The following is a 144,179-nucleotide window of genomic DNA, read 5'->3' as shown; positions in this document are numbered from 1 at the left end:
GCAATTGTTCCTGCTTGTCAGAGCCTTTTTCTTTAACAGATAGGAAATTCCTGCTCATCCAATCACTGGCTGAGGCAAGTCACTATCATGGCCAGTGATTGGCCGAATTTGTTATGTGTCATAAGTAAAGCAGGAAGCACAGAGGGGACTGGCACCACCGGAATGGCACTGGTAGGGATCCGTGGGACGTAAGTACATTACCAAATGTACCCTTCCTTGAGCCCAAAAAATAAAGAATTTTTCTCCAACCTCTTTAGCTATAATGTGCCATTATATATGTGTATTTCAATACACTGATGCCTGAGTATATAAAATATTCAGTCTTCTATTAACCCTTACCTAAGGTATAATAGAGATCCCATGGGACAGTCCTGGGACCTTACTTACCTAAGGATCTATCATAACAACATGCATCTACCTCCCCCACTTCAGTTCCTGGTCCCTCGGCCATTTCCTGAGGGTGGACCCGGGTCATAACGTGTCATCTGACCAGACCAGGAAGCGAGGACTGAGGAACTGGAGCGGAGGACAGCGGACCCCAGCACTGGAGTTGAGGAGGTAGAGATGCACTTTGTTATGTTCAGCCACCTCCTTCCCGACTCTTTTGAAAAAAAATGGCCGATGTTTGACTTCCCCTTTAAGCTCTATTCACTTCAATGGAATCGAGTTGCAAAACCCCACCCAAACTGGAGACAAGTGATGCTGTCTCTGGAAGATCTATTAGAGATGAGCAGTTGAGTATGCTCGAATCCCACTGATATTCAAATGCTGAACAATCAGACTTGAGCACGCTCAAGTTGTGCTTATCTCTAATATCTATCCAAAGATATTAATAAAACAAATAACATAAGGGCAGACTAGATGGACCAGGTGGTCTTTTTCTGCCAACAATGTTTAATGTTTCTATGACTCTTTGGTTGTCCTCCTCTGTAGGCTTGATCGAACATCTGAAAAAGCTAGGTTCGATCGAACTTGAACCTAGCCTGACCTTCCGTATTTGATTGCTGATGTCTTCACGGTCCGTGTGGAAGGAGGAGACATCCAGGAGACCGCCTGGAATTGAGGGATACAGCCTATTACCTAGGCTGAATCCTAGAATTCCAGGCAGTTCCCGGGATGTCTCCTCCTTTCGCACGGACAGTGAAGACATCAGCAATAAAATACGGAAGGTCCGGCTAGGTTCAAGTTCGATCAAACCAAGCTTTTTCAGATGTTCGATCAAGCCTACTCCTCTTTAATGTCTTTATTCTTGTTGTTTACCAATCTTTCTTGTTACCTTGAGTCCCTGCATGCAACTGTGCAAGTGATGAGTGAATCCATATGTTAGGCGACCAAAAGCCTTGGTTGCTCCTGTGACATCCTCAGTCTTGGGCAGTAGTCCTGCTGAATTATGGCTGTCCTATGGCTGAATTATGGCTGTCAGCTGACAGGCCACTCTGATGTTACAGCGCGGGACCCGGGGAGAAGAAGACCACAGCAGCAGCCCTGGAACGTGGATGGGTAATGTATATAGTTATGCAAGCGCTGCAAGGACATCGGTAACGATGTCCCTGCAGCCCTTGTTTAACGATTATCGGGCCGTGTAATAGGCTCAGTAAACGAGCCGCGATCTAGCAGATTGCTGCTCGTTTGCAGGTATTATCGGGCCCTGCTCGGCCCGTATAATACCACCCCTACTTTCAAATTCCAATCTTCCGATTAAGTTCCTGGTTGCCCTTTGGCCTGTTACATTTTGATGGATCCCCTGGTTATGATTTCTGACTACCTATGTTATGACCATGACTGATAAGACATCACCTCTAGGGCGAAGGTGTGACCTCTGCTGCAGAGATTGAGCTTTTGGCCTTGCTGTTTTTTCTATGTTCTTTGATTCATGTAATAAAAAGTGATCAAAAAGTCGCATATACGCAAACAAGGTACTAAAAGAAAGAACAGATCGTGGCACAAAAAATGACACCTCCCACAGCCTCATAGACCAAACAATAAAAGCGTTATAAGAATGGGAATAGAGCAATTTTAAACACATTTATTTTTCTTTAAAAGGTTCAATTTTTTAAAAGCCATCAAATAATATGAAAGTTATACAAGTTACATATCCATGTAATCGTACTGACTTGAGGAACATAGATAAAATGTCAGTTTTACCATAGGGCAAACGGCGTAAATACGAAAGCCCTCAAAATAAAAGGAATTGCACCTTTTTTTCAAATTTCACTGCACATATAATTTTTTTCTGCTTTTGCAGCATATTTTTTAGAAAAATTAAGTCTTGCGAAGTATTTTGCAAAGTATAATTGGTGTTGCAAAAAATTAGGCCTCATGTGGGTCTGTTGGGGGAAATATGCAAGCGCAGTGGCCTTTTAAACATGAGGAAAAAACGAAAGCACAAAAATGAAAACTGGCTCCGTCCTTAAGGGGTTAAAGGCCTCCATACACTTTATACTAAGGTTGGCCAATCCCACTGCTGGTGGCTGGCTTGGTTGGCAGTATAAAGTGTAATTTATTGAAGATGTACAGGCACGTAAAGGCGTAACTAGGCAAACTTGTCATTTATCTAGACCAATCCTATTGGAGCTGTTTTAGCATCCAGTCATCCCAAAAACAGATAGGGGTGTCCAGAGGACTAGCAAATCCCCATAGAAAACCTCTCCTGCTCTGGACAGTTCCTGTCTCGGCCAGAGGTGGCAGCAGAGAGCACTGTGTCAGACTGGAAAAGAATACACCACTCTCTGAAGAACATACAGCAGCAGATAAGTACTGAAAGACTGGAGATTTTAAAATAGAAGTAAATTACAAATCTGTATAATTTTCGTAAACCAGTTGATTAGAAAGAAAAAGATGTTTGCTGGATAAACCCTTTAAGTTTTCTACATCACATATAGAATACAAACTTCTCAGCCATCAACTCTATTCCTTCATGAATTTCTGTGAAAAATAAAAAAAATTATTAAACTGCATTACATATGAATGCTATCACAGAAGTATCTTGAACGTCTTGTGCCTAGAGAGCTGTATTCTTAGTACAGGCAGGTCTTAATCATCCTTAGCCTTGAATCCCATGAGGGTGGGTGCACACCAAAGTATCGGTGACCAAGCAACCGTAATATCATCACTATTACATAAGCCGGCCAGACCTTCATATAACTAGTTTCCCCTTTTTTTCTTCTTGTTAATCATCACTGTTGAAATCTTTCCATGAATCGGGGTAGAATCTGTATGAATAATAAATGTGATGCCCTGTGACAGCGAGCCCATGAAGCGTTTATACTCCTCACCCCTCCTGCAGCCCTGTGGCCGCTGATAATGTATGCACGTATGGTTTCACTTATAGCAGCACAGCCCAATACACCAAGCAGTTAGCAGAGGATCCCATAGAAACACACGCGGGGTTAAATGCATATAGAGTTACAGGAAATATGAGGTCACTTAAGAAATAGAGGGAATGAGCTCCAGCCCGGTACAGCCAGCAGAGTAATGATTCTAATTACTTAGGGGTGACTAGAACTCACAGAGATACGCACATTCTGTCCGCACCAGCTTCACTGACATCATGGACAGCTCATACCTCCTGAATTGTGAAATAGACCAAAGAAACATTATTACGGCCAGATATAGAGGGGGGCTATCCCGAAAAGCCTTGAAATGCACAATCTATTTACCTTGGGTGGAAATGGGCAAAACAGTATTGATAGAATATGGTCTATGTGTTACCCATATAATGCGACTTTATGTAAGGGTCCTACTACATGGTCCGACAACGGCCGATCGTTTTAGGAAACAAGCGCCAATCTGCTACTGCGTTTCCCCGAAAATAAGGCACACCACCTACTCTACCCTCTAACCTAAAGTAAGGAAGGCATCCCTCCAAAAGTAAGGCACCCCTTACTCTACATTAGGGCACCCCCAAAAGTAAGGCACCCCCTCCATTTCCCACCCCATCCAGCCACCCAGGACTCACCTAATCCCCTCGTGGGCCATCGAAAACGGCACAGCAGGCAGCCTGGTTCATGGCCCCCACGTCCTCTGAACGTCCCGACGCACGCTGCTGAATGCACACCGCCGCATGCCTGACCCGCCTCTGTCGCACTTTAGACTCGACGCCACCGATGCCGCAGACCTGACCCACCACTGATGAGGCGTATTCTGGGGAGGTCCGGGGAGAATGTCTTATATTTCTCCCCCTGGCCCCCCCATAAGACATCCCCAAAAAATAAGACATAGTGCCTGTTTTTTTTTTTGTTATTTTTTTTTTTTTTTTGGGGGGGGGGGGGGGGATATAAGGCATCTTTTTATTTTCAGGGAAACACAGTAGATCCGTGCTCATTTACTGGACCTGTAGGACGGCCCAGTAAGGGCTGCATGGACATTGTTAGCGATGTCCATGCAGCCCTTGCCCAAACACCTGATACATTACCTCTCCCTGTTCCTGGTCTTCTCTCCTGTCCTCCGCAGCTTTCCGGTCCCGGCGGGAGCAGTGTCTGAGCGGCCTGTCTGCCGGGACCGGGAAGCTGTGGACCAGAGGACCAGGAGCGCTGGGAGATAAGGTATCAGGTGTTTGGGCAGTCGTTGGCCGTTGCACATGCATCTCTATTATGCAAAGAGAGGCGTGGTCGGCGCCTAACGATTTTAGGTCTAAACCTAAACCAACAATCAGCCAATGATCGTTTCATCGGCTGATCGTTGTCTCTATTACACGGATCGATAATCTGCTGAATCAGCTCAATTCTGCTGATTATTGATCCGCGTAATAGTCCCCTAACTCTCAAAGATATTTGAGCAACAAAGGGAATAAGAGTCCATAGAGGTGGACTATGTAGCTTTAATGGGGCCCTTTGAATTTTGGGGCTTAGCCTTTCTGGGCCACACTCCCTAATGCTAAAGAGAAGAACCATTGTTGTCTCTAGAGGAATTGCGCTGTAAGCAAACCAGGAGGTGAAGGCTACATTCTAAGTGCACTCAGGTTGGCCCAACAGCTAGCTTTAGGCGACCTAGGCCTCCCAATCAAAGCCTTCATGGCCAAGTAGTCACCAAGAGTTGTGACCCTGAGGTGCGTGAGGAATGTTCTGTGGCGAATCCGCTCTCCGCCAGAAGAATTGACATGTCAGTTTTTCTGGCGGATTTCGCTGGTGGAATCCCATTGAAATAAATTGAGCAGTGGTTTTCTGCTCTAAAATTTTTCAATGTGGAATCCGCTCGGAAAGCTTTTCTGGAATGCGCAAGAACACTTTCCTTGCTGATTCCTCAGTTTGAACTGGGATTAATAGCGATAGGCGGCTGATAAATGAGAAATGGGTAAAGTAAAAAACCTTTATACTTACCTCTCTATGCTCCCTGGTGTCCTCGTTTCTCCCTACTTACCGCAGCCACAGCTGGTGTCCGAAGTTGTCTGTGCAGTAACAGACCGCTCAGTTCAGACCTGTCACTTCAGAGATGGATTTAGGAAGACGCTAGAAGCACAATGGGGAGCGTGGAGAGGTAAACATATACTTTATTATTTACTATACACAGCAAGGGATCCATGCAGCCCTTGCCTCTTGATCATCGAGCCGTTTAATAGGCTTGGTAAGGGAGTGCAGATCCAGATGACTGTCCATCACGCAGGGATATGGATGGGAGGGGGAGCGAGGAGATGTTACAGCCCTCAACACTTTAGGAGGTTGGGAACATCATTTTGACATTTTGCACTGGAAAATAACAACGGACACTTTGCACTGGAACCTCTAAGAGTGTCAGCAGTTTGGAATCTGAATTGCAGCTGACATTTTCCCATAAAGAACATTTATCCACACAATAGATGATAACTCTATGATCCCTGGAGGACCCCCACCTATCAATGGAAAGATTGTCCTGAGCATCCTATACTCAGCTACAGCATGTCTTTCTGTCCTGTAGACATTGAATAGCCTAGCAGTGTATATGTGTGACCACCACCACCACCACTCTATTCAAACTCACAGAGCAGAACAGGAAGAGCAGGACCCCTATTCTAGAGGGGATCCCCAAAGGTCATGTATTTATTACCTGTCCTGTGGATTACCCCTTTAAGCCACACCCTTATTCTTCTCCCTTATTTATACTGCTGCATTAATCATATGTGTTTAAATAGATTATAGTGGAGAATTTCTACAAAATCCGAGTTGACGTCTATTTGGGTAGTGGTAACCGGCATCCTCTGTGGTATCTCGGCAGCAGATGAGTAATGTCACCGCCCACAGAGTATAGGAAGTATCTTCCCTCAAGTCTCATGTGAGGAAATAAAGGCAGCTGTGACGTCTATTACATGATTGGTCAGCAGATTAGAGTGAGGTAAGGTCAATCTATAGTATAACTTATTCTAAACTTCCCTTTTCTTACTGGAATTGTTATATGATAATCTGATCGCAGTGTATCCAGCTGCTGGGACCCCCCCAGCACCACCAGACAGAATGCTCACTTGGAAAAGGGCGAAGAACTGTGAAAGTTGGAGATATTTTCTGGCAAAAAACAGCGCCACCCTTGTCCTCAGGTTGTGTGTGGTATTACAATTCCGCTCCATTAACTGGAATTGATTAGCAAAAACGACACCCAAACAGGAGAGGTGTTTTTGGAAAAAAAGAGCAAAGTTTCCCTAAGCCTGAACAGCCTCTTTAAGGTTTAAATTCACTTTCAAAACCCATTTTAAAGTTTACATATAACCTTAATCTACATACAGATACTAATTTAATAAATACAATTTACTTAAAGGGAACTTGTCACCTGGGAGAGCGGAGCCAAACCCACCCTAACCCTTAATAGACCGCTCTATATGCCGTTCCCGTTGCACAGCCGCTCCTCTTCCCGCTCGTTATGCTAATGAGCAGAGAGTCCGCTGTCAATAGGAAATCACTACTGTCCATAGGAAATCACTGCGCAGTACTCACAATTGTGGTCCCATCTTGGTCAGTGATTGGCTTAGTGGACTGTGACTGCAGAGAAGAGTTCAGAAGGGTAAGCAGCAGCTGAAGTGACAGGGGACGCAGAGACAAGCCGTGTACAGGTAAGAATACATCTTTATTTTTTTCTTTACCCTTTCACCAGCCGCCGGCCATGCAAAATATATCACACAAAGTGATGTGCAGCTGACAGCTGTTGATTTTTTAACATGTTAAAACACAGCGATGATCGGCTCTTCGGGTGATCTTTGTCTTCATTACAGGGGAAAATATCTACCCGATTCTGCCTGATTCAGCAGATAATTGCCCCATATATTGGGGTCCTAAAGGTCCTTATACATGGCCCAGTATAGGGCCCTGTACAGAAGCAGTGCAGATCAGAGAGATAGGGCCCTATTACACAAAGGAATGGATTTGAAAAGAGGAGAAATTTCAGTCTTTCCTTTATGACCTGTTCTCTGTTTATAGTCTGTTCCTGGTTTTGGCTTCAAAGATCTGTCAGATAAATCTGTGCGTGTAATAGGGCCCATAGGTGCTTGCTTGTAGTGCCTTTACACAGCACAATCAATTGAATGGACAGGCGATCGTTTGTGCAGCCATTAACGTTCATCAGCCGCACATCTCCTGTTTACACAAATTGTTTATATATACTGTATATACATATATATACACTATACACTATAAATCAGGGGTCTCAAACTCAATTTACCCGGGGGCCGCTGGATGTAGAGTCTGGGTGAGGCTGGGCCGCATCAGGGTTTCCACAAGAAAAACAAGATAGCAACCCTCCATAGCTACTCCTCTACAGTCACCACATGCTGCTGACTGAATAGTACCCCATATAGTATCCAATCCCAATTATAGTACTCTATATAGTATCCAATCCCCCCATATAGTGCCCCACATAGTATCCAATCCCCCCATATAGTGCCCCACATAGTATCCAATCCCCCCATATAGTGCCCCACATAGTAGCCAATGCCCCCATATAGTGCCCCACATAGTAGCCAATCCCCCCATATAGTGCCCCACATAGTAGCCAATGCCCCCATATAGTGCCCCACATAGTAGCAATGCCCCCATATAGTGCCCCACATAGTAGCCAATGCCCCCATATAGTTCCCCACATAGTAGCCAATGCCCCCATATAGTGCCCCACATAGTAGCCAATCCCCCATACAGTGCACCATATAGTATCCAATGCCCCTATATAGTGCCCACATAATATCAAATGCCCCCATATAGTGCCCACAAAGTATCCAATCCCCCATATAGTGCCCACATAATATCCAATGCCCCCATATAGTGCCCACATAGTAGCCAATGCGCCCATATAGTGCCCACATAGTAGCCAATGCACCCATATATGCCCCATATAGTATCCAATGCCCCCATATAGTGCCCACATAGTATCCAATGCCCCCATATAGTGCCCACATAGTAACCAATGCCCTCATATAGTGCCCACATAGTATCCAATGCCCCCATATAGTGCCCACATAGTAGCCAATGCCCCCATATAGTGCCCCACATAGTAGCCAATCCCCCATATAGTGCCCACACTATCCCACCTGACCCCCCCACACACTACCCCACGTGACCCCCCTACACACACTATCTCACCTTACTTCCCCCCTACACACACTACCCCACCTGGCCACGATCCCCCCCCCCCCCCACACACACACACACTGCCAACCCCCCAGCCTTCCCACCCCCGGCCGCCATCCCCTGGGTTACAATAGAATACTCACCAGCTCCGGCCTCAGGGTAGAGAGGGGGAGAGAGGGCATTGCTGACGCAGTGAGTGCCGGGGCGGGGGGGATGTCTCCTGTAGTTTGACGTCGGTAGGCAAAAGATTTGGGGCAGTGACTTTTCCTGTCTGGGGCACTGGCCCCGAATCTTAATGCCTAGCGACGTCACTGGGTCGGGCCACATATAATGCGGGACACTGGGTGAGGTGGGGGCCGCAAACTAGTGTTCCGAGGGCCGCAGTTGGCCCGCGGGCCGCAAGTTTGAGACCCCTGCTATAAATGGTGTTAAGAGGCAAGGTCCTGCCAACTCTTTCTATATATATATGTAAATGCATCATTGTTCCAGCTCTTGCCATAGTTACAAGAGCTGCCAGTCAGGTTATGATGCAATACCATGTTTTATGGTGTAAAAGTCTGTGTAGTCAGGTTCAAACACAGGGCCAAGAGTTCACAGCCAACTCCATGGGGAAACACAAACTGTAAAAGTTGCTATAGTCGGGCAGACATGAGGCATATAGCTGTACAGAGGCCTCTTGTACAGTACAATAAATCTATTGTAGCTAACAATGTATGGGAAATACTAAATGTATTCCCCAAGTACTTGTATACTTCATTGGTCAGCCCTGTACACACACTTCATCCTTAGGTCCCTTATACACAGGCTGATCATCTGTCCTTGTAAAGCACAGACACCAGCACTGTAGCCTATCAGCCCTTGGATTTTTGTCATGTATTCTTCAGCAACCTGTAAACGCCAACGCACGAACACGGACAGGTACCAAGCCTTTTAAATTCAGTGGCCAGAACTAGCTGACTATGTTCACGCCATTTAATTTACTGGGCCCCATGCCTGTTTGTGCTCATATACGTTGGCACCCTTTATTGACAGTATAAGTGCCATAGAGGGCACAATTGCGCTGTAAACCTGGATCAACATTTATAGCACAATTGGACATTAAAGGGGTTATCCAGGTTTAGAGAAAAATTCTGTTACTTTCTTGCAAAAACAGCGCCACCCCTGTGTTCAGGTTATGTGTTGTTTTACAATTCAATAAAGACGGCTGTCTAGCAAAAGGATAAAAGCAGGTATAAGTTTACTTAGAAGTAAAAGTTAAAGAAGTATAAGGAGATAAGAGACAGAAATCAGTACTTTATGATGGAGACCAGAGACCCCCTTATAGCAAGTAGGGGGAGGATTTGCCTATATAAGGCTTTTAAGGGCCTCATTCTGGCTACTTGCCATCTGGGTGCCCCCTTACATATTACTTCATTGGCAAAGAAATTCATTCCCTTGACCATGTCATTAAAATCAAGGCTTGTGATGTCTATAGCCGCCCATGCCCCTCGCTCTGTCTCCCATCAGGGACGCTTCCTTATCTTCTAGGCCTAGAACAAGAAACAAACTCCTTTCTAGGAAACAGAATTCAGGGGCGCAAGGCAACATTTTCTCCTACTAAGAAAAAGTCTACAAAAAGCAATAGATATCATTTCATGCAAGTAATAAGGATTGATTATTAGCAATATGTAACATCATTTCTTTATCAGATTCAACTCTATACACTTCAATGGAACTGAGCTGCAAAACCACGCCCAAACTGGTGACTGGAGAGGCACTGTTTTTGGAAGAAAACAGCCATGTTTTTCTATGTCGGGATAGCATAGGACAAAAATTACAAAACCAATTGTGCTTATTTTTATAGATGACTATAATTTACCGGGAGCCGGGAGCATCACACAGCCACAGCCCGAGCAGGTGATGTATGCTCGGGGCCGGGGCTGCGATCAGGCGTGCTCGGGGCCGGGGCTGCGATCAGGCGTGCGGGGGGCCGGGGCCGCGATCAGGCGTGCGGGGGGACCGAGGCGGCGATTGGTCGCGCGGGTTGTTCGGGGGTTTAAGGGGGCCAGGGCTACAAGCTGCGGGCGGCCAGCGGCGGCGCAGGGGTTAAAGGGGCCGGGTCCCCTGCAGGCAGCGGATTTCGCTGCAAACTCGCAGCATAAAAATCCGCTGCGGATCCTGTAGGTGTGAACGCACCCTAAATATAGTTTACTGCAGCAAAAATATGGTTTATACTGTGATTTTATATGCTAACTCTGAGTTTATTAAATATACTGTGATTTTATGAAAAATAATGTACTAAATAAATAAAGGGGTACTCTGGTGATTTTTTTTTTTTTTTAGTTTCTAATCAACTGGCGTCAGAAAGGTATCAGCAGTAAAACAAAAGGAATGTTGTCAGCTCACCCACTCAGCCTAGCTTCACCTGATGTGTGGATCTCCGTGATTTGGAAGCTCGCGGGTGCTGGTATTGGAGACCGCAGCCCGAATCATCCAAGATAGGAAAAAATGTGTGCATCCGCAGCTTCATAAAATTCAGTAGCTTTATTCATCGTCACAAAACATAAAATAACAAAGTAGTTAAAAGACACGCCGACGCGTTGCAGGGTGAGAACCCCTTAATCATGGCAATCATAGCAAGGTTACAACTGATTTAAATACAGATCGGATGTGACGTTGTCAGAAAGGTATACAGATTTGTAAATTACTTCTGATTAAAGGGGAACTTTTTTTGTTTCAACTGGTGTCAGAACGTTATATAGATTTGTAATTTACTTTTATTTAAAAAACAGTACTTATCAGCTGCTGTATGTCCTGCAGGAAGTAGAGAGCACAGTCTGTTTCAGTCTGAAAAGAGTATTCTTTTCAGACTGAAACAGACTGTGCTCTCTGCTGCCACCTATGTCCTTCTCAGTAACTGTCCAGAGCAGAAACAAATCCCCATAGAAAACCTCTCCTGCTCTGGACAGTTCCTGCCATGGACAGAGGTGGCAGCAGAGAGCACTGTGTCAGATTGTGTTCTACACCACTTCCTGCATGACATACAGCATCTGATAAGTACCGGAAGACTTGAGATTTTTAAATAAATGTAAATTACAAATCTATACAGTATAACTTTCTGACACCGGCTGACCCAGAAAAATTTGGTGGAGGAGCTCCCCTTTAAGTAATATTTTGCAGATGCAGAGTTGTGTGGACTGGCAGCACAACTTATCATGCCTTCTATAGACACTGCAAACAAATGCCAATCTCGCTGATAAGTGCTCGTCTGCGTCTTTGCCCCATATCGGCATATGTAAAAGGACCTTAACTCCTGCAGAATGGTTGCTTTTTCGTTTATTTCCCTTTATCAAAATCCCTTTTCCTAATGCACGTCATGCCAGTCCCTCCGGCTCCCCCTCGACTCCTGTTTATGTAGACCAGCAGGAATGCTTTAATACGAGGTCGTTCTAAATAAATAAACTTTTGCTCGTCCCAGTGAAAATTTTGTTATTTGTTTTTCTCACTCTGACTGCGTCCTCCGCCCTTTCCATTCATTACACATGAGATAGTGCTTCTAATAATAGCGGACCAGGGTGTATGGAGTCACTACATGGGTACAGCCGCCCTCCGCCTGCCTCCGTATATAATTACAAATCATCACAATATAAAGTTATTGCATTGTTATCATCTCTACAATATAATGTGATCACATTGTAAAGTTATAGGGGGAGATTTATCAAACATGGTGTAAAGTGAAACTGGCTCAGTTGCCCCTAGCAACCAATCAGATTCCATCTTTCATTTTCCAAAGAGTCTGTGAGGAATGAAAGGTGGAATCTGATTGGTTGCTAGGGGCAACTCAGCCAGTTTCACTTTACACCATGTTTGATAAATCTCCCCCATGAAGTGTTCACTCTATATTTTTGGACATGGAGATGCAAAGTATGCCATGAGGATAGGAAGCAAAGAAGGAAGAGCAGGAGCCAGTTTTTTTTTGCCCCAGAATCAGATAAATACACATCAACATAAGAAAACTTCACCAATGATAAATACACACATCAAGATTTATTGTTGCCCATAGCTTAAAGGGGATGTTCCATTAAGTAATCTAGGTCTAAGATGATGTATTATGTGAAATGATGCATATTTCAAATGTAGAAGCCTTTCTAAAAAATAAAAAATAAAATGTACACATATACTAAACCCACATTGCTTTGATAACCTGTTGCCCTTGGTTATGACCCACTAAGGTGGACCAGGCATGCTCAGATCAGCTGCTATATAAGTACTGGTAGTTGGTCTCCAGAAAGCCAGCAAGCAAGGGGGATTGTAAAGGCCCTATTACACAGGCCGATGTGGAGGAGCAAGCGAGCACCAACCCGATTAGATCAGTGCTCGCTGCCAGCGCTATTACACATGCTGACAGCGAGCGGGTAAGAGCAGGGAGCTGCTGGAGAGCTGCCCAAAGGAGATATCGGCGGTCTGCTGCTGCCGCTCCTGTAGCACGGAGTGACGGACAGCAGACCATTGTTAAGATTGTAATTTTTTCAACATGTTGAAAGGCAAGGATCAGCCGACATTGTGCACATCAGCTTATCGTTGCCTTTTAACACTAGCTATTACACCAAGCGATTATCGGCCACATTGGCCCATAATCGGCTAAGTACAGTTGATAACCGTAACAGGGCAACAGGGCTTTAAGAAAGTGTCTGCTCTTTTGCAGGGCAACAGCAGGGTCACAGTTCAGAGGGGAAAACAGGAAGTGATTAGATCCATGGGGGAGAAAAACAGTACAAGGCCATGACCACACAGCATTTTTTGTCATTTGACAGCCATGTTTTGAGGGACAGTCACCATTTTGCAGCCAAACAACTTCCATTATTTCAAAATACTGGTCATTATTTTAAAATAACAGAAAAAAAAGGTTGTTGGGCCGTGGTCTAATGGTGGTTTTACACGGAACAACTTATCGAATCGAATTCAAACGATAATCGTACGTGTAAACGCAGCAAACGATCAAGCGACGAGCGAGAAATCCTTCATTTTGATCTTTCAACATGTTCTCAAATCGTCGTTGATCGTTCGCAAAAAATTCGCAGATCGTTCCGTGTAAACATTCTTTCAACGATTTCACCTATGTGTGAGATAGGCTTAAGCGATCGCAAAACGATCGCATAACGATTTTTCCGTACGATGTATCGTTCCGTCTAAACGCTGATCGTTATAAAAAAAAACATTGTTCATTCAAAATCGTTAATCGTGCGATCGGGCGAATTATTGCTCCGTGTAAAAGTACCATAAGTATGTGAGTTACTTTACTAAAAACAGCACATTTGTTTTCATGTACAATAATCGGGATAGACACATGACCCAATCGGGAACCTGGCAGCAGCTTGTCCCTCTATTCTTCATTTAGAACAGCTGAAGCCTTGGCAGTGCCAAAGAGTTCTGTCTAGGAGGGATGGTGGTGAAAGAGCTGTCAGGCCATACACTTGGACTTGTAAGCTTCTGGGAGCAGGCCTCTCACTCCTCTTGGAGAAGTAATGCATGTGGTTGATTGATTATGTATGAATGATGTTGCCGCTATATAAATAAGCTTTATTATTATTATAGAGCCTGGCTATGAGTGACTTACTGTTTAACCAGCTGCTGCACAAGGAAGTACAGGAAATGGCTACAACATTAGGAGAAATTCTAAGGAGAATCAGTTTAGACAGCTTTCAGATATTACCTCCTTATAAATGAGGCAGCTACAGGGAAGACAATGGAAAGAAATAATTCCCAATTCATTAGTCAGCGACTAGTCTGGAGGTGTCGGAGACAAGCCCTCACAGCCGGAAGGGAGCATTGTTCGGCGAGATTCACATTATCATATCTATGCCAGTGTTTGCGTAGTAGACTCTTGATCTAGTCACATTGTCATGATGTGACTGTACACAAACCCCCTCCCTTTACTAGTATGCTCTCAGGGGGAACATTGCATAATTGCCAGAGAACATTTTTTCGAATGACGACTACAAGTAAAGTGGCAAAAGGCGCAGGATGACGTAGACCCAACCCTTTATAGAGGACGGGTGCAATAACAAAATCCACAAGCACACTGCGTCCGCACTGACTCATAGTAAGGGCTAGACGGAGCTGGGACATGCCATAGCCAGGGTGAGCCAAATAGGAAAAGTCTTCATCATAGAGAATATTGGGCACATTTTGCTATATAATAAAAAAAGTACACAAATAACATGCTTTAATGCATCGCACGGTACAACCTGGTGCATATTTATGTCGTTGAAACAGGTATAAAGAGGCAGCAGGAGATTAAAAAAGGAAATGGGGGGGGGGTTGCACATTTCCCCCCCCCCCCCCCAATTGTGATTATAAATCCGCAAGCTTAAGATAAGCTACTATAACTTCCAAACACAGGAAAGTTTGCAGTACATGGAGGAGAAATATAACCTGTCAGGAGACTTACATTTTTTTTTCTTTTTGCTAATATATTGCTTTAATAAAGTAATACAAGTGGTAACTCGGTTCTCAAACTGCTCGGAACTCAAACTGTATTTTCAAGGAAAGTTTGCTTTGGTTCTCAAACACTCTTCAGGCACCCAGTCTTGAAGTACAGTAATACAGCGGTATTCAAATGAAAATTTACCTGGAAATAACATTCAAAATGCTCGGTAGCTGAACGTTTTAGTGAGCGTGGATGGTGGGTTGTACCTGGTGAGTTTAGCACTGGTGAGGCTTCATATACAGTACAGTAGTGTATAAGTCTGCTGGAGTGCATATACAGTGCAGTAGTAGTACAGTCAGGGCACCACCATCTCCCATCCTGTACAGTACTATATACGATTGCTGGAGTGCATATACAGTACAGTAGTAGTACAGTCAGGGCACCACCATCTCCCATCCTGTACAGTACTATATACGATTGCTGGAGTGCATATACAGTACAGTAGTAGTAGTACAGTCAGTGCACCACCATCTCCCATCCTGTACTGTATAAGACTGCTGGAGTGCATATACAGTGCAGTAGTAGTACAGTCAGTGCACCACCATCTTCCATCCTGTACTGTATAAGACTGCTGGAGTGCATATACAGTATAGTAGTAGTACAGTCAGGGCACCACCATCTCCCATCCTGTACAGTACTATATACGATTGCTGGAGTGCATATACAGTACAGTAGTAGTACAGTCAGGGCACCACCATCTCCCATCCTGTACAGTGCTATATAAGACTGCTGGAGTGCATATACAGTACAGTAGTAGTACAGTCAGGGCACCACCATCTCCCATCCTGTACAGTGCTATATAAGACTGCTGGAGTGCATATACAGTACAGTAGTAGTACAGTCAGGGCACCACCATCTCCCATCCTGTACAGTACTATATACGATTGCTGGAGTGCATATACAGTACAGTAGTAGTAGTACAGTCAGTGCACCACCATCTCCCATCCTGTACTGTATAAGACTGCTGGAGTGCATATACAGTACAGTAGTAGTACAGTCAGGGCACCGCCATCTCCCATCCTGTACAGTACTGTATAAGACTGCTGGAGTGCATATACAGTACAGTAGTAGTACAGTCAGTGCACCGCCATCTCCCATCCTGTACTGTATAAGACTGCTGGAGGGCATATACAGTACAGTAGTAGTACAGTCAGTGCACCACCATCTCCCATCCTGTACTGTATAAGACTGCTGGAGTGCATATACAGTACAGTAGTAGTACAGTCAGTGCACCGCCATCTCCCATCCTGTACAGTACTGTATAAGACTGCTGGAGTGCATATACAGTACAGTAGTAGTACAGTCAGTGCACCGCCATCTCCCATCCTGTACTGTATAAGACTGCTGGAGGGCATATACAGTACAGTAGTAGTACAGTCAGTGCACCACCATCTCCCATCCTGTACTGTATAAGACTGCTGGAGTGCATATACAGTACAGTAGTAGTACAGTCAGTGCACCACCATCTCCCATCCTGTGCTGTATAAGACTGCTGGAGTGCATATACAGTACAGTAGTAGTACAGTCAGGGCACCACCATCTCCCATCCTGTACTGTATAAGACTGCTGGAGTGCATATACAGTACAGTAGTAGTACAGTCAGTGCACCACCATCTCCCATCCTGTACAGTACAGTATAAGACTGCAAGAGTGCATATACAGTACAGTAGTAGTACAGTCAGGGCACCACCATCTCCCATCCTGTACTGTATAAGACTGCTGGAGTGCATATACAGTACAGTAGTAGTACAGTCAGTGCACCACCATCTCCCATCCTGTACAGTACTGTATAAGACTGCTGGAGTGCATATACAGTACAGTAGTAGTACTGTCGGTGCACCGCTATCTCCCATCCTGTACTGTATAAGACTGCTGGAGTGCATATACAGTACAGTAGTAGTACAGGCAGTGCACCACCATCTCCCATTATGTACTGTATAAGACTGCTGGAGTGCATATACAGTACAGTAGTAGTACAGGCAGGGCACCACCATCCCCCATCCGTTACAGTGCTGGGGGGGGGGGGGGGGACACTATACAGTAAAGGATGAGTGAGGGGTTAGTGACTACTGTACTATAATTGCTGGTTTTGTTGAATGTTTCTTGTGTATAATGTCCTGTACAGTATATAGTGCTGCTCTGTAATGTCCTGTACAGTATATAGTGCTGCTCTGTAATGTCCTGTACCGTATAGTGCTGCTCTGTAATGTCCTGTACAGTATATAGTGCTGCTCTGTAATGTCCTGTACAGTATATAGTGCTGCTCTGTAATGTCCTGTACAGTATATAGTGCTGCTCTGTAATGTCCTGTACCGTATAGTGCTGCTCTGTAATGTCCTGTACAGTATATAGTGCTGCTCTGTAATGTCCTGTACCGTATAGTGCTGCTCTGTAATGTCCTCTACAGTATATAGTGCTGCTCTGTAATGTCCTGTACTGTATAGTGCTGCTCTGTAATGTCCTGTACAGTATATAGTGCTGCTCTGTAATGTCCTGTACAGTATAGTGCTGCTCTGTAATGTCCTGTACAGTATATAGTGCTGCTCTGTAATGTCCTGTACCGTATAGTGCTGCTCTGTAATGTCCTGTACAGTATATAGTGCTGCTCTGTAATGTCCTGTACAGTATATAGTGCTGCTCTGTAATGTCCTGTACAGTATATAGTGCTGCTCTGTAATGTCCTGTACCGTATAGTGCTGCTCTGTAATGTCCTGTACAGTATATAGTGCTGCTCTGTAATGTCCTGTACCGTATAGTGCTGCTCTGTAATGTCCTGTACAGTATATAGTGCTGCTCTGTAATGTCCTGTACCGTATAGTGCTGCTCTGTAATGTCCTGTACCGTATAGTGCTGCTCTGTAATGTCCTGTACAGTATATAGTGCTGCTCTGTAATGTCCTGTACCGTATAGTGCTGCTCTGTAATGTCCTGTACAGTATATAGTGCTGCTCTGTAATGTCCTGTACAGTATATAGTGCTGCTCTGTAATGTCCTGTACCGTATAGTGCTGCTCTGTAATGTCCTGTACAGTATATAGTGCTGCTCTGTAATGTCCTGTACCGTATAGTGCTGCTCCGTAATGTACTGCAGAGATTACACTGGGCACTTATCAATGTAATATATGGGCACTGTAGGTAATTATTGGTTGGTGCTGGGACCAATTAAAAACATTTACATTATTTCCTATGGGAAAACACTGCTCCTTCTATAACTGCCGGTTCTCTAACTTCATCAATATATATATATATATATATATATATATATATATATATATATATATATATATATATATATACACACACACACACCTCTATTGAGTGGCAGCAGTAAGGAAGACATGGGCCCCTCTGCTGCCACCAGTGTTTGTGTAGGGAACAGCATGGCTAACCCATGATGTGGGTATGGCAAATTCTTATATAGAATACCCAGGGGAACGCTATATCATCTCTATAGTACAGCACGGCAGCCTGTGCACTGCAAGTGGTAATTTCTATTACTGCTCCCTCGTAAAGGGACAGGCAGCTCCCCCCCTCAAGTATTGTATACAAGAATATACAGTACACTGGTAGAAGACTGTGCGCTGCACTTGATCAGAGCAGGTTCCAGATGATCACTGGGATGGAAACAATAGACCACTCTTTGATCAGTCTGATCATAGGAGGACCCTTCAAATAAAGAGGCATTACAACAACTAAAACTTACCTAAAACAACTGAAATGTGCCTAGTGTCCATCTTGTCTTTCATAATGCAGAGGTGAGGGTGCTGCTGGTGGTGCTACATGCTAGGTACATTATTTGCTGGACTATAGCTGTATGCCTCAGAATTTGATTTAAAGGGGTTACCCAGGATGAGAAAAACATAGCTACTTATATCCAAAAACAGCGCCACCCTTGTCCACAGGTTATGTGTAGTATTATAACTCAGCTCCATTTACTTCAATAGAATTGAGCTGAAAAAACCACACAGGGGTCAAGGGGTCAGGGGTGGTGCTGTTTTTGTAAGAAAGAAGCTGTGTTTTTCTTATCCTGGATAACCCCTTTAAACCAAGTTTTTTGTGTTAAACATTTTTTTTAAATTCAGAAATCAGAAAATACACAGATTAGAAAGTAAAGAAGTCTCCTTGAGGAAAGTAGTAACTGTGGGTGGAGGGGTGATTCTCTGCAAGACGTCATTACTTTTCCTTTCACTATAACATTTTAGTGAAATCCACACACGGTTGTTGTGCTTGGAGCGGGAAGACGCGCTGCTAATATAAGTTGTGAAATACTGGAGTGAGCAGCAGTACATGGAGGAGGAGGGCGTCTAGACAGGATATGATAGGGTTATGGATGTGCAAACGTAATGTTAAGATCCATGTAAAAAAAAATCGTTCCTATTCCACGGAACCATTATCGGCCGTATTCGGCTGTTAGGGCCGATAATAGTCCCGTGGAATAGAAGGCAACTATCTGCCAACATCGTTCATGTCGGCTGATCGTTGCAGTCGTTGGAAAAACAAGTGTCTGATATAGCAGCGATCTGCTGCCGTCGCACCGGTGACAGCAGACCGCCTCTATGGGCTGCCCAGACGATCAAGCGATCACCCGGGCAGCCCCTCCCGCATTCACCCGCTCGCTGCTGCCGCGTAGAATAGCGGTGGCAGCGATCAGAACGAGGAGCTCCTCATAGTGGCCGTATCAAATCGGGGCTTAAGTGATATCGGACATAAGAAAGCAGCAAACTTTAAAGAGGTTGTCCGTAAAAAAACTAAGTAAGAGATCACGGAGGTTCGACCTCCGTATCCCCTAGCAATCTCCGTATGGTGCCCGGCTTCTTTCTTATGAATAGGCATATGACCTGTGGCTCTATCCTTCCCTAAGGAGGTGCCAGAGAGAGCGAAGTACAGTGCTTTTCAGCAGCTCCATAGGAATGAATAGAGCTGTGGGTCACATGCCATACTCACGGCTGTATTCATAAGAAAGACGCCGGGGCCCGATACAGATGTCAGACCCCCAAAAAACAATCTCTTACTTCTCCCCTAGTTACTGGACAACCTCACATCAAAACGATGATTGTAATTTAACGGCCATTATTTTAAGAACGTGGCTGTTCTGTTACTCACATACGGTCATCCAATCAAAACAGAATCACAACAAACCTGCTGTGTGTGAATTCACCTTTGTAGATTCCAAACAAATGTTTTTTTTGCTTTTTTTTCCCACTCGAATCTTCAATTCAAAACACCCAATGGCTGGTGAATCATGAACAAACTCACATGGTGTCACTTGACTAAGATGAGTTTGTTCATCTCAACGGAACTTTTGTTACATTGTTATGTTTTAGATATTGGCAAGAAGATGATCGTCTTCCATTTGGAAGTGGCTGTTTATCTTCTAGACGCTGCTGTCAAATTAATCAGTGGCGCTAAAAAAAGTCATAGTGTAGCTCGGGCTTATAGTCTCAGGAACGCGTATCTACAAATCCATCATCTGGCCCTCTTAAGATGGTATTACACGGCTCAATGACTTGATGTAAGCAAGCACCGATCTCCTAGATTGAAACTTTTTTTTTTTACTCACATGACCTAGCTGCTGAACCACAAAAGGTGACAAAAAAGCCATACGCAGAGCAATGGGGTTTTTGAGACAACCAGAACATTTGTATAGAAGTCTGTAGAAGAAAAAAATGCCAGTTTCCTGAAAACTCAATCAAAACGCACCCTCAACATGCTGTGTTTTAGGAAAAACTGCCACAGAGCCTCAAAATGCCAGAGAGGAGAGAAACGTGCCATGTGTAAGGCGCAATAATAAAAAAAAAAGGATGAAAACCAGATGGAAAAACTGATGCATTTGTTTGCATCCGTTTTGTTCTATTTTTCCATTGACTTTTATTATTTAAAAAAAAAAAGATCAAAACGCATCGGTTTTTGTGTAATGGAAGTCAATGGAAAAAAAGATCAAATTGGATGTACACAAATGCATCAGTTTTCACCATCTCTTTTTCTGCAAAAACTGATGAAAAAAACCAGACTGCAAAAACGTAGTGTGGTCCAAGCCTAAGGCAGATCATAGACTTCCGGCTAACATCTGGCTGCTGGCTTTTCCTAGGTTTTAAGGCAGTGTGAATGCATCCTTTAAAGGTTCAGATTTCTGATGGAAACAAAAAATCTTTAGGCCATGAGGCCTCCTTTAGGCTGGGTTCACACTAAGTTTTTGCAATCCGTTTTTTTGCAAAAAACTGATGAAAAACGGATAGAAAAAACGGATGCAACGGTGTGCATCCATTTTTTCACTGACTTCCAATCAACAGATCCGTATTTTTGACGGACACAAAAACGTGGTCAACCACGTTTGTGTGTCCGTAAAAAAAGGATTTTTTTTTTTTTTTTTTTTTATAATGGAAGTCAATGGAAAAACGGATGCACGCACTTACATCAGTTTTTTGCAAAAAACGTAGTGTGAACTTAGCCTTACATGCGTTTCTTTTGTAGCCCAAAAAGGAGACCACCACAGAATCTGCTTTTGTTTTAGTTCAAGTGATGTGATTGAAGGATTTCTACTAAAGAATAGGAGGAAAAAAATATGACATGAAAAAAAAAAAAAGTAAAATAAAAAGAGCGATGGGCCATAAAAACAGTGTCAGTACAGTAGCACAAAGATTTACCATATAGCATTTACCAACGATAACACAGTTCCAAAGTCCAGCCCAAAGCACATAGTCCATGCGCGGAACGCGAGGATCAGGCCTTACTATGGGAATGGACCAGGTAAGCTTCACTTTCAACACACATCAATAAACATTTGAGCAACCCATCACCCAGCTGCCATGACATGATACTACATACCAGGAACAACAAGAGCTGCCATTTTGGAGATGCTCTGACCCAGGCGTTTAGCCTATGTCAAAGTCACTAAGACTTGTCCATTTATCTCACCTCCAACACGTCAACTTCAAGGGCACTCTGTTTACTTGCTGCCTGAAATATCTTATCCTTTGACATGCGTAGCTGTCACACAGAGTTCTTTGCTCTGCCGGTAAAGTGGTATGGCAGGATCTTGTCAATCACAGGAACAGTTCTGCTAGTGACTGCAAACCATGATGTACATCGTATCTCGATAATGACGTACATGTATATCAGAGGACATTAGAGTGTCACTATCATTTATTTGTATCTTTTGTACTGCAGCAAAATCAGCCGCACGTCTACCTGTGTGAACAGGGGATGTGCAGCTGATAGCAATACATTTAAGTGGCCGCACAAACGATACAGTGATCATTCGTGCAGCCCGGCCATGTGATTAACCTCGCATTCTAAAGGAAGACAAGGACCCCAACCCAACTCTTATCCTTACCATTGTATGAGGGATTAAATTGAATTTGTGGCAGTTCTGTAGATTTCCACCAATAACTTCCTGTTTGTACTTCAAATATCTCTAAATCTATGTATTCTCAGGTCACTGACCCAACGGAAAATGCACTTATATGGCCAGAATATGTAGAAATAAGGCGAATCATTATTTTTTTTACCTCTTTTTCCCTGTGGAGCACATAAGACATGTGATGAGTCCTGTATATGTGCCATATGATCATGATACATGTGTGAGCAAATCTTTTAAGCTGAAGTCCATAGAATATCACAGAAAAGACTCAGGTATAGATGATGATAGACTTTATTTTACTCATTAACTGATAAATAATTCAGCAATAACATTACTAATAACACATACTAAAGAGGAGCCAGGGAAATATAATGTGCACTTCTCTGAAGAAAAAAAAAAATACACAGACAACATCACCATGGACCTCATGTATTAGAGTCAGAGTCCAGAATCAATTCTAAACTGCACTGTGCAAATAACACATGGACTCAAGCGACTTGTTCTCAGAGACACCTTATATATCAGAGGCTGTAATGGAAATAAGGGCACATCAGCGGTGAGACAACAATATGGTCTCCATTATTAGGAAGTTCAAGTAGAAGCAGGTTCTTGTCCAACAGCTTCCTCTTCATCATCCTCAGTCACCTAAAAATACAGAACAGAAGAGGTTCAGGTCATAGAGCACAGCTACGACAGTACTTCATGTGTGAAAGTATATCTGGTCCGCACTTATAGTAATGATGGCAGGGAGCAGCCATTCTCCTGTCAATTAAAGGAAACCAAAACAAACCTGAAATGACTGATAACAATGGTGTCACAGAATCTACACAGGAAAAATAGGCTATATAATATAGATTTGTTGTACCCCTAGGTGGCTTTATACATGTTAACACCTAGACAAGGATCTACAAGCAGAAACATGTAAGGACCCTCAACAGCTAATGTAAACCTTTTGTGAACAGAATAGAACCTTGACTGGGATTTTTGAGATCCCGCAGGTTGGCCCCCCACGTTCATAATGTCATGGCAGACATTATCCTATATCCAATATGCCTTAGTATAGGGAGCAAATGCCTAAATGTATTGAGGTTCCCTGACAGCCCCTTAAAGGGGTTTTCCAATCAAAACTTACTCATCCCCTATACACAAAGGAGTCAAGGCTGATCTGGAGACTGCCAAAACTACAACTCCCATCATGCATGGACAGCCAAAGCTTTAGCTTTGGCTGTCTAGGCATGATGGGAGTTGTAGTTTTGCAACAGCTGAAGGGTGTGTGTGTGTGTGTGTGTATGTGTGTGTGTGTGTGTGTGTGTGTATGTTTACACTGATGAGACCTGTATACTTCCTCCTGACATGGGCACAGCTATTGCAGTCAGTATGTGAATAAAGGTCTGTCAACTATGCACATGCACATCTCTCTAAGGGCCCTATTCCACCGGACGATTATCGTTCAGATTATCGGTAAATCGTTCGAATTTAAACGATAATCGTTCGGTTGAAATGCAGTTAACGATTAACGACCGAACGATAAATCGTTGATCGCTTTATAAGACCTGGACCTATTTTTATCGTTGCTCGTTCGCAAAACGTTCACAAATCGTTCGCATTGAATAAGACATCGGTCGGTCATTCGCAATAGATACGAACGCAATTGCGAATAAATAGTGAAGAAAAACGATCTTAAATACGATCATAAGTAACGATTATCGTTCCATGGATATGAGTGAGCGTTTTCAGGTCTTTCGCAATAGCGGTCGTTTGAGATAGTTAACGATTATGCGAACGATAATCGTCCGGTGGAATAGGGCCCTAAGCCGGCAACCAGTTCATGGCCACTTATCAGCTAATCCCCAAGAGAATCATTCCTTTAATAAATAGGTATTTAGTTTCACTAGACTACACAGGATTACAAACTGGAATTGCAAGACCATTATATTTTGGTGACTTTGGCTTCGACAGTGACATCTAGAGGTCATTATGTGACCTGCAAGCTCCAGAACATGAACTGCGTTCACGCGTTTACACATCATGAATCACATGAAACCAGATAGAAGAAAAAAAAAAAAAAACAGCTTCTGGATACTATACTGGAAACTATGGATAAATGCAACAGAACAACAACAGTATAATAATATTAAACTGAAAACACGGGGGGGGGGGGGGGCACTAAGTACTTGGGGATATAATGAGGCGTGTGTATGTTGTGTATACAGAAATCAGGATGGCTTTAGGTTATTACACAAATTATATTTTTAAAGCTTTATCCCAACATGAACTAAACACACAGAAGTGCTACCTCATCTCTCGTGATGTCATGTGACTACAGTATACAGTGGTGCATTTTACAGTTTTGGACTATATTGACATACAATATTTTGAACCATATTCGATCAGAATTTTTTGTAGCCACAACCGGGAATGGATACAAAATACAGTGGTGCCTTGGATTACGAGCATGATTCGTTCTGGGACCCTGCCTGTAATCCAAATCCACTCTTAAACCAGAGCAAATTTTCCCATAATAAATCATTGAAATGCAGAAAATTGGCTCCCCTCTCCAAAAATAATAAGAAACAGCTGAATATGTGATATCATAAGTTACTGTACAGTAAAGCAATCAGCATGTGGAGTATAATGTATAGTAACTGCATAAACCTGAAAAACAGCAGCAGTTTGTAGATCTCCACAATGTAGTAGCGTAGTACAACAGGCTACAATAGAGAAGCAGGGCTGTTGTCAGAGGTCTGTGTGGTCACATGACAGCAGTGGGGAGAGGGGTGTGTGTTCAGCATGGACCAATCTGGAAGTGAGAATCAGAAAGCTGTGCAGGAGCACAGTGACAGAAACTTCTCTATACAGCATTGTGAATGGTTGAGTGTAAGTGCAGGCAGATTATAGCAGCAATGCGTATAACTGAGTGTGAGTGCAGGCACATTATAGCAGCAGTATAAATGGCTGAGTGTGAGTGCAGGCACATTATAGCAGCAGTGTGTATAGTTGAGTGTGAGTGCAGGCACATTGTAGCAGAAATGGAGAGGATGGGAAACACAAGGACTGACAAGAGACTGCAGAGCGCATGAAGGAATAAGCAGGGCATATGTGGGCACATACATGAAGCACTCTCAGTCTAGGTTACAGCTATGGAGAGATTACCTCCACAGTCCTGTCCCCTAATGCAAGCCCCAGCCTGAAGTGGATCTCCTATGATTTGGAAGGTGAGGGAGACTTCCTGGGTCAGAGTACAGTGCTGTAGACCCAGCTATGCAGGCCATGCCCCTCCCCCACTCCTGCTCCCACCCTGTACAGGGAGCTCTGAAACCAAGTTACAGTTTTGAAAAACTGTGAGCTCTTCTTGCACAACGATCTTAATCCATAAAAAGGTAAAAATATTTCAACTACTCAAATACTTTCGCTGTATCTTGCTTCCACTCCTGGATATGACTAAAAATTCCAATCAAACTACCGGCCATATTACTATGTGAGAACACAGCCTTGGAGCCAAAGGGTTATGTGGTAAGATAAAGGAGGATTGTACTTTCCCCTTACATAGGATGTGATAGGAAGTTCTGTGCACACTATCGTCTTGGTCCATCATACAAGTTCAGTGAACCCCTAGATAATGGAGTGCTGGTTGTACAGACATGGTGTGGGACAATTTTCCTTTATCCTCTATCTCTACGAGATAGGAATAGCCCTATAATATCCTTTTCTGAATAAGTCATACCCATAGCAGAGTTGTAAGCTGAGATCTATGGTGCTCTTACATGGCATCCTCACACTGGAACTCTGCATCAGATGCAACAAAACTGACAAGGAACAAGGTTGTCACTGGTGAATAACAAAAACTGCAGAACTCTATGTATGAGCTCCCCATTACATAGCTCCAGGATCCCTATGAATAGGACAGGACTGTTACTGTATGTTCCTTCAGTTCTATTAAATTCACTTTCATGTACAAGAATCTACTCATGACCTCCTCCTAAATCGGAAGAAATATGCATAACTACCAACCCCCTCCATGATATAGGACATAGGTTAGAAGCTTAGCTATGTACCTGCTCTACACCCTCTACCTCGGGTATATAGAACTGCAGCATGTTCTGAATGCCGTTCTTCAGTGTGATAATGGAGCTCGGGCAGCTGGTGCAGGACCCCTGGAGCTTCAGCTGAACAATCCCATCCTGAAAGCCTCTGTACAGTACATCACCACCATCTTCTTGAACGGTCGGCCTACAGACAGATTAAGAGAATTGGTTATAATGCCACCAAATTACCTGTACTAAAAGTAACTGAATGCAATGTTCTAATCCATACAGCACTTACAGCCATTACCAGCCATATAGATGCTAAGAGGAGAATCTGCTAACTATACAGTGGGGGAGAGGGGGTAAAAACTCGCCTGTCTTCTGGTTTGTGTGTCAGTTCATCACTTCATATACTCTGGAAATGGTCATAGACTGGATGTGTTTTGGTCCGACGTCCTCTGATTTATGAATACTCCACAATTCTGTCTTCCCTTGGTTTGCTTTGTGGGAATTTGAGACCTTATAGATATTTATTTAGTCTATAATTTAATGACGCCATTTAGAGCAGTCAGACCCCCTCCCATAGGACATTGGTGACACTTCACAGGAATATGCTACCAGTGTTTTAAATAAAACAACCTCTCTAAGGGTCCTATTACATTGAGCGATTTTTAGTGATTAATGACCAACGATAAACGATAGCAAACGAGATTGTTTATCGTTAACCTGAAATCGTTCACCATATTACACAGAACGATAATCGATAGTTACGATTGTTATTATGATCGTTTATTCCTTCTGATCCCAGAAAAACAATGAACAATGTGCAATTACACTGAACGATTAGTGAAAAAATGCGGAACTTGAGCGAACGAACGTGGAATTACAGCGAACTATTAACAAGAATTTAAGGTTCAGATCTAGATCAACGACATACGAACGATTTTTCGATCGTTGCCTGCAATTACACAGAACGATTATCGTTTAAATTTGAACGATTTAACAATTTTTTCGCACGATAATCGTCCCGTGTAATAAGGCCCTAAAGGTCCCCCCATTCACCGTGCACAGAGTTTCTGCAGAAAAACGGCATTTTTCATTGTATCCTAATGAGGACCACTCACCGCCCTGATATTTTATTGAAAAAGTACGTACTGAAAAAGGCCTAACTTTTCTGAAGCACGCTTGTCACACCTTTTTCACACCTGGAGACGTAAGAAATTTCAGACAAACAGCACTGCAATGCTATGCTAGTCTGTCTGGTATGGGGCTATGTAAAAGGTGACATTTTCTATCTGGTATGGGGCTAGGTAAAAGGTGAAATTTTTTCAACTACCATTTGTGAAACTGCCTTTTTTATTTTTTATTTTAAATAAAAACATAACACAAACATTCATTTTTTACAGCAGTTTTTCCTCTACTGCCCGTGCAATATCCCTAGGATTTCAATGGAACTAATTACTACATTGGTAAAAAGGTCATTGTCTTCTTTCAATTTTACAGCCGTATTTTGGTGTTATTTTACAGTGTGTGTACAGAGCCTGATGCCGGAGACCCTGCTGGAACTGTCACATATGATTTGGGTATCAGATTTGCTGGCGCTGTTTATTTCGCTGATCGGCTTCAATGACTGAACAGTATAACAGGTGTGAACCTAACAAATATTCCACCCAAATCTTAAAAATAGACAAATAGATATGTATCAGCGGGACTGTAGATGTCAGGTAACACCTGCCTGCGGTTTCTGTGGGGTTTCCTTTCACATACCAAACAGACAGGTAATGATCACGTGACTGTACAGGAACATGCAGCCAACGCCAGTAATAAAGGTGCAGCACAGACTGGTTTCATTTTAATTCCAGATGTATTCTTCAATGATGAACAGAGATTACTAGGAGAGCCCACAGCTACCTGTGTCACACACCTGACCTAATGACCCCAGCTATTTGGGTGCAGTGTCATCAATTCCAGCGCTGCTGACAACCAAATCTATGACATCACAGGTTACTGAAACCACAATCTAACAGGACAGGTGCTACAGTATAAGATCTAAAGTGACGTGCTCTACATGTATGACTCAATACAAACATCACTTCTGCTTTTAAGGTGTGTGGCCGGCGTTTTCACTACAATTATGGAACAAGGTGCGTTCTGTGCTGTCCTGTGACTGTAAACATTCTGTTACCTGGTGGGCCTTACTGTATTCCTGCTTTTTCTCTTTAAGGTTTTTATTTTGTGGATTAAAATAATTACACATATCAATATCTACATCCTGACTGAAGTGTAGGTGTAAACTAGTAATTTGTGTGCATGGTCAATAGCAGAGGTAGGGAACCTTGGTTTGCCAGCTGTTGCAAAACTACAACTCCCATCATGCCTGGACAGCCAAAGCTAAAGCTTTGGCTGTCCAGGCATGATGAGAGTTGTAGTTTTGCAACAGCTGGAGAGCCAAGGTTCCCTACCTCTGGTCAATAGCTTTGACAATGAAAATCATCTGTGGCCATGTTTCCCACCAACTATCTCTCGGTCTATGGTTCACATTACTATACTATACTACTTACCTGATTCTGGTATCTAGAAGCTCTTTGATCATGGCCACGACCTCGTCATCTTCTTCTGAAGCAGCTTTTGCGGGAAACACATGTAAGAGTTAGCCATACTTGGGATTCCTGATAAACTGCTTATACAAGGAAAGACTTTACTAGCAAACAAAGCAGAATGTAAGGAGCTGAACCCGAATCATCATTACTTCTTCTCACTTCCCCTTTTATTGACTAATGCCAAATCCAAGGCTTTAGCTGTCCAAGCAGGATGGGAATTGTGGTTTTGCAACAGCTGGAGGGCCACAGTTTGGAGACCCATGGATTAATGTGCAATCTTGCAAACTCCTATGAACAGGTTGAGGGTCATGAATCCCTCATTAGATCCAGACGGTAGAGGGAAGAATCGGCAGAGATAAAGATGAACAACCATAATAGAAGAGCAAGTTACTGAACACTAAGACATCTAATACTTCATACTAAGATGGAAGATTTGGATGACATGAGCCGCAGGAAAAGCATTGGAATTGTTGGTTCCCGGATGGTGAAGAGGGGACAAGCTGTGCTGCATTTATTACATACTGCTTGCTGGAGGTGTTTAAGGCGCTGACCTTTTCACAAATGTTGGAGGGTTTCTGGCAGGAACCCCAGGCCTGTACTTTGAACGCTCCAAAGACACAGATGTTGAGTTGGGAAAAGCCAGAGAAATAAATGCTTTGTCTTATAACCATCAAATGACACCTCTTAATTTTTATCATGTGCACTCAAAGAAGCAATAATATAACAGCTTAAACATTTAAAAAATGAGACAGTTCAGTCAGGGAGCTTAGAGGAATGTGAGTTTGTCTCTTGGTATGGGAACAATGACTGAACACAGCATCAAATCTGCGCCATCAAATCTCCTGTGCGACATCTTATTCAATGCGAATGATTTGCGAACGAGCAACGATAAAAATAGGTCCAGGTCTTATTAAAAGATCAACGATTTCTCGTTCGGTCGTTAATCATTAACTGCTTTTCAAATGAACGATTATCGCTTAGATTCGAACGATTTTTTTATAATCTGAACGATAATTGTCCTGTGGAATAGGGCCCTTAGATAGCAACGATCTACTGCCGTCACTCCTGCTGCCCGGACAATCTAGCGATCACAAGGGCAGCCCCCCCCTTACTCATCTGCTCGCGGGGATAGGGGCTTTACTATATCACAATGATTTCCTGGAATCAATATCACAGAAAAACACAATTTATTTTTAGAAGAAGACCACAAACAGTTGTCCTATAGGCCTGACTCTAGATGCGGATTGGTCTCATCCCACTTGGAGATGTTTTAAGCAGTTTACGTTTATTGAAGAATCTGTATGTGGGTTTCATTGGCGACCCCACTCCTCCCATTGCTGCAAATTACTATAATCCTGCTATTTGTAGCTCTTTATTTATTGCCTGGAATCCAACTGCTCAGTCCCGGATTCCTGGCAACACCCATGGCTGAAGCAATGGAAAAGGAAAATACTGTATATCATCATTTAGAAACCAACAGTTTATAGGGCTAAAGGAAAAAAATATCTTTACTGAAAACCAAATCCTTGGGTTAAAAATACTTGACTGTTCTGTGCTTCAATGCATTCATGTGTATTTTGTTTTAATTACAGATAGGGGGGTTTGGATGTGGAGGAGGGGGGCAACATGTGTATTACACTGGAGTCTAATGCTGCGTTTACACGAAGGGATTGTTTAACGATTTTGAAGCAACAATTTGGTTTTCATAATGATCAGCATTTAGACAAATAAATCGTTAGAAAATTTGTAAGAAAAGTCATTATTGCGATCGTTTTTAAGATCGCTTAAGCCCATCTCTTACATAGGGTGAATCTTTGAAAGACTGTTTACACGAAGCGATCTGCGAATTTTTAGCGAACAACGATTTGAGAACATGTGGTCATGGTCGTCGATTGATCGTTTTCTGTGTTTACACGAAATGATTATCGTTATTGCGAAAATTCGAGCGGTAATCGTTCCGTGTAAACGCAGCATAAGGTTATATTCACACTAAAGAATAGGTGAGGAATTGAAGAGGAAAATTCCCTCTTCTTCAGCTCTGGTGGAATAGGCACGAATGCAAGTGAAATTCGAGTGAAAAAAGGAAATTCAAAGCCCATATGACTTCTATGGGATTTCTCTAGTGGAATCCACCTAAAGAATTGACATTGTATATTCTTGTATATTCTGCTGTGTCAACAATAGAGCGGAAATCCCACTGAACACAATGGGACATTGCTCTGTACATATTTTACAGGTGGAATTTCAAGCAGATTAGGTGTGGGGATTCAGCTTGAAATTCCTTGAATATTCCTCAGTGTCAGCATACCCTCAGACAACCAATAAAGATTTTGTTAGAATTTTATAAACTTCAGTACGAGTCTGGATGAAAATGAATAATCCATCCTACCCGTCTCACTGCGAGGGGCGTCATCTGTTATTATAGGGAGGCCGGAGGAAAAGAAGTCCATGATGGTGGCGTAGATATCGGGCTTGATTAGGTTCCAGTCTAGCTCCTCACTCTCCTGCTGATGAGACGGGTACAATCTGTTACTGCCAGCCATTCACAAACCCCTTTCCCAAATTTATGACAGACATTACCTTTGTAATTGTAATAAAATCAGGCCCAAGGAAAACACTTTTCACACCTTCAACTCTGAAGAGATGTCTGCAAATAAATAGTAAATGACATAACAGTTTAAGGGTACGTTCACACTTACCGGATCCGCAGCGTATTTTCTGCTGCGGATCCGCAGCAGATTTCATTTAAATAACTGAACACAGCATCAAATCTGCTGCAGATCTGCTGCTGATTCTGTAGGTGTGAACGCACCCTAATGGCTTACAGCATGCTGTTAAGGCGTGTTCACACTGCAGATTCCAGTGCAGAATCCCACACCAAATATGCGTGGATTCTGTCCAAAAGTCACTATCGTATTTTTTTTTTGTAGAAATCAATAGTCCAGGCGATTTTACGAAACTTTGTAATTGGGTTTATTAGCCAAATCTGCCATTATCTGCATTAAAAAAGCCTTTTCCCAGGTCCCCCCCTCCCTCCTCTTTTCCATCCACTGCAAAAAAAAATCAGGAAATTGTGACTTGTTGCATCAGACATACCCAGTCTGTTCTAGGGAGAGGGGAGGAGGGAGTTAGCAGAAAGCAGATAACAGAGGATTACAGGCACAGCTGGGGTGACAGCTGTAATCAGAGCTCAGAGAGGTCAGTGGTCAGAGGAGATAAACGGTGAGGTATTTGTAGATTAACTGTTTGTTGTCCTGTTTTGGTCTTTTATTTAGCTCTCTCCATAGGAGAAGACAAGGGGGAGAGCTTCAAACTGCTTTTTCATGATAAAAATGCATTTTTCGCCGAATAAACCCAAGTACAAAGTTTCTTAAAATCGCCTGGACTACTGATTTCTGCAAAAAAAAAAATTTCACGACACTTTAAAGGGAATCAATCACCATGAAAATTGCTACCTAAGCTATCATGCTGTACCACAGAAGGAACTGAACAGTATGATATACACAGCAACTGTGGCATTTAAGGGGTTAATGACGTGATCGCTGCAGCCTGCCATTAACGGTGAGGGCCCTGCTACTGATTGCAGCTGGCCCCCACCCGCTCTGAAGTGTGCTTCATACCACAGGACGTACCTGTACGCCCAGGGTCGTCTGGTGACAGGCACCCAAGGCGTACAGGTACGTCCTAGGTGGTCTAGGGGTTAAATATTCCAACAGAAAAATCTGCTTGCAAACATGCCCTATATATACTGTACTTACTAGCATCATTGTTATTGATAGTAGGTGAACTCTCCTAAATGCTCATACTGCCCCTAGTGGTGGCTGCAGGTAACCAATATGTCATGTTTGAAATGCAGCAGAAAAACTAAATTACCTGGCTAAAGGGGAGCAGAACGCGGCAGCCGGGGTTGGGAAATCCATGGTTCTCGTCTCTAAAACTGCTCGTCCTGGGATGAACTTGACGCTGTTGGGATTTGGGGTATCCTGTGTCTGGATGAACATACATCGTGCTATGGAAAGGATAAGAAGAGCAGTAAACATGACGATCAATTGTAAACCTGATAAGTACTATAATAAAGTCTCTGCTGTTACATATGGTAATAACACACTGCGATCAGCAGGGGGAACATGGCAGATTTGTCATTTGTTGTCTATTTGAAAATGTCAAGTCTTCCATTACTTATTAGCTGCTGTATGTGTTGCAGGAAGCTGTGTACTCTCTCCAGTCTGACACAGTGCTCTCTGCTGCCATCTCTGTCCGTGACAGGAACTGTCCAGAGCAGTAGCAAATCCTCATAAAAAACTTCTGCTCTGGACAGTGGTGGCAGCAGAGAGCACTGTGTCAGACTGGAAAGAATACACAACTTCCTGCAGGACATACAGCAGCTGATAAGTACCGAAGGACTTGAGAATTAAGTAAATTACAAATCTATATAACTTTCTAAAACCAGCTGATATAAATGAAAATCCTTTAATTACATTACAGCATGGAGAAGGAGTTAGTGAGCAGCGCGGGGGGTGGGGAGCGCAGAGAGAACACTGCCGGCGCTCAGATAGCCGCCGGCCGCGTTCTCTGCACAATACTCTATGTTAGGGTATATTCACACGAACGGGCTCGCAGCGAGATTCTCGCTGCGAGCCCGGCAGGTCCTGGCAGTTCCCATACACTACATACTTGCTGCGGTCTAAACGACCGCAGCGAGTATGTAATTCTGCCGTCCTTAACCCCTTCTGCTCCCGGCCGGCTCCCCCGCTGTAAGCATACTTTACCTGTCCGTGCTGCACGGGGTCCCGGCGTCCTGCTCTCTGGTCCGGCCAATTAGTGTGTTGCCCAGCCGCAGCCACTGATTGGCCGGACGGGAGAGCAGGACGCCGGACCCGTGCAGCGAGTACAGGTAAAGTATGCTTACAGCGGGGGAGCCGGGCGGGAGCAGAAGGGGTTAAGGGCGGTATAATTACATACTCGCTGCGGTCGTTTAGAGTAGTGTATGGGAACTGCCAGGCTCGCAGCGAGAATCTCGCTGCGAGCCCGTTCGTGTGAATATACCCTTAAGCTGCACTATTGCACATCTTAACATAAAGTATCGATACCAGGAAATCCTGGTACCGAACCGTTTTTTTGCCCCGAATATCGATAGTAGTATCAATATTTCGGTGCATTGTGCATCACTAGTTCATTGTTTTGCTGGGATCAGAAGGAATAAACTATCATAGTAACGATCGCAATAACGATTGTAACTAACGATTATCGTTCTGTGTAATATGGTAAACGATTTCAGGTTAACAATAAACAATCTCGTTTGCAATCATTTTCGTTAGTCGTTAATCGTTAAAAATCGCTCCGTGTAATAGGACCCTAAGCATGGACTGAACTGATCACATAATGGAGGCGTATCCTAAGGATTGGTGAGCAATACTGCAGTCTGGGAAAATCCCATTTACATTCCTGACACGGAAACAGACATGAAGCAGAAGTCCCCATTGTAGTCCAGGTCTCTGACCAGATACACCCGATGATATAACACAATGGTATAAGCTATTCTTTACATGTATACCTACCTGGATTGTGAAGGACTGTGTGTGACAGCAGAGGTTTCCTTGCAGTAAATGGATACAGCGTCTGGGCCGCTGTAGAATACAATGACGTCCTTGTATGATGATAGAATCTGAAATATAGGAAACGCCGGTTTTAGATCAACGTCTACATCATCACAATATAAAACTAAACAAAAGAGACAGATAGTACACATATAGATATAAAGGGCAGAGACATGGAGGAACAGTAAACCTAAAAGCAGTGAATAACAATCATATAACAAGTGCCCAGTAACTTCCATAAACACACCCATCACACCCAGGCTGCCTCTGTGTATAACCTGTACATATCCCTATCTTTACAGGAAATTAATTGTCTCATTGGCTTGACCTTTGCACTGTCCAATATAAACTATATTTACCCAGCTACATGTACACGCCTCTCCTCTTACACTGTCTTGTAAAGATTTTGTGAGCACCAACAATGAGGTACGTGACTGGCGGATTACAGTAGGGCGACCACTGGCATCTCATGACATCATACCTGTATAACTGTACTGAATGCCCAAGGCAATAAGGAAGGACAAGTGCAATAAAATTACAGGCAAATTGGCATTAGAGAAGGTAAACTGCATCTAGGCCCCAAAGGGACACTAAAGCAGGGAAAAATGCCATGACATGTGTCCCTTTATAGTCAGCAAAAGCCAAGCAGATGGATTGGGAGGTCAAAGGTCATGGTGGTTTTACTTCCACCTCCACTTCATTCTATTGATGACCATAGTCAGACACCTGGCAATCATATGCTGGTGACTAGAGATGAGCGAACCTGGAGCATGCTCGAGTCCATCCGAACCCGAACTTTCGGCATTTGATTAGCGGTGGCTGCCGAAGTTGGATAAAGCCCTAAGGCTATGTGGAAAACATGGATATAGTCATTGGCTGCATCCATGTTTTCCAGACAACCTTAGAGCTTTATCCAAGTTCAGCAGCCCCAGCTAATCAAATACCAAAAGTTCGGGTTCGGATGGACTCGAACCCGAACCCGATCCTCTCTATTTATTAGCTGAAAAATGCATTTTTTATCATGAAAAAGCAGTTTGAAGCTCTCCCCCTGTCTTCATGGTTCTCTATGGTGAGGGAAGGGGTGGAGGGAGATGAGGCACCAAAACAGGACAACAAAGAGTTAATCTACAGTTAATCACCCAGGTATCTCGTCTGACAGTCAGCACTGACTTCTCTGAGCTCTGATTACAGCTGTCACCCACCTCCATGCCTGTAATCCTTTGTTCTCTGCTTTCTGCTGACTGCTAACTCCCTCTTCCCCCCTCCCTAGAACAGACAGGTTGTGTCTGATGCAACAAGTCACAATTTCCTGATATTTTGCAGTGGATGGAAAAGAGGAGGGAGGGAAAAGGCTTTTTGAATGTAGATAATGGCATATTTGCCTAATAAACCCAATTACAAAGTTTCTTAAAATTGCCTGGACTATTGATTTCTGCAAAAAAAATTAAAATAAAAAATACGACAGTGACTCTTTAACCCCTTAGCGACCCATGACGTATCTGATACGTCATGGTGCCGCTCGGGGTGTGCAGAGCGTGGTCCCGCCGGGACCGCGCTCTGAACGGCGCTGATCCCGGCTGCACGTGCTTCTATTAGCCGGCGCGGGTCCCGTTGCCGCGCCGGCTAATTAAGCCTCTAAGTGCAGCTGTCAAACCTGACAGCTGCACTTAGAGGCACTGCACCGCACGTCCCTGGTGTCTAGTGGGACGGATCTCCGCCCCGCGATGCGATCGCGGGGGGGAGATCCGTTCTTCTGCCCGTGCCGGGCCTCAGCGTCGGAATGACGCTGATCCCGGCTCGGCAATAGATTGCTATGGCCTGCAGCGGGCCATAGTAATCTATGACCGATCTAATCGATCTTTGCTGTGTATATACACAGCATTGATCTCTATGAGAGATCAGTGCTGTCTATATACAAGTCCCCCAGGGGGGCTTCTAGTTACAGTAAAAAAAAAAAGTAAAAAAGTGTTTTTATTAATAAAAAATCCCCTCCCCTAATAAAAGTCCAAATCACCCCCCTTTTCCCATTTTATAAATATAAATTAATAAATAAACATATTTAGTATCGCCGCGCGCGTAATCGCCCGAACTATTAATTAATCACATTCCTGATCTCACACGGTAAACGGCGTCAGCGCAAAAAAATTCCAAATTGCAAAATTGCGCATTTTTGGTCGCATCAAATCCAGAAAAAATGTAATAAAAAACGATCAAAAAGTCGTATATGCGCAATCAAGGTACCGATAGAAAGAACACATCATGGCGCAAAAACTGGCGCACAAAGCCCCATAGACCAAAGGATAAAAGCGCTATAAGCCTGGGAATGGAGCGATTTTAAGGAACGTATATTTGTTAACAATGGTTTGAATTTTTTACAGGCCATCCGATACAATATAAGTTATACATGTTATATATCATAGTAATCGTAACGACTTGAGGAACATGCATAACAAGTCAGTTTTACCATAGGACGGACGGCGTAAATGCAAAACTCCCCGAAATCAAAACAAATTTGTTTTTTTTTCAATTTGACAGCGCAAATGATTTATTTCCGGTTTCGCAGCATATGTTATGGAAAAATAATGCTGGTCATTGCAAAGTACAATTGGTTTCGCAAAAAATAAGCGCTCATATACGTCTCTAGGTGAAAAAATGCAAGCGCTATGGACTTTTAAACTTAAAATGGAATAAGCAAAAGCGCAAAAACGAAAATAGGCTTTGACCTTAAGGGGTTAAAGTTGATTCGCCCCCCCCCCCCCCCCCCCCCCATTTTTAGCAGATTTTTTTTTTCTTTTTACAAATATCTTGTTCTGTAAAATAGTGGAAGAAAAATTTTACTGAATGTGAATTACAAGTAGTTTTCCATGTAGTCTACCCAGCTGTAAATCGTCTGTTTTTTGGGTTCATTTACAACCAGATTACTGTGTGTAAACATTGCCTAACAGTAAGCTGGCGCAGCCAAGGGAAAGCCACATTGGCTCTGCTGATGAAGTTCCAAGACCTGTGTGGCCGGTCAGCGAGGCTGCAGAGTGTTCACATTGTCATCAGGGGGAATCAAATGCCAGGGGCAGAGTGGAGGGTCAGCACGGGTCAGTATATTTTATTAGCTTCTAGCTCTGGCAGAACCTTTAACATTAAAGGTTTTCTAAAGCCCAGCATCTTGCAGGGGGGAAATTGATCACAATTACTAAGTAACCTCTTGCCGTGCCCACGATGAACAGTGAGACCAGCCGTAGGACCCCTGCCGGGCTCCGGGATCTCCAGGGTGTCCACGTCACAACCCAGTTGATTGACTGGCGGCTCAGCCAGTCAGTGACTAGGAAGGAACGCCACTCCAGTCACTGATTGGCTCAGTGGCCAGTTTAGCAGCCAGGGTAGACCTAGCCCCCTGACTGCTGGGCCCACACAACCACAAGAACAGAGGGCAAATAAGTGACTGGAATGACCGCTACACTGTAAGGCTGTGTTCATACAATACTTTTCGATGGCCGTTATTTGAACATTAAAACCACTGCCATTATTTTGCGTATGAAATTTGGCAGCCGTCATTACAGCTGGTTGATTATTATAGCTCAGGGTGATGATAGTTCTTTGGGTGGAGCTAATTTTAAAAAGTCCATTTACTTTAAATGAAAAGACTGAGAAAAAAAAAATCTGTGTAAAATAACGGCCACAAAGTAATGACACAAACATCAATCTGACGGCAGCGGCCGTTATTTTATACATTGTGTGACCAATGGGCGATGTTTCCATCAGGGCTGTGAAGTCGGAGTTAGTTTTGGCTGGAGCCGGAGTTGGAAAAAAAAGTACCGACTCCAGCTTTAAAAAAAATTAGAATTGAGAATACAAAACTACAACTCCCATTATGCTTTGGCTGTCCAGGCATGATGGGAGTTGTAGTTCTGGACCAGCTGGAGAGCCAAGGTTCCCTGCCCCTGACCTATAGGGATGTGCAGGGATTGTCCATAGCACAGGTCACCCAGAATCCCACGTTTCAGTGCTCCTCAACCTGTAAATCTACAAATGTCATCATGCCATGACAGCTGTTATACAGTTACACGGGGGACGGAGATGCATAGATGCATGGGGAGGATAAGGGAGCGGTCAGGGATCAGGGAAAGCTGGGTGTCCGTTTATATAAGGGCTACCATAGTACACATCTATATCTGCCCCGTAATGACCACATAACCCGCTCCTATACTATATATGATCACCAGCCAGGCTAATCCAGACATATACACCGTGACCTTCAATAGGAATTACCCACCGCCCTCCTAAGTGCGCTGCGCAGCTCATCCACCTGGACACGGGCGCCGCCATCTTTGTTGTTCCTCAGTCAGGACCCCGGCAGGACGCAGGATAGAGCTGCCCGTCACCATGCCTGCGCCCAACTGCCAGTCACCAGACCGACACCGCCCTGCATTACCTGCTAGATGGCGGGCTATTGTACTGGACTTGTATTGGACTTGTAGTTCCATAACTATTTTGGTGATTACTGAATGTATATACACCAATACAAGGATAATATTAAAGTTTATTAAAGAGTATACAAGCAAACCAATGATACCAAATCTCTGCACCTGGTTATATGTATAGTGTCCAGTATGATCCACAGCAAGTATCCACAGCCACACCACTAACCTGGGGTACAGTGTGCTGTGTGCTTCCATATATATATATATATATATATATATATATATATATATATATATATATACATACTGTCAGGGAATGCTTGGATTTGTAGTCTTGCAACAGCTAGAGCGGTACAGGATAGAATATTTACCTTATTTTCTGGCCTATAACAGGACTGGGTATATAAGACGACCCCCAACATCTGGGATGCGGCTGTCTCTCAGCACCCGCCCAATAAGACGACCCCTGACTTTTGAGAGGATTTTCCTGGGTTAAAAAGTAGTCTTATACACAGGAAAATACTGTGTGTGTGTGTGTGTGTGTGTGTATATATATATATATATATATATATATATACTAGAAAATGTACCCGGCGCTGCCCGGGTATAAAGTGTCAGTGTGTTAATTAGATTTGTTCTAAGGTGCCCAGGAGGCCAAGCTAAAGGTATTGTTTCATCTGAGTTAATCAGTGGAATTAGTGTATACCTGTAGTGCATAGTTGGAGGGGTTCTGTATACCCACAATGTATAGTTTTTAGGGGTCTCGCATATCTGTAGTGCATAGTTGGGGGGGGCTGTATACCTATAGTGTATAGTTGAGGGAGGTCCTGTATACCTGCAGTGTACAGTTGGTGAAGGTCCTGTATACCTATACTGTATAGTTCGGGGGTCCTGTATACCTGTAGTTTATAGTTGGTGCTGTATACCTGTAATGTATAGTTGGTGGAGGTCTTGTATACCTGTAGTTTATAGTTTGAGGGTCCTGGATACCTGTAGTGTATAATTGGTGGAGGTCTTGTATACCTGTAGTATATAGTTCGGGGGTCCTGTATACCTGTAGTAAATAGTTTGAGGGTCCTGTATAACTATAGTATAGAGTTGGTGGAGGTCCTGTATACCTGTAGTGTATAGTTTGGGGTCCGATATACCTGTAGTATATAGCTGGTGGAGTTCCTGTATACCTATAGTATATTTGGGGTCCTGTATACTTGTAGTATAGAGTTGGTAAAGGTGCTGTATACCTGTATTATAGAGTTGGTGTAGGTCCTGTATACCTGTAGTGTATGGTTTTGAGGTCCTGTATACCTGTAGTGTATAGTTTGGGGTCCTATATACCTGTAGTATATAGTTGGTGGAGTTCCTGTATACCTGTAGTGTATAGTTTTGGGGTCCTGTATACCTGTAGTATATAGTTGGTGGAGGTCCTGTATACCTGAAGTATATAGTTGGTGGAGGTCCTGTATACCTGTAGTATATAGTTTTGGGGTCCTGTATACCTGTAGTGTAAAGTTTGGGGTCCTGTATACCTGTAGTATATAGTTTTGTGGAGGTCCCGTGCACTTGTAGTGTATAGTTTTGGGGTCCTGTATACCTGTAGTGTCCTGTATACCTGCAGGGTTGTATTTACCCGTATGGCAGTGTTATTCAGTCACAGAGTGTCGGTATTGGTCATGTCTGGTATGGGGGTGTTATCCAGTCACAGTATGGCGGTATTGGTCAGGTCTGGTGTGGCGGTGTTATCCAGTCACGGTATGGTGGTATTGGTCAGGTCTGGTATAGCAGTGTTATCCAGTCACAGTATGGCAGTATCGGTCAGGTCTGATATGATGGTGTTATCCAGTCACAGTATGGTGGTATTGGTCAGGACTGGTGTGGCGGTGTTACCCAGTCACAGTTTGCCGGTATTGGTCAGGTCTTATATGACAGTGTTATCCAGTCACAGTATGGCGGTATTGGTCAGGTCTGGTATGACAGTGTTATCCAGTCACAGTATGGCGGTATTGGTCAGGTCTGGTATGACAGTGTTATCCAGCACAGTATGGCGGTGTTGGTCAGGTCTGGTATGGCAGTGTTATCCAGTCACAGTATGGCGGTATTGGTCAGGTCTGGTGTGGCAGTGTTATCCAGTCACAGTATGGCGGTATTGGTCAGGTCTGGTATGACAGTGTTATCCAGCACAGTATGGCGGTGTTGGTCAGGTCTGGTATGGCAGTGTTATCCAGTCACAGTATGGCGGTATTGGTCAGGTCTTATATGACAGTGTTATCCAGTCACAGTATGGCGGTATTGGTCAGGTCTGGTATGACAGTGTTATCCAGTCACAGTATGGCGGTATTGGTCAGGTCTGGTGTGGCAGTGTTATCCAGTCACAGTATGGCGGTATTGGTCAGGTCTGGTGTGGCAGTGTTATCCAGTCACAGTATGGCGGTATTGGTCAGGTCTGGTGTGGCAGTGTTATCCAGTCACAGTATGGCGGTATTGGTCAGGTCTGGTGTGGCGGTGTTATCCAGTCACAGTATGGCGGTATTGGTCAGGTCTGGCAGTGTTATCCAGTCACAGTATGGCGGTATTGGTTAGGTCTGGTATGACAGTGTTATCCAGCACAGTATGGCGGTATTGGTCAGGTCTGGTGCAGCAGTGTTACCCAGTCACAGTTTGGTATATCTGTTGTGCCCTGTATATACATGTACTGTATAGATGGAGTAGGGGGCCCTGTATATACATGTACTGTATAGATGGAGTAGGGGGCCCTGTATATACATGTATTGTATAGATGGAGTAGGGGGCCCTGTATATACATGTACTGTATAGATGGAGTAGGGGGTCCTGTATATACATGTACTGTATAGATGGAGTAGGGGGTCCTGTATATACATGTACTGTATAGATGGAGTAGGGGGCCCTGTATATACATGTACTGTATAGATGGAGTAGGGGGCCCTGTATATACATGTACTGTATAGATGGAGTAGGGGGCCCTGTATATACATGTACTGTATAGATGGAGTAGGGGGCCCTGTATATACATGTACTGTATAGATGGAGTAGGGGGCCCTGTATATACATGTACTGTATAGATGGAGTAGGGGGCCCTGTATATACATGTACTGTATAGATGGAGTAGGGGGCCCTGTATATACATGTACTGTATAGATGGAGTAGGGGGCCCTGTATATACATGTACTGTATAGATGGAGTAGGGGGCCCTGTATATACATGTACTGTATAGATGGAGTAGGGGGTCCTGTATATACATGTACTGTATAGATGGAGTAGGGGGCCCTGTATACATGTACTGTATAGTTGGAGTAGGGGGCCCTGTATATACATGTACTGTATAGATGTAGTAGGGGGTCCTGTATATACATGTAGTGTATAGATGGAGTAGGGGGCCCTGTATATACATGTACTGTATAGATGGAGTAAGGGGTCCTGTGTATACATGTACTGTATAGATGGAGTAGGGGTCTACCAGTTATTACTGTGGATGTTGTGAGGCAGCTTCCCTAGCAACCATTGCTCCCTGTGAAAATGAAAGCAGTAATCCTATTGGTTGCTAAGGCTCCAACTGCCGTGTCTGCTGCAGCTAATTATATCACCTGTGTTTGCAGTGAGGAGATTTTCCCATTCATCTTTATGGGGCGCCTCTCTTTCCCCTCCCCCTCCCCTCCTGTACATCTGGCGGGGACGGGACCTTCGCAATAACCTTCCCGGGCACCCAATGTATCTGTGTGCCAAATTTGGGGTCAAACAGTTCAGGCGTTTGGAAGTCTATAAAGGACAGACGGACAGACAGACAGACAGACAGACAGAAGGACAGACAGACAGACTTTGATTTTTATGATATAGATATATATATATATAATTCTATGCTGTACCTCTCTAGCTGTTGCAAAACTACAAATCTACAGCATTTCCTGACAGCCTTTGGGGCATGCTGGGAGTTGTAGTTTTGTTGCAACTGAAGAGATACATGTAGTGAAACCAAAGTAGTGGTGTATGTGGGATTTTGATCAGTATCCCCATCATTGTGCCCCCCTCTCTCTTGCACCAGTCTCTGTCTTCTATAGGAAGTGATGACAATCTCTGTACATTGTGCTACTATATGGTGGCGCTATATGCCAAGTAGCCACCACAAAAAAAAAAAAAAAAATTCTAATATTAGACCGTTCCTGTGACGGTGCCCTGTGGCATCTAGCTCTAAGGATCGGACTTGTTCACATCCCACAGATGCTCCATCAGACTGATATTTGGGGAACCACCTTGATCTTCATCCTGTTCTTCAAACTATTCCTGAATTATTTCTGCAGTGTGGCCGGGCCATGATCCTGCCGAAATAGGCCACTGCTATTAGAAATACTGATACCATAAAGACTTGGTTAGTACAGTATTAAGCAAGGCTGCATAGGTCATAGTGAGAACCACATCAATGCCAGGACCCAAGGTTTCCCAGCAAAACACTGGCCAGGTCATCATCACATGCCAGTGCCTTCTGGTGCCATCTCCGCCATAGATAAGTGACACAGACACATCCCTCCACGTGATGTAAAATAAAATTTGATTCATCAGACCAGGCTGCATTGTACAATGGCGCCATGGTTCTGTCCTGATGAAGTTTCCCAGGACTGGATCCAGCTTTTCCAGGTACCTGGGGAGGAGCAGCACAGAGATCAAAGGCACATGGCGTATAAGCCAACTGCCAAGCAAACTAAGCAATTCGTAATGTAAATTTGCTCATTTCTACTGGACATCCAAAGCTAGAGTATTCATTGGTATTCAATTCCTCTGCTAGCACTATCTTTTTGCTCTGCAACTGTGACTGGGAATAACTGTAGTTAGTCACTACACAGAATCTACAGACAAATCAGCATTTGAATACCAATGGCTGAATATTGAATACCAATACCTATAGCTATAGGCTGGATCCATGTCTTCCCTGACTCCCTAGGGCTGCATCCAACTTCTTCAGCTATTGTTAACAAAATGGCGTACAATCAAACTCGGGCATGCGTGAGTTGCGCTCTTCTCTAAAATGAAGATCTTTTAACCTGTTTCACCTGTCCAAGCTGTGTGACTAAAAATGTTTAGCTATGCCCCAAAAAAAACATGCATTTGGGTGCATATGGAGGCCCCTGAGGGTGCTGATAAGTTTTTGACCCCCAAACCAGGTATGGGTCATATAGAGTCATTAGAGAAAGTAAAAAAAGGGCAAATACTATTGTATCCGCTCTTGGCTTTGGCTTTTAAAATGGTGAAAAAAATTATCAAAATCTGCATGTGTGGGTAACCTATGTTCTACTGCATAAACAACACAAAAATCATTTATTGTTGCGCTTTCTAGTGAATGGCCAGCCAGGTATTACAGGTTGCACTGAATCCTCCACAGTAGGGGTCCTTGCTCCTATTGTTCCCCACTATGACTAATAGATAGGGGGTCTGAGTACGGGACATGTATATAGAGGATGTCCATTGCAATCTTGTTTTGTTTTTGTTTTTTATTTGCATACGTCAGGGGTCAAGAATGATGCTATAGTGCAGTGGGAAAATGAGGTTCACACAGGAACATATTTATTAATACTAGCACATCACTTGGAGGTGCAGCTGTAACTTTAGTATATACTGTAAATGCATTAGGGCATAGATACTGAATTATGCCAGCTTGCCCCTTGCTTTGTAATAAATCTTTACTGGGCTCAGACACATTTGAGGAGCTTTGATAAATACGGCTGAAAAATAGCCTCACCACTATTTAAAATCATTGGTGGAAATTATTATTATTAGTGAAATCCAGGCATCTGAAAATCAGGTACCATTACCAGGTATTCAGGTACTAACAATCACTCCCTGCGTGTTACGTAGTGCTTTCAGACACCCCTCCTCCAGGCTGGGCCATCCTGCTGTAAATGCTGAATGGTGATCCCGTCCATAAGATGGCTGAGCATGGAGGAATACATGACTATACCCCTCCCATAGAGTCCTCCAATAAGTTCATATATGCCTATAAAGGGCTCCAAGGGAGGAGGTCGCCATGCTTGGCCACCTTATGGACAGGATCACTGTTCAGGATACAGAGCAGGATGACATAGCCTGGAGCAGGGGCGTCTGATATTAGCACTGCAGAGCTTGTCATGGGCCGTAACTTTTGTTGCACTGGAGTGGAAAGTGAAATGGCAACATTGGAAACTAATGAGTGTCGAATATGGGGGACTTAAAGGGGTACCCCAGCGAACTTTCTTTCATTCAAATCAACTGGCATCAGAAAGTTATATAGATTTGTAATTTACTTCTATTTTGAAATTGAAAGGTTTTTTTAGTACTTATCAGCTGCTGTATGTCCTGCAGGAAGTGGTGTATTCTTTGTAGTCTGACACAGTGCTCTTTACTGCCACCTCTGTCCATGACAGGAATTCTCCAGAGTAAGAGTTTTACTATGGGGAGTTCCTGACATGAGTTCAGAGATTACGGTGTTTTGTTTGTTGATTTGTCATTGCCCCAACTAGCCAGAAGCCAGAACACTGATGAGGGGCAAATACCCTGAAACGGCTGTCTGTGGATGGAGGCCTGCCTTGGCAAGGCCTTGTCATGATCGTAATACTCACACCTTGAGTTAGCCTTTGACAAAAAGGGGCCACCCTGGTATTTCCCTATTTATGTTCCAGTGGGACATAAGGGGCTACCTATCAGGGCGGTGTGGTGCTCTCCCCATCATGGAGGCACCCCGTGGCAACAGGCTAGAGATATCTGGCTATCCCATGTTTTGAGACTCGTAACCGAGACTCCACGGACTCTTGTTTTGCATTTTTTAATTTCTCGTAATTATAATTGTTTATATACTAGAGTATATGAGTATCCCTCCCCAATCACAGCTCATTATGCCAGACAGTGTAGAGACCCTCCTCAAGTGGTAACCTACTGATGTGCTGGTACGGAGGAAATGTGGGGGCAGGGGTATTGGGGTCTTCTGTGCTCTTGATTGCTGTTCCAATGGGATTAAAGGGGGATTCCACTGAAATTAAACTTTTAACATGTTACTGCCCTTAGGAAGAACATAAACAGGCTCTTCTTACCTTTCCTCGCTCCCCTGCTGTCCTCCTGTGCTCTCTTCAGGTTCCGGCTGAGCAATCTCACCTCCACCCGAGATGGATCTGTCACAATAGTCACAGCCCACTTAGCCAGTCACTAGTCCCATCTCAGTCAGTGATTGGTTAAGCAGGTTGTCACGGCCGTGACCAGTCCGTCTCAGAAGTGGAGGCAGGATTATTCAGCCGAAACCTGAAGATGACAGCAGGAGGACAGCAGGGGAGCGAGGAAAGGTAAGAAGAGCCTGTTTGTTATGCTCTGCACCATGTCGTCATGGGAAAGAAACACACATACGACAAATAAAAGACAGAAACTTTTAGTCAGGTGTTTATTTTTTTATTTTATCCTTTTCAGTTAATCCCTTAAGAAATACAGGGAAGCAGCACTAGGTTGGTACACCAAACAGAAGCATCTTCTGGCTCCATGTTGTGTGGTCACTCTATGGTAACCATGTCACATAGCATTCAGTACACCATGAGTATGAGGCAGGGGTGCTCTGCCGATACCTAATAAATAACAACACCTGAATTTACAGTACATGCTGATCAAAGTCTGGTCACATTACAGAAGAGTCTATGCTCAAAACACTTTCACGCTATTGGGTTAGTGGTGTGAGCCGCCCCCTTAATAATATTGCTGCAAATGGACACGTACATGGTCACCGACAGACAGCAACTCTCGATCCATCCCGATGATGTATAATGGAAATTTTTGAATGTGGGACATGCACTTAAAGGGAACCCGTCGCCATGAAAATGCTACCTAAGCTATCACCATCATGTTATAGAGCAGAAGGAGCAGAGCAGATTGATATATAATTTTATGAAAAAGGTTCAGTATAACTTTTAAATTATTTATTGAAATCTGTGATGTTTCCATGCTGAAGAGTCCAGTCCATTGATTGACACCGCCCACTGGACTCCTTAACACAGAATGAGCAGGGATTTCAATCAACAAACAAGTTATACTTTCCCAAAAAGTTATATATTAATCTGCTCAATTCTTCCTGCTCTATAACATGATGGAGATACATTATATAGCATTGTCTTGCTGACAAGTTCCCTTTAAATTCATTCGAAAATATAAATGTTAAAAAGTCTTCTTTGTTTTAGCCCCAATTATTTTGTTTGCAGAAATATACGACTTGACTGAAAACTTATTATACAGCTATACACTTGTATGTAAAGTACATGTAACACACTTCTTCATTTTCTGCATAATAAAAAGTGTTCACCAGGTGGAGTGCTACCGAGGATCTGTGAATTAGGGGGCATTGGTGAATTTCCAAGCTGGAGGACCTTATAGTTGGTGAATGACACAAGGTCAAAACCCCCCCTTAGGCCCTCTACCCTATATAACATTGTATATTAATAATAGTCTGGAGTGTAGGCTGGGTTTTGGGTCAGTAAGCAGTGGCATGATAAAGAGACACCCTTCCAAATTCAAGCAAGTCTGTCAAATCTGGCACTGGGAGACAGTGTACCCACTGGCCTTGGGGTCCATTTACAAAGACAAGAATGCTCTTTGGCCCATATAGAGGGACCAGCTATTAGCCGATGGTTAGTTGGTCACACAACTTCCTATATAAATGGAAATGTGCATCAGACTATGATGAAGTTAGGCCACATGAACAATAAAGCAACCTTTTGTATGGCCTGGCCACAAAATTAGTTAAAGGGGTATTCTGGGAAAATTCACTTTGCCCCTATCCTGTGGATAGGGGAAAAGTAGGAGATCGTGGTGGGGAAGTCAGACCCCTGAACTACCCCCCCCCCCCCCCCCCCCGGCAATCTCTGTATCGGACCCCGTCGGCTCTGTTATGAATAGAGCCCAGGGGTGGCATGTGACCGGCAGCTCTATTCATTCCTATAGAGCATCAGAAAGCACCGAGTATGCCAGAAGAGCGATGTACTCGGCTCATTCCGTCGCTCCATAGGAATGAATAGAGCCACGGGTCACATGCCAACCCGGGGCTCTATTTATAACAGAGCCGACGGGGTCCGATACGGAGATCACCGGGGGGTTCAGAGGTCGGACCCCCCGCAATCTCCTACTTTATGTATGTATGTAGCAAGGTAGCAAAACTGCAAAAGTTACCAGAAAGAAGTTAAGGGAGAGAAAGCAATATAAAAAAAAAAAAAAGAATAACCAGCATATAAAACTCAGAAACAACTGATTGTCGGGTTATTTTGAGGTCAAATATTGGACAATGATAACTTCCTATGCATTTATAAAAAATAAAATACTGGAAGACCGTGAATAAACTAAGACATACTTCAGAGGTTTAATATAGATTCAACTCAGAGAATATGGGCAATCACGAATGATATCAGGCATTACATGATTAATATTTGAGGTGCTGCCACCTAGTGGTACCAGGATGACAATACATTCTTAAACAAAATAGCTGCCCTGCATTGGAGTATGAAGTCCCCTGACAGGCAGTGTGCTATTTAAATCTAGTGTAAACTGTACGTGTTGAAAAGCCTTAGTGGATTAGCTGCATCTGAGTCACTGGCATATGGTGGCTCCGTCATGAGCCAATCGCCAATCTGTAGACATGACCACTGTAATAATGCAGCCAAAGCAATGCAGGGATTCCTGAGAATTCATTTCTGTTTCAATTAAGGGTGGGATTAAAAAAAAAAAAAAAAAAAAAAAAAAAAAAAGGTACTCATCTGCCACCAATCCCCTGCCACTATCCTTTCCCGCTGTCTAGTGGTTCCTGGTTTCCCCCTCAATACGAAGAAGTACCTGCTCATCAATATCTAAACACAGCAATGATACTCCCCAGCCAGCTATTGGCTTTGCTTGCAAGAGAAAACCAGGAAGTGCTGGTACAAAGAAGGACAAACATGACTGGAACAGTAGCAGTGGGTGATCATGGAGGACTTTTTTTTTTTTTAATTTCCCCATGAGCACGATTGAAAAAAGAAATTATTTTTCAGACAAAGCCTTTAAAAAAGGTTTGGATAATCAAATTTAGATTACATGATGATTCCAGCAGAGTAACTAATTTGAATCTTTGCGCAGAAGGCTAAAGAGGATATCTACCTTTGGCTTTACAAGATTTTCACACTATGTATTTAAAAGAAAATAGTAGTCACTACGGTCAAAGATCTAAGTAAAGTCTTGCCAGCAACTTAGATCCAGTTTATCCACCATCAGAGCACAGCAGGTGAACACAGTTCCCATATATAATGCTCCTACATTGATCATATGTCTTGTATAAATACTGAAGAAACATGGAGACCTTATCTATACTGATCAATCAAGTCACATCTTCCATTTGAGAAATAAGAGCTGCATTGAACTTAATGGGTTACCACGCCACTTTTTTATGTTTGTTTGTCTGCATTCATGTGGTCCAGTGAGTTGAATGATACGATCAGAAAAAATGGTGGATAAAATCTACAAGGTATCAGCAGCCATTCTTTCCAAGTGCTTTTAATGTGTTAGGAAGAACACTGAATGAGGCAGAGGAGGAGAAAAGAAAAAAAAAAAAAAAAAGAATTAAAACAAAAATTAAACAATATTTTATATTAATAAAAGCTAAGGCCGAGATGAAGGACCACCTATTTCTAGGGGTGGATTCAGATGCTGACGATGCACCAGACCCTATCCTTCAGGCGGTAATCGTTCATCTCCATAAATAAGGGTGCGTTTACAGAGAGATTTATGTGACAGATCTTTGAAGCCAAAGCCAGGAACAGACTATAAACAGAACAGCTCATAAGAAAAGACTGAGATTTCTGCTCTTTTCAAATACATTCCTGGCTTTGGCTTCAAAAATCTGTCAAATAAATCTCTGTGTAAACGCACCATAAGGCACCTCAATGTCTACGTTCTTAACACGCCCTAAACTAAACACAAAGACAGGAAAAAAAAAATTCAAAAATATCACTAACACATAACCCTATTGTAGAGATGGCTTGCAGGAACAGATAGTGCTTTCACAACCAAAGTGAGAAATGGACAGGTAAAGTGACTCTTTCATCTACACACAGGTAGGAGGACATTTTGGATGGTTCACGAGTCGTCTTATCATCACAGTGGTTTTTTTTTTAGGTTCCTGGTAAATTTACAGACTACATTCTGATTAGAGGGATTCTCCATGACTTAGAAATAGACGCTGAAGCTGTACTGTTGTAACAAAGCGGTCCAGGAGCCGAGATCTTAGACTACATACAGTCTTAAAGATCTTAAACTTAAAGGCCACAATGAGTTGACTGTGTGGTTGAAAATTTCCATAATTTCTTAAAAGGTTAATGAATCCCTTTAAAAGGGGGTCATACGAGATCAGAAAAACAGGCTTTCTTAAAAAAAAAAAAAACCATGGGTGGTGTGGTATAATAGCTCAAAATATTCACTTCAATGGAGCTGGTCTATAATACTGGTCACTCAACGGGTAGGGGTGGTGCTGTTTTTTTTGGAACAAAACATCCATGTTCTTCTAATCCTGTATAAATAAGAAATCGCCAACTCTGCTGTGTGTAGGTGACGGGTGCACTTTAATGAAGAAGTCCCTTCTGTGATAGAGTAACACAGAGCTGCATAAAGCAGGTAAAGGATTAATACATTAATAGGAAGTGCACTGCAAAAAAGTAAGGGATTGGTTCTAAGGTAGATAGCTTCTACACTATGGGTTTTGTCTTCCAGCTTTGGCAGGAAATGGAGCCAAGCCAAATGGATCCGCACTTGCAACCTCTGAAGTTCTATAAGTCACTGGGGTGATGGGAACAGATCCAGCTACTGAGGCCTTTGCAGAATGAGACACTACTTTGTAAGCAGCAATGGGCTGTGCATCCACAGCCTGCCCTTCTTGAGGGCTATAGTGCCGGGAATACTTAGACAAGGACTGAGGGCGGAATGGTTTGGTTACCACAGTCCCAAACACAGTCTCTTGGGATGTCTCGTGAGCAGGGATCCTATGGTTTTCAGCACTGTGTGGCTCCTTCAAAGCGTTTAGATACGGAGAGGTTTCAGCTATTTCAATGCCTTTGCTGGAATGTGAATAAAGGTTTCCAGTGGTGTATGAAGTCTTCATAGAACTGCCTCCTCCAACCTTCAAGTCAGTGTTTCGGAATGTAGAATTGCCGACTGACGTCACTTCAACTCCTTTTACAGAATGAGGGTCTTCAATACTAATCTTTCTTGTAAAAGGTGCTCTAAGGAACACGTCAGGTTCCTCTAGCTGGTTTAACGTCGTACAGGACTTGGCCAAAAATGGAGCATTAGTGAATACGTCAGAATCATCCTTAGAAATTTTTGAACTCATGAATGGCGCAGTGGCAAAGACATCTACTTCTGTACTGAAGCCTCCCGACGGCATTTGGGCCATCCTTTCTGATGGAGTATATACAGGTGTGCTTTGGTTGGAAAGGAGATCGTCAGAATTAGGAAATACCATATCTTTGACTTTTTTTGAACCCTCTTCTTCATCTGACTCCATTAAGAGAGGTCTGGAACCACTGCAGTCCAATAGGTCTGGCTCATGGTCAGTGCCTTCACCTTCACTACTATGAAAGGAGCTGCAACTAGATGGGCCCTTTGATGAACATTCAGGCTTTAATTCTAATTCAGATGATAATGGACATATTGAAGGACCAGGACTTTTAAAAATCCCATCATTTCCCATATGGAACGACTGAGGACCTTGTAGTACACCTACACAGGGAAACAAAGAAATGCAATCTTTAGAATTGCTAGTGCTAAGAAATAACCAAGTAGCTGTGACAAGCAACATCTATATATCTCACATACTTTGTTAACAAGATGGCGCTAAGACGAAAAACAACACATTATGACTCTTGGTCAAGTTTGGCTTCCTTCTCTGAACAATAAACGGTAGAAAGGATAGCCAAAGAATTCAGAGACCATACAAAACACAAAACATAATGAATACATTGAGCTGTAGGCAGATCAATGTGGCCGTGATGAGGGTAAGTTGCAGTTGACTACAAGGTAGCTGACAACCCAACAAACACATGACACAGTGAAACCTATCCAAAAGAGCACCGCTTTACAAAGCCCGCCACCCTGATCAATGACAGATTCTCATTTTTTTCATATGCTATGCATATTACCTCCAAGAGAGCTGCCCCAAATTTCCCGCGAGTTTGTATGGTTTCACTGTGTATGGTTATCAATATGGAATTTCCAAATTGGTTACAGGCCAATTCTTCATACCACATGTTATACAAGACACCAAGAGATGATAAATACTACACAGAACCCAAAGTACCCAGTACATGACACCCATGGGAAGACGGCTTACCTTGAAGTTATGAATGGCAAGTAAGTAATAATTTGGGGAAGAAAAACAATAAGAATTTGGTATGAAAAGATGAGGTCAGAGAAGAGGAAGGGTCTGAGGTCTCTGTGTGAATGAACATCTCGCCAGTCAACTGTGCGCGGATAGTAAAGTATCAATCAATGCAAACTCACCTTTACTGACATGTGTCCTACCACCACCCTGGTGTCTGCTGCTTGTATGTATTGTATAATACTGCATTTGACAAGTGTTGCCTTATTACCAGACTGAATTATCTTAGGCTATGTTCACACATAGGGGGAGATTTATCAAACATGGTGTAAAGTGAAACTGACTCAGATTCCCCTAGCAACCAATCAGATTCCACCTTTCATTTCTCAAAGACTCTTTGAAAAATAAAAGGTGGAATCTGATTGGTTGCTAGGGGCAACTGAGCCAGTTTCACTTTACACCATGTTTGATAAATATCCCCCTATGTGTTTAATTAGTGATATATTGCAGCGAACTGCACAATTTATGGTAACATTGCATTATTTTTGCCGCAAATCATTTGACAGAATCATGGCAAAAATATTGCAATTTTAACGTGGAAAAATACTAAATACTATGGGGCAGATTTATTAAACATGGTGTAAAGTGAAACTGGCTCAGTTGCCCCTAGCAACCAATCAGATTCCACTTTTAATTTCTCACCTACTCTTTGGAAAATGAAAGGTGCAATCTGATTGGTTGCTAGGGGCAACTGAGCCAGTTTCACTTTACATCATGTTTGATAAATCTGTCCTTTTGTGAGAACATAGCCTCAATCTGATTTTCATACTTTAGGGGTATTCCAGGAAAAATTAACTTTTCCCCTATCCACAGGATAGGGGAAAAGTAGGAGATTGCTGGGGATCCAACCTCTTTACCCCTGCCGATCTCCGTATTGTGCCCTGTCGGCTCTGTTATGAATAAAGCCGCGGGTCAGGCACCGTACTCTATTCATTCCTATGGAGCGCTGTACTCTGCTCTTTCCTACGGCTCCATATAAATGAAAAGAGCTACAGGTCATGCGCTGTACTCGTGGCTCTATTCATAACAAAGCTGGCTAGGGGAAAAGTAAATTTTTCCTGGAATTCCCCTTAAAGGGCTGTACCACAACTGTTGTAAGCGACATTATGGCTATTGACATAAACCATACCAAGAGGTTACTAAATTATATCATATTTTATTAAAATATTAGAAAGTACCTTGGGAAAGCTACTAACTTAAAAGAATGTGTTCATGGGGGTCCATTTTTGGACGGTAGTAAAAGCAGTGTAATTTTGACCTCTGTCTGGACAGTGTATGGCAGTATACCATAAAAAGTGAAGTATGGAATAGCTTAGTAGACTGAGCTATTCCATACTTTAGGATCCGAACTTATCTTCCTTACTTAGATTCTGTTCACATCTGTTATTTCTGGTTTTCTGTTCCATCATGGGACCAGAAAACCAAAAATTCAGAGCCAAATCAATTACACAATGGAATCCTTCGAGTTGTGTCTGTCTGCAAACTGCACTAGTCTTTGTCAAATATGATGGCTTCAGCAATGGAGGCTTCATTGCAGATGTCAACAGAGCCTAAAAAGTGACAAGAGCTGTGTGGCCAACATGGCAACCACAACAGAGCCCATAGGAGTTGTCAACCTCCTTTAGCACATGATTGGTATTAAATCCTTATGTGACAAATGTGCTGCTCTGTGTAACATTCCCGGCGTGTGAATGGAGCGAATATCCCAGCAGTGGCGGCTCGCTATGTACTAGTGTGGTTCAAATTCACTTGAACACCACCATCAGTGTTCGAGGCTCTACGTGGACCACCTGGAACCGCTCTTTAAAGAAGAGCCTAAAGAGATGAAGAAGAGGAGGAACTTGTAGCCACCAACTAGCATCCCGTTTTCAGTCTTCTAGTATAGGTAAGAAAATAAAAGATGCAACTAGTTGCAAAGATGGCCCATGGCGCTATATAACACAGAGCCTGCAGAATATGGGGGCAATAATAAGTAAAGTCAGAGGGGCACAGGCATAGATGGACATTGGTTTTACCCAATGAACTTATTTTTTTTTTTAAATAAACAAATAAAAATAAAAAAATCCTTGGCTCATATCACCATTTGTATTAGTTCACATTAGGATGGGCGCAACTTGTCTGATCGTTTGGCATTTCAATACCGGTGGCTGAAGAAGTTGGATGCAGCCCTAGGGAGTCCTGGAAAACATGGCTAGAAGCTGTATCCATGTTTTCCGGGACTCCCTAGGGTGCATCCAACTTCTTCAGCCACTGGTAATCAAACGACGAACGATCGGACTCCAGCATGTTCGAGTTGTTCACATCTCTAGGTGCAATGTGTTACATCTTTGTAGAAGAAAACTGAACACAATCCTCATTGATTAAATCCACTCAAGTCCAAGGGCATTGCCATTCTTTAAAATACTTTAATTCACAGAAATAGATTGGAATCTACTATACAATCAGGAAATTTGCAGGTTGTAAATGCCATATTTTTTTTACTTTCATTTCCATATCTACTTTAATTTTTATTTTTTTTGGAAAACTTAGGAGGAGAAACCTGGGAGGGATCCGAACTGAAAGAGGAGGAGGAGGATGAACTAAAATATATTTATATATTTATATATACACAAGTCAAAATTCTACCAACCACTTCACTAAAGGAATTTTTTTGCCTACAATAATGATAAATGCTCTCGGGTTGAGAAAACTTTTTTTTTTTTCTTTCCATACAATACAGAAGAATAAAGTAAGATCGGTGTATTGGACACAGGTAGAAATTTGTTATACAGAGGAGATCCCCACAGACTTAAAAGGCTTATAATTCTATGTACAGACAGCAAAATCCAGTACATTGCATGGAGAGCTTCCCAGAGACATACGTAGATAGACCACCCAACAACTTGTACATCTTGTGTACAGTATACAGATATATAGGAAACTCTCACGGACATCTGCACAAACATAGGTTACACTGATCTTGCAGGACACGCACACGCACACACATACTCACAGATACAGCTTTAAATACTTTTTTTTAAATAACAAAATAATAGAAGTATATCGGCCCACACAGGTACCCCCCATGCAGAGTAAAGAGGTCTAGGTCACCAGTACAATGTAAGAGATGGTGGATCCACAGACTGATATCTTGTCCTGGGACGTTCTGCAATATTAAGAGATCAATATCTCCAATTTGAGGACTACAATTTCAGAATGACGGGTTATACCCATTTGCTTGTGACATTATGGAATTTTTTGCCATCAACTCTATAACTACTGGTATTTTATTTTGTCTTATTTAGTTTGGTTTTTGCTTTGTTTTGTTTGTTTGGCAAATGTGATATCATACTATGTATACTACAGTACAGGCAGGGGGTTGTGCCACAAGACCGGGCCTCCCATACCCCGACAGGTGTCATCTTCTCCCTAGTATGTCAAGAACCGACTGAAACATCACAAGCGGGTGGGAGATATCCCGCTTAGCCAATCAGTGGCTGCAGGGGTGTCCTGCCCAAATCACTGACTGGCTGAGCGGAGCATCCATTACCTGAGTTGTGACGTAGCCAGAGGAGAGCTAAGACGACAGCCTTCTCTGGGGTCAATGAGCGGGATGTGATGCTGCACGGGCGCCAGGACAGGTGAGTGTGACCTCTTTTTTTAATGTTCTCCTACCCCTGGCACAAAATACATTTCTTGCCTCCCCAACTTCTCCTTAAATAGAAGTCATAACTAGAGATGAGAGAAGTTACAGTAAGTTCAGATTTGCTCGATCCCAAACACTCTGCCCTAGGGCACCCTGGAAAACATGAAAACAGCCAGGACCCCCTCGGGCTCCATCCATATTCTTCAGCTACCGGGACTCAAATGCAGAGAGTTCAGGTTTGGACAAACTTACAGTAATTTTGCTCGTTTCTAGTCATAACCATAAGTATCATACCCTTTGTCTAAACATTTTATGTGCTCTGCAAGGAATATTTTTTCCTTGTAAGGCACATTGGCTGACACCTTATAGGGGTAACCTAGAGTTAAGTGGCACCTACAGTACCTTTCTACATTTTCTACAAAATCTTGTCAACAAGGAGGTCTTCTAAGTTGTCGATTCAGTTTGATCATGATTTCATGGTCTGAAACTATTTTTTTTTCCTTGTGGCAAATTGATCAAAACCTTTAAAGGATAAACCAGATTGTCCTTAAGAAGACCTCATCGACCTGGATGGGACTAGATGTTGGCCTCTTGTGGCATACAGACAAGGCAAAAAAGGCTTATAGAGGGAGAAGGGCACATGCTCAAAGCTTTTTCCCCAACAACCAATGGGCCATGTAGGCAGCGTCATACTTTGTTTTTTTTCATACTCCCATTCTCTGACTTCAGGCATGTCAGACAACATCTCTACAAGCCTTAGCTTCTTTCACATGCACACTTCTCCCATTACTTGGCTAGCTTGGTCTGTCTGGCCCCCACCATATAAATAAGCATTCAAAAAATAATAACCTACAGAAATCAAAAGGTTAGATTTACATCTGTGTCGGAAACCCAACAGACTGCTTTATAGTCAATGGGTTCTGTTGGGCTTCGACAAGCAGTTGGATCTGGTCAATCCTGTTTACTCCCCAATGAAGATATTTGGGAGAACTTATTTTCACTCCAAAGCGTATGCAAGAGTATGCAAATTCATGTTCCTTCCATCTTCCTTCTGGCAAATGAATGTAAATATTTTCCCCTGGAAAATAAGTCTCCATATTTTTATGTGCTGCCTCCGATCTTGTCTAGATAGTCGAGATGTTAGACTTTATTAATGCCCCTGACTTCAGGGTATTATGTGGGTGCATTGGCACCGGCTAGCCCAACTTTGAGTGGATTTCATACAGATGCTCTAACCTAAATGAAGATTTTTTTTTTTATGCATAACAATTATACATCATACAAGCAAATGGCAGACCTGTCTTCTGCAGAAGTGAAAAATTCATGTTTTATATCCTCAAGTAAACGTTCAAGAAAGTGATATTTAGATACGTTGTTGTTACAGTATTTCTGAAGCTTTCTGCTCCTCTGACATTGTGTATATAACAACCAAAATGATTGTTTAGGCAGATCACGTGCATTATAAACCGTAAGCCTACACAAGAGGTCCAGTTTGCATAGCAAGCTTTGGTAAACCATGAACTATCAGATAATAGATCCTTGTCATTGCATCCATCATACACATCACTCATTAGCTCATGCACACGGCTCTCCACTATCATAAATGCCTATATATTTATATACCCTGCTTAAGTATGATATATTATACATTAGGTAGGACCCCTTCTGCTCTTGGTCTTTCACAGGACAAAATCTATTCTGCCAGGGTTTTCTAATATTTGCCTTTTAGGACAAGTCAGGTAGATATGTAGTAAGCTTCACAATGGTGGTGGGAGGGGGGTTAAACAATAGAAGTGGGCTGGTTCCCTTTTTTTTTAGCAAAGTGGCCAATGAGTTGTTAAAGCGTACCTGTCACAAGCATTTTATAATTTTTTTTAAAGAAATGATCAGGGGTTGTGACCGCAAGCAGTTTTGCAATATACTATATAGAAAATATAGTTTTCTATGTTTAAATTAACGGGGTACATGAGGCCAAACTGCGGTCCATGCTCTCTCCATGGTGATATTTGGTCTTTTCTCTGTTCAAAAAAACCAAAACACAGGGAGTCTCCTTTGCCCGACACCTGTTCATCATGCAGGTTGTATATCAACTGAGGGCAATTAACTTTTGCTAATTATATAATGAGTTATGCATGCTTACCAAGAGACAATGCTTTTTGCTATAAAACAATTTAGTCAGTATGATGTCACTGTGTGATTACAAAGGTTTTGGTTCTGTGTGACAGGAGAGCTGACCATACAATGCGAGCACCCCCAGGATTCCCTGCAACTGAATGTGGACGTGCAGCAGCTGTACACATGCACAGTGAAGGGAGACACCTAGTGGCCATATGTATATCGTTTATTTGAACATAGAAAAATAAAAAGAAATAAAAATATGAAGAGAGTATCTTTCAAAACTGCTTACAATCACAACCTCAGTTGTTTTTGCAACAATTTCTCTTTAATTCAATGAGAAGTCCTATTCAGTAAAGTGGGGGGGGGGCTTATTGAAGGAAGGGAAGTTGGACCCCACAGACCGTTTACCACCATTGTGGCATTTTTTATTGACACATCCTAAAAGCAAATTATTATAAAATATCCATCTATAAATCTCCACGGTTTACTAGCACCAAGCAACAAATTCTTAGATCCTTTTTATTTATTTTTTTAAAATAAAATATGTCAGAGGAAACAGAAGGTAATCAGAGAGCCCCTATGTAACATAGCACAGGACATTGATCCATTAACATTGCAGACACCATGGATATCCAGTTTACGTGTATTTTGTGTGTGGTATTTGACACCTTTGATTAAAATCCAAACACGGCTGTGCAGTCACCGATATAACACAAAAATTTTAAGACGTTCTCCACTACAACTCTTTTAAAAAAATCTGATCACTATTGCATTAAGAAACAGGATTAAACAGGGTTACTCCTGCCAAGTCATCCTGAACTTTTCTGACTGGTTGCAACCAGCCCAGTCACTTGTTATCCAGGTATACGTTATAACCAGATTTTTCTAAAAAATAACATTTAGGTGGTGAACCCCTCTAAGCAGAAACCCTATTATACTCTGCTTCCTGAGATACAAGTACTAACACTGAATATGTTTAGGCAATAGCATGGCAACCCTCAGTTGTGCTGTGGTCATACAATCAATCCTGAAGAAGTTCCGTCCCATATACAAATATCTCAGGATGGCAAAACAGAGAAGCGCCTGTGGAAATTCCTTTCAGTACATCCAGATCATCCAGACGACGTGGCGAGCGAATTTGGAATTTTTAAAAAACGCATCAGAAGTATTAATATTAGGGTACGGCAATCGAACAAGAAACATGGAGCGTTAGTATTTCCACACCAGATTTTCTTTGTCTCCCACCCGACACACAGTCGTCCATCCCGCACAGTCCTTTCACCACACAGGCCTTTCTATCGCTTTAAGACGGAAGCAGTTTGTACACGACGAAAAAAAAGGCGGTAAAGATATGTATTCAGAGTTTGGCTCCATAGCAGATCCACACTATACTGATGTGCACAGAAGGTCGAAATAAAAAATAAAGAGATGTACATATATATATCTATCTATCTATATATATATGCAGGGTTACTCCTCTGTGGGGGTTGGGAGGTTAGGGAGTTTGCTAGCATGTGTGCGCTTTACAAGTCTATGAGCTGATCCACCAGTAGAAGTGACCTGGTCATGTTTGGTAGGCTGGACTCAGAGTTCCCACTGCTGTTATTAGCGTGAGGACCTGGAAAGTGGGGGGAAAGACAGCGATTCAGTATGTGATCGAAAAAAAACAGAGAAAGCTTGAGCAGAGGGTGAGGAGAGGGCAGAAATGAGAGAGGGCAGAGACAGCGGTAATACATGTGTTAGCTTCAAGGGCTTGTTCGCATCTAGAAATTGAAACGTGTATTTTTTATTTTAATTTTTAAGTGGAAGGATAAATCTTAAATGTGAACAAGCCCTTATACTGCAATTTATTTGCTGGTCAAGTGAGTAGCGTTAAGCAGTGCAATCTGTTCTGGCACATAAGGGGTTAATGCATCCACTTACTTACCGACTGATATACTGTATGGTGTTTCACCTGAGAACACTGGTGAGCGTTGAGCCTTGGCCTTTTACCTACTGAACTCAAGCTTTAATATAGTAACTGAGCCAGCAAATCAGAAAGCCATTTTTGTTGGCTGACTTAAAAGTGTCGCTGTCGTTTAAAATTTTTTTTTTTTTTTTGCAGAAATCAATAGTACAGGTGATTTTAGGAAACTTTGTAATTTGGTTTATTAGCCGAAAAATGAATTTTTATCATGAAAAAGCAGTTTGAAGCTCTCCCCCCCTGTCTTCATGGTTCTCTTTTGGAGAGATGAGGGGTTGAGGGAGATAAGTTACCAAAACAGGACAACAAAGAGTTAATTTACAGCTACATCACCGGGCTATCTCCTCTGAAGTCAACACTGACCTCTCTGACCTTTGAATACCGTCTTTCACACAAGTCCCTCCCGCTGTGTAATTCTTTGTTCTATGCTGGCGACTAGAGATGAGCGAACCGGGTTCGAGTCCATCCGAACCCGAACGTTCGGCATTTGATTAGCGGGGGCTGCTGAACTTGGATAAAGCTCTAAGGTTGTCTGGAAAACATGGATGCAGCCAATGACTATATCCATGTTTTCCACATAGTTTTAGGGCTTTATCCAACTTCAGCAGCCACCGCTAATCAAATGCTGAAAGTTCAGGTTCGGATGGACTCGAGCATGCTCCAGGTTCGTTCATCTCTACTGGCGACTAATCTTCCTCCTCCCCCCCCCCCCTCTCCATAGGATACACAGGTCTCCACTAATGTAAAAGAGTCAAGATTTCCTAATAATGAGCAGTGGATGAGAGAAAGTAGGGAGGGGGGGACTTGGGAAACGTTTTTTTTGAAGGCAGATAATGGCATATTTGCCTAATAAACCCAATTACAATCTTAAAATCGCCTGTACTATTGATTTCTGAAAAAAAAAAAAAAAAAAAGAAAAGAAAAAAACCCAACAGTGACACTGTAAAGTAAATAAAGGATCAAGAGAGTGACTGAGCATGTGTGTCTACCAGCACTCAGCTCAGTAGCTGGACAAGTATAATACTTAAAGTGTACCTCTCATTATAACTTTCAAAATCTAAATCACCAGTAGATGTGATATAAGGCAGGTTTGCAATTTACATTCATTATTTATTTTTTAGTTATCAACGGCACTTCCTTTTTTTCTGACTGTTTCTTGAGAAAAAAAAAAAAAAGTCAAAAAACAGGAAGTCCTGTGTATCCCAGGCCATCTGAGCGCTCACACAGAGAAGACAGTCATGAGACTGACGGACACACTGAGCCGTGACTCTCTGTACTGGCCGGAATACTTGTGTTTAGTCTGTTGTTTTCAACCAGCTACCTTTAGGAAACTAGACCTGGATTTCTGGTTCAGCTTTGTTTTACAGCATGATAACAACAAAAAAATAATTGAATGTAAATTGCAGACTTGCTTTATTTCACATCTACTGTTGATTAAGATTTTGAAATTCATAACGGCAGTGACACTTTAAGCACTTAAAATGGACCTCTCAGAAGCTGGAGGTAAAGGCAGTATACAGTAGGGCTTCTTACCCTAAATCAGGAGATATCACTCTCTTTTCTGTCACTCCAGCTCTAAGATATAAGCTTTAGAAATTTTTTGCAAATTACCAGATGAAGGTCCAAGAACATTCAGCTTTTCCAGCCAAGGGGGACTCCTCATGGGCCTTATCTCCTAATTTGCATAATTTATATCTCAGCACTGGAGTGATGGATAGAGATAAGAGTTACATCTCCAGATTCAGGGTCAGAAGCCCTATTGTACAATTCCTCTCCTTTAGGTCAGCAAAAATAGTTTAAAATGGATCTGTCAGCAGTTTTCGGCAGCCCGGGGTAACATGGACTTCATCTGCTAATTAGCATAACACTTCTAAAGCGTATATTTCAGCACTGGAGTGAAGGACAGAAATAAGAGTTATATCTTCTTATTCAGCCAGCAAAAAACTGCTGAAAAACATTGTTCACTTTTTGTGTTCTATACAATAAAAATTTTTGGTGGGAAAAAGTCTTTGATAATTAGAACTAGTTGCTAGATAAGTGACCCTCCTTATAATATGCTAAATTGATGAATAGAACATATAAAAAAAGTTAGAATTTCACCATGGAACTAAAATTACAAGTTGAGAGAAGACAAAAAAAGACATTGGGCAACATTCACAAATATTATGATTATACAGACCATTGTTTGGGGACTACAGTATGTAATACAGTCTACTTTATGGGCTCGGTCAAACCTTGATGGCTACTAGACAGTACCCCTATGGTGTCACCAAACTAGTCATGTGACTTCATTGCCTTCTAGGCTGTAAGATGGTCCCATGGCCAAAAATTTGTCATTGTGAATGTTACTTGTGGCACTTTTTTTATTCGTCACCTTGCACTTTAGTTCTAGTTCAAAGCCAAGTAGAGTAATTGCAAGATGCATTGCTTTAACCCCTTATTGCCAGAAACATCAGCTTTGATACTGGATTTCAAGCATATGATTGCTTTGCACCACCAAAATCTTTTGACCCACTGATCAACTCCCTTTTCTGTCTTACCTTGGGAATTTTTGGAAACCAGTACCGGAATAGGATCAAATTCATCATCAGCCCTTTTTTCTGTATCATCCGGGATATCAAAGCCCGTTAGGAGGTTAGTATCATCTGCAGCGTGCGGAGGAGAAAGAGAGAAGCGGGAAGCTCAGACAGCGAAAGAGAGAAGCCTGTTAGCATTTGTAAACACGTGCCAAGCAAGGGGAGGGTCTCAGGGAACAACAACACAAGGGGAGGAATGGCCAAAGGGGGAGCGGTAAAGAGCACCATCTTACTCTATTAGGTCACATCTATGGCCCTGGCAAAAAGAGGTCCTGAACATTCTGCCAATGTCCCTATTTTAGTATAAAGCTTGACAATGCATTGCTGTATAACTTTTTTTTTTTTTTTTTGTCATTTGGTAGTTCATATATCTTTTGGCTCCACATCATAGCAGTCATTGTCACCTGGGCTATGACACTAATAAAAGGTGGCCATACACTTTCAATAAAAGATTTGGCCATCAGTTCTCTCCCAGAATGTTTGGCATGTTTATTCTATGGCAGGGGTGTTAAACTTGTGGCCCTCCAGCTGTTGCAAACTACCATCATTGCCATCATGCTTGGGCAGCCAAGGTCAATGCTTTGGTTGTCCAGGCATGATGGGAATTGTAGTTTTGCAACAGCTGGAGGGCTACAATTTGTAGCCTGTGCTCTATGGGAAGGGTTGGTGTAGGCTTCAGTCAGACTAGTCTGTCGCCAGCTTATCTCACCCAGACCAATATGGCCAGATGGAAAAATATAAGCAGGAGGCTTTATATATTTTCCTGCTTTTTATCAGGGGTCCAGAAACTAGAAACAGTAGGGAAAAAACTTTAACATGTTCACTGTTTCCCTATAGCAGAAACACATTAAAAGACGCCAGTGAATAACCATGAAATATGCAGTGAAGCCGAATCCCACAGAATGGAAAAAAGGTCCCCATAGTGGCAATCTGATGCATTGATGGCTGAGAATATACAATATTGGGCAATGTCAATGAAATGACCAAAAATATATATTTTGATTTAGGGATCACTGTTCTGTAGGGGAATATGGTGGAACCTTAGTCTGATTGTGGCTAAACTCCGACGACAGCCTCTCTCCGTGTAATCATGTCACAAACTATCCCCAATGGTAATAGTCACTAATATTCTCTACAGAGTAAGAAACGGGTATGGAAATAACTATTATCTTATTCTAACTTCAAAGCCAAGGAAATAAAGACCAAAAACAGTAAGGTATGAACACCTTACTGACAATTCTATATCCACCTATTCAGTAAGTCACCTTAAAAAGTGAAGAATTGCATGATGTGTACTGTAGATACTAAGGACAGTCTACTATGGATCTCTACTAGCAAGTCCCCAAAAGGAAACAGCACAATGGATGGAGCAATCTAGCTGGTAAAATGACAAGATCTGTGTAATTTAGTCTAAAAAATATTATTTTTAATGGAGAATGGGTGGTGGTGGACGTAGGGTTAAGTATATATCAGAATATAGTGATTTTGTCTCTACTATCCAGTGACCTTATGGAAATTGGTAAATATTAAGACTATGGGGGAGATTTATCAAACATGGTGTAAAGTGAAACTGGCTCAGTTGTTCTTTTCATTAAAAATACGGTGTGTGAACATAGCCTTAAGATGTAAGTGTAGGATTCTGATAAAAAAAAAAAACTGTTGCTGATAGCATACCAACTGGCATCAGCTGGAACATACAGATCTAAATCACATATAAACATAACACACATTCAATTACACACAAAACTTCAATAATAAATAGAGAGATATAGCCATAGAGGAGGTGGTATATTCTTACCAGCCTTACACAGTGCTCTCTGCTGCCACCTCTGTCAATGTCAGGAACTGTCCAGAGCAGTAGCAAATCCCCGTACAAAACCTCTCCTTTTGGTTGCTACTTTATTTATTTGTTAGTTGTTATTATGCTTCCCACTTATGCACCTGTTATAACTATAATGCAACCATTATACTCTGTGTGTAAAAATTTTGAAAACTATATTAATAAAAAACTTGAAATGTTAAAAAAAAAAAAAAAAAAAAACTCTCCTGCTCTGGCCAGTTCCTGTCATGGACAGAGGTGGCAGCAGAGAGCACTGTGTCAGACTGAAAAAATACACCACTTCCTGCAGGAAATACAGCACCTTAAAGGTGTCTGGTATCCCACCATCTCTCCAGGAAACAAATAGGTCAGTCAGGAAAATCTTTTCCTGTCCAAGCCCTGTTTACCTTGACACTAGAGATGAACCCAACTAAAGCATGTTCGAGTCCGATCCTTCACAATTTGAATACCAGTGGCAGAAGTAGTTGTATGCAGCCTTAGGGAGTTCTGGAAAACAGGGATACAGCCTATGGCCATATCCCAGTTTTCCCTGACTCCCTCAGGCTGCATCCAACCCTCATCAGCTATCGGTATTCAAATTCTGAACGATCCAGTTTGACACCAATCATCCGATAAGACCCTGGAAGGCCCTATAGAAGTTTGATTGTAAGCAGGTTCTACAAGCAAAACTAGGATATTCTTTCAGGCTTCAAAAATATCATTAAAAATAAACTCCATATTATCTTATCTATACACTCATATACATTACAGACACAGACATACATGCAGAAATAACACACGCGCATGCAGAGCTTTAACTAGATGGAAAGTAAAACTACTACACCAACAACTTGGAGGTTCACCAAAGCCACAAGACATAACAAAAGAAATATAAAAAGAGATAAAAAAAACAAACAAAAAACAACTTTTTATAAGTGTCACCTCTCTGACTTCTGAATACCGCTTTCATCCAGCTCCCGCTGTGTAATCCTTTGTTCTCTGCTGCCGACTAATCTCCCTCCTCCCCCCTCCCCTCTCCATAGGTTACACAGGGCCCGACTGATGTAAAAAAAAAAAAAAAAAATCGAGATTTCCTGATAATGAGCAGTGAATGATAGAGAGAAGGGGGGAGGGGGGGGAGGGGACCTGGGGAAAGTCTTATTGAATGCAGATAATGGCATATTTGTCTAATAAACCCAATTACAAAGTTTCTTAAAATCGCCTGTGCTATTGATTTCTGCAAACAATAAAAAATAAACAAAATGACAGTAACACTAAGAACTCATTTAAGAACCTATAAAGCTAGGTAAGGAGACCTACTGCTCTAACATAGGAAGCAATGACAAAGAGCTGGATGTATGACGTCTGATCCTCATCTCCTCATCACCGCACTCACTATATTTTATGTTATTGGTAAGATGGAATACTCTAAAGAAGACAAGGTTCACCACTGTACGTGAGGCTCATATGATCTAGCAGACACTATACATACTATACTCTTTGTTTTGATGAATCTATCAAAAACATATACTGTACATAGCTTTATTAGGCAATAAAAAGGATACAAAAAAGCAAATGGAAACGACAGTATACATCTATATGTTCTTGTCTGAGAAAAGTTGCATATATCTAATATTGGGCAAAAAAAGGGATTACTTGACATGGCTTGTTCTACCCCTCCCAACTCAAAGCAGGGTATAGCAAGAACCAGCCTTTAGACTGCATACATTACTACTATACATACCCAAAAACTGCAAACATTCCCAAATAACCTCGTCCCACTGAAACTGTGCAGTTTAAGGCTGGGTTCACGCTACGTATATTTCAGTCAGTATTGCAACCAAAACCAGGTATGGATTAAAAACACAGAAAGGCTATGTTCACACAATGTTGAAACTGAGTGGTTGGCGCCATTTAATGGCAAATATTTGCTGTTATTTTAGAACAACGGCTGTTGTATTGAAATAATGGCCGTTATTTACTGTTATATGGCGGCCATCCACTCAATTTCAACATTGTGTGAACAGAGCCTTTCTGTGTTTTTAATCCACTCCTGGTTTTGGTTGCAATAGGAGGACCACAATACTGACTGAAATATACGTAGTGTGAACCCAGCCTAAAGGGGTATTCCCATCTGAACTAACACAGGAATACTTGTAGGATTTGTCAAGTTAGACATGTCTCAGTCACCTGATTTGCTGCTCTTTCACTCCCATTGTTGACAGCTTGTTGTTTAGGTTACCGCCACCACTCTGCTCTAAAAGTGTCACACACACACACACACACACACACACACAGTGGTCGTCTGTAACCTAGACAATGGGCTGTCAACAATAGAAGGGAAAGAGAGTGTGTGTGTGTGTGTGTGTGTGTGTATATGTATGTATACACAATGGGCTGTCAACAATAGAAGGGAAAGAGTGTGTGTGTGTGTGTATATATGTATGTATACACAATGGGCTGTCAACAATAGAAGGGAAAGAGAGCGTGTGTGTGTATATATGTATGTATGTATACACACACACACACACACACACAGTGGTCGTCTGTAACCTAGACAATGGGCTGTCAACAATAAGAGGGAAAGAGCAGCATCAGGAGAAGGAGCCTAGTTTGCTAAATGACTGTATTTGTTAGTTCAGATGGGAATACCCCTTTTATTCTGCAAGCAGCATGTTGTTTAGAAGGGGCATTTAGGCAGATTGATATATATTTTTACAAGAAAAGATTCAGTATAGTCATTTTAATCACTACCGATTTTAGGCTTAGGAGTCCAGTGGGCGGAGCTACTCAATAACTGACAGCCTTTCTTGTAGAAGCGATCAAACAAAGATAGCCATCAATCACTGGGTAGGACCGCCCACTGACCGCCAAAATCCAGGGCCAAAGTTGGTAAAGAATCAGTGTAACTAGTACAAAACCACACATCAATCTGCTAGGCTCACTCTCCCTGAGACAGGGTGCCTGGCGATATTCGGCATGATGGGCCCCCTTTAACGTTAGATGTGAATGTTATTAAATAGACAGTAAAGGACATGCACATTTCCTCTGTACATTTCTTCCTTTCTATTCTTTACATCTGATTTAGAAGGATTAATAATTAAAGAGGCAATAATGTAAAAGCAATGTAACCATCTAATAATAATATAGATGCCAAGATAAAAATACAAACTCATCAATCATCCTCAGAAGCAGAGCGGGCAAATACTCTCAAAGTCATGATCTAAAAATGGAATAATGTACAGGGCATCCTCTGTCAAGGTCTGATAAAAGATGTTCCCTGTCCTAAGTCATGGGATCTCAGACGGATGCAGGTAAGGCTTGGAGATATTTAATCTTCCATCATGCGGGGCCTAGGGGGGTGCATGACACAGTGCTTCTCTCCTTGGGGATGTTTGAATACATGCGTCATGTAACGCCGATTCATAATACGTTAGGTTTTCCGGTATTTGTTCTAGGTCTCATTTTAGGATCACTGTAGTTCACTCTTTACAACAATCAAAATAACAGTAAATAAGGGAAACTGTCAAGAAGGAGGCTGCTTTAGGAGGGGTTTTCTGTGATCAGGGGAGGTCTGACTCCTGGTACCCCCACCAATTAGCTCGGGTGAACACTACTGCCTCTTCATTGCCAGCCATAGCACCATATATTTTGTAGTGGCCGTGTTTGGTACTACACCTAGCTCAGTCCCATTCATATGAATGGGTCTGAGCTGTAGTAACCTGAAATACCAGACATATAGCCCTATGTCTAAACAAATGAAGTGCCTATAGCGTTTACCCATATGCCTGGGCCCCTTCAAAATCAGCAGATTGGTGGGGTTGGAATTCCACTAATCTGATACCGATGAATTACCCCAAGAATTGGTCAATATTGGACAATATTAAAAGCCTGAAAAACCCTGACAACTGTGGTAAGGCAAACATCTGTCCCAAGACAATCTTAGACCTTAAGGACAATGTAAGAGTAGCAAAGGTTGTAATCTGGAAGCATTATCTGCTCCATTCTTTGCAGCCTATTTCTTGCCTCCGATGTCGTATGGATTCCATTAGCTTAGGGTCTTATGGGACGAACAGATGAATGGATACATTTAAAATATGAAGAGGTGAAAATACAGTAGGATACCACAGGATGTTCACTAGCACTTCTATGTATTACCTGCAGATGTTGGAGCAGAGAGAGTTACTGGAGCAAACTCATCAAGGAGGTCAGCCGCAGGGTTAGATAGAATAGAGTAGTCAAGCAAAGAGTCCTCCCCAGTGAGGGAGTCTGAAGATCCAGAGGCAGCATTAAAAGAAAGGTAAAGTGTTAGCAGCATGAAGCATCAGGCTAGGTGAGCTCAGGCTGAATACACAATAGACTCGCTATGGAATAAACAGTATAAAAGCACAATATGTAAGCTGAAATGAAACAATAGTAGTATTATAAACCACTCTACATACTCCTAGACCAGAAACACCCCAACCTAACAGAAATGTGGGGAGAGTCGAAGAAAACCGCCAGCCATTGTCCTTTTTGTCCTGAAAAACATTCCCTAGATTATTAACCCAACGAGTTTCACCGAGAATAAGGGTTCATCAGGGGACACATGAATTAAATACCAAACCATCAAATATCAGTGTAGCACAATCCATAAAACAAATACAATTGTAAAATAGGAAAAATAACCCTGAATGATGTACAATAAATTGATAACAGGTCCCACTCACTTATAAGCCTATACCAATGAAAATGCTATGCCCTCACAAAGATCTAAAATATCAATCACCTGGATCCTGCCCTGTTCTGAAAAATATAGCTTTGCAGCATCTCATATCCTCCAGCCCTTTTAAATTGGTTATGTGGAGTTCCATTACTGATCTAGGTTGGTTAGTAGGGATAGCACTAGTCCCCATTCATTTCAGCCTCCTCGTACTTTAAGTTATCCTACTGTATCCTTTGACTTTGGTTCACTGATCAACTTAGAGCTTCCCTCCGGCAAGGAGACAAGGTCTTGTGCTACAGATGGCCATAAATCTGGTATCTTTATAGGCTGCCAGATGCTGACTAAGGGACTAAGAAAGGATATTTTATAATTAGTAGTACCAGGGGTAAGAGGCAGCCCCTTATCCTCCCTGTGCATTTGGGAGAAAGATGGGCGATGGATTTGGCATACAGTTTTCCTGTCTATCTTTCACAGGAACAAAGGTTGTCAGCGAAAAGTAAACAAAGAAAAAGTAATATTCAATAAAAATAGGAATTATGGGGGAGATTTATCAAACATGGTGTAAAGTGAAACTGGCTCAGTTGCCCCTAGCAACCAATCAGATTCCACCTTTCATTTCCAAAGAATCTGTGAGGAATGAAAGGTGGAATCTGATTGGTTGCTAGGGGCAACTGAGCCAGTTTCACTTTACACCATGTTTGATAAATCTCCCCCCCCTTTCCCCACTTGACAGCATCAAATGACGCAACTATCGGTATAGGAAGCAGAGTACTGTGATTGAGTAGTGGTTGTATATATGGAACCAGCGTAATATTAAGTCTTATTAAACTTAAGTTTAATAGTTCTGGTAATGCTGATCCAGCATAAAACAAACCCTTAATAGCGCTGAGCGGACCGGTCACACTGTTCAGGTTCGGCAACGTTCTCCAAACTTGAACATTCAGCATTTGTTTCCCCGCGGCTGCAGAAATTGGATGCAGCCCTAAGGCTGCCAGGAAAACAAGAAAACAGTCTCTGTATCCATGTTTTCCTGGACACCCTAGGGCTGCACTGAACTCCTGCAGCCACAGGGAATCAAACGCCAAGCATTTAGGTGCGAAGAATGGGGGAAATTTATCAAACATGGTGTAAAATGAAACTGGCTCAGTTGCCCCTAGCAACCAATCAGATTCCACCTTTCATTTTCCAAAGAGTCTGTGAGGGATGAAAGATGGAATCTGATTGGTTGCTAGGGGCATCTGAGTTGGTTTCACTTTACACCATGTTTGATAAATCTCCCCAAAAGTCGCCAAACCCGAACAGTTTTACCGGTCCGCTCAACACTAGTCCTTACCCTAATTGAAATGACCATGGGAAAAATATTCAGCATCTCTGCATGGTGTAGGCAGACTATTCTATGAAAACACATGCACCAACCTGTGCGATTTGAAGCAATGGAGTCTGCCTGGGAAGAGAGACGCTGAGGCATGGGAGGCTCCAGCCCGGGAATGAGGCTTTCCACCACAGGCTCTGCCTTCCCTTGTGTGGTGACGAGAAGAAGTAGTGGCGATGGAGGTCACCATGTAACACAGAGGAGAGGAGCAGAGGACAGGAAAAGCAGAAAGGAAACATGTCAGGAACAGATTCAGTCTGATCAGCATCGGCAAACCCACCCAGACATGAGCCTTCCCATTATCTAACCAATTTCCTCATCTCTATAGTGGTTCACAGATTCTACAGCTGGTGTGCTTGAATAAGCAACAATTCTGCAATAACATAGGTGAGAGAAGGCAAGAGCTGCAAAGCAGGAAGTGATATCAGAGAAGGGGGCATCATTCTGACAACTTCTGCTATACAGCCCGGGAAGGTGACGCAGTAGTTGTCATTAGAGATGAGCAAACTTCAAGCACGTTTAGGTTTGCCCGAACCAAAGCGTTTGGCATTTGATTAACCGTGGCTGCTGAAGTTGCTTGTAGCCATAGGGAGTCATGGATACAGCCTATGGCCATATTCACACGAAATACGGCCGTTGTTAAAACGGCAGTGATTGGTACAGAACCTACATTAAGCTGCAGGCTGAGGGAATCCCGTCCGGAGAGTATACACAGGGTATACACTCCGGCTGGGATCTCTAGCAGCGGCGTAGAAAACTGACACGTCAGTGCACATGGCAGCAGAAAACCCTGTCAGTGCACACTATGGAGCGAGAGGCTCCGGACGCACGCTCTATAGTGTGTAGTGGGGAGTTCTGATGTGGGCGCACACTGTAGTACCAGCCAGGATGATCTTTTCTGAGACCGGCCGGGTCACAGAACGGCCAGTCTCATACTACGTGTGAACATAGCCTATGGCTGTATCTAAGTTTTCTAGGCCTCCCTAGGGCTGCATCCAACTACTTCAGCCACCGCTAATCAAATGCCGAATGCTCGGGCTTGAGCGAACATGAGTGTGCTCGAAGTTTGCTCAACTCTAGTTGTCATTTTTCATGGTGTTACACGCTTATGTGTACAGCGCTCCTGGGAAATTTGCATTTGTTGGATCTGAGTAAAATTATTATCAGCCGGAGTGTTACGTGACCCCAGTAAATGGATTTATATTACCCATTATAATTTCATTTAGCTATAATTTCCTGTCCCTCCAGGCACTTTATACAAGGAGACCGCTTCTCCTTTATCAAGGAAACGCTATGAAAATTGTCTATTAATATGCATTAAATAAATTTATATTCCCCTGTAGTATGTATAATGTAAAGAATGGAAGTGGAGAAAAAACTGAATGTGACCTGAATATTTTCCCTTTCGGACATGTTAATGAACAGGACAACTCCTGCTATTGCACACACTGGGGTGGTCAACATGAGAAGGGGGTAGTTTGCAGACCTCAGTCATGCACCTTGTGTTTCTGTTGTCACCAAAATAGACAATAGGTCTTAGCACATGCAGAACAGTCTTAAAGGGATTATTCGATATGAGAGAAAGCACAGCTACTTTCTTGCAAAAAACACCACCCATGTCCTCAGGTTGTAAGTGGTATTGCAATTCAGTTCAATTCTTTGGAACTGAGCTGCAACGCCACATCCAAACTGAGGACAGGAGTGGCTCTGTTTCTGGGAAAAAGCGGCCATGTTTTCTCTAAACCTGGACAACCCCTTTAAAAGAAACTTGTCTTTTCTCACCTGAAATTTAAGAGCATAAACAAAGCAGCTTTCATGTAACTGGACCACATAAGGGTCAGTAGTGAAACCAGTGATCAGATAGCTGCCATCTTGCTACAGGGGATATAGATCGACATGACTGACATCTCTGTCAATGTTATTCACTAATAATATGTCAGGATTTCCACTTCAATCCCCAACACCCTGCACTGCCACGTTATTTCAGCTTTGCTCTCTGAGATGATTCATTGTCTATATTACCCATTCCAAACCCAAAGTGACTAGCACAGGTCAGGAGCTTATCTGTACATATCTGCCAGGCATTTAATTTATGGCATTTAGCACAGGTTCATTGCTGACATTATTCAGCGGAAATGTGTCCTCTCCAAAGATCACATTGCCGGTATGTACATAAAATCCTCAATAATGCAGGCAATGTAAGACAGCGTTCAAACCTGACAAGGAAGCCACAAGAGAATTATTTACTGGAAAAGGTCATTCCTTTGTATTATATGAGCTGTTTCTTCACTTCTAAAACACAATAAAAGGACAGCGGATGCCTCTGTTTGCCTATTGAAAGTTGCAGTATCACTGTTTTTCTCTTTTTAGATGGCTCATTTAGACCACCTGAGGGACCAGCAAGTGTGTGTGAAAATATTTATTTATTATATATATATATATATATATATATATATATATATATATATATATATATATATATATATATATATATACACACACACACACACAGTATATATACTGTAACGGTCTGTCTAACCGGTATATTAGGCTATTTTCTATCACACCATTTCACAAAGATGCTTTAAGTGGACCCATCACAAGGTTTTAGCTGGTTAAACTGCATAAGTGCATAGTTGTAGAAGGCTTCCCAGTCTGACTTTATGCATACCCTGATTTTACAGTGCCGAAACATCTTTTTATTATTATGGAAATGAGCTCCAAAAGCCCAGGGATTCCCCCTGGACGCATAAGCCCAGATATGTAAATATCAGCAGTTGCCAGCAATGTCTCTGGGCTCACTTCTATCCTTCTCCAGCTGCTTGTTTGACATCCACTAGGCTTTACATTAAGCTACTCCTCCAGAGATTAAATCTTGCAAAAGAGTTCTGCAAATCATGCTTGGTGCATGCACAGTTCCCTGGTCTTTTCCCCCTGCCTTTAGGGCTTTTCTGAGCTATAAAAAGCCCAATTGCAGGCTAGGGATTTCCGGAAAAAGCTCAGCTCTTAGTAGATGAAGGTAAAAGTAAAGCCTAGTGAATGCCAATCAAGCAGCTAGAGACCAACTGGGCTTTTGCATGTAGCGGGATCACCCCCTAAGCATTTGGAGCTTATTTCCATATTAATAAAAAGACAAATTTCAGCATTGAAGGGTTTTATCTGTAAAAAGCAAGATATGCATTAAATCAGATTGAGTAACCCTATACAACCATGCACTTACTTTATCCACCTAAAACTCTGTGACAAGTCCACTTTAAATTTTTCCATTTGCAATATATTTTTTTTTTAAACGCACACAGGCTTTTAATTTCTTTTGCAGTTTTTAAAATCTTTTAAAACATGGTTCCAGCCCACAACATAGTTCTAGGCACTGTGTGGTCACACTTAAACGTCACTCATATAATCATAAGTGGTTATGTGCCACCAGATTCCTCAAGTCTTTACCATTCACAGTCTCAGAGGTGCTCCCAAAAGGATCTGCCAGCTGAACAAGGTGAGGAAGCAGAAGCTGGGGCTCCGGAGACTTTAGACCCTCAATCAATTTCTCTGGGTCAGGCAGGAAGAAAAAGATAACAGAAAGGAGGAAGGATAAAAATGAATATTTGATGAGGGACAAGCAAAGCTTAGGGCACATCATGCAGAATCTCAGCCAGCTATGAAGTGTACCCTCACTTTTGACAGAATCTAGCCCCTTGCTAAACATTAATTCCAATCTGTAGACATCATGTTATAGAACAGGAGGAACTGAGCAGACTGATACACAGTTTATGATAAAAGCTCTGGGATATCTTAGCATTTATACGTTATTTATATCTTTGCTTATTTTGGCCTAATTAGTCAAGTGGGTGGTCCTACTCAGTGATTGACAGCTATTTCTACATGCACACTTATACACAGATTACAGTCAATTACTAAGTAGGAGCCTCCTGCTCTGTAATATGATGCCTGCAGATTGCATTTCCCCCATGTAAAGACTACAGAGACCGCTGATGTATCCAGATGTCATCTGGATTGCATTTACATAAATTACTTGGTATTGTTCACAGGTTCCTAGAAAAAAAAGTGAATGGGAAGAACTCCAAAATGTGTTTCTGAACAGAAACAGTGGGGTGCAGAAGTAAAGGTACACTTTAGCATACACTATAATAAATAATAAATTAGCATTGTATATATTTATTTACAGGATGCAAACCCATATCAGATGGCTTAAGTTTCCCAACACAAGGATCTGCCTCCTATGCTATAGTATGAATTTAGTCTGAGGGGAAATAACTACAGATGTGTAGAAGTTTACTTGTATACCTATGGAAAGCAACAAATAATATGGCCAAATAAGACGCCGATAAAATACTAACATAAAAGTCCTAAACATTCTGCATAATTCTATGTATCATCACTGCAAAACATATTGTGATATTTCCTTACATTCTGATCAATGATGTGGTATTCTGCTTTCAGTCTTTCAATGCATATGTGTGCAAGAAGACTACAGATTCCAGCATCCTCCTCTTCTCCTGTACCTGTTTGTCTGCCCTCCCAACCATCTCACGTCTCTAGCATATCTACGCCAGCCTTCTGCCTTCCCTTCCTGCTAATGTTAGGACACCAGCAATGACATGGCTGCAATAGGTTGACAATGTTACTCTGCTCCAGCACCTACTGGTCACTTTATTGGTGATGAAGCAGGTGGGGGAAGCAGCTCTCAGTGATCTGTCGATACATCATACCACAGAACTTGTCATTGTGGGACACAGATCCGATATTCATCCAGCACTGTGCATAAATACCGGAGTGATGTCACTGCAGAGAGCCGCCTCTACATTCATGAGAATGGACAGGCCGAAACGTTTCTGCCCCCAGTGCACCAAACTGCTTAAAGTTTTTCTGCACTGAGGATGAAGGTAAGAAAATTACCTTCCTCCTCAGCGCAGCGTCCCCGGCCCTGTAGGAACCTTACAGCAGGTTACAGTTTTCTAGTTGGTTTCTCTTTAAATGCCAAAAAAGTTAAACAGAACCTGTAAAACAAATGTCAATCACAGATGGAATTTTGCTTTCAGCATTACAAATATGTACAAGTATAAGATGTAGGACTGCTTAGAATAGGCTCTAAAGTTCTCAATTTGTGGTCAGGGGTTACATGCTAAGTGAGCGCTTGCTCTATTGCTGGTATCAGCACAGTGGTTTTATATTGCAAGTCCTGGCTTAAAAAACGGGCAAAAAGCTGCATGAAGATTCTTCTCGTGTTTGTGTGGGTTTCCTCAGCTCCACTTTCTGATATAGCCTTCTGACTATATTTCTTCTTACTTGCCTCAATGAAGTATTTTACCAATAATTGTCAGGCACTATGGGAGGGAGCTTGTATCGTACAAGAAACGTTCGGTGTACAATTGTGTATTTTGCTCTGATAGCAGCAGTCTATAATGGATGCCATATTTGTTTCTTCTACGCAGAAATGGGCAACGTAAAATTATAGGAAAAGCATTCTAAATATGTTAATCGATTTACCCTTTACTACGAGTCTGATACCTTTACATTCCTACTATATGAGCGACAGCACAGAGGTTTTGTTGAACCCTGGGATTTCAGGAAACGCTAGATGGGAAGCAATGGTGACCCCCAAAGAGTAGACACCCTGGGAAACGTTCCCTGTCCTTGTAGCTGTGTTATTACCTGGAGTTTCTGAGAGAGGAAGAGGTAAGAAGGGGTCAGGAGTTTTGTGGAGCGGAGGGCTGGGATCCTGACCCTGCACTTCAACAGGTTTATCCACAGCTAAGTTCCAGAAAGAAATGAAATAAAGAGGAGAAAAATGAGAGGAGCATGAGACAAGTTAGAAGACAGAAGTCAAATCTGCAGACACACATTCTCCAAGATCAGATTTTCCCAGGGGCCATAGCTAGAGGTTTAAGGGATTGTCTACATATCTGTGCTCACAGCTCTTATGATAAATGTCCTCTATACTCAACTGTCAACTAAATATCAGGTGAACCACCATCTTATGTGTACTGGGGTGTCCTGACTATCACCAATGGCAGATGCTATTTGGCAGCAGCTTACGTTCCCATTCAGAAGACACACATGCTCACTTGAGCCAAGCGTACAAGCATATGGAAAGTGTACCTAAAGTGTATTGGTAGGTTCAGTCTTTCAACTGCAATTCCCAAATCAATTTTTAACATGGTGCACATTATAAGCACTACAAGTGTTCACATTGGTTAACACTGTCCTATTGGTTTTTTTAGAGAGCAATTCAGACACTACTCTGTGTCATAAGTAGCCATAGTGGATGTGGCACTCAACCGAATGCCATTGGCCATTCATTGTTCATTGGCTGTTGGATTGATGACAGCGCTAATAAAGCTCTATAGCCAAATACAGACATGTATGCAGCCACCAAGAAATTGGATCTGAAAAATTAAAATGAGATTCCTCCATATATACAAGTTTTAAGGTCCGCTATTTGGGTTCGGCAATGTTACCTGAACCTGTTTAGTTCCCTGCAGCTGCAGAACTTGGATGCAGCCCTAGTCAGCAAAAACAGCCTACAGCTGTATCCATATTTTCAGGACTCCCTAGGGAGGAACCCACCTTCTGCAGCCGCAGAAAATCAAAGGGTTTGGAGAACTTTTGACCGGTCCTCTTAACACTACTAAAGAGGCAAATGGTGGCTGGCTGCTAGGATGATGATGGGTCACAGGTCAACGAATACAAGTGTATAAACCTATTAATTCCCCCCAACAGAATAGACTCTATGTCAGCTTTTGATTGTTGTAAGTTTATTGAGAAATATGATCATACATGACCTGTTGAGGGTACATTAGATGGAGTGATGGGGTACTATCCACAGTATTTTTTTTTTTACGTCATTGTCAACTAAAAGTCTGAAGACGTTTGAAAGTTGAAAAAAACTGTAATGAATCACCTGCTCCAGTAGAAAACAGAGAAGGTCCAAAAGCATCAGCCTGCGAGACAGCAGGGGGTGCTGGAAAGCCTGACAGAAGATCCTCTGCGGAGCTGCTTAGCTGCTCTGGAGGTTTACCTGGGAACACCATGAAAAGATATTAGGGACGTAGTCATCCAAGTACCCCAATGCAATCTAATGGAGGACTATAAATGCTGACACCAGACGAGGAATCTCAATGTAGAAAAGCTAAGACCATGCTAATAACCCACAGGCGTAGGGTTCATTTACACGTTATATGACTATGGTCCATGCACGGATGATGTGCTATAGACATCATTATGGTCATACTACTCCACCCAACCTGAGGTGTGGTGCTCTGTAACCCTGGATAACCCCTTTAACAAATATTTGCCTGATAAATATGTTGTGTCTTATTATGTTATATATTATAATATATGTTATATTACGGATATGCTATGGATTTTCTACATAGGACTTTGGCAAATGCTCTTTGAAAAGACCACCTAAAATGGACCCTAAAAATGGAGGTCGTCTTTTCAAGTGGGTTTTGTTGTATCTTACTTTCTCCCAACTTGGCAAAATCCTTATTAAGAAGTTCCTCCGCAGTGAGTTTAGAAAAGTTGTCATCATCGAATGGATTCCAACCAGCGGGCTCTGGTGGTGGGTTGTGGACATTCTGCTGCGAGGTCCTGGGAGAACCGGAGGGGGTTGTAGTAGCGGACCTTAGAGGTTGAAAGGTTGTAAGATTATACACAGGTCTTTATTATAGTGAGACAAGATGAACAGGACATAGTAGAATTTGGCTAAGTAATCTGAACTCTTGGGGAAAAAAAATAAAACAACAATCGGGGAGATTTATCAAACATGGTGTAAAGTGAAACTGTCTCAGTTGCCCCTAGCAACCAATCAGATTCCACCTTTCATTTTCCAAAGCGTCTGTGAGGAATGAAAGGTGGAATCTGATTGGTTGCTAGGGGCAACTGGGCCAGTTTTACTTTACACCATGTTTGATAAATCTCCCCCATTGTGCACAAATGTAGCAGAGCTGGCTTTGTTGGTTTAGTCTTCTCTGCATGTGTTGAACGGATAGTTGCCATAAAGAAAAGTGATAACAGACGCCTGTATACATACTTTGATTTATTGAGGTTTGCCTCAGCCGCCGCTGCCTGGAGTAGCTGTGTAGATTTACTAGTAGGAACACCAAAGACTGCGCTGTGCGTGACATCGCTCAGGATCCTCCTGTGTCCCCCGCGCTGGGTCTTAGGGGAGGAGGGAGGGGTGAGGGAGCCCAGTTTAGGTCCTGCAGCTGGCTGGGTTGCTGCTGGCTGCGGCTTTTGATAGGCTCTTGCCGGAGCTTGGATCTGCTGTAAGTAATAAACCATGTCTCAAAAAATTATCAGTGTACCGCCTTCACCTCAATGGTGTTTACAGCAAACCCTATGGACCCTGATATAATGAACATCCCCTAAGCTCATTCTTTGTATGGGATACATTTATAAGCATGCTCTGTGACCTGTGCAGTGGAAGTTAAAGGGGTTATCCAGCATTAGAAAAACATGGCTTTCAAAAACAGCAGGACTCTTGTCTCCAGTTCAGGTGTGGTTTGATATTTAGCTTCATTCCCTTCAATGGAACTGAGTTACAAAACCTGCACCCAACCAGGAGACAAGAGTCTTGTTGTCTCTGGAAGAAAAAGGTCATGTTTTTCTAATGCTGGATAACCTCTTTAAGCGGTATTAATTGATCTATATACTGGTGCCACCTTTCACTGTAAGGCTATGTTCACACAGCATATTGGACCGGCCGTTCCAGCTGGTCTCTAGAAAGATCATCCTGGCTGGTACTGCAGTACCGGCCGGATGATCTTTCACCCCTCTAAGTTCTGATGCGGGATTCCGTGCGCGCAAGCATCAGAACTCCCCACAGCACACTATGAAGCTTTCAGTTGGAGCCGCTCGCTTCATAGTGTACACAGAAATGGTTTTCTACGACCGCTATTCACTGAATAGTGGCCGCAGAAAACTGACATGTCAGTTCTTTGTGGCGCTGCGAGGGATCCCGGCCGGAGTGCATACTATGTGTATACACTCCGCCCGGGATCCCATACAAGACAAGGCAACGTATATTTCCGTAATAAAACTTTTATGAAAATGTACGTTGTGTGAACATAGAAAGTTATCTTACACTGTTAGGCGAACAGTCTCTTCCTGTTCTGCCTCTGATGACATGGAAGTCTCAGCTTAGTTTTAGGCTTAGTGGTTGGAATGAAAACAGCAAGATTTCAGTAATGATTTTAGGCACTGTCAGTAAAATGGAAAATTAGAAAAAAAAACTGCACCAAAAATATTTATAACATGATGGTTTGTGAGACCCTTTATTTCTGTCATTCATTAGATGCAGGACATTCAGGGCGCGTTGTGCATCCTCACCTTCTTCAGTAAGAGTTTCTTTGTCAGTTGAAGACTAGAGATGAGTGCAACTGGAGCATGCTTGAGTCTGATCAGTTAGCGGCTTAAAGTGACACTGTCACCTCCTTTTTGCATTCTGACATCTCTACACAGGTGTAAAGGGTAAATTTCATACCTTATTTTATATCATACGTCATGGTGCTTGTTCAAGTAAAAAGTCATCTTTTATCAACTGCAGATTATGTTAAGTGGGCGTGGCCTCGTGGCATGAGCACCACTTAGCCCCGCCCACAACGCCACAGTTGGATCCACCCCCTCGCCGGCCATTGGAAAAGGCTGACCGAAAGGTCTTGACCCCACCCCCTTTACGGCGGCCAACCAATGGGCCAACGGTGCCATTGTGGGCAGAGCTAAGTGGCTCTAAAGCTGTGAGGCCACGCCTACTTACTACGATCTGCAGTTGATAAAAGGACACTTTTTACTTGAACAAGCACCATGACGTATGATATGAAATAAGGTATGAAAAACGCTAAATTTACCCTTTACACCTGTGTAGAGATGTCAGAATGCACAAAGGGGGTGACAGTGTCACTTTAAGAACTTGGTTGTATCCATGTTTTTCTGTACTCCCTAGGGCTACATCAAACTTCTTCAGCAACCGGTATTTATATGCAGAACGATTGGACTTGAGCATGCTCCAATTGCGCCCATTTCTACTGGTAACAGGTAGGTAAAAATCCTTGAAAATAATGTTATAATATTTATTATTGTTTATTACAGTACAGTAAAATCCATCCTTGTATAGTAAGAGCTCTAGAACTACAAAGCATAGTGTAGTAGTAGTAGTATATAGAGTAGTATAGAGGATATACATATACACAGAAGTACACCCATGCCCTGTGACAGCACTCACCCCCTGTTCCTGAGCAGCAGGTATCTGCACATTTGCCGGCAAGGCTTGCGGCTGGGTGGGAGCCTGCATAGGGGCCACCACTTTCTGCTGCATTGCAGCCTGCTGGGCCAGGAGCTGCTGCTGCTGCTGTTGTTGCATGTAGTAGGCTTGTAACATCTGCTGCTGCTGCATGGCCTGCATCTGTGGATCAAATGAAAGATGACAATATATATAAGACAAGCATTCCAGAGCATTTGGTTCCATATAAAATGTCCATATATTTAGACCAGCATTAAGCCAACCTGCTGAGCCTGGAGCATTTGTTGCTGATACAGCGCTGCTGCCTGTTGCTGCTGCAGAAGTTGCTGCTGTTTGAGATAAAGTTGTTGTTGCTGTTGTTGTTGTTGCGGATGAGCTGCAGGCTGCGCAGTTGGAGTTGCAGGGGGCTGCACAGGAGCTGTAGTCTGTGGAGCCGTGGTAACTGGGGTGGCCGGTTGCGGAGAGGGTTGGGCTGGTTTAGGTGTTTGAGGCTGAGTAACAGGCTTTGCAGCAGGCTGCACAGGTGCAGGGGCTGTGGGCTGGATTGTAGCTGCTATAGGGAAAAAATATTTATTATCTATCTATATCTATATACACAAACATATCCACTCAGTCAGTAAGTCAGTTGAGAAAGGCTATACACTGAAATGTGTCCCGCAAGCCCTGTCCATGCGGATGTAAAAGTCAAGCACCTATGGCAGCAGCTTATATCCCTTAAAAATTTAAGGATAAACTTGCTCGATCCTTCTGTCTCTAACATCATGTTTAATCAACGATTGGTCGCGTCTCCTGCCAAAAGAACAAAATCTAAAATCTGGTACCGGACAGGACCAGAGAGTGAGCTGTCTGGTATCTTGGCCACTATAATAACTGGACATATCTCTACACAAAGTTATGTGTGTACAAACTTTGGTGTCCATTTCAATTTACACCCCCCCCCCCCCCCAATGATTTCTAGGTATCCCAGTTAGAGAAAAGAGGGAACTGTTGCCAGAAGAGATGAGCAATACAATAAGAACCCTAAAGTTTATAAGTACACATATAATGCCCCTTTAGAACCAACTGTTGAAATAAAGAACTAGAGCAACACTGTAAATGTTATGTATTCATAGGTAAATAAAATCTACATAATAAACCTAGTGTCAGCATACCTGGTGGGGCAGCAGCTGGCTGTACTGTAGGCCTCTTCCGTGGAGTTAGAGCCGGCTGAATGGGAAGCATTCCCGGACTTGCTTGGGTCTGACCGGCTTTTGGCCTCTGACGAGGAGCAATGGAAGTTTCAGTTGTTGGAACGGGATCAGTAAGCCTGGGAAGCAGGAAACATTCACTTTAGAGCTATTCCAAGATACTGAGCAAGTCCAAACTTTCTATTAAAGGGAACCTGTCACCCCCCGTGCCGGGGTGACAGGCTCCCGACCCCCGTTAGAGCACCCTATACTCACCTGATCCCGCCGGGTCCCGCTTCTGGATCCGGTCGGGTGACGGAGATCTCAGCCGCTGCAGCCCGGCGCGCGCGCTGAGAGATGAGTCCAACGCTCATAGAGAATGACAGGAGAGTCCAGCGCTCCGTCATTCTCTATGAGCGTTGGACTCATCTCTCAGCGCGCGCGCCGGGCTGCAGCGGCTGAGATCTCCGTCACCCGACCGGATCCAGAAGCGGGACCCGGCGGGATCAGGTGAGTATAGGGGGCTCTAATGGGGGGTCGGGAGCCTGTCACCCCGGCACAGGGGTGACAGGTTCCCTTTAACTTTGAGAAAAATAAATGTTTCATGGTTTCCCCCTCACTGTACATTTTAGATAATCATGTAGAAGACTTTGTCAATAATGAATGTGTCCTGATCGTTGACAGTGGCTTATCTCCCATGAGAACAGGAGGATTAGCCATGATAAAATCCAACATTTACAATTCCTCTCACATTAGAGGGAAGTCAGGACCCCTCCATAAAAATTACATAGTTGTCCAGTTCTGAAAACACTAATCTAATGTGTACTGCCACCCTAAGAGTATGTTCACACTGAGTAAATGTGGCAAAATCCCATCTACCTCAGTGTGCCATAGTCTATGAGAGGGCTTAAGCGCCTCCACGCAAATAATTGACATTGACATTCCACTGCGGAATACCGCCACATTTACTCAGTGTTAAATTTACCCTAAGGGTCTGTCCACACGTACAGACTCGCAGCGTAAATCTCGCTGTGAGTCTGTCAGGTCATGGCAGTTCCCTGTCACTACATACTCGCAGCTGTCTGAACGACCGCTGCGTGTATGTAATTCTGCCGCCCCCTTAACCCCTTCGGCTCCCGCTCTGCTGTGTCCGTATACTGTATACATTACCTGTCTCCTGCACGGGGTCCCGGCATCCTGCTCTCCCGCCCGGCCAATCATTGTGTTGCCCAGCTGCAGCCACTGATTGGCCAGGTGGGAGAGCAGGACAGCTGAACCCCGTGCATTGAGGACAGGTAACGTATATACAGACACAGCGGAGCAGGAGCCGAAGGGGTTAAGGGGCCGTTTATTGTTAGTCGTCAAAAATCGCTCCGTGTAATAGGACCCTAAGTGACATGCCTCCTTTAGAATCAGGTATGGCCACGTCAACGAGGGGAGGGGATATCGTTACATTGGATAAGCCGGGCCCACCTCCAGTGCATAGAGTGGGCCAGTGCACATGAAGAGAACAGCGCTGATCGAAGGAACCGAGCAGCGTCTTGAAAAATGGGCAGCACCAAGGGGATCGCCACGCCGGCATCAACCAGGTAATGAAAAAATAAATTCAATACTGGAACTGGTACATTTGCTTTAAAGAACATGCAGGTTAAAATATACTAAACGATCCTAGAAGAATCCAACCCCTATGGATCTCACCTGGCCTTCGGCTGGGATTTCTTAGCTGCAGCCTCTGCGGCTTTCACTGGTTCAGGCAACTTTGCAGGGATGACCGAGTCCTAAATAAGAAAACAGCACAAGCTGTACATATACCACCCTATTCAACCCATCCAATACATGCAAAACAGAATACTGTATAAAAAAGAGAAAGACCTCTTTACATAAGGTAAGCTAACAGGAGTTCAACCAAGAGAACAGCTCCTGGGCCAAATGAAAAATCTGTTCTAGAGACCCCACCTACTATGTGGCAGCTGTAATACTGGGGCCAGGGCCCGGATGTGACTGCTACCCCTACCCTACACCAACCAAAAGCTCTGTAAAAGTATGAGCGAAGAAACTATGGTGTAAATTCCCAATAAACACAGATTTCACGTGTGTCCTGACACCAGTAATAGGTCAGTACTAACTATAGATTTGCTCTCTAAAGAGATTTTTTTTCTATAGGGTACATAGTATTGAAGGTCTTGGTTGTCTCCATAGGTCTCCATAGTCTGAGCAAAGTTTTAATAAAAAAAAGTCATAATAAACTTGTGAAGAGTTTACTTTACTCTGTACAGTTTAGTAAGGAAGAGCAGAGCAAGAAAAATCCCTTTAAAGAGTCTAACAACGACCAGTTCAAAAACTTACATGTGCATTAGGTATAGGACATTCTCTCTTCGCTAGCTTAAAGGCAAAATAGGACACTTGATAGATATCGGGTCTCTTGTCTGGATCCGGCTCAAGCATGTACCCTGAGATAGAAACAGATTTAACACTAATAAAAACTATTTTTCCAATAAAACATTGTATTAATCTTGCATGTATTCTGTACATATAAAATATGGTGTCTCTTTTTAAAGGAGTACTCTATAGATTTGTTTTCCCTTCAAATCAACTGGTGTCAGAAAGTTATACAGATTTGTAATTTACTTCTATTTAAAACTCTCCAGTCTTCCAGTACTTATCATTTGCTGAATGTCCTGCAGGAAGTGGTGTTTTCTTTTCAGTCTGACACAGTGCTCTATGCTGCCACCTCTGTCCATGTCAGGGCTGTCCAGAGCAGGAGGGATTTTCTAGGTTGCTCTGGACAGTTCCTGTCACAGACAAGAGGTGGCAGCAGTGAGTCTGATTGGTAAGAATACACCACTTCCTGCAGGACAGCAGCTGATAAGTACTGGAAGACTTGAGATTTTTACAAATTTACATATCTGTATAACTTTCTGATACCAGTTGTTTTAAAAGAAAAAAATCACCCCCGTGCCCCTTTAACATAACATATAAAAAAAAAATAACAACAATAATAATAATAGTTACTCAGACAATCCCTTTAAGCTGGCCATACATATAAATATAGCTGTCAATTGATTACTTGTTTGGCTGACAGCTGTCTCTCCCACCCCCCCATACACACGCACACTTGACTGAGAGTAAATATGTTCTGAACGGAAGGAGAGGAGGATGCCACTGCCAGCCAGCTTTGGTGCCAGCTTATTGGCCGAAAACAAAAGTGTTGACATCCAACATGGCCAATACTTCGCTTCATCTAGGAGTGGGAGAAGGGTGGTGGTAGTGGTGGGGAGATCAGGAGTCGATCATACACATTAGCTGGTCAGCCACCTTATCAACACCAATAGCTTCCCCCAATGTGTTTCCATTATGTATAGCAAGCTTTAACCCTAAAGAAAACTGGGTGACTGGAATCAAAAAGTGATGGCAAAACTCCTTTAAGAAGACACCTCTCTTCTAATACTGCCGCTGATTCTCCTAACAATGTTACATAAGACGTGTTAACGTCCTCAGGTCAGTCATCTGGAAATGTAATTGTGTCGCTGGACATCGGCTTTTAGGTTCTGGCAATTACATCAATTAGATTGTTGCTTCTGTCAGCTCGATGTGAGATCGGGAGACGTCTCCCTTCCTCGCAGGGCTACAAGTGTTTCGCTTCCAGTAACAATAAAACAATGAATAACACCTTTGTCTCCTTGCAGTAATACGCCCCGCACTTACGGATGAGACAGTGCATGTCATGGGAGTATCGGGAGTTGTCAGGAATGGTAAAATTTCCATCGCAGATGGAGACCTGACTCTCCCCGAAGGGCAGCGTGAAGAAGCATAGCTTGTAGAGCAGACATCCCAGGGCCTGTCAGACAAGATCACAAGCATTAGTTCCTATGATTTATTACATACCACATTTATCATATACACATATGTCCCCAATGTAGTGCCCAATCTGATTCCCTCAGAAACACAGGCTAGGGACACTTTCATAAGAAGTCATTTTACTAGTTACCTATGAGCATATTTTTGGAGTGTAGTATCCTCAAGCATAGAGAGAACATACAATTCCCATCAAAGATCAGAAGCATCGTGAGAAAATATTACATGACTGGAAGAGTAGTAGATGCTTGGAACAAACTTCCAGCAGATGTGGTTGGTAAAAATATAATAATTGAATGTAAACCAGTCCGGGATATACATTTATCTATCCTAAGATATTAATAAAGGAAATACTAAAAGGGCCGACTAGATGGACCGGAGTGGCTTTTTCCTTTTTCTGCCAACATCTTTTTATATTTCTATGTTTACATAGGTAAAATAAATAAATATATAATATATATATATATATATATGATTTGACAGAAAAGATCAAAGGATTTAGGATATAAAAACAAATACAAAGTCAGCAGCCTATAATAGTATCAGCAATGACAAGGGCCAGTGCCTAAAGAGAGCCCTTCTGATAACACCATTAGAGAACTGCTATATATGCAATTCATTGATCCCTCCTGAACCTGCACTATATGTGTTAGAGGAAATCAATACATGCTGGGGAAGAAGGATTTCTATAACTGCACATGTAGACCACTGTCATTGAGAAGTCACTAGGTCCTGTGGAGGAATGAGTCATTAGGCCATTTTCTGTATATTGAACGGCAATTTACATCCGGAACACACAACCGCGCTAAGTCCTCAAAATAAAAAAAATCAATGGCAATTGCATTAGGACATTAAAATGACACCTGACTTAAACCGCAAGGAAAGCGGATACGATTTATAGTGTGACCTGATGCGATGACTAACAGAACGATAGGAGTTGTAGTTGCACAATAGAGGGAATGCCATAGACTTCAGGAAGGCAGAGTAATCTCATACCAAAAGCTAGTGGCTGGCAGAACGGTCTGGGCAGCAGGTAGCCACTATATTTGGTACCATAATAAAAATATAATGTGAAAAACACTGTCATATAAGTCATAAAAGTCAAAGACTGAACAGACGTACCCAGATGTCAGCCTTGGCAGAGATGACTTTGCCACTGTAGAGGTTAACCATCTCAGGTGCCCGATAAGAAAGTGTGGTGTACCTGGAACAAAGAAACAAACGTGAACCCAAAGCCTTCACAGATATAGCATATTTTTTTATGGAACCTACTAGGCTTTTCTATGCACATGAGATATTTATTAGAACAAGCCAGAAGAAGCACGCTATTGAACTCTTCGCTCCCCATCTTGCTGCAGTAGAAAGGCTCCGTAGACTTACTATACAATCTGTGCTCTGTAGTGAGATGCGAAGCAGAGAAGTGCTTGGTTGGCTTTGTGTCTGAACACCAAAACCTGACCAATCAAAACTATTGACACGTTTTGAATTTTTTTTTTTTAAAGAGACTCTGTTGGTAGGTTTATGCCTTCATATCTCAGGGTAACAAAAACTAGTGAAAGAGAAGTTGAACAGAATGATGTATCACTTACACTGTTCTGTGCAACTGATTGGGAGATATATTCCTGTATAACACAGACAAGTAGTCCTCTCCATTATGTGCATGAGCTCAGTAGTCCTAGATATTCATGAGAAGCAGAAAAATCTGCCCACCAGCACCAGCTGAGACCATTGGTCAGTATTGTCAAATGCATACACTCTATATTTCACTTTCTCTTTTATTAGGGATTAAAACAGCATTAGAATAGACATTCGACCTGTGTTTCTAACGCTGCAGGCACAGCATCCTGTGGCAGAGTGACAGGGGATAGCTGTCAATTACAGCTCACTAGGCTACAGGATGTCATGCTCGTGTCTGCAGCGCTAAGGACACAGGCTGCTTCCCCAGGTGTAATGTCTATTCTAATGCGAACATGTATCACAATAGACATCACGGTAGGCTCAGTATCTCTAGTGCTGCAGTGATCAGTCATAGTACAATAATAGTATAGGAAAGCCTGTGTCTCCTGAGGCGGCATACAGCGCCCTCTTTCAGCCCTGTTCATACATACTTCTTAATCTCATCCTCCACGGCTGTCACCCCTTCAGTCTGAGGATTCTGACATTTATTTGTTGCACTCCCAAAGTCACACAGCACATAGTGACCACGATCATGTAACAGGATATTCTCCACCTGCAAAAAAAAAAAAAGTACTCCATAAAATCTGCACTGTTATCGCTGATAGTGATGGATTTCTAAACCGCCTATTCTCACACTATGGTACAGAGTATTGCATTTTCCTGGACACCATTTGTGGTATTACGTGCCCAATGGACACAATGCATTATCACAGATTTTACATAAAGCACAGTGGTTGTGGTTTTGTATAAATGTAGCCAGAGAAGATTTCCTACTACTGGCAATCCGAATTTGAATATAACACAGCAGGCCGAGATTTGTATATTTTGAAGCAACATCAAATGTTAGGGGACAGAAGCTGGAGGCATTATGGGAAATGGAGGCTGTATTAAGAGGGACAAAAAGAAATCAAAATGGCAAAACAAACTAAAACAGATGAGCACAAGAGCATCTACATTGTTTTTTAACCATGGTCGACACTGCACTTTATATAAAAGTACTTCTTTATCCAAGTCCCAGACCCTGATCATGATGGGCCAGAATGCAGAAAATGGCTGTTTGTTATGTTGATTTTTTAGGTTGGGGGCATCCTACAAGTAAGGGAAGGCCAACTAAAGGTGGTATTACATGGCAGGATTTGCAGGCGGAAGCAAGCGTTGACCTGTCAGATCGGCCCTTGCTACCTCCTTGTTCCCTGTTCGCTGCCTTAGGATCGCGGCATGGATCCCCTAGCCGGAGCCCACCCGCTGCCCGGCACGGATCTCCCCCTCCCCGGCAGCAGACATGAAAGGAGAGCATGATGTGCTCTCCTGTCATCGCATCTACTACTCACCTATTCCCCTGTGCAGACTGGCTAGACACGCTTACTGGAAGAGGCCTGGACTACGCTGCCGGGAGAAGGCCACTTCTGGTAAACAGGTAAATATGTATGCCAGTCTGCACGGGGGAATAGGAGAGTAGTAGATGCGATGCCAGGAGCGTACATCCCTACCGCAATCTGCACTAGGACATGTCCTATTTTTTTTTGTGGTGCAGGTCGCGGCACGGATCATGTGAATGGCCACATTCACTTCAATGGTACCTAAAATGGTCTGTGGTCAAGGATCCGCGACCATGGACAATTTTACGGAGCATGTGAATGCAGCCTTAGGCTACATTTACACATCCGTTGTTCTGTCCGCAAATGCGGGCACGCAATTGTAGACAGAACGTAGAACCAATGGTATTCAATGGCCCCATTCACATGTTCGTAAGTGTGTGCAGGGCCGTGATCCATGCCGGAAAAAAAAAAGGACATGCTTTAATGCGGAACGAATTACACGGCCTGGAACGCTAGGGTAATGAAGTGGGCATGTAGTGCTCCGTGAAGCACAGAGCACTACAGACGCACATTCGTAGTGTGGGCCGCGGCCTGCACTAAAGGGTGTGTGAATATAGACTTAGTCTTTTAAAATGTCCATTACACCAGAAGACAGCAGAGATTCTTTAGTGTTGTTTGCGTGACAAAAATATACATAAGTAGAAAAAAAAAAGAAATGAAGAAATGGAAGGTAGACGTAATAATACTCACAACTTTCTATGCACAGAAAAAGTGTACACTCCAAAAAACTAGCTCCAACTATTCATTAATTAGGACATGAAATACGTTCCAAGAACAGGCAGTGCTACAAGCAGAAGGTAAAGTGTTATGTATCTGGGGACAGGATGTGCGTGGTGTATATGTAGTTACAGCGGTGGAGCCCATAGAAAATCATCACGGCTGACTGCAACAATATAGAATGAGAAGGGAAAGTGACCATTTACAGTCCTCATCAGCTGACGCCTCGGTGTATCATCCTGCCATGTGGGGGACAATACATCATCAGAAAAGGATGACAATGAGTAATAAGCACAAGGTTCAAGTAGCAGGAAACAAGCAAGTGCAGCTGTGATCCATCCTATGATATGTCCCTGGATAGCGGCTGAAGTCATCTGAACAATTCTCTATAAAAAGCAGCTTGCACAAAAGGGATTCCTTTTAGAAGACCTGGGCTAGCCTCACACAACCATAATATGGCCACATATTGCTTCTATATTATACTGTCAAGGCCCAGCCCAACTATGGGTCTAACAACTAGAATGGACAGCATCACAGATCCCTTAGGGCCCTATTAAACGGAGCGATAACTGGACAAATTGGCCTGATTTGTATTACACAGCCCAATGTTCTAGGAGAAGCAAGCGCAGACAGTAAACGGGGAGCAGCGGGAGAGGCCACTTGAATGATCCCTAGATCGTTCGAGTGGCCCGTTGAAGTCGGTGGCGGTCTGCTGCCACTGCTCTATTACATGTTGTTGGCAAATTTGTTATCTTTCAGCATGTTGAAAGCCCACGATCAGACAACATTGTGCACAGTCGGATGATTGTTTCCTTTCAACATGCGCTATTACACCGAACGATTATTGTCCTGAATGGTCGGTAATCGGCCAAGTAAGGCTGATAATCATTCAGAGTAATAGGGCCTTTAGTTTAAATTTTTTATGATCCACTTCTATTTTTATGGGATCCTTCTAACAAGTAGGGAATGTCCGCAGCAGACAACACCTTTAAGTTGAAGTCTGCTGAGCTATTATGCTCAAAAAAGGATAAAAAAAAACACATTGTAATACTTGTGGAATAGCTCGTTAGAACGAAACCAGTATATTCCAGCTAACAAGTCTGCTGTATACCGCCTCCTCTCGCCGCTGTATCACCCTGCACACAGAAGTCTTAATAGGGGTGAGAGGAGGTGAGAATGAGATGGAGACGCGGCTATTCACAAGAAAACACAGGGCATTCCAGTGAAATATTACATTTTTTGGCATAATAGCTCAGTGGACCTGTATTATACCAGAGCGGAATAAGATAATGATACATCCACTTATATAATAGTGAGAGACCCGACAGACAGAGGAAAACTCAGGCCATTTTTTAAGACCATTATTATACTTTATCCAAACATTCACGTGTGGAAAACTAATTTGCTGACACCTATTCCACACATCATGACCATAGCCCATGGCCCACACACACACGATCTGACTTTGTTGCAAACACATCTTCACTTAAAGGGGTTGTCCGGCGATAAAAAATTATTCACAGAATAACACACATTACAAAGTTATACAACTTTGTAATGTATGTTATGTCTGTGAATGGCCCCCTTCCCCGTGTTTCCCCCCACCCACGCTAGACCCGGAAGTGTGGTGCATTATACTCACCGCATGTCGTGTCGTCCACGGTCTCCGATCGTCAGCAGTGACGTCTTCTTCGTGAGTTCGGCGGATCTTCCCGAGTGCCGGCCGCCCTCTGCAGCGTCATCCGAAGCTCAGCCGCGATTGGCTGAGCATAACTGTGCTCAGCCAATCGCGGCTGAGCGGCTGATGACGCGGCCACGTCATCAGCTGCTCAGCCGCGATTGGCTGAGCACAGTTATGCTCATCCAATCGCGTCTGAGCTTCGGATGACGCTGCAGAGGGCGGCCAGCATTCGGGAAGATCCGCTGGCCTCCCGAAGAAGACGTCACTGCTGAGGATCGGAGACCGTGGTCGGCACGTGACAGGTAATGTATAGCGCACCACACTTCCGGGTACACGGGTGGGGGTGGTGGGACACGGGGAAGGGGGCCATTCACAGACATAACATACATTACAAAGTTGTATAACTTTGTAATGTGTGTTATTCTGTGAATAATTTTTTTCGCCGGACAACCCCTTTAAAGGGGTACTCGGGAGACAGAAAAGGTTTTTAAATCAACTGGTATCAGAAAGTTATATAGATTTGTTAAATAAATGACTTCTATTTAACCCCTTCAAGACAGAGCCCTTTGATGCACAAAAGTCAGGGTCAAACTAACACAATGTTCCTCCCCGCCTTCTAAGAGCCATAGCGCTTTTATTTTTCCACTACAGGGCTGGTCGGGGTGTCACTTTTTGCGCCATGATCTCTAGTTTTTATTAATATCATATTGGTGTAACAGAAAAATTTTGATTGCTTTTTATAATTTTTTTGTGATATATAATTTAATAAAATCAGCAATCCTGGTGCGTTTTTTTTTCCCTTCCATTTACGCTGTTCACCGTGCGGGAACAATAATGTTATATTTTAATAGATCGGATAATTCCGCATGCTACGATATGTAATATGTTTATTTATATTTTTATAATAGGCAAGGGGGTCTTTTAAACTTTTATTTGGGGGGGGGGGGGTTAAGGGTTTTTTAAATACTTGTATAAAACTTTTTTATTACACTTTTATCACTGTAAAATATGCAATCATTAGATTGCATATACTGATCTATGCTATGCCATAGCATAGCACTGAACAGTGTTATCAGTGATCTATGTATAGAGCCTGCCCGAGAGCAGACCCTATACATGGATCGACAAACGACAGGATGGATGTAAGGAGCTTATCCCTGCCTGTCGGCACATGCAGTCGGGACCCCCGCAGCACAGCTGTGGGGGTCCTGATCACTCAGTGACAGATGCTTGTTCTGTCACTGAGCACCTTAAACGCTGTGATCGCTGTAGATGACTCTCATTACCTGCGCCCCAGACATTGATGTGAGCAGGATCGCTCTCTCTGCAGCGCTTCCGCTCACATCATTAACCCCATCAGAGCAGGAACGTATATATACATTCCTACTGCATGGGGTATGTTTAGTAGAAACGTATATATACAAATGGCTGATGTGAAGGGGTTAAACATCTCAAGTCTTCTAGTACTTATCAGCTGCTATATGTCCTACAGGAAGTGGTGTATTTTTTGCAGTATGACACAGTGCTCTCTGCTGCCACCTCGGTTCATGTCAGAAACTGTCCAGAGCAGTAGAAAATCCTCATAGAAAACCTCTCCTGCTCTAGACAGTTCCTGACACAGACAGAGATGGCAGCAGAGAGCACTGTGTCAGACTGGGAAGAATACATCATTTCCTGTAGGACATACGGCAGCTGATAAGTACTGGAAGTCTTGAGATTTTTTTTTAAATAGAAGTAATTTACAAAATCTGTTTAACTTTTTGACACCAGTTGATTTCAAATTTTTTTTTTTCCTCTGGAGCACCCCTTTAACTGTGCTGAGGTAAGCACAGCCCAGGAACAGACAACTTCTTCAACTAATAAAGAAAACACATAGAACATGTGGTATTCCAGCAAAGGTGTCCCCTTCTTAGAAGACTTGGCCTTTTCATTAGACTTGTATAATCAGACACTTTTACTCCTGTAAATACAACAGAGTCAAGTTTGTGAGTTCAGCTGCATTAGAAAGGCTGGCGAGGCTGTGCGTCTATCCAAACCCTCACAATTGATCCTCTTGCCCGATTTGCCTTTATTTTAGCTTCTTTCCATTGAGCGCCTCCATTGCCTCCACAATTACCGCCACTGACCCTGCTGTTTTCTCACCAAGTCGCTTCTATTGAAGGTAATTGCTGGCGGCTTACCGGCTCCTTTATCTATAGTATAGTACCTGATGGAAGCGAGCTGACACAATTACTGGGAGCTTTCCATAACCGACGACGTATTGACGAAAGCGCTAATAGAGTAATTGTGCTCCCCCATAATCACTTCAGAGAGAGTCATTAGGTGTCTAATGAAGAAGTAATGCTTCCATTCTATTACTGACTGCGCTTTTCTGACAAATTATAAAAATTACTAAACAAAAGAAAAACACGAGATATAAAACAATGGGGCCATATTAAAGCTGTATTCATATTGAGAAACCATAAAGCCCATGTGTCATAATATACTCACGAGGAGATTTTCCTTATGAGGACTGGAGTGCCGTTTATGTGCACACTCTGGCGGCTCGCTCTTCCTTTGGTAGGAGCCAATGATATTATAGGAATAAGTTACCTCTTTAGCAGGTGACTGGGTATTAATAAAATTATAGGAATTTAATGAACGGTTAAAGGAGAAGTCCAGCAAAATTAACGTTTTGTCCTGCCCACCAAAAGTTATACAAATCACCAATATACACTTATTACGGGAAATGCTTCTAAAGTGCTTTTTTCCCTGCACTTACTACTACATCAAGGCTTGACTTCCTGGATAACATGGTGATGTCACTTCCTGGATAACATGGTGATGTCACTTCCTGGATAACATGGTGATGTCACTTCCTGGATAACATGGTGATGTCACTTCCTGGATAACATGGTGATGTCACGACCCGACTCCCAGAGCTGTGCGGGCTGTGGCTGCTGGAGAGGATGATGGCAGAGGGATGCTCTGTGTCCCTCCTGTGCCCTGTGTACCTCAGTGTCCCTCTGCCATCATCCTCTCCAACAGCCACAGCCTGCACAGCTCTGGGAGTCGGGTCGTGACATCATAATTTTATCCAGGAAGTGACATCACCATGTTATCCAGGAAGTGACATCACCATGTTATCCAGGAAGTGAAGCCTTGATGCAGTAGTAAGTGCAGGGAAAAAAAGCACTTTATAAGCATTTCCCGTAATAAGTGTATATTAGGGATTTGTATAACTTTTGGGGGCAATGCAGTACTTTAATAAAAATTTTACTGGACTTCTCCTTTAAATCAATGCAGTCTTCTGGCCCTGTGTGATGAGTGTAGCAACATTACAAGTTACTCTACCGTGATCTCAGACCCTTTCATTTATGCTAGAGATGCAATCGCAATCCTCTGTCCTCTAACCCTGAGGCTCCACTCTGTTTCTATCCTTCCCAGAGGCTCCACTCAGCCTCCATCCCCTACAGAACCTCCACAAGTGATGAGTCAAATCATTCGGCATTTGACCCCTGGTGGATAAAGAAGTTGGATGCAGGCATAAGCCATAAGCTGTATCCACATTTTCCCAGACTCCCTAGGGCTGCATCCAACCACTTCAAATGAAATGCCGAACATTGGGAATCGGGCATACTCCCACAGGAATGCCCACATTCGAATGAAAAAAAAAAATAATGTTAACCCAGCCGGTATTGCAGTACCGTTCTGTGACACGTCTGCTGTCTTGCCATGTGTGAACATGGCCTAAATGTGCACAAAAGTGTCACTTCTTCGCCTTTCCCCCACCCCCCCCATGCTGAAAAATCTTTCAAGCACTTTTTGAAGACCAATCAATTAGTTTCAATGTTGCGTGAAATTTTTTATGCACAGATTTGTACATTGAAAAATGTCCTGATTTCCACTTCCAAATGAGCAAGTTTTTCATGAAAAAACCCAAACATCTCTTGTGGACTTCAGTGGGAAATTCCATGCGGAGTTGATAAAACCAAGACCTTGTTGCTTAGTAAAAAGTGACCATACAAAACCATGTTGATTTGGGTGCAGAAATCGGCACATACTTTATCCTTGAGAACATGAACTTTTTGCTAAGTTTGCCTGGCCTGCAGAGACCTGGGTGTTCTGTAACAGCTATCCCTATGCAAGAGCATGTAATTCCATTTATGTAGGACGGGAAGGAGTTAAAGAAGAAAAGTGCCCATCAAGGACATTCCATCCCATCATCTCCCTAAGTAGTCACCGCTTCCTCGATACCTGGCGCATGTATTATTCAGCCTATGAAGAGCGGCCAAGTTTCAGCATTTACTATATTAATGCTGCATATCACCATGTTTATAAAACCACTGGTGTTGGATGAAGCATTGGAGGTCAGATGAGATTTTCACCCATAATAACCTCCTCGCTATATCCAATAGAGAGAAGAGAAGAAACCGGTTATGCAGAAATGTAGCCCTCTAAGGAATGTTAGCATGACTGTAGTGTATATTAGCTCCAAGATGCATAAGTATTATGTATTCCTATGAGTCAGCCATCAGCCATTTTCCTTGGAATGCAAAGTGGCTGATAAAAGATGACAATAGCATGATGTCACGGTATACAAGGCTTTGCATATCGACTCTACAATGTGTACGTGTAGATCTGGTTGACGCTTCCATGTGCTATGTATACATCACATGTCCTACTCACGTCACTGACAAATAGGAAGACCAGAACTGGCCCATGCTGAGTCAATAGGAAATGAGTCCGCAGCGTCGGTATCACATTCCAGGCCGGCAGAAAGCTGATCCAAGCTTGTAGCACTTGCAGAGAGCAAAGGATTAATGTATTAATCCACCACAGATAGGACCTGTTAATCCCCTGCAGAGATGACAGCCTTGCAAGTTTGGATGCAGTAAATAAAGGGAATTAAGATGGCGGAAAAGTGACTGACAGGACCCTGGCCGACAGAGGGGTCAAACCAGACAGCATACATAGAAGAGCACACATACTACAAGTGACAAACACACACACACACACGCCTATGGGGAAAGCTATGCACTAATATAAGCTAAAAGCAGACAGTGGATCTATGGCAACCTGGTGATAGGCAATGGATCACCAGCCTGGCGATCAGCTGATCACAGTGCGGCCTGCTTAAGAGAACCGGCAACCACTGTGATGGAAAATCAGCATTACAGAGTGGCCATATGGGACGTCTGTCAAGTAAGTGGATGAGAGTCGCTCTTCGTCAGTGGATCTACACTTTTGCTCAAGGTAGGAGCCCTTAATGGGGGCGGCAAAGTCCACAAACACCAGGAATCTGCTACAGAGGCTCCACGTAACCACCACAATAGTAAGTACAGGGCTGAGAACAGAGCAACATTTAAAACATGAAGAGATCTAAATAAAGGAAGAGCGCCCTGTTCTTCCCATGAGGAAGAAATGAAGAATGTGTCCTGTTGTCAGTGTCGGGACAGAAGGAAAGGAAGGAGGGTCCGCTTAGAAAGTAAGGAAGTGTCCTGTCCTTTCCCAGGAAGGAGAGGAGGAAGAGTCATGTTCTTCCAGTAGAGAAGGAAGGGAGGGAAAGTCCTGTTTTTCCCCCACCAGGAATAAAAGAATTTTGGTAATTTTTTTACTTTGAAGAGTATTAATAATAGATAAGAGGCACCCCCATTAGCCCGCTGCAATGCCAACCATACTAGTAATCACCCATGTCTTGATAAAGACATATACAGTGAAACCTTAGGTTACGAGCATAACGTTCAGGGAACGTGCTTGGAATAAAAGTCAGTTGAATCTAAGCAAATTTTTCCATAAGAAAAAACTAAGACACAGACGATTTGTTCCGCAACTCAAAAAAAAAAAAGAGGTAGGTAAGGTGCTCTGTATCAATAAAGAACACTGTATCGGTAAAGAAGGGGTCAATCAGTTAACTCTCACTCCACACACAACTCCCCAGGTGACTGCAGACCTGCTGGTGTTGGTACCTGCTGGTACTAGTGCTGGCTGCAGACCTGCTGGTACTAGTGCTGGCTGCAGACCTGCTGGTACTAGTGCTGGCTGCAGACCTGCTGGTGTTGGTACCTGCTGGTACTAGTGCTGGCTGCAGACCTGCTGGTGTTGGTACCTGCTGGTGCTAGTGCTGGCTGCAGACCTGCTGGTGTTGGTACCTGCTGGTACTAGTGCTGGCTGCAGACCTGCTGGTGTTGGTACCTGCTGGTACTAGTGCTGGCTGCAGACCTGCTGGCGTTGGTACCTGCTGGTACTAGTGCTGGCTGCAGACCTGCTGGCGTTGGTACCTGCTGGTACTAGTGCTGGCTGCAGACCTGCTGGCGTTGGTACCTGCTGGTACTAGTGCTGGCTGCAGACCTGCTGGTGTTGGTACCTGCTGGTGCTAGTGCTGGCTGCAGACCTGCTGGTGTTGGTACCTGCTGGTACTAGTGCTGGCTGCAGACCTGCTGGTGTTGGTACCTGCTGGTACTAGTGCTGGCTGCAGACCTGCTGGTGTTGGTACCTGCTGGTACTAGTGCTGGCTGCAGACCTGCTGGTGTTGGTACCTGCTGGTACTAGTGCTGGCTGCAGACCTGCTGGTGTTGGTACCTGCTGGTACTAGTGCTGACTGCAGACCTGCTGGTGTTGGTACCTGCTGGTACTAGTGCTGGCTGCAGACCTGCTGGTGTTGGTACCTGCTGGTACTAGTGCTGGCTGCAGACCTGCTGGTGTTGGTACCTGCTGGTACTAGTGCTGGCTGCAGACCTGCTGGTGTTGGTACCTGCTGGTACTAGTGCTGGCTGCAGACCTGCTGGTGTTGGTACCTGCTGGTACTAGTGCTGGCTGCAGACCTGCTGGTGTTGGTACCTGCTGGTACTAGTGCTGACTGCAGACCTGCTGGTGTTGGTACCTGCTGGTACTAGTGCTGGCTGCAGACCTGCTGGTGTTGGTACCTGCTGGTACTAGTGCTGGCTGCAGACCTGCTGGTGTTGGTACCTGCTGGTACTAGTGCTGGCTGCAGACCTGCTGGTGTTGGTACCTGCTGGTACTAGTGCTGGCTGCAGACCTGCTGGTGTTGGTACCTGCTGGTACTAGTGCTGGCTGCAGACCTGCTGGTGTTGGTACCTGCTGGTACTAGTGCTGGCTGCAGACCTGCTGGTGTTGGTACCTGCTGGTACTAGTGCTGGCTGCAGACCTGCTGGTGTTGGTACCTGCTGGTACTAGTGCTGGCTGCAGACCTGCTGGTGTTGGTACCTGCTGGTGCTAGTGCTGGCTACCTCGAGCACCTATTGGTGAAGGGGATAATTCAGGGTCAGAGGGAAGCAGTGGTGACGTGGACAGGCACCAGAAAGGAACCGAAAGGTGTCCCATCACTGGCAGAGTTGATTAGGTAGCATCAGGTTGATGAGAGGGTTTTCTACCCAGTACAGTATCAGGATGAGGCACAGGGAGCTTGTGATAAGACACTTTGCAATTTTTTTTAAATTTATTGGCTTGTCTTGTAAAACGCTCTGAAACCAAGTTACTTGTAATCCAAGCTTTCACTGTCATTTAAACCTCAGCCACTAGATATGTAACAACCTTAGATATCTATATGTGATCTGAGCAATTGTACTCCAAAATGAAAAAAAAATTATTCTTTTTACAGAATAAATAAAGATACCGTTCACAGAAACTTCCAGTCAGGTTGAAGCTAAACGCTGAAAATAGAAATACAACAAAAATTCTTTCAACTCCAAAACGGCTTTACTCAGCAAACAAGCCGAGATTATCGGCAGGAGCACTTATCTACATTGGCCGAACTACTGTTGCATATAAAAACGACACAATAAGGATTTCAAATCAGACGTCGCCAAAAGGTAAGAATAGCTCCTTATCCCCATCATCATCATCACCTTTCCAAGGTCTCCGGTTTACAATCTGGATCCCTCCGTACACAAAGGCTACCCATCATCAGGCCTCCTTGCTGACATGGTTGGTGCTCCATGCCAGCTGGAGACACACAGGTATCATCTTGCAGAGACACATGGTGAGATATGATGGTATTATGCACATAGTGAAGCAGAAGATTACCTTGAGGTCCCGGTGGATGATAGGAGTTTTGCACTGATGAAGACGAGCCACTGCTTCACATGTATCGCAGAAAATCTGCAACACCTCGCTCTCTGTAAATCCAGTCTGTAAACGTTGATTCATTAAATTTACAACTTGCCCCCCTGCAAAGAGAAGAAAGTAGGCACTTTAAATATGTCTTACATGGTCCCTTCTGTCCCCCCCAACAAAGACCTGCAAATTTAAGTCCTGTTCTATAATATAATGCAATGAACAAAAATGGCTTCTATTGGACTACCCTTTAGGGCAGTGCTTCTCAATTCCAGTCCTCGGGCCTCACCAACAGGTCATGTTCTGAGGATATCCCATACAAAGATCACCTGTGATAACACCTGATGCACTGAGTATAATTATATCACCTGTGAAATACTAAGAAAATCCTCAGAACATGAGCTGTTGGTGAGGCCTGAGGACTGGAATTGAGAAGCACTGCTTTAGGGTACACGTTCACATGTACCGACTTGCAGCGGAAATCTCGCTGCAAGTTTTGCAGCAAGATCTGCTACGAGTCAAGGTCCTAGCAGGTCCTCTGCCTGGCAGGACTGCTGTGAGTATGTAATGCCGCCGCCCCCTTAACCCCTTCATCTGTTCCCTGTATACATTACCTGTCTCCCGCATGGGTCCCGGCTTCCTGCTCTGCCGCACAGCCAATCAGTGTGTTGCCCAGCTGCAGCCACTAATTGGCTGGGCGGGAGAGTAGGAAGCCGGGACTCAGTGAGGGAGACAGGTAATGTATACAGAAAGCGGGAGCCAGGCAGGAGCGAATGAAGGGGTTAAGGGGCCAGTGACATTACATACCGCTGTATGTGTGCACAGGACCTGCCAGGACCTTGACTCGTAGCGGATCTTGCTGCAAAACTCGCAGCGAGATTTCCGCTGCAAGTGGGTACGTGTGAACATACCCTTAAAAGGGGTTGTCCAGCAAAAATCTTTTTCTTTCAAAATCAACTGATAGAAGTAAATTACAAATCTATATAACTTTCTGATATTTAAAAATCTCAAGTCTTCCCATACCTATCAGCTGCTGTATGTCCTGCAGGAAATGTTATTTTTCTGACACAGTGCTCTCTGCGGACATCTCTGGCCGAAACAGGAACTGTTAAGAGCAGGAGAGATTTTCTATGAGGATTTATATAAAACCAAGACAGAGTTCCTGTCTCAGCCAGGGATGTCAGCAGAGAGCACTGTGTCAGACTGAAAATAAAACATTTCCTGCATGACATATATTACCTAATAGCCCTACTTCACGGAACGATTATCGTTCATAGACTCGCTCCAACGACCGCTCGTTAACGAGCACTTAATTTTTTTGAGCGAAAGATAACACATAATACGTGTGGGAACGTGAACGATATCTGTAGTGTAACGATTTTTTTGCGGTCGTTACATGGTCGTTTAAAACGTGGGGAAATGTAGGTAGACATTTCAAGAACGACTGAGATATTTTATTCAACGAAAAGATTAGCGAATTATTGTTGAAAGACCAACGATTGTTTTTCGACATGTTAAAAAAAAATAGTGAACGACTCAACGACGATTTCGATGTTGTCGTTCGCTCGTTTACAGCTATTCCACAGAACGAATATCGTTAACGAGCGGTCGTTTGAACCATTTTATGAACAATAATCGTTCGAAAAAGTTCTGTGGAATAGGGCCAAATCTATATAACTTTCTGATATCCGTTGATTTGAAAGAAAAAGGTTTTCACTGGACAACCCCTTTAAAGCAAGGGTAGGAAACCTTGGCTCTCCAGCTGTTGCAAAACCACAACTCCCATCATGCAATTAATTCAAAGGTCTCTTTTCATTCTCACATTCACATGGTGTTTCATGTATAGTTTATGTATATATACAGAATATAATGTTGACAGACCTCATAGGAATTGTAAATTGTGAAATACACTGTATTGATTCATGACTTGCACATGATTATGATGTTTAATGAATGGTGTGTGCTATAAATACATGTGCCAGCACTGCAGACGGCAGAGAGGAGTTGATAGGTCGCTGTATTCTGTGCACAATGGATCAAGAAAGTGTCACCAGATAACCATCATTAGAGTGCCACTTCTTCTATTCGCACCAATTATTATGGAGTCTTCTCTCCACCCCACAAACCTTGATTGATAGATGTTTCCCTTTTTGGGTACAAAGAGAGCTATCAATCAAGGCTGGTGAGGTTGTCAGAAACCAACAAGGACCACCCCAGTGACACTTAGTTCAGGCAACATGAAAGTGATGACAGGTTCCCTGTAAAACTTGTTGCCGGTAATGCCACAATATATTGTTTCCCTTTAAATCGCTGGGCATTTAGCAGATGGTGAAAAATTGCAAAGGGGAAAGTCCAAACAACAATGAAAGGAACGGCGCAGGATTACAGCACCGCAGGATAAAATCTGGCATTATATGCTCAAAGCAGAAGCAAAAATACAAATGTGACAGATTATTAGGCTCATAGGAAGACAAAGCACTGCAGACGCCCAAAGAGCAATGAATGTCTGCAGTAAAGATAGCAGCAGGAGCAAAACAAACCTGGACGCTGTCAGACATTTCAAAGGTTTATTAAGGATTTTAAAGGGGTTGTCAGGGGTTTCATGAAAATCAAAATGTTACAAAATAAAAATGAACAATTACATGAACAATGTCCTGTCGTTCCAGCACCACTGCTCTAAGGCTGCATTCACATGTTCCGTGTTCCGCATGGAACATGGACGGGGAATGCCTGTAACGGACTTCTCCCCCCGCCCAGGCAGCATCTGTGATAAGATGCTGGGAGCGGGGGAACTGTACAGATATGCACCCCGCTGTAATGAATCAGCCGCGCAATTCTGTCATTACAGCGAGGCGCATATCTGAACATTTCTCCCGCTCCCAGCATCTTATCACAGATGCTGCCTGGGCGGGGTGAGAAATCAGTTACAGGCATTCCACGTCCGTGTTCCGTGCGGAACACAGTACGAGTGAATGCAGCCTAAGGGTCCCCACCTGTCCTGCAGTGATGACATCACGTACAACATTCATGATCGGCAGAGGTAATGCTAGCCTAAAGGGTGCAGGACCACTGAAGCCCACTGGACTAGTGGGGCTGGGGCTGCAAACGATTCTAATGTATAACATGTTGTCTTCTTAAAGGGAATCTGTCAGCTCCTGGGCCCTACCCGAGGTGGTGACAGTGTGCTGTAGCTGGCAGTCCCCAAGTAAGCATGGTGCCTTTTGATAATTTTTCGTGCAGTGAATTATGCACAATCTCAGGTCTTATACTGTAATGAAGTGTCAAAGAGAATTTGTTTGTCCCATACTTTGGTACACCTCTCCACTGCTTCCTTCTCCCTCTTCTTCATGAATAATCAATGCTTGCTGACCTCCTGCTCACTCAGCTGTCAGCCAGTGTCTCTGGTTGCAGATCAGTCCCCTGTAGGCAGCTTAAGGCTGGGTTCACACTATGTATATTTGAGGCTGTATTTGGTCCTCATGTCAGGTCCTCATAGCAACCAAAACCAGGAGTGGATTGAAAACACAGAAAGGCTCTGTCCACACAATGGTGAAATTGAGTGGATGGCCGCCATATAACGGTAAATAACTTCCATTATTTCAATACCACAGCCGTTGTTCTAAAATAACAGCAAATATTTGCCATTAAATGACGGCCATCCACTTAATTACAACATTATGTGAACAGAGCCTTTCTGTGTTTTCAATCCACTCCTGGTTTTGGTTGCTATACAGCCTCAAACATACAGCCTCAAATATACGTAGTGTGAACATAGCCTAAGTCTGTAAGAAACACTCACACATAGTGGAATCTCTGCGGCCAAATGTGTTTGAGCTGTGGTCTAGGGGTAACTCACCTGTTTAGAGACCTGCCAGCAGCTCATTCTTTGGTTCAAATCCCCTGATAGAACTGAAATAGAGGTCTTAATTTTTTTTTCTCGCATTATTGTATCATTTTTACGGCTATGTTCACACACAGTATTTTGCTCAGTATTTTTCAACCAAAACCAGGAGTGGCAAATATTGGCCGTTGTTTTAAAATAACCATATGAACCAATAACCAATGAACATAGTCTTTCTGTGTTTTCAACCCACTCCTGTTTTTGGTTGCAAAATACTGACAAAAATACTGTGTGTGAACATAGCCTTAAAAATGATACAACAATGAGAGGGAAAAAAAGAAAGACCTTTATTTCATTTCCATCAGGGGATTTGAACCAGAGAATGAACTGCTGGCAGGTCTCTAGACAGGCGAATTACCCCTAGACCACAGCTCCAACACATTTGGACTCAACTATATCTGAATGTTTCTTTCAGACATAAACTACCTACAGAGGACTGATCTGCAATGAGAGACACTGGCTGACAGCTGAGTGAGCAGGAGGCCGGGCAGCATTGATTATTCATGAAGGAGAGAGGAGTGGTGAGGCGGCCAGGGTGCGGCACAAACACCTCCTCTTTGCCTCTTCATTACAGTAGGAGACGTGAGATTGTGCATAATCGGCTCCACGGAAAATTACCAAAAGGCACCATGCTCACTGGGGGCTGCCAGCTACAGCACACTGTCACCACCTTAGGTAGGGTCCGGGAGCTGACAGATTCCCTTTAAAGTGTGTCACTTGCTGAAAGTTCAGGTCCGGCAACGTTTGCCCAAACCCTCAGCATTTGACTCTCGGCATCTGGAAAATTAGATGCAGCCCAAGGGAGTCCTGGAAAACATGGATACAGCCGTAGGCCATAGGCTGCGTCAATGTTTTCTTGGCAGCCCTAGGGCTGCATCCAAGTTCTCCAGACCTGGAATTGAAATGCTGAGTGTTCAGGTTCAGAAGAACGTTGCAGAACCTGATCTTTAAGCAAGTTCGCTCAACATTAATAGAAAGTGTTCAGACACAACTGATTACTAGAATGGCCAGGGTGAGAGGCGCTCACTGCACACATGGCACAAATAGTCCCATAAACTCAGTCACTTTACACAAAGCTTAGAAGAGAACTCCCGAAGCATGCGCTTTAGAGATTTAGAATTGCAAAACTGCTATAGAAAAAAAAATTTGTCTCTTAGCATACCATTTGATCAAATAGTGTGCAACATTCCACCACCATAGTGTAGGGTCCGTACTCTCTGAGGTCACCTTATTGTGGTGGGATGGTACACACTATTTCATCAAATGTTGTGCTAAGACATGCCCTGAAAGGTACTCTTTAGGGCCCATTCACATTGAGCTAAACAGGCGGAAATTCTGAGTGGAACCCGCACCGAGGACTCGTTTTTTGCCTGTTTTGCTCAGTGTAAAAATACGCTTAGGCTAGATTCACACAGAACAGATTACATACTGGCAGTGCAAGTATGTAAATGTCGGGCCCCTTAACCTGCCACCGCCTTGAGCATACTTTACCAGGTCTGCGCTCCGGCTGCATCTGAGGCTCCTGGTCCCGGTAGGCCCCCATAGCCAATCATTGCACAGCCCCACCCCCATTACTGTTAAAACTTTATTTTTCTTCCTAAGTAAGTGAGGCCACAGTATTCTCCCCTTAGGAGAATGGCACAATACCCACAGGAAACTTCATGCAAGGCAGCAAGTCCACAAAGCTGTACACAGTGCTGGTTATAAAAAACAAGGACATCTAAGTGCAATATGTGCCTGCAGTGGTACAGATGCTAGAGGTATGACAAATCATGGTTTAACTCCATGCCCCCAACTTTCTCATATCAGCTTCTATGCTTAAGACACATTCCGGATGCTGGCGGATACTGCAGTACTGCTCACCTCGACAGTAATCCATGAGGATAAGTACTTCCCATACATCTCCACTGCTCACAGAATTGATGCTGGAGTCTATGTAGCCGACAATGTTCTTGTGCCCAGACAGATCCCTCTATAAATAAAACAGAGCATTAGTGAGGAGTACAATATAGATCTTGTAAGGCCATCAAGTAGTTTGCTCCACAGTCCGGTGACAACGTTAGGGGCACTGGGGCACCTGTTAGGAGCACTGCCCACCCCCATAGCGCTGATGCACCCCCGACTAGCCCACCCCCTTTCTAATTATAATCAATGGAGTGGGCCAGCCAGGGGCAGGCCGGATCGGCGTTATGGTGGTCTTACCAGATGTGCAGCAAACTACTAACTGCACCAGAAAAATGCCAGGAGCAAGGTAAGAGACATACCTTCCTCCTCGGCGTCTCCTGTGCAATAAGAACATATCAGCAGGTTAGATTCTTTTAACCTGGTCATAGTTCCACTTTAAAAGACGTCAATGCATTTTCCCTTTTAATTCTGAAAACAATGATCTGTATTCCCAAATCACACTCAAACCTTTTCTTTCAAGATAATCCATATGACATTTACCATACTACTTCCTGCCTTGCTGACAATCAGATTTCTTAGCATATCCTTATGACCAAAACAGAGGAGATACGGGAAAAGCCAATGGAAGAAGCACTTAAACCGTGTCTGTCCACAGATACACAGATTACCCATGAGCATAACCAGCATTACTATGTATAGATTTTTTATTTCTTAAAGGGGTTGGCCACTTTATAGTAAAATTGTTCAGTGTACAGTATTAGTAAGTGTACTCACTGTATATACTGACAGCAGCTCCCTGTGTACCTCATACAGCTAATATCAGACTCCCCTCGTCCAGGCTGTGCTGTCCTGCTCTGTGATAATTCTGTCCATAAGATGGCCGACATGGAGGCGCATGTGACCATCCCCCGCCACCAAGTGTCCACCACTGAGCCTGTATATCCCTATGGAGGACACTACGAGCGGGGCATGGTCACATGCTTCTCCATGTCGGCCATCTTATGGACAGACTCACCACAGAGCAGGGCAGCACAGCCTGGAGGAGGGGATTGGGGTCTGATTTTAGCTCTATGAGGTACACAGGGAGCTGTTTCTTTAGTATATACAGTGACTACACTTAATAATACTGCACACTAATCAATTTTACTATAAAATGGCCAACCCTTTTACAGGCTATTCATTTGAAGAGTAATCTAGCTTCAGCAAATAAATACAGTGCGGTAAACGTAACTTTAGTGATCAGTGACAGGTAGTGGCTGCCAAGGCTAATGAAATCATGGGATGCAACAAGAGAAGCATAGATGCTAGAGATGAGAACGTAGTTCTGCTTCTATACAAATCCCTATTTAGATCAGACATGGAATACTGGGTACTATTTTGGGCACCTGTATATTAGGATGATAAGGCTGAACTGAAGTGGGTGCAGAGGAGGATGACCAAGTAAGTGGTACCGTCATTTATCTCAACTCTCAGTTTTTAGGCCAGCTGACATCACTAGGTATACGCGGGTGAAGAACATGGTAGAGCGCTTCACTCCCCAGCCAGCTACAAGATCAGACTGATTCGCTCTATTATAGTCTATGAAATAAATCAGTACTTTTAGCCTGTCACAGAGTGAAACGCGCTACCATGTGCTTCCCTTGCTTATAGCAAGTGATTATAGTGGCTCTTAGGACCTGTTATGATGTAAACTTTTGGCATGACTGGATACCCAAGGGGAGCTTGGATGCTCTTGAAAGCATAACTTTACGAGTACTAGATTTCTGGTGGCAGGACTTTTACCCAGGGAATTATTCTGATGGCAGGTGTGGGGCCAGTCAGCATCAGCCTCTTAACGGGTTTTGCCTTCCTCTGGATTAAGGATAGTAGGGTTATAAATTGAACTTGACAAGGTTAACAAAAGACAAGAGTCGTCAACTACGTAATGAAAAGTTACACAATAAAAGGTAAAAGACGGAGCTCTTATTACTGAGATAAACTGTAACCAATCATTGACCAGCTCATAAGACCAGGCCAGGAATTAAACAATGATTCCCATAGGATGATGGCCAGCAGAGATCTTCAACCCCAGGAGGTATTGACACAAAGTATGGAAAACTGTATAATGCATTTGCTGAAATCAGACTTCTACTTTATACAGAGGATAGACATGCTATTACTGGAAAGAATATTCAAACATTAAAATGAGTAACCCAGCCTGTAAAACATGACAGCATGCCCTCAATGTTACACTGGAGGGGGTCTAACTCCCGGCACTATTTCCAATAAGCTGTGGGCGCAGTACTGGTGTCTCTTTAATGTTGATTTGCCCTTGCACCTAAGGGTCCTATAACACGGGCCTATGAAGGTTCAATCAATACAGTAAATGAGCACCGATCTGCTAGATTGGCACTCATTTACTGGGCCTATTCCACGGCCTAAAAAAGGTTTAGCAAGGGCTGCACAGACATAGTTAGCGATGTCCGTGCAGCCCTAGCCCAAACAGTAAATACTTCACCTGTCCACGCTTCCGGTCTTCTTCTGCACTCTGTACGCATCCCGGCACCATGCACTGTGTTTTCAGGGTGGTCCCGGACAGTGATTGGCTGAGCGGCGAAGTACAAGATGCCAGGACACATACAGAGTAAAGGAGAACACGGGAAGCGTGGAAAGGTAATGTATTTACTATTTGGGCAATCGTTAGGTCTGGGCCTAAAGAAACGATCAGCCGATGACGGCCAAAAATCGCTCCTTGTAATAGGGCCCTAAACCATTGTATTACTTGTGGCAGCAGAGCAAGGAACTGCAGCGTTGTCCGATTCAAGTGAACAAGACAACACTGCACTTCCTTAGACAATAGCTACTAATAGTAAGATGATGTAAAGATAGGCACAAGTAAACACTGAAGAGGCTCTGGCCTCCTCAAATAGGTAATCGAAGGGGGTGTTGGGAGATGGACCTCTGATGATCTATCATTGAAGTCCTATACATTTTTACAGGTTGCTTAAAAGGGTACTCCAGTCTTCCCATATTTATCAGCTGCTGTATGTCCTGCAGGAAGTGGTGTATTCTTTCCAGTCTGACACAGTGCTCTCTACTGCCACCTCTGTCCGTGACAGGAACTGTCCAGAGCAGTAGCAAATCCCCATAGGAAACGTCTCCTGCTCTTTAGACTGGAAAGAATACACCACTTCCTGCAGGACCTACATCCGCTGTTAAGTACTGAAAGACTTGAGAATTAAATTACAAATCTCTGACGCCAGTTGATTTGAAATAATTTTTTCCCCACTAGAGTACCCCTTTAAGCAGCCTGTAAAAATGAATAGGACTTCAGTAATAGATCTCCCAACACCCCCTTTAATTACCTGTTTGAAGAGGCCACAGCCTTTGGCTCCAGTTGATTTAAGAGATTTTTTTTTTTTTGCTGGAGTACCCCTTTAACTGCAAGTTCACACAGCTATTTTTTCCATTGCAGACTTGGAAGAGAATCCATGTGAATGTACAAATGCACTACAATAAGGCACTGAAAATGACTGATCACTTGGTGACTCCAGATAACACATTATAAGCACGCCTATGTTTATATTGGCCAATAAGTCTATGTCATTGCTTTACTTGACTCTCTGGCCAGAGTATGACTGGAATTTAAGCTATTTGTACCCGACCATTTTTTCCAGTTCAAATGATTTGATAACTTATTAATGGCCTTAGCGGTCAACACCTATTCTACGGCCATCAGGAAACACAGGGAACGTCTTCTTATTCTTCCAAGCTCTACAAAGGTTAATATACTCTTGTAGGTTATTATAGTGATGTACTGCTATGCATTGTGCTTTCCTTTTCTATGCGGCATAAAAGGTTACCATCAGCACTCTCACCATCCTCGTCCATCTCACATCACCCTCTTACCATGATCTGAATCTCTCTCTTGCAGACCTGAAGGTCATGTTCATTATTCACATACATGCGCTTGAGAGCCCGTCTCATCCCATTACTGGTATGAACAAGGAAGACCAGGGCGAATCCACCTGTTCAGAAACAAAAAAAAAAACAACATAAGAGCCCACTCCATAACATACAAGTCCTGTATCATCTTGTTGTAAGGTTAACATAACACGCAATGTTTATATGAACTAGGATTCACACTCCAGACTACCATCTGGTTCCAGGTTCAATAAGGGGCCACAATAGTTAAATCATTAGGGTATTCCAAACTGAGACATACATGGCATATCCCCAGAAGACGATAATTTTGATAAAGATGCCACTTCAATCTCATTGATCCACACCTATGGGTATGACACCTATGCAGACATCCATGTGAAAAAGTACTCTTGGCTGTTGGAAACATCCGAAAAAAGGTTCCCTGGATTGCGTGTGGCATCCTTAGGGCCCGTTGACACTACGGAATTGACGCTGAAATTCTGCCCGTGCACTCCGCACCGAATCCTGCCTGCTTTCTGTGTTAATGGGAGGCCTCCGCTCTCCACTAAAGAACTGACATGTGCCCATCTTGACCTAAAGAAATAAACGTTCTTTTTTCAAGGAGCGATAATTGGTTTGTTTCAGCCGACTATAACTCCATGTAATAAGGCTCTAACTCTAGCTCAACCCCTATACAAGTCAATGGCAGGAGTCAGCACCGATCAGTGATTGATGAGCTATCCTATGGATAGGCAATCAATCAGTTTTGCCCGGAAAACCCCTTAATGTAAATAATGGGGGAGATTTATCAAACATGGTGTAAAGTAAAACTGGCTCAGTTGCCCCTAGCAACCAATCAGATTCCACCTTTCATTTTCCAAAGAGTCTGTGAGGAATGAAAGGTGGAATCTGATTGGTTGCTAGGGGCAACTGAGCCAGTTTCACTTTAGGCCCGTTCCCACTGAGCAAAGGTAGCGGAATTCCGCGACGGAATTGTCCGCCGCGGAATGCCGTTAGCCTCCCGCTCATAATGGGAGTCTATGGGAGGCGCGCGCTCCTGCTCTATACGCGCTGAAGAATGAACATGTTCATTCTTCAGCGCGGACAGGGCAGGAGCGCGCGCCTCCCATAGACTCCCATTATGAGCGGGAGGCTAACGGCATTCGGCGGCGGACAATTCCGTCGTGGAATTCCGCTACCTTTGCTCAGTGGGAATGGGGCCTTACACCATGTTTGATAAATCTCCCCCTATATGTATATTCACTTAGTTTCTGTGTTACTTAGTTGCACATTTTAGAATTCACTGTAAAATAGCTATACATTTCTCAGTTGAAAATAATACAAAACCTTATTGGGGAGCAGGGCTATTAAGACCGGCCAGGAGGAACTTTGCACGCCCCCTGCCCACCCATCAGAGGGTTAGGGGGTATACAAGCAAAAAGTTTTATGCAAACCAGCTAATTTGTCCCCAAAAAAAAAAAAAAAAACACCAGGTACAAGTCTGAAAACCCCCGCCCCACCTATTTTGTCACGTTAGTCCATGCTGGGAATAGGCAGGGTACTTCTAGAAAGAATGTATCACGAGTCTAGTTTTAGTAAAGAGCTTCTTATAAACAAAACGTCAACTTGGCGGTCTGGAGACAGTATAAGCCAGACGTCTCCATACTGATTCCATAGAAGTAGAAAATGTCGAGTCGGGATTCCATAAAGAGTGTAATGTGACTGAATGTCTAAGATAGTTCAGGAAAGAATATACCGAGTCAACGCATACACTGAAAAACCCTTTTTGGCATCAGAACATTTTCTTATTAAACTTTCTGTTTGGTACGTGTTATGCCAGTCTATAGTACAGAATGTCCTGCTGGTATTTAGGGCAATGGTGGTACAGTATAGGTCATTTTACAGCAACGTCCTTATCATCACACACAGGATTACAGTAAAATGTATAGTAATATGTGTATAGATAAAACAAAAGTGTATAAGATAAAAGTGTATAGATAAAACAGGATTTACAATAACTAAAGCTCAGAGCTCAGCCTCCCCCTCCCTGTACAATGACCAATGCACAGGTCACAGAGCATGCCTAGAACCTTTCCCAAATATTAAATAAAGAACAGTTGGAGGCTCCATTTAGGGCCTCCATCACAGAGTCTGTTCATTGCATGGACATGGTGTCCATTGTGCAACAGACCATCGAGCTCCATTGGATCTCACGGACGGGGTCCGTCAGGTTTCCATCTGCTCTATTTATCAGGATTAGAGTGGATCTGCTCACTCAGTTCCTGCTTTTTTTCAATGGGTTTTGCCACAGACTTGCCCAAACGGAGCTCCAACGCACATGTGTATGAAAATATCAAAACCCTAACAAAACTATAATTTCCATCAAGTTTTAGCTTTGGCTGTCCGGGCCCCGATGAAACTTGTATTTTTATTTTGTGTTTTGATTTTTTTGTTGGGGGGGGGGGGGGGGGGGGGGGGGGGAGGGGGGGAGCACAGAATGTAAACAACTGATATGGGTCCGCTATAGTACATCATGTGTTTACGTATTTGAAAGATTGATATTAAAACCTCTGTGGTTTGGCATTATAGTGGAGGTACAATGAAGTTGAGTATGGTCTGGTATAATAATTCCATTGGCGCCATGTTATGGCTCTGTATTACACGGAATCATTAGAAAATGATATTACCTAATACATTGCTTAAACAGGAGCTTCACTCTAAAAGGTTCAATAAATCCTCTAACAGGGGTATACGTCTTCTATACATCTGTGCAACCCCATCCCATAACTTCTCCTTCTGCACATCTTCAATGTAAATGAGATTGTCTATAATGCTGTATGGCGGCTTCCTGCAGGCGCGGCATTTATTATGGGCTGACAATGTTTTCCTATCACCTGGGGACGCAGTCTATTCTGGAATGGATGCAGGATGTGGTGAAGACTTTGTTTAGGTTCTTTATTCTGTGCGAGTTATTTTTATACCCAGAAAAATGTATTATTACAAGGTGTGGATGATCAGTAACAGAGAACAGATGGGCTCCTCGCGCTCCTCCTTATGAGAGATGGATTATTATATAACTACACGAGGCAGGAAACCAGTTGTCAATGTCACATAAATGCAGAATGTCTCCACGCTTCCAGCAAGTCATGCCACACCACTGAGCCGACGCGTTTTCTTTGTTCCACCAACATAACTTATTTGGAGAAATTAGATGTAGTATTTGGTAACTTTTCAAAACACTTTGCATAAATTCTGAAAAAAAAAACTCACTGATTCATTCCCATTTAGACTAATGAAACTCCTTACTGCTCGGCTTCCTTCCCCTACACTCTCCCCCCTCTAGTCCAATCTTAATGCAGCAGCCAGGCTGATCTACCAGTGCAGCCGCTACACCAGTCACTACATTGGCTCCCTATTATGCACATGATACAATACAAACTCCTCCTGCTCACCCATAAAGCTCTCCACAATGCTGCACCTCCCTACATCTCCTCCATCATCTCTGTCTACCGACCTATAGGCCAGAACCTATATCAACGATCAGCCGATGATCGTTGTCATCGGCTGATCGTTGTATTTATTACCTGGAGCGATAATCGGCCGAATCAGGCAGATTCGGACGGTTATCGTTCCGTGTAATAGTACCCTTAGGATAGATATATGTTTATCCCAGGCAGGTTTACATTCAGATATTGTGGATTTACCAACCACATCTGCTGGAAGTTTGTTCTAAGCATCTACTACTCTTTCAGTAGTACCTCGCACTGTGTCCTCTTGTTCTTGAATTCAGTTTTTTTTCCTAAAAACACTTCCTTCCCGAGATACGGATTCTTAATTCTCAGGATCTTTGGGGTCCCAGGGGTCTTACTCCCAACAACCAAAGTGATGAAATGATGCTATTACTTTATAAATGGGAATATACTGCTTTGCTTACAACATATTGATAAACCGGCCACAAGGTCTCTTGAATCGCAAGACTCTTCAGTGTTACAGAACAAACCACAAGAGTCGTTGGATATGAAAGCAGATAATGCGGATCATCTCAGCCAAGAAAACTGCTTTCTATTACCCCCATTATAAAATTATACTATTATAAGTCACCTGTAGGGTCAGCGGTGAAGGGAGAAGTGCTGAGGCAGCAACCACAGACTGAAAGAGCTGTATTACTGTCAAACTCACACAAGTCCTGGCCTGCCTGCAAGTCTGTTTTATAGGGTTTTTTGGGCTAAAAAAAATGCAACTGTTTTTCTGCTGGTTTTTTATTCAGTTTTATGAGCCAAAACCAGAGGTAGTTGGCAGATCTTATTGGCTATTTAAAAAAGATGATGGCAATATGTGGGCTTTCGAGGCTACAGTATTGGCCTCTTCATCAGACATGGAGTGAAAGAATAAGTGAAGAAGCACATATGTATATACAAAAGGACACAGCAATAATAGAGAGATAGATTAGACTAAGTGATAGAAAGCAGAAACATCAATATGTTGGGGGAAGATTATATTGTCCTGATAGAGGTTTGTTCCATGATTTAGATGGCCCTACAAGCTCTATGGGAAGGTGTCACAATTTTTTTTTACTGATGGTTCTTTTATTCTAATCCGTTTCTATTTTCTGTCTGTAATTTTTGTTATTTCACCTTTTGTACAATGTTATGGGGGGGGCTGCCATATTGCCAGGGCTGTTTTTAACAGCATTTAGTGACTTGCTTTACAGCAAGCCTCATGGACATAGATGACAATAGACAGACTCTGTCCTCTTAAGATGAATGTGAAGCATTACTGAGTGTTCTCTGTGACCTTTGAGGAGGTCATTCCACAGGCAGCTGCTATTGTCACCTCTATCAACTTGTGTGACATGAGGCTGTAATGCTGTACAGATCACTTTACAGCAGCTTCCTCTTATCCCTACACACAACAGGAAGTCTCAGCTTAGTTTTAGCCCCAGTGGTGAGAATAAAAACTGAAAGCTCTCAAGATTAATTTTTTTTTTTTTTTTTTTTAAACATTCTTTATTTAAGATATTTTCTCAGCTCTCAAGATTAATTTTATAATATAGATTACAAAAAAAAAAATAGAAAATTGGGGGGGAAAAAAAGTCACTGAAAATTCTTAGAACATATGTTTAAGATAAAAACAGTATTTATAAAAAAAAAAAGTTTATTTTTTGATGACACATTCCCATTTAAGTGAGTAGAATGACATAAATCCATGACACATATTCAATCTTGATTTTAGAGACTCACACATGAGTTAATATTATTTCCAGACCCTCCTTTCCCTCTGGTACTTAAAATATCCCTTTAATATCAATACTTTTATATCTGTGATGTTGTGGCTACAGAAATGTTGCGTCGAGGGCAGATCCGTCCTTCTCGCTTTTCTTGTGTGCCGATGAGAGTTCATTCTTATCCTCAGTCTCTGCCCTGTTTCACCTACAAAGAGACCCCCAGTAGGACATAGATCACATTTTGGGTGGCGCAGGTGAATGTGTCAGGGATCCTGTAGTCCTGATTCACATTTGGGATCTTTATCTTCTCCATAGTCCTGGAGTTATTGGGGACGATAGTGAGCGCTGCCGCTGCTACAGAGTTCTGTTCTGCCCGCTTTCTACCGCTGTGATTTCACAACATCCGGTGACAAGCCATTCCCCCTGGAAATGGAAGCTCCGCATGGAGCCTATGCTGAGCTTCCCTTTCTGGTGGGAACAACGCATCACCGGAAGTTTTGAAGTCGCGGACAGCCTGGAACCCGGCAGTAGTGGTGGAACGGAACAGGTAAATATATATCACTGACAACCTCTTTAAAGCAACGTACGGGGGCGTGGCCTGCAGCCGACTCGCATGGACGTCTGATTCTGAGCTCCGGCCTCACAGCGTCTACAAAGCGACATAGACCGCACATCCCCACGCAAAAACCACCCGACTGGAGAGGGGAAGGACTGCTGATAGCATCGGGATGCAGCGGGGCGAAAAAGATGGGGGGAAAACCCCTAAATCGAGCGAAACTCGGCACCCGTCAGGGAAACAAGATGGCGCCGGCTCCCGGATCAAAGACGGAGCTCCGGCACACGCAGCCACCAAGAAGCAGCAGCCTGCCTTCTTCAAAACCTCGCAAAGAAACACTGGGAATAAAAGTGTTAATAAACAAGAGGTCTCTCCTACATCAGGAATCAAAGGTACACTTTTATTAAACAAATTCTCTGCTTTGGCGGGCACTAGCAGCAGAACGGAGGAAGAGGGGGAGGGACTAACTCCACAGCACAGCTCTGCAGCAGACAGGGAGAACAAGCGTCCCCATGACAAGCCCTATGGGCACAACTCGTCCTCTGATGATTCTCCCTCATCACAGAGCCCTGTGAAACAAAAACACAAGCCCTCTAATGATGTTATAGCTGATTCAGATCAAGACAGTGACAATGATGATTGCTTTGATGCTATACCAGCTAACGAATCACCAACTACGAACATGTCAATCAAACAAATGCTTTCTGCTATGAGAGACTCACTTGAACGCAAAATAGAAAAGCTCAATGGCCCTATACACTCAGCGATCCAAGACTTTGGACAACGTATAGACCATATTGAGCACAAGATGGATGACTTTTCTACGTCGCACAATACGCTTACTGAGACACATCAAGCACTAGAAACCGAGGTCCAGCAATTAAAATCTAAAGTGACAGATATGGAGGACCGTACAAGGAGGAATAACCTCAAATTTAGAGGCATTCCAGAAGCAATTGCTCCCTATGAACTGACACATTTTGTTCAACGGTTTCTTAAAGAAATGCTCCCAGATAGCACCCACAGAGACCTGATAATTGATAGGGCACACAGAGTCCCCCGCCCAAGGCACTTATCATCAGATGTTCCAAGAGATACTCTAGTGAGAGTACATTTCTTTCACATTAAAGAATCCTTCCTTGCAGCATGTAGAAAGAAAGAAGCAATACCAGAGAAATACAAAGATATATCAGTCTTCGCGGATTTTTCAGCAGCTACCTTACAATGGAGAAGATCATTGGGCCCCATTACATCTACACTTCGAGAGGAAAACATTATATACAAATGGGGGTACCCCAACCGCCTCTTAATTACAAGAAATGGATCCACATCCACTGTCTTCCAGTTAAAAGATGGCCTTCAATTGCTGGAGTCTTGGGACTTAGTTGCAGCATCATCTACCACCTCAACTAACCCCGGTCCTCTCCCACAGAGACTGCGACGTGACTGGCAATCCACCCCTAAACGCTAAGGTCATTCCACCGCCTAACATCAGAGGCCTGACATGACCTGAGTTTGTTTTAGTTCTCGCTCCAAGTCGAGTCGGTATTGGCTGAACTTTTCCACCCCTGGAAATAGAGAGCTAACTGGATGTTAGCTATTTTTCTTTTTCTTTTGTTTTTTGTGCCCCAACAAGGCACTTTTGTGTTTTTTGTTCATTTTGTGTTTGACATGTTGACATTCTGTTTTGCAGGCCTAGACTGGCAGACTACTGTAGCCAATGAAGTGACTCACATGTGTCGTCCTTTGGTGCATGGTACATCCCCAAAACAACATATCTATGGTAACTATAGATTCCTTCCCATAGCAACCTCCCCCACAAATCAATATGGTAATTAATTTTATATCATATAATGTAAGAGGTCTTAATTCCCCAATAAGGAGAAACTACTTGTGGTCTGAAGCCAAAAAACTTAATGGTGATGTCCTCTGTGTTCAAGAAACACACTTACTATCAAATGACGCATATAGATTTAAAAATCTAGCATACCCAACTATTGTTCACTCACACTACAAAGCCAAAAATAGAGGAGTTTTGATCGCTTTTAGGAACACAGTTGCTCTCACTATCCATAACCAAATATGCGACCCAGCGGGTAGATACATTCTGTTGGTATGCACCCTTAACAACGCTGCATTCACAATACTCAACGTATATGCCCCTAATGAAAAACAACTACCCTTTATTAGAAAAGTTCATAACCTACTGACTAAACACCAAAAAGGTCATGTGATCATATGCGGCGATTTCAATATAGTTCCAGATCTAAAAAGAGACTCTACATCCAGATCCACTAGAAATCTGCCTTCACTGGACAATTTTCTATGGGAACATGAAATCTATGATACATGGCGCGCTCTTCATGGGAATGAACTAGACTATACTTATTACTCCCAAGCGCATAACACCTATTCCAGGATTGATCTAGTGCTGGCTGATTTACCAACTTCCATGTGTATCACTAAAATTAATATTGAAACCAGAACGTGGTCAGACCACTGCCCAGTAACCTTCTCCATGTCCGAACAAACTAACACTCCAAAAACATTCCTCTGGAGATGTAACACCTTTCTAATCTCCCACTCCAAACATAAAGCCGAAGTTGAAAAAACTCTTAAAGAATATTTCATGCATAACGCCACAGGAGAGGTCAGGCCAGAGGTGGTTTGGAACGCCCACAAAGCCGTAGTTCGTGGCACCTTAATTAAATTAGGTTCAAAAGTCAAAAAAGAAAAAATGAAAACTATAACATCTCTCCTAGCGGACATAAAACGGTTGGAGATAGACCATAAACGCATACAATCTCACTCAGCCACAATGGAACTGAAAGCTTTACGTTCCAAACTACGTGCAACCATGGTAGCAGACTACGAATATAAATTTAGAAAACTTAAACGCATATACTATTCACAAAGCAACAAAGCAGGTAAATTACTTGCACAAAGATTGAAAACACATCATACTAAGACGAGAATCCCCTTCCTAATTGACCCAACTTCCAAAAGTAAATTAATCACACCAAACGCCATAGCTGAATGTTTCCAAAAATTCTACACCCAATTATACAACCTGCGCGATGACCCTACCACCCCACAACCATCCTCAGACCAAATAGAGGCCTTTCTTGACTCCATGCAACTACCAAAAATCACCCCTGAACACCTAACACTACTCAACGCCCCTTTCTCCATACAAGAAGTGGAACAAATAGTCAAATCTTTGCCAGCACACAAGTCCCCTGGTCCTGATGGACTCACAAATTTATATTATCAATCCTTTTTCTCCTGTCTAGCCCCACACCTTTTAACCTTTTTCCAAACAATTAGGGACACAGGGAAATTCCCTGATGAAAATCAACGTGCCATAATAGTCACACTCCCCAAACCAGGCAAACCCACAGATGACCCTAAACAATATAGACCAATCTCACTACTAAATTGCGACCTAAAAATATATGCAAAATTACTAGCTAATAGGTTAGCAGATGTGTTGCCTGCCATCATTAACAGCGACCAATCTGGCTTCATCAAATCCCGTCAAGCATACGAAAATACAAGAAGGGTTGTGAGTGTGGTACACCACATATTTACAAAGAAAATTCCGGCAGTTTTAGTAGCCCTTGATGCTGAGAAAGCATTTGATAGAATAGCCTGGTCATATGCTTTTGCTGTTTTACGCCGCATAGGCCTTTCTGGCGACTTCTATAAATGTGTGACTGCATTGTACTCTAACCCTTCTGCACAAATATTCACCAACGGTGCCTTATCCTCTTCCTTTCCAATTACAAATGGGACAAGGCAAGGGTGCCCCCTTTCCCCTTTAATATTCATCCTTTCCATTGAACCCCTTGCACAACTCTTCCGCTCTGATGCCATGGTTGAGGGGGTCGACGTTGGAGGAGGTAAGCACACACTGTCACTATATGCTGACGATATCATCCTCATGCTTAGCAAACCTGCTTCATCCTTAAAGAGAGCCCTGCAAATTCTCCAAAAATTTGGCACTGTATCCTACTACAAATTAAATGCTTCAAAATCCGAAGTGCTGCCCATCAATGTTTCTCCTGCTGAACTATCTAAGATGAAATCGTCTTTCCAACTAGATTGGAGGGAGGACTCCATCAAGTATCTAGGCACAAAAATTACCAAAGATCCAAAATTACTATTCTCAAGCAACTATCCCCCCCTACTGGCCGAACTTAACCAATTAACATCCCAAATGTCCAAGATCGAAACGTCCTGGATTGGCAGAGTAGCTGCTTTCAAAATGCTCCTGTTACCAAAGTTATTATACTTGTACCAGACCATGCCCATCTTCATACCCCAACACTTTTTTAAATCTATCCGAAAGCTCATTTCACAATATACATGGGCCGGGAAACCACCACGTATCGCCCAAAAAATTCTTATAAAACCAACATGTATGGGAGGCCTAGGCCTACCTGACCCATACCTATACTACCAAGCAACACTTATGAAACAACTTCAATCCTGGTGGACTAACTCTACTGACAAACCCTGGGTTCTGACTGAACGCAACATCAGTGGCACTGACCTAAAAGACCTCCTTATATCTCATATATGGAAAAGCCCACACCCTACCCCATCTTTATCCCCTCCAATGAAAGCGAGTATTAAATGCTGGACACTATGTCATGAGACACACGGTTCTCCATGTACCCTGACATCGTCTAAAATTCCCCTGTTGTCCCTTAAAGCTTTAATGCCTGCTTCGTCACAATCATACCTTCAAAATTGGCATGACAGAGGTGTCGTATCGGTGTCCCAACTATTCTCAGATGGTTTGATGCGGGACTTCTCCTCCCTCCAAACTATATACTCGATTCCAAAACAGGAATTTTTCCTATTTCTCCAGCTGCGACACCTTCTGACATCCCCTCCTCAACAACCAGTCAAATGGAATAAAACATTAATATCCCACCTGGACAGACCACTTAGAGGCCTTAAACCACTCTATAACCACATAGGAGGGTTTGACATGTTTGTTAAAGACGCTCCAATTTCCAAATGGGAAAACATGCTAGGAATGTCATACTCAACTTCCGAATGGAAACAGGCATTTCATTGGTCATTAAAATCTGTCATCAGCGCACAACAACGAGAAAACGCTCTCAAATGCCGACTACATTGGTACTTTACGCCACAACGTTTGCACACTATTTACCCAGCGATATCCGCCAATTGCTGGCGCAAATGTGGAAACGTAGGTACCCTGCTACATATACTATGGGACTGTCCATATCTAAAATTATTCTGGCATCAGATTTCAGATATTATATCTGAAATATTGCACAACAAGATTCAACTCACCCCAGCAATGGCAATCCTGGCACTAAACCTTTCTTGCATACCCCCCAAAGACAGACCCCTAACATGTAAAATTTTGACCTTGGCCCGACTGCTGATAACGAGGAAATGGAAATCTCGTGCACCACCACTAGCTTCTGAGGTCCTATCGGAACTACGCCAGATATATCTAATGGAAAAACATATTGCCTACGGCAGGGGAACATATCCTACCTTTATGAAACAATGGCACTCCTGGGAATCAAGTAAATACCATGCACCATCGGACACCTGACACAACAACTCTATAGTTATTTCTTATTGATCACTTCCACATTATACTGTTTGCCTGCAAACCATTAGAAGGTTGCTTTCCTTCTTCCTTTTTCTTTTTTACTGGTTGTTTGTTGTTATGTTGATACTAAGGTTATCTTAATTGTACAGCTTGAAAGAACTTTCAATTACAACTACTTTTACAAGGCCTATCAGGAATATGAACCCTCTACCTGGTTAACCCTCACTACCCCCCCATGGCCTTGCAATACATGTAAGGTGATAACCTTAATAGACTTTCCAACTACGCATACCCTACAGATTTCCATATGAGCTGTACACATTTCTAATCATTTAATTTGTATACCTATATTGTATACCTATATTTTATATGTATAACCTGATGTATGCTTTGAAAATTTATATAAGAAAAAATCCAAAATAAAAATTTCTTTGAAACGTTAAAGCAACGTACCCCTCAAACCTTGTAGGGTCATCAAAACCATGGAGAAGACCTCTATCGGGATAATAAAAGTTTCACACTCCTTATCCTAAGTTCTGATCCAACAATTTATGACGCCACTGGCTAATCCTCCCCCAACACATTGAGGTTTCTGCTATCACTTGTCTAACTTGCCTCTCTATTATTGCCGTGTCCTTCTGTGTATAAACATGGGATTCTTCAGTTATGGTCTTGCCCCACGTGTGATGAAGACGGTAGTACTGTAGCCTCGAAAGCCTACATATTGTCACTATATTTTTCAAATAGCCAATAAGAGCTATGCACTACTGAGAACTCTCAGTTCTTTTTTCCCCTTCTATCCAATAGCTAACAGTACGTAAAAGCTTTTTCTTATAACTAAATTCACTGATAACTTCACATATGCTAAGAGCCTCTATCCTGGCAGGACATTCCCAGAAATTGCAGAAGAGGCATGGTCTATAAAACCCACCCAAGAGTATTCTATCTGGGGGTATTACTGAGGGTGGGGCTTAAAGGAGAACTCCAGGCTGGGGTGATTTTCGGCAGAGTGCTGGGAAAGGGGAGGATGAAAGAAATAACATGCTCTTACCTCCCCCACTACAGCACGGATGCCGGTAGATGGCAGTAAAGGGCCGAAAGTTGATGGCATCCATAGCCGTTTTTGTGGTAATAATGCCCATTTAGTTTTATATATTCCCTTTTGTGAGGGCCAGGTGTTTTAATGTAGAAATCGTGCTATAAAAGGGATTATAAAGGACACAGTGTGCAGTGCTTCTAGTAAACTTGTGTTTCTACTTTTGCATTATAACATTACAGCTCGGTGAGTCAGTCTATCGATACTACATGTATATTACATTCCACAGAAATTATTACATGACAGATTGTCCTCATGAAACGCAGTGACGATCGAATACCTAAACTCTACAGCAGGGGTATCACACTCCTGACACTCCAGCTGTTGCAAAACTACAATTCCTATCATGCCTGGACAGTCAAAGCTTTACCACCTGTGCTTTACAGGATGCAACTCTTCACAAACTGATATAGGTACTAATGGTTTTAGTACTAGGTGGCACAATTTTTCTTGATGCAACCATTATGGTTTCCCTGGTCAATTGTCACTGAATGACAGCCTAGCCTGCATCTTGGACTAATGTACAACTGTAGTAAACAAGGATATCCCCACTAAGAACACATGCACCAATAGGGTCCGTTCACACCAAGCAATAGGCGAGTAATTTCAGGTGGAATCCGCATCAATTTTGACTTGAAATTCCACCATAAAATTTGAGCAGAACAGAGCAACGTCTCGTTGTGTTCAATGGGATTTCCACTCTGCTGTTCATGTGGCGGAATTTCCACACAGAATGTTCCGCCGCGGATATGCTTTCCGCTCAAAGAACTAACATGTCAAGTCTTTGGCCGGAATTGGACTTGAATTCCGACAGAGCCGAATAGGTGAGGAATTTCAAGCAGAAATCTTTCTTGTTCAATTCCTCACCTATTGCTTAGTATGAACAGGCCCTTACAAAGGAGGACTAAAGTAGATAGATGTAGGCCGAAACCCATCATATGTGTGCAAAGCTCTACACGTTGTCTTAGTCTAGTAATATAGATCAGTAGCATTCCTAGGTGGCCGAGCCAATGCATAATGAAATCTTCAGAATCAGCTTCAATACAAAAACCGTAGAAGAAGTATTTGTATAAGAACAACTGGGAACCCTGCGACGGTGATCGATCATCGATCACCTTTAAATCATTATCCAACCAGACTATTTATTTACCAATCAGCCCTGTCCACAAAGCAAAATCCAAGTCAGGAAGCCGGGTCTCGGGAGAATAACTTCATTATGTAAGGTTCCTCAAATACCAGATCTGCTCAGAAGAGAAGAATCTTTGGCACAGTGTATGGAATTCAGTAAAACTTTCTGCCACTCCTGTGTGTCGGCCATCGCAGCAGAAGACCAATACCCTAGAGTCACCTTTGGGTTCTTGATATGAAAGGTTTTTGGCCCCCGGGATGCTATAAGGCGGCAACACAAGCTCCTAGATCACATAGAGTCATCAGGAGTCAGGTATATACTAAGGATACAGACATTTTCTCCGCTAGGACTTCATGTGTATGCAGATTACTGTATATGCACAATAGTAAATATTTCCTGTGGGAATATCATAGTTGTTTGATTTGCCCCCATTAATAATAATAATAATAATAATAATAATAATCATCCAACAAGGTGGCATTTTTTTTTTCCCCTTACCGGGAACAATTGGAATTGCAATGAGAAGCAACTGGAGTGGAGTCTTAGCATGATATGTAAATTAAATGGAATTGTATGTAGATACTTGACAATAAGACTTTACATTTGCACACTACAGAGTCACGGTGATATACCACTTTAACACGACCTAACCTGGTATTAGAAGAACATCAGGAGACACAGTTCTAACCTGACATTAGAACACACTATATTCGAAGAACACTTATGTAGATTTTATATACACATGGCCCATCAGGTTTTCTTCCAATCATAAAAAAAAATTGAATTATATAAATGTACATATTTCTTCAAGGTTATTCATTGTCAAAAGAATGCATCATAAGGATTGATTCGCCTCCTCTGCCTGCCCTAGATTTCAAGCAGATGACACAGATTCCATACATGTGACTTAGGGCCCTATTCCGCCGGACGATTATCGTTTGCATAATCGTTAACTAATAACGATCTCAAACGACCACTATTGCGAAAGACCTGAAAACGTTCACTCATTTCCATGGAACGATAATCGTTACGTATGATCGTAATTGCGATCGTTTTTTCGTCGCTATTTCTTCACTATTGCGTTCGTATCTATTGCGAATGACTGAACAAGGTCTTATTCAATGCAAACGATTTGCGAACGTTTTGCGAACGAGCAACGATAAAAATAGGTTCAGGTCTTATAAAACGATCAACGATTTCTCGTTCGGTCGTTAATTGTTAACTGCATTTCAACCGAACGATTATCGTTTAGATTTGAACGATTTAGCGATAATCTGAACGATAATCATCCGGTGGAATAGGGCCCTTAGTCATGCCCCTACATCTGACTATAGGAAAAAAGTAACTTGTTATCTCACATAGACCACAGTCACAGTCCTATGATACATCTGTTCAACCAACAGCAATTTCTTCCCATCCTCTTTATACACATGCATGCATGGCCAAATGAGCATCTATTCTGATTGGATGAGAGGGGAGAAAGCCGTGGCCAGACACCTCTGACATGGCTTATCGTCCCAAAAACAAAAGGGATCCAGGGGATTGTAATCCAAAGTGCCTAACCATTCTCTTTAGATGGCAAGAGTCAGGAAGCCCCATCCACAATAGAAGTTCAGCTGAGCACTTCTCTCTCCAGACCCATTTACCTCCAGCCCCCTGCACGAGACCAGCTCCACAGACTAGGCCCTATTCCACGGGTCGTTTAGAGGAGAAATATCGTTCGTATTCGGCCGATATCGGCCGCTACGAACGATATTCGTCCCGTGGAATAGAGTGCAACGATCAGCCGACATCGTTCATGTCGGCTGATCGTTGCAGTCGCTTGTTTTTCAACATGTTGAAAAACAAGCGACTGATATAGCAGCGATCTGCTGCCGTCGCTCCGTTGAATAGGAGCATCGGCAGCAGACGCTGCTATATTCTATGGGCTGCCCGGACGATCAGCAATCCCCCGGGCAGCCCCCCAGCAGCTCCCCGCCGCCCCTCCCGCACTCACCCGCTTGCTGACGCCGCGTTGAATAGCGGCGGCAGCGAGCGGGGAACGAGGAGCAAACGAGCGCTAATAGCGCTCGTTTGCTCCTCCAAACGACTCGTGTAATAGGGGCATAAGGCCCCTACTCCACCGGACGATTATCGTTTAGATTATCATTAAATCGTTCGAATCTAAACGATAATCGTTCGGTTGAAATGCAGTTAACGATTAACGACCTAACGAGAAATCATTGATCGCTTTATAAGACCTGGACCTATTTTTATCGTTGCTCGTTCGCATTGAATAAGACATCGTTCGGTCGTTCGCAATAGATACAAACGCAATAGCGAATAAATAGCGAAGAAAAACGATCGCAATTACGATCATAAGTAACGATTATCGTTCCATTGAAATGAGTGAACGTTTTCAGGTCTTTCGCAATAGCGGTCGTTTGAGATCGTTAATAGTTAACGATTATGCAAACGATAATGGTCCGGTGGAATAGTGCCCTTAGGAGCTCACCTAGTGCAGTGATATAAAACTCCCAGGGAGCCAGGGAGTCATGCACACAGCCATATGCTTCTCCCAGCCATATCCAGAGATTGGTGGCAGTCTAATGCCCCTATTACACGAGTCGTTTGGAGGAGCAAACGAGCGCTATTAGTGCTCGTTTGCTCCTCGTTCCCCGCTCGCTGCCGCCGCTATTCAACGCGGCGTCAGCAAGCGGGTGAGTGCGGGAGGGGCGGCGGGGAGCTGCTGCGGGGGCTGCCCGGGGGATCGCTGATCGTCCGGGCAGCCCATAGGATATAGCAGCGTCTGCTGCCGACGCTCCTATTCAACGGAGCGACGGCAGCAGATCGCTGCTATATCAGTCGCTTGTTTTTCAACATGTTGAAAAACAAGCGACTGCAACGATCAGCCGACATGAACGATGTCGGCTGATCGTTGCACTCTATTCCACGGGACGAATATCGTTCGTAGCGGCCGATATCGGCCGAATACGAACGATATTGCTCCTCTAAACGACCCGTGGAATAGGGCCTTTAATTTCCAGTCTCAACTGATCAAATCTTTTGACGTTTCTCTGTGACATGTCAAAAGTTTTAATCAAATGTGTACAGCCAGCTTTAGGCACCTCTCTATTTAACCAGAACCCTGCTATATACTGATAAGGGAGAAGAACCCTACTACTGTCTTACTTTGGAGAACCCTTTGGTTTGGCTAGTATGAGATTTTTCCTTATTCCTATTAGACAAAGTGATTTTTAGCAATTAACGTTAAACGATCGTAAACAAGATTGTTTATCATTAACCTGAAATTGTTCACCATAATACACAGAACGATAGTCATTAGTTACTATCGTTACAACAATCGTTACTGCGATCGTTTACTCCATCTGATCCCAGCAAAATGAACAATGTGCAATTATACTGAACAGTTAGTGAATGCGGAACGTGAGCAAACTAACGAGGAATTACAGCGAACTGACGGGGAATTACAGCAAACGATTAATGATGATTTTAGGGTCAGATCTAAATCAACGATCAACGACACAAGAGTAATTTTTCAATTGTTGCCTGCAGTTACACAGGACGAATATTGTTTAAATTTGAAAAATAATTTTCTGCACGATAATTGCCCCATGTAATAGGGCCCTAAGTCCAGGCCATTGAGTGTCTAGAATGAAAATAGCTGAGCTATTTCGAAGGCATCTCTCCAACCAACCAGTAGACTGTTCTTGTTTGTACTGGCAAGGGGCAAACAACCCAAAAATATTGTCAATAGATGGGCGACTCCTCACTTTATTAGATACATTGGTTTGACTAGTTCCTTCATTTAGCAGAAACACGAATACACATAATTTCACATATGTTGGCCATCTCTGCTTGCACGTATGGAGCGAGTCTACTGAGACCAGCGACTGGACGCAACATCAAGTGAATAATGTATATGATGCCTGGCGAGAAATACTGAAGTACCAGGGGATGCAGGGGGTGAGTAAACCTTGTTTTTTTTTCTATTTAATCCCAATTCAAGCTCTAACCCAGTTTCCTACAAATCCAGAACATGTATAACCTGTAAGTGCCCAGTACGTGTATTTGCCCCGAGTTTGATCCCTGACTTACTCTGACAATATGACATTTATTATCTGGGCTGGTACACCATCGTGACAACCATGTCTCTCTTACTTTATTTTTAATTAAAGTTACAAAAAAAATAAAATAAAAAAAAATAGAATCTGCTTGCAATCCAATAATGATATTAAAACCTATTCATGTGGATAATAAAAGATTAAAATAGAAACTAGCAACAAAAAAAAATCTCACGCCTGGGAAGATTTTAGTGGCCTGAAGCTTTTACATATGATGTTCGCTACTGAATGTGAAAATTCTCTATATTTTCCTAAGACTGTCAGGAAATGGCTGAGCAAACACAGCACAGGCCTGATCTGAACTGCATGTCAGGCAAGAAACACAGCGATGGGAACAGCCGCACCCTGGGACGCTTACATTTTCATTTATACAGCTGGTTTCAAAGGAGCAAAAAGTCCGCTCCGTGAAGGAAAGTAATAAATGAGAATTTACTAAGATCTGGCTATTCTGTTAAATATATCAGATGTGGGAATATGATCACCTAAACAGGACAGGTCAGGAGCAACCTTCTTCTACTTCTGCATTGTGTCATTCCTCTGTTATTCCTCTAGGGGGCATCTCTTCCTGGTCAGCACTGATTGGACAGTGTCAGTATGTAAGGACACGCCTAACTGATAAGGTTACATGGTAACGCCCTGTTGTCAATTTAGTTCTACACTTCCATGTGGAACAACAGAGGGAGGGGGACAATACAGAGTTCTAAGAGAAGATGATCCAGGATGGGAAATGCAAGGGTTTCTTTTTTTTTTTTTTTTTTAAACTGACCCTTACACAGACAAGTACAGATTTTTTGGCGATCATTTATGTGGCTCAATTAATCCTGTGACCAGGCCACATGAACGATCACTGGATCATTTGTGTGGCCATTAAAGGGGTTGGCCACTTTATGGTAAAATTATTCAGTATAGTCAGATGCACAGCCTTCTTTACAAAGGATTATGTGCAGCTGATAAAGATTGAAATGGCCGTAAAAAAAAAAAAAAGATGTGATCAGTCAAAGGGTGTTTTTCCGTTTGCCGGCTATCACTGTCAATTTTACATGGGTTTATTCCTATAAACACAATTATTCGTCTTCAGTGCTAAAACCATGACTGTGGTGCACTAATACACTTCCAGCAACGTCAAGTGTGACCCTTATACACTGACTGAGTCCTTAATTGTAAGACCAGGGAGTTCAAGGGCTACTTGAAGCGGACGCATCTACTAGAATGTCTCTATTTTGCAGGATGTTGCTCTGGAGGACCGCAAGAGTCTGTGCATTACATGGATGCCCATTCAATTCACTGTGTAACTCTTTATTTTCCTTGCTGCATTTACTGAGATGGTACTGAGTGCTATTAGCTTGTCTAGTGGCTCCTCAATGCCAGTCCGCTAAGTGCCAGGGGACCCGCCATATAAAGAGTGGTCCACAGTGGACAATTTATCATAGAGACTAAAAAAGTTTGAAAATAGAGAATTCCTATTATAGCGAATAAGGCATCAAGTACAGGAGTATTAGAGCTCTAATCTTTAGTCATCAGTTATGGTTCAGGCAGCACGAAACCCTGACAGACTCCCTATGTACTATCATGTATTCACTACAATGCTGCAGCATCACAGAGGAGTCATGGTTATACAGCCATCCAGGGTAGTCAGTAGAGGTGGTCCTCATTGGCTTGCCAGCCAAACAAGAAGGGCAGGGGGAATCCAACCGGAACCACTCCATGTCTTGGGGACCTGTTCCCAGTTGGTATGAAACGCAGTAGAGAGGGAGACTGTCAGTGGTTTACACTGCCCATGATTCAGACAGCATTAAAATGATGACAGGTTCCCTTTAAACAGAGACATAATACAGCATCCTATGGGACCATACTAAATCTCTTAAAAGTCTTCAATTTCATACACAGGCTATTTCAGTCCGATTCTGTAAGAAAATCTCGCCATGCTCCTAAGGATACCATGTTACTATAGAATTAATCTATAATACTGGAGTACTATACAGTGACCCTTAGTATACAGCTAGAGGGTCTCAATCGAATAGTGGTAGGAGTAGCAATATTACTGCTACCGATGAACTGCTTGTAGACTAGAACTGCCATAGGGGCTCCATCATGTATATGGAAGAGAAACTTTTAAGGCTGGGTTCGCACTGCGTTTTTGCAATCCGTTTTTTTCATCCGTTTTTTTTTCAAAAAAACGGATGAAAAACGGATGCAGTTGTGTGCATCCATTTTGATCCTTTTTTCCATTGACTTCCATTTAGAGACGGTCCGAACCGAGTCCGGTTCGGGTTCGTACGAACCCGAACTCTCGGTAATGATTCCCGCTGTCTGCCCGCTCCGTACAGAGGCGGATCCAGCGGGAGGACCGCCTGGAAAACTGGGATACAGCCATAGCCATAGGCTGTATCCCAGTTTTCCAGGCGGTCCTCCCGCTGTATCCACCCGCTGCACGAAGCGGGCAGACAGTGGGAATCTGATGCTGAGCGTTCGGACCATCCCTACTTCCATTATAAAAAAAAACGGATCAAAACGGATCCGTTTTTTTTTTTTTTTACGGACACAAAAACGTTGCTGACACAATTTTTTTTGTCTGTTAAAAAAACGGATCCGTTAAACGAATTGCAAAAACGCAGTGTGATCTCAGCCTTACAAGGTATGTTTTATGCATACATCAACTGTGTGGCCAATAATTTGTAAAATACTGCACACTATAAAGTCAATGTGGGCAGTCAGGCGCTGCTGGGATCCGGCACGTCGGAGATCTGGTGTCTGTGTTATTCTTATTTTTCTGCTCCTATGATGGAACAAGGCAATGGAAAGAATTATGCAGAGTAATACCCAAGATTGTCAGTCTTTGGGGATACACATTGATGTACTTTCCCATAGAACAGCTTAGAGCAGTGATCCCCAACCTGTGACTCTCCAGCTGTTGCAGAACTACAACCTCCATCCGAAAGCGACAGCTGTAGGGCAACAGGTTGGAGGAGATCTCTGGTTTGGCGCTTCATATACTGGAGCTTATAGGATTACACATGTAACCTCTCCCCGTCACATCACGTTTATTATACATGAAATGTGTCTGGTTTAGACATTGGATGACAGCTTTTTCCCCACGGCAGTGGGGAATTACACATAAGAATGGCATAGTGTTTTCTTATGTGTAATGCATTGTGTCCTGGTCTGTGTTAAAAACACTCATGTGAATATGCGCCGTATCGGATATGACATTCACACTCATACTTTTTTTTTTTTTTAATAAAATTTAAAACAAAGAAGCTTTGCAGATTTATACTTTGTGTCTCCAGCTGAAGACCTATGTGTTTCCAAGGTTACAGACTACAAAGAAATTCTGCGTAGTCTGACCCTACACTCTCACTACTTTCTATCTGCCAATGTCCACTTAAGGGGACAAAGTGACGCAATATTATAGAGGCATGTAATGGATAGGTTGAAGTATTCCCCCCTGCAAAATATCAGGAAATACGACCATTGTTACAAAATAAATAAATAAATAAATCCTAAAATTATTGGTGGTGCTGAAAAGCATTTGCTTTTACACATTTAAATGTAAACCTTCCAATAATAGAAGAGGGAAATAACACAAGAATGGCAAACACAAAGAGACGATAATAATATAAAGAAATGCATTGGTCGCTTCCAGAAAAAGATTATTTTTCTACATTTGTCTTCGGAAAACATGGGCCTAAATCTGTGACTTATCTTATTACCATGGAAACAAGTAAAGAGACTTCCCCAGCACAACAAAGGCCTATGTGACGAAGCAGATAACTCTGGTCTATCAAGTTCAAGGAGGATGTATTGTATGCATACAGCGCCATAGAAGCTCTAAATCTTAAAGGGGGTTTTCCACTATTATTGAAATTTCTTAGTTAGGGCAATATTCAGTTTTCAATTGGAATCATAATTTTTCCTATGTCTAAATATTGTTATAGTGACACCTACTGTTCTTTCGGGTCCCTCTAGGACTGGCCACCTGATGTGTCCACTGCTGGTGGGAAGAAGCCACTTCCAATGTGCTGATCCCTTTAACCCAGCTTGCAAAATAGCAGGAATTATTCCATCGCCCCATGTATACGAAAGTGGCCATGGGACTAAGCTACTGAGCAGGTGCGACCACCAACACTGGACACATCTTCCATGAGCTGGAAAGAGAGATGATACACAGTGATGTTACACAGTACAGGGACAATGCAAAGAGGAATGCCACAAAAGTGTTATCACAGTATAGAGGTAAAATACACAGCCATGTATAATGTATACAGTGATGTCATTATACAAGGGTAATGTATACAGTGATGTCACAATGGTGTGGATATATGTCATACAATGATGTCACAGAACACAGATAATATACAGTACATAAATAATGCAAACAGTGACACCACAGAATAGAAATAACACCTGCAAAAAGAGCCACAGCCGTCATGAATACAGCGACTTCAAAGAACAGGAAGAAAAACATAAGAATACTCACAAAGGAAAATGTACACAGCAGGCGTGCAACAAGTAACCGTGGGGATCCAGAGCAAAACATTTCCCTATCCACCATTCACCGCCATCAGTAACTGTACCTCCCCTCTATGCAGCGGGTCACTATATGGGCACCTGCACAGCTATGTCATTGGCCGCTTCAGCTCTGTCCTCAAAATCATAGCACTGCCAACACGGCCCGATTTACTATAGATAGGCCGTCAATGGCTCCAGTAAGAAAACCCTGCGGCATTATTTCAGTGAAAATACAGACATGGAGAGAAGGAGCTGCTGCACCTCACACCTATGGCTGACACGAATGCCTCTCAGCTACGTTTAAAAACCAAACGACAGATGTTGGTATATAATTCGATCAAACCATATTAGGTCAGCACTCGATAGCTCCCGGAGATCTTCCTGTGTAATAGGGGCTTTAGGGTCCTATTAGATTAAGCATTTTTTTGTTTTCTCCAATTAAGAATAAAAACTGACAAACTAGCCTTTTTGCGAACAACCAGTCACTATAATACAAGAAACGATAGTCCTTAAAGGAGAAGCGCGGCGAAAATTTTTATTAAAGTATTGTTTTGCCCCCCAAAAGTTATACAAATTCCCAATATACACTTATTATGGGAAATGCTTATAAAGTGCTTTTTTCCCTGCACTTACTACTGCATCAAGGCTTCACTTCCTGGATAACATGGTGATGTCACTTCCTGCATAACATGGTGATGTCCCGACCCGACTCCCAGAGCTGTGCGGGCTGTGGCTGCTGGAGAGGATGATGGCAGGGAGACAATGAGGGACACAGGGAACTGGAGGGACACTGAGCATCCCACTGCCATCATCCTCTCCAGCAGCCACAGCCCACACAGCTCTGGGAGTCGGGTCGTGACATCACCATGTTATCCAGGAAGTGACGCCTTGATGCAGTAGTAAGTGCAGGGAAAAAAAAGCTCTTTATAAGCATTTCCCATAATAAGTGTATATTGGTGATTTGTATAACTTTTGGGGGAAAATACAATACCTAAATAAACATTTTTGCCAGACTTTTACTTTAAGTTTAGTATACGATCATAATACCGAATGAACAATGTGTACATACACCGAAAGATTTGCAGACAATAATAATGACGATTTTATGGTCAGATTGAACAACAGATCAACCACATACAAACAAATTTTGGTTAGTCGTTTAATGCTGGCCAGCATACACATGGAAAGATTATCACTTAAACGCGAACCATATAACGATTTTTCGCACGATAATCTTTCCATGTAACAGGGCCCTTACATAAGTGGCCAGAATAATCCTTACTACGGAGATCAGAGTCCATTACACTCCCCAGGTACTGCTCTCCTGGATACATATATACATCTGATGCATCCATTTCAGAAACATCATAAGCCGGATCCAATGGATTTCCTTGGCCGTTCTCTATCGCTCACTGACATTTATTGGTGATTGATGGCAGCCTTGACCTCCTACATAAGGTAAAGTGCTCCCGGCCTTCAAGACACAAGTCGTACTGCATTACAACTATTACAACATAAGGGCAGACTGCGGTGACATTATACAGCAGAGATGGGGAACCTTCAGACTTCCAGCTCTTACAAAACTACAATACCCTTCATGCCTGGACAGCCAAAGCTTTAGCTTTGGCTGTCCAGGCATGATGGGAATTGTAGTTTTGCAACAGCTGGAGGTCGGAAGGTTCCCTATCACTGTTATACAGGAATGACAATACTTTACCCTTTGTTTTTATATATGGTATTGGTCTCCTCAGATGGGCCCAAAAGCCTGAAGGGGCCCTCTGCTTTTCTATAGTTACACCCTGGGCTAGACATAATACAGATTACTATTGACTTCAGACAATGGAAACTACAGGAAATTTTCCAAGGTGACCTACATGTTATATAGCAACGCTCACACTGCTAGAGGGATCAATTGTGATAGGTGTATTGTTCTCATGTAAAAAACACTCTAAAACATTCATAGCGTAGTGATACAACACTACAATATATGCAGCAATGTATAATAGTAGACGAGTAGGTCTGCCCACCCTCTAGGCGAGTGCTACTCACTTTTTTATCCAGCTGATAAATTACCTATGGTTGTCAGCGTTTTTACTTGTGGCTGTGAAAGGGTTATTCATTCCTGTACACAGCGCTGCTGGGGACTATGACTGTGCTGGATTTGAGAATGAAGCGAAAGAGGAGAGGCCTGGGCATCCCATGGGCATTTTATAATGAAGCTTTGTAAACCATCATCAGCCGGAGAAACACGCTGAGCCAGCATAGTATAAACTGAGAGACGAGAGGGATGGAGGGGAGAGATGGAGAAACGTGAGTAAGGCTAAAAACGTGACGGAGGATGAGGAATGCCTTGTGTAAGGGAGAAAACAGTGCAATGGATTACAGGAAGCGCATAAAAAAGGCTGAAATGGGTCAATGCAGCATCACCGACGTGTTTTGTAGGGCCCATAAACTGTAATTATTAGTCCTTCTAAAATACCCATCATAGCTGCGAAGAAACACGTCCTAGAAACGCTAAATACTTTTTCTCACCTTGGTTTAGCATCTTCAGTGCCGACACTGGCAGAGAAGCAATGCATGTGCAGCACACCTCTAAAGCCATCCATAGATATAACAATGATCACCAATATTAAGGAAAACTTAAAATGTTTGTCCAGGCTTACAAAAATATGGCCACTTTCTTGCAGAAACAGCACCTCTCCTGTCCTCAGTTTGGGTGTGGTTTTGCAGCTCAGTTCTATTGAAGTGAATGGAGCAAAATTGTAATACCACATACAACCTGAGGCCAGGGGTGGTGCTGTTTTTGAAAGGAGGCAAAAGGCACAGACTCCTTTGCTCTAATACTAAGCAACTCCCCTAGCCACTAGAATTAGGGTTGTAAAATTAAAAGATTGGATAAAGCACAGCTACATTTTTTTTTTTTTTTTGCAAAAACAGCACCACCCTTGTCATCAGGTTGTGTGTAGTATTACTATTCAGCTCCATTCCCTTTCATGGAACCAAGCTGAAAAACCCAAACACCAAACAGGAGGGGTGCTGTTCCTGGAAGAAATCCAATGACATTTTACAGACCAAAAATAGCCAAACTCTTATAGGGAGCTTTAGCCAGATTGGTTCGAAAACTCCTAGTCAACTCCAATCTTGATTAAAGGGGTTGTCTAGCGAAAATCTTTTTCTTTCAGATCAACTGTTGTCAGAAAGTTATATAGATTTGTAATTTACTTTTATTAAAAAATCTAAAATTTTCCCATACTTATTAGCTACTGATTGTGATGCAAGAAATGTTGTTTTATTTTCAGTCTGACACAGTACTCTCTGCTGACATCTCTGGCCGAGACAGGAACTGTCCAGAGCAGGAGAGGTTTTCTATGGGGATTCATATAAAACCGAGACAGAGTTCCTGTCTCGGCCAGAGATGTCAGCAGAGAGCACTGTGTCAGACTGAAAATAAAACAATATTTCCTGCATGACATTTAGTAGCTAATAAGTATGGGAAGACATAAGATTTTTTAATAGAAGTAAATTACAAATCTGCATAACTTTCTGATACCAGTTGATCTGAAAGAAAAAGATTTTCGCTGGACAACCCCTTTAAAGTTCAGCCATTCTGGTCTCTACTGCAACTTGAGCAGCGAGGGATGGTTTCTGCTACAGCAAGCTGCCTCCTACCTAGTATTGGAGCAGGAGAGAGGAAGCCTTTTGAGGACATTCACACCATACAGAGCAGAAACTCAAAGCCGAAACTCGGTCAAGGACTGGCCAGTGGGTCTGCAGGTGGATAAGCCCTAGTGTAATTCAGTTATAGTCCCTTTAGGAATGGCTTATAACTCTGACCTCACATACCCATGTGAATTCTGTCATGTCAGATGACAGGGAATAATGCGAGAGGTAACTTATGACTTGTTCTTCCATAACATCCGAGTTACCTGAACCAGTTTAAGGGCCGGTCATGTGTACCTTCAGTTTACATAGAACACAAAGACAAATACTACCATCAGTTATGAAGCATGAAACCTATTGTATGTGGGAATCTGGAATATTGTGACCTGTTACCTGACAATTTCACTGCTGTCAGGCCCTTAAAGCAATCGCCCATGCTGTAAAACGACAGCATTCCTAGAGGTAGACCGACCGGACGGGCCACTTTGACAAACACAGTGTTCAATACTGATTAGATACCTGCATAGATAAGCAGGATCAGGTGGAAGAGAAAACCATTTTGTTATCGGATTAACTAAAGATTTACAGAGAACTCTTTATTTTTTTTTAGATCTCAAAAGTTTTCAGATTTACCACTCACTGTGAGAACTACAGTAGTGGATACATAATGCAGCTCCCAATTCACTAGTTTGTTACCATTTAAATACTACTTTCGTTTTATATTATTCCAAAGTATGAAAAACTTGATCCCATTACCCTCATTTCACCTACAGGAGGTAAGGGAAAATACGGCAGTGTGAGCATACATGCTGGTGCGTACATAGCTGAAACAAATTTATTACGAGGTATACATCCCCTGTATGTTGTAACCTTCAAAAAAATGCTGGAATTTTTGGAATTGGTATATCAAGGACACATTACACTTTCCACAAGTCATCGCTACGGAGGCACCGAGAAGAAAGGTATGTCTCTTACCTTCATCCTCTGCACCATTCATATGCAGTTAGTCATTTACTCCTCAGTCTGGTAGAAGCACCGTTAGAAGCACTGCAACGCCCCCATAACGTTGATCTGGCCCACACCTGGCCAGCCCACTCCACACGGCGCCAGTCTATTCCCAGGTACAGGGCCAGCTTGAAGCACTGGGGGCTTGCCCACTCTATTTATATGATGATTTCCCCTCCCATCTGTGACGCGGCTCAATTATATTCAATGGAGGTGCATCACAGAGGGGAGGAGGCTTCATAACACAGGGGGGCAGCAGGCCCGCTTCCACTGCTTCATGCCTGACTGGTGCCCAGGAATAGACTGGCACCGATCCATTCGTGTAAAAAAAATGATGGTACACTCACTTTAAAATATGGGTCATTTAGCTTTAATGTATTTCTTTGGACTTCACCATAAACACTCATCTAAGCATGCATATTTATTTCAAGGGTCAAAGTGGAATAAGGAAAATAAACGGTCGAGATGTGTGGATTACATTTGTCATTGGGGAATAGCAGAGAAGCTCCAATAGTTGGTTGACACTGTAAAATCACCTGGTTTAGACTACTTACTTCAAGTGTACTTCAATTGTCTGGCAGCGGTTTACCCCTCCTCTCTCCCTTTAAGAGCACAAGTATGTTGGACCAAGCGTATTCATGCGTAATGGAAGAACAGGACAGAGGCCAACAGCTACTGCAGGTATATGTGCACCACTAATCTAAAATAGACTCCGAAGTCCTTTCCGTTACGGACTGTGCACGTAAAGTGTAAATGTAACCTAGCTCGCATGATTGTAACACCATAATAGTCTAATTTTTAGGTATAAATCTGATTTTCCTAGACAACACTGTTTTACATGAGTAATAATGCACAATGAAGGAATTCTGCCCTATACATTGTGTGCAAAAGGCCTTGGTTTTCCTTTACATTGTTTATGCGTCATCCACACAGTTCTATACTATAGATAGGATATCTGCACCACTCGGCATTGAATTATGAAGTGTATCTCTTACAAAGAGACCACCTATATGGAAGATAAATGACCCCCCTTCTACGGTGGCGACCAGCTCACCCAGTCCGAATGTTCACACAGCGTTTATTAGCGAGTGTGAACACGACACGTGCTCTATTTATATGAAACCATAGGACCTCTTTAACCAAAATCGCTGAAATTTCACCATGGAATCACAAAAAGAATCCTTCTGTGCGGTATTGTACTGGGGAGAAACACTCATGGAATAGTAAGTAGATAGCAATTATATGCTCTTTCAGCCTATGCTAATCCTACACAATTATACATAAATTTTGCAATGGCGTCCCTTTGTATACATGGTTCACTGATCTCCATACTATTCTGCGGCCAAGAGAGAAGCGAGGTCTTTATACAGTGACCTATGTACAGGCATATTCACACGACGTCCATACAGCGGAGGGAGGTATAAAAATAAAGGCCTCAAAGTTGTATAGAGCCTTAATATATCTTTGTAAGATGTTTTTCTGTCAGTTTCTGTACGAATCTAACAGTAAATGTCATGTACATTGGACACCATGTTGCCATAGCGCTGCTTTTAGTCGAGAATAGCTTATGATATACAGTGTACCACAGAGCACCATATGGCGGCACACAGGGCACCATACTATGGAGGTGTGCGTACTGCCATGTGTGTATAACTCTACTGTGTGAATGAGGCCTATAGAATACACGTTGCCCATAGCAACCATGGCTCATTCTAATTCCAGACACTGAAAGCTGACTGGTTGCCATTGGCAACAACGTGCCATATATCACCACACTAGCTTTTAGACCTATCCATTATAGTGGATTTTTACGGAGAACACAGTTTTATAAATTTTACTCTGTATGCTAGCCGGCCAAAAAAAAAAAATTATACGTTATATTTAGCCATTTATGGCGATTAGGAATGTGTTACCGACGCTAAGAAGAGAAATTGAGTCGGCCATTTTGTGGGCTGGCCCCATACTGCTTAGTAAATGGTGAGGCTTCCTCAGGTTTTATAAAGAAATGCAGACATCTGCCTTCGGCGTGTGACACTGACAAGCTACTTATACAACGTATATACTTCATGTGATGTGATCATGTGTACAAAAAAACTCCTGACAGGACCATATTTACCAGATCGCACGCTGACTGGAAATGCCTCCATGGAAAAATACTAATACGCCTCAGAGAGACCGCTGAATACACCAGGCCGAGCGTGCGTCAGAAGGAAAAGTACCTAATGCATAAGACTGTTCACAGAATACCCTTTTAACCCAGTAATAGATGAGGCTGCTAGGTATAGGACAGCATCCACCAACATCTATCACCACTTTATTATAAGGGTCAGTTCACACTGGGCAGATTTGTTGTACAGTTTTCTGCAACATAAACATCCATTCAAGTGAACAGGATTGGCTCTGCAGCACGCACATGGATTTCTGAAATTCCAAATTCAGATGTTAGTCTCACCTTTTTGCAAGAAACCTACCTAGTGTGAACTGACACCTTTAATAGCTGTTGGTCAAATGCTTGATTGTCTGATATACATATTCTTCCCAGCCTTCCCATAGACATAGCTATTCCTGCTCTTACTCTCTCCATACACATGCATATAGAGGTTTCTTATGAAACCCCCATATACATGCATGCGGCTATTTCTCCCGAAACCGCAATACACACGTACGCTCAGTTTAGCTGTGTGTGCATCTGTTCTCTGGGAATAAGCTGCTGCAAGAAACCTCAGGCGCCAATTTATCTCCCTTGAGAAGAAAGGTTCGGGCATGTTGAAATTCAATGACCATCATAAAGCAGTAGTTTCCCCAATCTCGGATAAACATCATATATACATTAGTCAGCTTCCAGAGCTAAATTTATTGGGTTCGGCTGATATTACAGTAGCATGCACATCCACCTTACAAGAGCTAAGAACCCATTTACACAGAAAGATTATCTGCCAAAGATTTGAAGCCAAAGCCAGGAATGGATTTGAAAGAGGAGGAATCTCAGGCTTTCCTTTATGATCTGTCCCCTGTTTATAGTCTGTTTCTGGCTTTGGCTTCAAATCTTTTGCAGATAATATGTCAGATAATCTTTCTGTGTAAATGGACCCTAAGGGCCCTATTCCACCGGGCGATTATCGTTTGAATAATCGTTAACGATTAACGATCTCAAACGACCGCTATTGCGAAAGAACTGAAAACGTTCACTCATTTCCATGGAACAATAATCGTTACTTATGATCGTAATTGCGATAGTTTTTTCTTCGCTATTTATTCGCTATTGCGTTCGTATCTATTGCGAACGACCGAACGATGTCTTATTCAATGAGAACGATTTGCGAACGAGCAGCGATAAAAATAGGTCCAGGTCTTATAAAGCGATCAACGATTTTTTCATTCGGTTGTTAATCGTTACTGCATTTCAACCGAACGATTATTGTTTAGATTCGAACGATTTAACGATAATCTGAACGATAATCGTCCGGTGGAATAGGGCCCTAAGGATGAGGTTGTGTGGGATGATTTACTTAAACACTAATAAGGCATCATCAATAGGTTACCAAGACGCTATTATTTAGAGCAGGGGTGTTGAACTTGTGTCCCTTCAGCTGTTGCAAAACTACAATTCCCATCATTCCTGGACAGCTTTAGCTGTCCAGGCATGATGGGAATTGTAGTTTTGCAACAGCTGGAGGGATGCGAGTTTGACACTTGTAATTTAGAGAAAGGCTTAATTAAAGGGAATTTCCAAAATAAAATAGGGGTTCCCATAATAATTTTCAAGTAATGAGACCCACAAACTCTAAATGAATAGTTAACCCCCAATTGAGACAAGGCCTCAACCCCGTCACCAAAGATGACCACCCTGGACCTTCATGTTCTAATGGTCACCATCAATACGACCAAGCTGATGGCACCATACATTCCTGACCAGTGCCCGTGTTCCCTCAATTTTCCATAGACAGATGGCCCCCAATACCTAGCACTAGAGTACACTGAAGCTTTGTCTGCAGGTTGGCCGGGTGGGCTAGCAGAAGACACAATGTCAACATAAAAGTATAAGTTGGGTGTTTCTCTGAAAATTACATTGACGTTTGATATAAACACATTACATAGCTGAAAACAACTGTAAACGGCAAAAAAAAAAAGTTTATAATAGTATCTAGATATATTACTGCAATTCCATAGGGGGCTAGACAACCAGTAGACACAATGACACACGTTAGAGAGTAGACAATGACATCATTCCTGACAGTGTTCACCAACATCTCCCTCTCCAGCTGTTGAAAAACTACAACTCCCATCATGCCTTGACAGCCAATGGCTGTCCGTGAACTATGGGTGTTGTGGTTTTGCAACAGCTGGAAAGCGAGACTTGGAGAACACTGGTAGATGACCGCTCTACAGAAAAGTAAAAAGGAAGAACCTTCTGTCTCTGGGGAGGATGACAACACAAACTAAGCCAGATACTATAGTATACAGGAATGCTATATTAGCTGTCCCATAGGAATAGATAGATATAAAAACTGCAAGTTAGTTACACCACTAGGGAGTAGTTCATAGCAATGTAAGGGCAATAGATAAGCAGCTATACTAATAGATACAACACACTGGGGAAACCTCTTAGATAAGACCACTCAAAACTGTACTGAAAAGTGGTCTTCTATGTGGGTGATGAAAATGACCACTACGAACAATGTATCTGGTCTGGATAAGAGGGTGGTCTTCTTTATAGGGGCACATAAAAGTACAGTAAATCTAATAATTTAGAAACTCAATGGAAGAATGGTTATAAGTATTTACACATTATACATGCAAGCACTAATAAAAAAAAAAATCAAGAACTGATCCAAGTAACTTAAGCATCCTGGGGTGGTCAAGTTCAATCGTTGATACAATGCAATATAGATGTATGTAGTTCAGTATTTTACCACACATTATGTACGGTATAAGGTGGATAAATATATATAATATATACATATAAGTAATACTATACCCGCCGCCCCATTTCACCCCAATGTCACCAACGTTACAAAACATCAGTCATTACCTTCAGCCAAAACCTCATCCACAGTCACTTGGTGTCTCCCGATGTTAAACACTCTGCCAATGTATCCAGTGCCCAGGCCGCTGGAAACACCACTAACAATGCCAGGTCCAGATCCACCCAATTCACGCCGGGAGTCAAAGAACTTCTTCATGTTCATGACCCCCCAAAAGAAGACTTCAGCAGGGGAAAACCAAGTGTATCCTTCTCCACTGGATCAGGCCAAATGATTCATTCAAGAGCCTCCCCACCCTTCTTACTGGAGATGTGGATGCCAAAATAAATAGCCAGGGAGGTCTGCTGCAGCAGCAAGGCAATCAGTCAGCCCAGATCCGGGTGTAAAGCTATAAATTCGGGTGACAACCCTGGAGAGAGCCCTAGTGCTCGCCTAGCACTGCATCCTGCCTATGACATGCACTGGAGGTGTCACCCATTAGGAGTTAGAGTGATGGGTGTAGTCTGTGCTCCCCATAGACCCTCATCACCAGGGTGCCCCCCGATTACCAGGCAGTCTGCAGCAGCACGGGGGTGAGATGCTCTGCAGCGCTGAGCTCCATGGAGAATTAGATGGGATACACCGTGTATGGGGACAGCACAGCAGCTGATAACTGGGTCTTAACCAGGAAATGAACCTGAACAGGAAATGACTTAGATTTACAAAAATCCTGCCCCCTCCTCCCTATCCCTTATGCCGATCAGCAGATAGCTTCATCATCGGTGGCTCAGAGCCCCCCCTCGCCTCCTCCGTGATGCCCCTTCCCAATGCAAAGCGAGGGTGCAATGAGTGTGCAAGCAGCGGCAGCACGGCGAGATCCTCTGCCACAACAGTGTATTACCCGGCCGCGCAATGCACGCTGGGTCATGTAGTCTTTTGGGAGCGCTGCTTTATGAGGCATGGCCGGCTCAGGAACTACAATTCCCGAGAGGCCGCGCCGAGCCATCTGCCTGTCCTTCTGTAGCTACGCCGTAGTGCTGCCGTGTTCTCTTACCTGAGCCTTGTGCCTATGACCTACATAGTGTTGTGGATGGGACTACTCTGACCTTTCCCAGCTGCCAGCCTGCCAGGCAGTACTGTTCAGCATGCATGGATCAGATTAGGAGGAATAGCCCTGTTAATGAATGGGTTATGCCAGGAATGGGTGCAGACAACCATAGATGTAGATGATCTGACCATAACCATAGAGACTGTGATGCCCCTAGTATTCATCAATGTTATAGTGACCCATGTTGCTGGCGATGATATTGGAGGAACAATAATGGCAGCCAGGACTGATGCTTGTCCCTACAGCTGCCACTGAACCGGCATGACAGCTGCCAGCCATATGTTAGAGAAGAAGCAGGCGGGTGGTGTGGCCGGTTCTATACTGGGTACCATGCGGTTGGCACTGGGTACATGTATACACTGGGACGGTCATCATTTGGGCACCACGTGGCTGGCACTTCTATATGAACCGTGTGGTTGACAAGGTTATATCAGTACTATTAGACTATGGGACACTACGTTGAAACTATAGTGGCACTGTTATGCCATTTGGCTCAATGTCTTACTATTATGGGGGCACTGGACATTGCTCTAGAAAGATAATGGCTGGCACTATTATGGGGACCCTGTGGCAGCCGCTGTTATAAGAATTTTTTTTTGATTGAAAATATCTTTATTACAATCAGTCGTCGTCAGGCATACATAAACTGTGACGCAGCACAGTTCAATAAATAAGACACTACATACTCAGCACCATGGTACAACATACAGCACAGGCTCCCTACGCTATACATCATACCACCCGCTACACTAGCATTCCCGCATACCTTAACAATCCTAAAACAACAAGCAATAAAGCAATACAGACAAGTGATGGGGTAAGGGGGGTGGGAAAGAGGGGGGTAGGGAGGGGAAATCACAGGCCCGAAGCTTTATTGAAAGACAACACAACACAAGGGGAGAGGGGGAAGGAGAGGGGTATCAATCCTCTTCTTCCTGGTCCGATCTGTCCATGATGGAATAGTCTCTGAGCAGGCTGTGGACCAGCCTGCGGCAGTCCAGAAAGGACATCCTCTCCTTCTTCAAAATGAGGCGGTTCCTGGCAAGCCATATAGCGTCCTTAAAACAGTTCATAAGGCGCCAGGCCTCCCGGGTTGCCTCATCGCCGAAATTCCCAGGGAACAGGCCGTACAGCACCGCGCAGTGCGTTAGCCTGTTCCTGGGCACACAGTCACTGAGTTCAAGTTCCAGGGCGTCCAACAGGCCCTGAGCAAACGGACACTGCCAAAAGAGGTGCAAAGATGTTTCCTCCACGAAGGGGCACCGGGGGCAGTACCGCGTTTTGCACAGGTTGCGGGCATGCATGAATGACCTCAAGGGCAGTCCCCCCTGAATGGCCATCCAAGACAAGTCCTTGTGCCCGTTGGTCAGCTTCGCCGAAGCCACATTTGTCCATACAGTCTCTGCGGTGGCCGCAGTGAGCCCTGGAACGAGCTCCATAGAGTCCTGTGCTCTGATGAGCTTGTGGACAGTTTTTGGCTTCCACAAGTCGGGCTTGAGTCCCTCCAGTTGGTGTTCCCTCACAAACTTGACGACGCCCCCGTAGAACCAGGGAGTGTGCCAGTTGTAAGGGATGGAGCTGTCCCACTTGTCCCAGCTCAGACCCCTCCAGAGGGGGAGGAGGAACAGGCGAGACATGGACCTGCCCGCAGAGCCATTTTTCTGTTGCAGAGTCCTCCGCACACAGTCACATACGAAGGCTGCCCGCAGCAAGGTAGGGATATCCGGAACACCTTTTCCGCCCTTGCGGGGTTCCTTGTACATCACGGAGCGCTTCACTCTGTCCATTTTGGAGCCCCAGATGAAACGAAACACGGTCCTGGTGATGGCCCTGCAGACGGTGACATGGGGGGGCCAGGCCTGTGCGGTGTACTGGAGCACAGGCAGAACTTCGTTCCTCAGGACCAATGCTTTGCCCTCAATGGTGAGGTGTCTGAGGCTCCACAGCCCGATCTTCGTATTGACCTTAGCCAATCGCTCTTCCCAGGACTTGAGGGCCGCGCCTTCCTTTCCGAACCAGACTCCAAGGATCTTGATGAAGTCCGAAGAATACTGCAGTTGCCACTATTATAGGGACACTGGGTCCCTGTTATGTTCTTTTACAGTAGAAATGTGTCTGAGACTTTTGTGGGGC

At 43.1% G+C, this 144,179-nt stretch overlaps 2 protein-coding genes across 8 annotated transcripts; both read right to left on the bottom strand.

The window, feature by feature from the left end:
* Nucleotides 1-22,846: 22,846 nt before the first annotated feature.
* NFU1 (NFU1 iron-sulfur cluster scaffold) lies at nucleotides 22,847-38,970 on the bottom strand. 3 transcript variants are annotated; one of them, XM_069943005.1, is made up of 8 exons: nucleotides 38,872-38,970; nucleotides 34,533-34,639; nucleotides 32,848-32,983; nucleotides 31,555-31,621; nucleotides 31,364-31,481; nucleotides 28,936-28,999; nucleotides 26,405-26,579; nucleotides 22,847-22,994 (listed from the first exon to the last, which is right to left on the bottom strand). In XM_069943005.1, exons 1-8 carry the CDS (start codon nucleotides 38,889-38,891, stop codon nucleotides 22,941-22,943), a joined length of 741 nt encoding a protein of 246 aa, XP_069799106.1. In that variant the 5' UTR covers nucleotides 38,892-38,970; the 3' UTR covers nucleotides 22,847-22,940. The 3 variants fall into 3 exon arrangements, with proteins under 3 accessions (XP_069799106.1, XP_069799094.1, XP_069799101.1); XM_069942993.1 differs by having other exon boundaries at nucleotides 38,839-38,969; XM_069943000.1 differs by having other exon boundaries at nucleotides 31,364-31,478; nucleotides 38,839-38,969.
* Nucleotides 38,971-50,427: 11,457 nt separating this feature from the next.
* On the bottom strand, nucleotides 50,428-141,818 carry AAK1 (AP2 associated kinase 1). 5 transcript variants are annotated; one of them, XM_069942948.1, is made up of 21 exons: nucleotides 141,007-141,818; nucleotides 109,055-109,173; nucleotides 105,125-105,233; nucleotides 99,331-99,473; nucleotides 87,960-88,081; nucleotides 86,974-87,055; nucleotides 85,702-85,834; nucleotides 84,343-84,446; nucleotides 83,695-83,774; nucleotides 81,982-82,136; nucleotides 81,094-81,383; nucleotides 80,813-80,992; nucleotides 78,623-78,852; nucleotides 78,053-78,213; nucleotides 77,489-77,605; nucleotides 76,240-76,338; nucleotides 74,014-74,115; nucleotides 70,614-70,715; nucleotides 68,651-68,761; nucleotides 62,638-62,742; nucleotides 50,428-51,733 (listed from the first exon to the last, which is right to left on the bottom strand). In XM_069942948.1, the coding sequence occupies exons 1-21, from the start codon at nucleotides 141,161-141,163 to the stop codon at nucleotides 50,706-50,708; spliced, it is 3,729 nt and encodes a 1,242-aa protein (XP_069799049.1). In that variant the 5' UTR covers nucleotides 141,164-141,818; the 3' UTR covers nucleotides 50,428-50,705. The 5 variants fall into 5 exon arrangements, with proteins under 5 accessions (XP_069799049.1, XP_069799058.1, XP_069799065.1 ...); XM_069942973.1 differs by lacking the exon at nucleotides 50,428-51,733 and adding an exon at nucleotides 58,640-59,752 and having other exon boundaries at nucleotides 78,623-78,855; XM_069942957.1 differs by lacking the exon at nucleotides 62,638-62,742 and having other exon boundaries at nucleotides 78,623-78,855.
* Between the last annotated feature and the right edge of the window lie 2,361 nt (nucleotides 141,819-144,179).

Source organism: Dendropsophus ebraccatus, chromosome 1 (genome assembly GCF_027789765.1).
Source record: "Dendropsophus ebraccatus isolate aDenEbr1 chromosome 1, aDenEbr1.pat, whole genome shotgun sequence".
NCBI lineage: Eukaryota > Metazoa > Chordata > Amphibia > Anura > Hylidae > Dendropsophus > Dendropsophus ebraccatus.
This window is presented reverse-complemented; position numbering and strand designations above follow the sequence as displayed.

What these genes read in the sequence shown, in the direction of transcription:
- AAK1 (XM_069942948.1), bottom strand. Translation starts at nt 141,163, where the DNA reads ATGAACATGAAGAAGTTCTTTGACTCCCGGCGTGAATTGGGTGGATCT. An exon ending in TCATCCACCGGGACCTCAAG is followed by an intron (nt 88,082 to 99,330) that starts GTAATCTTCTGC and finishes TTTTTTTTGCAG; the next exon opens with GTGGAGAATATCCTGTTACA. An exon ending in GGTTTCCAAAAATTCCCAAG is followed by an intron (nt 51,734 to 62,637) that starts GTAAGACAGAAA and finishes TTCCCTGTGTAG; the next exon opens with GTGTACTACAAGGTCCTCAG.
- NFU1 (XM_069942993.1), bottom strand. Translation starts at nt 38,891, where the DNA reads ATGGCGGCGCCCGTGTCCAGGTGGATGAGCTGCGCAGCGCACTTAGGA. An exon ending in CACAGTCCTTCACAATCCAG is followed by an intron (nt 32,984 to 34,532) that starts GTAGGTATACAT and finishes TCCTTTCCATAG; the next exon opens with CACGATGTATGTTCATCCAG. An exon ending in TTCTGCTCCCCTTTAGCCAG is followed by an intron (nt 31,622 to 32,847) that starts GTAATTTAGTTT and finishes ATTTATTTGCAG; the next exon opens with ACATCTCTTCAGAGTTGAAG.